Source organism: Lutra lutra, chromosome 3, assembly GCF_902655055.1.
Source record: "Lutra lutra chromosome 3, mLutLut1.2, whole genome shotgun sequence".
NCBI classification, from domain to species: domain Eukaryota; kingdom Metazoa; phylum Chordata; class Mammalia; order Carnivora; family Mustelidae; genus Lutra; species Lutra lutra.
The window spans coordinates 144,529,720-144,673,898 of record NC_062280.1 but is presented as its reverse complement, the minus strand read 5'-3'; the positions used below and the strand labels follow the sequence as shown (position 1 = coordinate 144,673,898).

Sequence of the window (144,179 nt, the reverse complement as noted above, 5' to 3'; positions counted from 1 at the left end):
TTTATATATTTGGGCCTCAGTTTTATCATTGAAATGAACAGAAATACTTTAGAGACTAATGTCAGCTCACTGGCAAGTAGACTCTAGAATCTGCATTTTCTCTCTTTTGATAAATCATGATGACTTCTGCCCCTCTCTGTGGCATACCTCCCATACTCCATAATTTCACAGAAATTACTGCTGGTGGGTCTGTGGTTATTTACTCATTGACTGGGCACCCAAAGGGGTACCATGATGAACAGGATGGCCACAGTCCTCGCCTTCAAGACACCAAATCTAGTGGAGAACACAGAAGCCGAACGAGTAATTTCTGGAGGCAAGTGCCATACAAGAGAGACTCGGGTCCCTTTGGGAACAGCCATCTACAATGGCCAGTTCTGGCTGGGACAAATCAAGTCTCCTCGAAGGTCTCATCCATCTTAAGAAATATATTCTATCTTCTGAAGAGTGTGTTGCTTCGTAACGAATTGAAAAAACTATAGAAGCAACTAGTTTTGCTTTCTATCATCACCTGCCTGTGGTATACCATCTCTGGAATCATGGCCTCGCCCCACCTTTCTCTAAAGTACTCGGGAGCGTGTAACAGAAAGTGAGGTGGTGTGGTCGAAAGACCCAGCATTTGGCCCAAGATGATCTGGGCTCATATCCCAGCTTTGCCTCTGAGAAGTCCCCACACACTCTGAGGATAATAACTCCTCTCCCCACCCCCCACCCCCCCACGGGATTATTGTGAGGGTCCACGTGATCATTTACATGAAAATGCTTTGCAAACTACAGAGCATTATTCTCATGTCAGCTGCTATTTCACAAGTCTTAGCATATTGGGGCGGGGGGAGGGTAGCTTCAGTTTTCCTGACACTAATATACAGATTCCCGCTACTCTTTTGTGACACCCTTCATCACGGGCCCCTCCTTCCATCTTTTGTTTGTGTTCATTTAAAATCCAGCTATGACGGCTTTCCCTCTACACCACGTTCGTTGGCTGCTTCCACCTTTTCTCTCTTGTGATCTCTTTTTTTTTTTTTTTGTAATGGTACAGATAGGATGTCATTTAAAAGTTCATAACCTTCCCAGGTCCTTTTAGGTCACCCTCAAATCCCAACTTCCCGGACATCCCCCTCCTCCCCGTTTCATATTACAACTTAGAAAATCAGAAAACTCCTTTTAAACCAGATCAAAATGATCTCTCTCAGCCTGATGCCAAGGAAGGATCAGCATACCCCTCAGCTTTTCCTTGAAATCTGTCCCATTTAGTGGTGACCCCGGAAGAACTATATGAAAGCCACGGGGGCCAGAATTTCATCGAAAGCCTGATAGGGCAGCTCAGACAACCTAGAAGCTGTTTATCTGGGATCATCCCAAAGTTGTCTTGGGCCTCCCAGACACACCTCCCCATACACATCATCAAACCCAGAAGCTGGGCCTCTGTTGGCTGGCCTGCCACTCTAGACAGCTGCCTCAGCCTCCTGGGCAGTTCAAGGCAGGACAGAAGCCAAACGGAAGCCAACTTACACCGGGTGAAGGAGGCAGGCCATTTCTCCCAGTGCACTCAAGCGTGAGCTTCCCTTCTTCGTCCAGGCAAGGAGAGGCTGTGGATTAATCCAGAGACTAAGTACAAACATGTGAAAACTCAAGCCGATGGAAAGGAAATTCACATCACTTATTCCCCCTTCAGTGGAAGAGGTCACTGGGTAATAATGGCAGCTCAGACTCAACTTCTTCTTTGGAAGTGTCTTGCTGCCCATGGCAGTGACCAGGGAAGCCAGTGGAATGGATGACAAACCCCAGGTCGTTACCGTGAGGAAAGGGGGCAACTTGGTGATGCCAGCCTGCACACAGCTATGGACCAGCCCCTTCCACACCGCGGGCACCTCAGCCGGGGATCTACAGCTTGCCTCTCTGGCCAAGGCAGTGTGGCCCCTGGAAACACACCCAAAGAGACATACACAAAGGGCATCTCATTAAAAAGGATTCAGTCCTTGAGCAAAGAACCGAACATGGAGGGGCTGTGGCCTCACCCCAGCTCTCAGCCTCTGACCTCAGCTTTACCAGGCGACAGCACCTTTCTCTGGAGTGACTTTGAGGCCATCCTGGGAGAGGGTACATGTGTTTTCTTTCTTTCTTTTTTTTTTTTTTTTGCATGTGTTTTCAAACAAAGACACTTTGGTTCCTGCGCAGGACCCAGGCTTCTTTCCTTTTTTAGCCTTCTTCAATCAATCTACCCATCTTCCATAGTCATTCCCAAGTGTCACCGAATCCTTGTCAGAAACAACCACTGTTTGCTTGAAACACAGGTTCGTTGAGATGGGGGAATATGACACATCCTAGAAATGGCAGATCAAGACACACGCTAAAAACCAAGCACGGGCGAGAAAACAAAACGTAACTTTATATCGTCCAAAACACTCAACTGGGAAATACCATCTTTCACACTTGCTGCCGTCAGAGCCATTAATGGACCTCATCTTTCTAATTTGGAGTACTGTTTGAAAATGTGTGCCCTTTAAGTCCCCGCCATTAAAGCCTGGGCTTTCTGTTGTTGTTTTGGTGATGACTGCCGGATTGTTTAAGGATTTCTTGGAGTTGTTTAAGGGTGGCCTTATTTTCTCTTTTTCCTTCTCGCTCTCTCTCTTTCTCTCTTTTCTTGGAGGCTGGGGGGAGGGGGCGTGCAGTGAGGTGGGGTGGGGTATGGAAATATTGACCCACGAGGATTTACTTAAATCCTCCTTGGTTAGAGGCCTCCAAAGACAAAGCCATATCCATGGCAACCGCAGGCGACCCAGCAGAAGAGAGAGCACACGAGACACAGAGCATAATAGCTCTGTTTACTGATGACTAAGGTCTTGAAAGCACTACTGTACATTCCAAGTCCCGGCTCAGGGCAGGACTCCAGGCTGTCCTCATCCTCCAGACCCAGCAATCTATAATCAGAGACACAAAGAGGAAAAGAAGCCCTTTCCCAGCCCTCAAACAGTCCTCTTCCTCCCTGGGAGGGAGGACTGTGCCCCTTCTCACAAGCCTCCACATAGATGATCCTTCGGGGAAAGGAAATGGAGAACAACCCGGGGAGGAGCAGAGGTGGGGCAAGTCATGGGGGTGGGGTGGGGGCACAGCTGCCAGAGCCCTTATGGCTCATGGTAGTCCCACTGTCCCTCCAAAAAGTGAGTTCATCTGAGAAAACACCAGCATAGAAAGAACTCTGACCCAAAGTGCTTACATTTAAACCCAAGACGCACAGGAACCCTCCATGGGGAGATTACAGTTGCCCGGACCTGGGAGGAGTGAGAGAAGTGGAAGGTGGGGAGCGGTGATCGACAGTGTCCGTGTTCCCCAGGGTCTCCCAACAGACAAGAAAGCCAGCCCGATGGCATTGAAACTGCAGAAAGCTTCCACTAAGAAGAAACGGACACAACACAGGGCCTTCCTTGGTAGCTGCTTGGGGCATTTGTTTTCTATGTTAGGTTTCTACCTACACATTTATTTGAAAAAAAAAAAAAAAATTTCTTTTAAGTTCCAGCAGTTAGGGACACCTGGGTGGCTCAGTCAGTGAAGCATCTGCCTTCGGCTCAGGTCATGATCCCAGGGTCCTGGAATCGAGCCCCACATCCGGCTCCCTAATCAGCAAAAAGCCTATTTCTCCCTCTGCCTGCCACTCCCCCTGCTTGTGCTTTCTCTCTCTCTCTCTCTGACAAATAATTAAATAAAATCTTTATAAAAAAAATTAGAAAGATAAAGTTCCAGCAGTTAAAATAGTTTGAAAATCATAGCTCTAGAAACAGGAGAAAGGGGTGGAGAGCCGGAGGGGAGAGAGACGGCTAAGAATCTGGGAGTGCCTCCTGGACACCTCTCCTATTTATTCAGCTATCCTCACGATGACCTTACTACGCAGGCACTGCCTTTTCTACTGCTTTTCAGATGAAGAACTAGGATTTAAAGAAAATACAGAATTTGCCCCTAAGGTCACACATCGGCAGAATCGATTCTGAGCCTGTCCAAGTTGAAGCTGTGCTCCCAGGGTCTACTTGACCGCCCCCCGCCCCACAACACCCCCAGCTTTATTCCTCTGGTAAGCTAGGAGCGATTTGCCTCTCCTTCCAGATGACACAGGTTACACAGTCTGGGACAGCTTTGCCAAGAAATTCAAAATATTCAGGGACCCACTAACGAACATTCCAGCAGGCCCGGAGTTGAAGCAGTTGCTGTGACCGAACCTTTGAGGCCAGATTTCTTCTAAATTCTGAAAGCTCCAGGCCGCCAAGGGAGCCCCCCTTCTTGTCAGAGGGCCCTGGGGAGTCTTTGTTTCAGATTCCAGTGATCTGCAGAAGTTCAGGCTGCTCCCATTTTACCATCATGGGGACAGAACTTCGTAGAATTGCTAGGAAATCAAGCCAGCTATGTCCGGGGAATTTTCCACAGTGTCCTTGCCAGAGAGGGAGCCTGAACTCGCGTTACAGAGTGAAGCGAAAGGGATTTGCCAAGCGCGCCATTCAGAGCTGTGTTCTGGGCAACCACTCGCCGTGGGGGACCAGCTTTTGTGCTTCCAAGAGGCTCGTTTAAGCAGCCAAGTTTCCCTGACCAGAAACGCTGGCTTTTTCTGAGTTTTGGCTGGTGGATTATCTTGCCTGAAAAGGTCTGGTCTCGCCATAGCACCCAGGGCCAGCAGAAACCGGGAAGCAACATTGTCCTGTGGGCAAGGCCTTCTGCTCAGCATCTGGTCACTGCAGTCGTTTTACTCGTCAGTGGCTGGTGGCCCAAGCGACGCTGGCGCACAAGTCCATGACACGAACTTCAGAAAGAATCTTCCGTTGGCGGCACACTGGATCCCTCAGAACGTCCCCAAGAGTCATTGCACTTGGGTGACCCAACTCAGCCCTGGGCAACTGGGCAAGTCAGTGGTGAGGAAATGACCTGGAGTGTCTATACTGGAATTCAGCTGCAACGCCAGGGACAGACACCCACGCCGAGTCATCTAAAGTCAACAACAGAAGAAGAAATAACCCCATACAACCAAAGCTAGGACCGCCCCTCCCCCCACCCCACTCCAAAAGTGTTCAAGGAAGACACAAGTGTTGCTTCCTTGGTCTGATGATGGAAAGGTCGAACCCACAGCTTTCACTTCTGGTGTCTCTGCACATGCTCCACCCTCCCCTCACCAACATCTACCTCTACCTCTGGGTCACCCACCAAAGGATGGCGGCAGACTTGGCAATCCGTGCCTTGAATCTACATAATCCCCCAGCTCCTTAACTTCCTTTTTTTTTTTTTTTAAGATTTTTATTTATTTATTTGAGAGAGAGCACAAGCAGGGGGAGCGGCAGGCAGAGGGAGAAGGAGAAGCAGGCTCCCCACTGAGCAGGAAACCCAATGCAGGACTTGATCCCAGGACCCCAGGATCATGACCCAAGCCGAAGGCAGACGCTTAACCAACTGAGCCACCCAGGGGCCCTTCATTTAACTTTTTGTTTTGAAATAGTTATAGACTCAGCAGAAGTGGCACAACATTTTAAATCTGAATTGAAATTTACCTGAGGGAAAAGCTGTAGCCTTACTTGCTCTGCCTCCCTCTCCTAGAAGTCTCTTGGCCCTGTGGTGGACACCACCTGAGAAAAGGAGTAATTGGACAGGAGACTGGAAACTTAAGAACCCTTGGGGTCTAACTGTCTTGGAAGCAGAATGACTTTCTATGTAGATATGCACATGCATAGAGGAATATTTCTATCATGCCCTCAGAAGATCAAGTTTAAAAGGTAGAGAGCTCTCTCTAAATATGCAAGTTTTTCATTATGTTTTTATCATTGCTGAGCCTCATATGGAATGAATTCTATTTTCCCTTTTTATTGTCGTGTTTGTAATACCTGACATTGGCCTCTTTACAGCTTGTGGAAGTACCGGTTGTTTCTGCTAACCCTCAAATAAGAACTCAAATAGAAATTCATTTTGATAAATCTCCCCAGGGCCTTCCATATCCAGCGAAGGAGTCATGGGTCAAAACTCAACCTGAAAATAATTTTAAAAGGGAAAACGACTTTGATTTTCATTTGCGACAGAACAATAAGACAAGGCAGCGCCGTGTCAAGAGGAAGTTACCGGATAAAGAAAATCTAATGAGATCCAAATTGTGCACTTAAACAGTCTTTAAACTCTGGCGAAGAGCATCTCGTGAAAGGTTACCAGATAACTGGTTTACTCAAAGAACCTCACATACGACTAACCTGGCATTTCCTGTGTGAGGCCTGGGGTACCCAGGTTTTGTTTCTGGATGAGAAGATGGACTGCCTACCCCCACCCTAGGGGAGGACGTGGGGGCTGGTGTAGCGGGGCCTGGAGCTTCATCCCTTTGCTGCCCGCACTGCCCCCTGGAGGGGTCAGCCCGGAGCCCCAAGTCTGGAGGGTAAGAACAGCAAGTAAAGACTGACAAAGGCTGGACGGCTCTTAAATCTCCTTGCCCTGAGGGTGCCAAGAGACCAGGAAAGGACCTCTCCTAACCCTTAACAGAGACTCCCAATATGTATGGATTTATTTCACGGAAGAAAGCTTGTGACTATGAAAGCAATTATATACTCATTTCAAAGAAGTTGGATAGTTAAAATAAGCGTAAAGGGACAGAATCACTTGTAATTCTACCATCCAGAAATAATCACTGTTAATATTTTAGTATATATCTTTCCAGTTTCTATGTGTGTGTGTTTACTTATACAAACATATTAATATGGGACACAAAGTTGGGCCCACACGACACATAGAGTTTGGGATCCTGCTTTCTTCTGTATCCTAAAATAATCCTGACTGTAAATAACACCAGCTGTACAATATCCCATCATATGGATATACCATTTGTTCATCCATTCTCCTATTTTTATCATTTTATTGCTTCCCATATTTTTTAATGATAGATGCTGCTGTAAGGAAAAATATCCTTGCTCATAAATCTATCCTCGTTCATAAATCTATTTCTTTGCTCTTCTCTCATTCCTCCCTCAAAATCGATTTCTGGAAGTAGAATTACCAGGTGAAAGGAAGAACCACGTTTTTGGTTCTTGCTCTGTATTATATGCTAAGCAGCATTGCATGAAATTTGTCCAACTCACCTTCCCAGTGTGTCCAACAATCACACACAAAGCACGTGCAAGAAGCTATGTGCCGACACGAATGTGCCCAACTTACAAAATAAGTAGTGGCCCGGGGCTTTGACTGATTCCCCACATAATGTAACAAGATCAGAAGGGATGGAAAAATTGGCAAGACTTACAAAAAATAACCTAACAGGTACCCGCAGAGCCTCTGCCAGCTCATAGAGTACCTTTGCACAAATTAGGAAAAGTCACACCTTCCTCAAGACATTTTGCCCCCCACCTGCCAGAAAATCGTCATTCACAACATCACATCTATGCCGGCTGCCCCATGATCAGAGGCCCGTGGAGCTAGGCAGGGCACAGCTGGTGCTCCTGGGATGTCTTGTCACGGTAGGTCAGCTATGCGACAGAACTTTGAACACGTTCCCGTGCACACGCTCCTCCCTCTCCTCCCTTTCTACCCCCGCCACCTGCTACAGCCACCCCCACTCCAACTTCCAACCCCGGCTCCCTGAAAAAATCCCTCAGTCTCCTATTGGCCTGAAAATGACAATTGTCCCCAGGTAGGTGTCTGGAACACCCTGGATGTCTTGCACCCTTACATTGCTCCATTTAGATGTCCCCGCAGTGCCTCGGATTTGTCAGAGGAGACAAATCTCATTCTCTCTGCCCCACTTCTCTGTCTCTCTGGGGATGCTTATCATCTTGGGGTTGTCAACAAATCATCCCTTCCCTTCACACCCCACCGCTGAGCTGTTGCCAGCTTCTGATTATGCCTCCTTTCCTTCCCTCCGTGCGCCACTCTCTCTGCCTCCCTTGAATCCATTAACCCCAATCAGGACATTAACAAGCACATGTTATGGAAAATTACTCCGGCTTCTGATAACTGTCAGGTTCACCATTTCCACCTCCACTCAATGAACACATTGGATGCTTACAAAATCTCCTGCCTTCTTCTTCACTCCCCCACTTCCAATTTGTCTATATTAGAGCTTAGAATGGAAAATAGCATTAGACCAGGAAGCACCCGAGGCAAGAAATAAATGGTGGGGGTTACTGTCTATGCCAGATGGACTCGCTAAGTTTATATACAATGAGAAGGTCAGGACAGAAGGTGATGCACCCAGACTCCCGCAGATGTCAGCCAACATAGCCAAGACCCACTGGGGATGGGGGTGCAGGGCGGGGGGGGAGCTCCCCAGGTCCACTCTCAAATGCTGCCAGATCTGGACAAATTCCTTATAAAGCCTCCATTTTCCACATGCAATTCTGTAACTTTGCTTTTCAGCTTTCCAGTGGAAATCCTAACGCAGGTGATGTTCCTCAATCTAACCTGAGTTTCTCTTAAACATCAGACACACCCCAAGGGCCCACAGTTTCCATTTTAAAATCAGAGCACGGGGCTATGAGGCAGCCAGCCAAAGAGCATGGGCCCTGGAGAAAACCTGCTATTCCCCACAGTCCCTCCAAACCCTTCTTTTTGGAACTTCCCCATGGGAAGTCCGGAGAGAAGCAAGAGGTGCCCAGAGCCAGCGTGAGCTGCTGTCCTGAACACTTACCCATGTTTTGGCCATTTGTGACAATAACCAATCCTCTCTCCTCCATATCTAATGAGGAGAAAATTAGAAAAAAAAAAAAATGTAATGCATAGTAAAGAATTTGGACTTGCCCAGAAAGAGGTCTGGCCTTTGCCCTCAGCCTCTTGGAGGTCATCTATGTCATACCTGCTTGGAGTATCTTTCCTTAGGACAGGTGTTGGACACACCTGATAGTTTTAGGAGGGAACTGACCATGTCAGAAAGACCATGTGACTTAGGGTCAGGGCTCTGGGTCACTTGTTACCAGTCAACTTAGAGACTGAGTTCAATCACGTGGGTGATCAATCAATCATGCCTACATAATAAAGCCCCAATAAAAACTAAGATGAGCTTATCTGGTTGGCAATGCATATTGTCACACACCAGTAAGGGGAAGGTAAAGCAACCTGATTCCCTGGAGAGAGAAGGCAATGGAAGCTTGGCATTTGGAACATTCCCAGACTCTGCCCTCCGTGTCTCTTCCTTTGAATGATTTCCTTCTGTATCCTTACTCTGTAATAAACCAAAACCACGAGTACTACAGGTTTCAGGGGGTTCTGTGGGTCCTTCCAGCACAGCATCAAACCTAACGGTGGTTTTGGCAAGCCCCCCAAACTTGCAACTGGTGTCCAAAGTGAGGGCGATTGTGGGGACCATGGCTTCAAACTTTGCAGTCTGACTAACTTCAGGCAAATGGGCTGAAAGAGAGCCAAGGATGGTGTGATCTAGGTTAGCCCAAAAAGAAACTTTCTTTTATGACAAAGTGGCCATATTCTGAAAATGAGGTTATAGGCCATCTTGAGCGAACTGTCAAAACGTTCTCTTCTTCCTACAAAAGTGTTGTTAGCGCTGACCATGAGCAGAGGGCCAGGCCAGAAGATTCTTGAAGGCCCTCCAATCCAGGGAGTCACCCTGGGATGGAGCTCTCTCCACGCTTAACCCTCCATTGGTTTCCCGTCCCACTGAGAATGAAATCCAAGCTTCTTACCTGATGTGTGAGTGTGTGTGTGTGTGTGTGTGTGTGTGTGTTCCCCCAACTAAACCGTCAATCTAATCAGTGGGGGCACATAATAAGCTCACTATAAATGGTGGCTGAATAAATGAATGCCTCGAATAAAGAGAACATAAAAATGTTTGTTTTGCCAGCAAGATTTTACTTCTGGTTTACTTTTTCATTACTTTTTAAAATTGAGATACAACCCACATACCATAAAATTCAGTCTTTCACAGCGGAGAAGTTTTTCAGACATTCACAGAATGGTGCAACCATCACCACTCTTTAATTTATCTGACTTACTTCTGAGTCCCTGTTCCCCCTTCCTCTCCACCATGGGATTCTGACGAGGGCTGCCAACCACAATACCCCACTTGCATCAACCATCAGGAGGGTGCAGGGCCCGGGTGAGGCCTAATTCGTCTCTAGCACTTTCCAACAGAAACTGAGAAAGGCCTTCGTCTCAGTAGGGGAAGCTTGCAGAATGAACATGGAGCTGGCAGGGCCCAGATCCCTTGCCATGTGGAAGCAGCTGGCCCATGAGAGATGAGAAGAAATCTGAAAGAGAGGGAGAGAAAGAGGGAGAAAACACTGGTTCTGGTTGTTCTTGAGGCCGGTCACACTATCCCGCTTCCCACAGTTCAGTTACATAAGACACTGATTCCCTCGGGTCCTAACTAGTTGCGGTGACGTTCTATAACTCGGAGCCTAAGGTGCTCCTCGGGATAATACAGTCCTTGTCCGGCTCACACCTTCCCTCAGCACACGTTTGTGAAGTATTTTACTGTGTGCAGGGCGCTGGCCTTGCAGCACATAATCTAGGGGCGCCACAGCAGGTGTGGGGAAGGCCGTGAGAGAGAAACGTGCAGAGCCAAGCATGTCCCCTGTCAGTGGGGCAAGGCAAACCTTTGGAGGAAATGAGATGAGACCTGAAGTTAGAGGAATAACTATCAGAAGGCAAGTATGCCAGACACTAACGGGAATCAGAAGACATCCCTGAGGCAGGAAAGGTAGGGGAAGCTCCGAGAAGGACATGACATCTGAAGTAAGCCTCAAAGGATAGGTAAGACGCAAATATTTGGAGAAAGGACACAAGAGCATTTCACAGAGGAAATACAGAGTAAAGGCGGATGCAGGACCCAGTGAGAAATTAACGGGAATCTGTGATGCATGGAGGGAAGAGGTAGGAATTAGGCTGCAGAGGTGGGCTGGGAGCTCACAGCAGGCGAAGCCCCATGGGTGTCAGGTGTAGGCACAGGGCAGCAAGAGCTCAGCAAGAGCTGTGACAAGCGAAAGAATGTGAGACGAAAGAGGTGGGTGAATTGGGGACAGAGAAACTCGTTTGGCACCTCTTCCCACAGCTCATGGAGCAAGATGATCTGACCCAGCGGCAGGGGAAATAGATGTCAACATACGTGGGCACCATTGAAAAGGTAGAAATGATCAGATTCAATGTTGTGCTGGGAGGTAGAAGAGAAAGAGGAACCAAATGTGGTAACAATGGTGATGCTCCGGCTAATGGTAAGGGCCACCAGGGGCTACTGATGCCGCCCAGGGCCAAGCCCTTTGTGTGGACTTTATGAGCTCATCTCCTTAACGCCATGAAGCAGGTCCTAGTATTACCCCCATTCTAGAGTCCAGAAACTGAGGGACGGATGAAGTAATTTGCATCGACACCACCTGAATGACGTTTTAAGGAGTCAAGCAGAGCCTTGGGAAAGGACAAGGTCATTTTTGCACAGACTGAGTGTAAGTTGCCCGTCTAGGGGAAGTCCGGCCTTGAACTTTGCTTTGATGTGTCCTTGCCACACGTCAATAGCCGTCTTCCTGAGTACACAACAAAGGGCAAGATCCCAAAGTTTCTTCAATTGAGATGCATTATCATGACCACCCCCACACCCCTGCCCCACTGTGCCTGTCACTCTGTGACAGAAGGAAATTAGATTTACCTGCTAAGCTTTGTTTTTCACAAAGCTATGTGCGATGACTACCCAGGACCCCGTGGTCTTCTAGGTGTTTGCAAATTGATTTTCTGATTATTTGTTCCGGTGATTTTCCAGGTATCCAGTGTTTTTCCAAGTTGTTCAGCTTTACAACAGGGGTGAGTTCAATTGTGTATTTGCCTTCCCTTTCCAGTATTAATATTAAGATTTAATGTTATGATTATTTAAGATCTCTTTCGCATGCAGCATATATCTCTGAGGGAACATACGTACAAATCTCTAGGACTATAAATATACACGTGGACAGGCACACCGTAATCTTAATGCACACTCCCACAGACTTTATGACCCCGTACAGCAAGAACCTGCGACTAGCTCAAATAACCAAAAGAAAGATCCTCACTGTCTAGAAACATTTATAGGGCAAATTAAAAAAAAAAAAAAAGCCTCAACATTTGTTATGACTATGTTCATGTAGCTATTCTGTGAACACTGACCAAAAGCCAGATACAACAAAACTTTAAAATTCATCTTTTCTGCACCCAACCCCCTTTTCTGAAGCCAGGATTTGGAGAGAGTGGTGTCTGGACAGGACACTATGCAGAGACTCCATTTCTCATGGGTAAATCTAAAGCCCAATACCAAGGAATGAGAGGAATAAAATCCCAGACCCATCGTTCCATACTAAAATGACCAACTCAATGAAATAATGGCTAAGGACCTCTGTAGCTCAAATAGTCACTGAATCTAATGACTGATTATGAGAATGATTAATGAAAATCATGACAAAATGCTTTGCAAAAACGCAAGGCTACAAAGTGTGCCGAATGTAACTCAACCATTTCCCCACAACATTAAACTCTTTCGTTTTATTAAACACATCTTTAGAAGTATGTACTATGCTCTGAGCCTCAAGCGTCATAGGCATCTAAAGAAAGCTTTTGTCAAATCTGTGAGCCCCAAAATCTATTTTATGAAAATGAATTATGCATAGGCTGAGTACATTTGACAGCCTTCGTGTGAATAGAACTCACCTGCTAGATCAAAGCAAATTTTGAACCAAGCAAACAAAAAATCACAACTTCTCACTGGCAGCCCTCTCCATAAGCAACACTCCCTCCCCTTACCGGTTTGGACCCAGGAGCTGAGAGGATTGACTGCATTATCCTTTGTTTCCCTAAACTCTAAATAAACCTGCAGTAGTCCCTTTATTAAATTCCCTACTAAGAATCTGTCATCAGTTTCCTACTGCGCCACTGGCTGATAGAGGCATAATAATATTACCTAATAACAAAATAAGGATTGAATAGAAAAGGGCACGCTAAAGCATTTAGCCTGGTTCATAGCAAGTGCTCAATAAATATTACCTATTTTTATTTTCCCATCAGTTCTGTCCTATTTGATTCCATAAATGCCGATTATCAGCTGATGATCATTTCTCCTCAAAGCCCTTTATTAGGAATTTTGAATAAATGAACATTTTCGCCTAGTAATATTCTCATGAAGGAGGACATTTGCTTTCGCATCCCTTAGAATCCCAAAGGACTTTTAAAGGAGAGCAAATTTCTAAGTCACAAGGACACCAAGTCTTTTTCACAGTCATTTCTCAGTGTTGGTGGCAGTCTGCGAACAACCGGGGAAGCTTCCAAAAATTCAGTACCAGTGGGAAAGGAGTGTGGCTTCTGCAGGCCTTGAGGATTTTCCTAATGGCAAATGTTTGGAGTGGTAAGCAAGCTAAGCGATTGCAGCCGATGAAAACACTTCTTTGGGTAACAGTTGGAAGCCCTCTTGTGACACATCGATACTAAGATTCCTAATTCCAGTTCATCATAGCATGAGTTCCAGAAGTTTAAAAAACAGAATGTGTCAAATAAATGTTAGGGCTGGAGAAGGAAGTGGCGTTTTTTTGTTTTTTGGTTGGGTGTTTTTTAATTTAATTTTTTTTTCCGTTTCCTCGCTCCATAATTCCAATAACCTAAGTTTGTCTTTCCCTCCCTCCCTCTCCCCACGGAACCAGTTCAGTGAGCTCTTCGGATGGCGAACGCCATAGGCCCAACGCTGAGCTCCTCAGCCCTTAATAACACGTCTTTTCTGGCAATCTTGCTGTCCTCAGTAGAATGGCTTTAGGCAACTTAAAAGCCTTATAATGCCCCCTCCCCACCCCATGCGTCTTTTCTTTTTCTTTCAAAGAAGAACACTTTTTGGTTATCTGCTCCATGTCCACAGAACAAGGGGCAATTACATCAGTAGTACCTGCTGGAACGTACTTTAGCACGAGACCCATCTTCTTCACTCGGATTTAAATCCCCCATTTCAAAAGCTAACTTCCTCACCGTCGCAGCTACTGCCTTGCCGCCGGCTTCCGCCGGCGGCGCCGGGTTTGGGGAGGGAGGCCCTGATTCCCGTCAGGCCCCAGCTTCCTAGCTGCTCTGAAATTGGGTTATAGGTTTTTCTAAAAACACCAGCCTTCTGCTGGTTGAGGAGGGCCTAAATTGGTTTCTTTTTTTCCTAAAAAGTCAGGCGTTCCCACACCGGGAGTCGAACCCGGGCCGCCTGGGTGAAAACCAGGAATCCTAACCGCTAGACCATGTGGGAGACGACGAGCATAGCTGCAAGTCTAGGTAAATTGAGTCGTTCAGAGCCTCTTCCGCCCGCCGCCTCCCGAAGCCTCCGGCTTCAGGCTTGCTTCTGCGCCTGCGGGGATCCTGAGGCGTCCTTAACCCCTTATGGCCCTGCTCTACTCCGCTCCCGGGCTGCGGAACCTTCCCACCCTCGCGTCCTCTGTGATCTCATGCAGTCCCCTGGTTCTAGATGCCGCGTCTACACCCGAGTAGACCCTCGACTGGATGAGTCATTGTTCTTCATTCCGCACAGGAAACCCCTCAGAACGCGACAGGACTGGTGTTTGAGGGTTAGGCTCGGGAATGAGAAACCGGGGCCGCGCGGGGTCGTCACACCGCCCCAGCGGAGGCCAGGCCGGAGCCGGTGTCCCGGCCGCCGAGCAACCGCCCCGGCCGCGGAGCAGCCGCGCGGAGCCTCCGCCCCGGGACGCGCTGCGCGCCCGCCGGCCGCCCCCGGGGTCCTCCTGTGCCCCGGCCCGGCCCGGGAAAGTTGCTCTTTCCTCTCCAGAAGCGATAACGAGGGCTGCCTGGAAGCCCGCAGCGTTTCCGGATCTGTTGACTCAACGACAAAAGGCAGGACCTGTGTCACCCAAAGCAGGCGACGGTGGTTTTTAAAAGTAGCTGAAGAACCTGGAGGAAGCCCCTCTCCCGCAGGCAGTCGTGGTGGATGGAATTCGTTGTGGTTTCCGAACCTGTCTGGGGCTGAAGGAGCATTTCACTGGGAGCAGTGTACGCGTTAGCCATCTACTGTTTGCATTGGGGGAGTCCAAAGAGTCAGTTATTCGGGATAGCCGGGGTGGGAGAGCTACGGTTCTGGGGTCCTCGTTGTGGCTTAGGCCACACAGAAACTGTTTTTGCCAGGCGGCGGACACTTGAGGGTCCACTGAAAAGCCCACTCCCCCCACCTGCCAAAGGAACTTTGCAGGTCCTGGCTCTCTCCCCGAACTAACTGAGGCTCTCTAAGGCTTCAGTTGTGACATTCAGCGGCAAGGGGGAGGGGCAACGAGAGACCCGAAATAGGAACTATTCCGCCTAGCACTTACGAGCACAGGTGAAGCTCCCTCACAGGGAGTAAACGTAACCCAGCGTCTCTGGAACTGCATGAAGTGCCGACGAGAAACTAGAGCCCACTGCCTGCAGACCTACTGTGGGTATTAGACACAAATATGTCTGCTCACTTAATCCTCACATTGTACTTATGAGATGGGTCTTATCCCAGTCTCTGGTGGTTCTTCCTGTACTATCTTTGCATCTTTGAACAGTTTCGTTGGTTTTTTAATCAGTGAGATAGTTTTCTTTTGGGGACGTCTGGGAACACTAAAAAATCTCCAAAGCAAACCTCATCAATTACAGAATAGCTTACATCCTGTGGTTCTCAGTTAAGGACTGTGATTTCTCATGTACCTTTCAGTTGTGTATTCACATTTGACAGTAATCTTTTTAAAAAGCGTCTTGCAAGTTTTTAAGATAAAAGTTCCCTAGGTGGGGCACTTGTGTGGCTTCTGTTCAGCCGGGAGTCTGCTTCTCCCTCTTACTCTCTCCTCTCATGCATTTTCACTGTCTCTCAAATAAGTAAATGAAATCTTTAAACAAACAAACAAAGTTCCCAATGTAACCCATACATCGAACAGGCAACATCTTTAGGATATAACCAAATACGATTTTATCTTTGTCTCTTACTCTCCCTAAACTGAAATCTGCTCGGTTTTTCCCCCCTGCCACTGGGTGGAAACTTGGGCAGTAATGGGAAGCCCTATGGGCACTTTAAATAATAAAGCCCAGGGCAAAACCATATGCTTTTCAGCAACTCAGTCTCATTTTTAGATAGTTCTGCCCCTCCGTGCCAGCTTGAGTGTGATTTCAGGCTAGGAACACTCGGTGTGAGCTGGCTCAGGCTCCCATCGGGCTCACAGTCTGTGCTCAGTGACATCACATGGATAACCTGTGGCCTGGGATGGCCATGCTGGGAGTGTTATATCACAGGGAAGAGGCAAATGCTGTAAGGCAGGGCTTCCTCCCTCGGGACTTGGTGTGCTGCTTAAAAAACAGTGGTGCAGGGTGCCTGGGTGGCCCAGTGGGTTAAGCCCCTGGCTCGGCTCAGGTGATGATCTCAGGGGTCCTGGGATCGAGTCCCACATTGGGCTCTCTGCTTGGCAGGGAGCCTGCTTCCCTCTCTCTCGCTCGCTCTGCCTGCCTCTCTGCCTACTTGTGATCTCTCTCTGTCAAATAAATAAAATCTTTAAAAAAAAAAAACAGTGGTGCACTGCTTCAATATTTACCCACACAACACCCAGCCAAGGTTTACTGTCCAGGGAACAGGGTGTGATCACTTTGACCTTCTTCCTTTAGAGACTCCAAGGCCCTCCAAGATTGGAGTGTAGGGAGGGCAACAGAATGGGGAAGTGAGTTCCTACTGGATTGGTATGACTTTAAAAGTTGGCTTCCTGAAAGAAAAAAAAAAAAAAATTGGCTTTCTGCTTTCTGGGTCTGAGAGTGTTCTAGAGCTGACCCTCTTTCTCAGTGCTTCTCCAAGGCTTCACCTGAGGCTTCACACTTAGGGTCCTTACACAGCATCTCCCAGGAGGCCAGCCGAGCTCTCCCAGTGTGGGTCTTTCACCAGTGGTACCAGGATCACCAGGGGCAGAGTTTAACTGCAGATTCCCAACCCCACCCGGAACTTCCACCTGAGAACTTCTAGGAGCGGGGCCCTCAGAGACTGAATTTTAACAAGCACTCCCTCCTGCGATGATTCTCATGCCACTAGAGTTTGAGAAATACTAAATGACAGAACTGTGAGTTCCCTAAAAGTTTAAGTCTGTAAAAGACCATGATCTCTAAAGCACACTGTCCATCATTTCCTTTTCCTGCTCAAAAAACCTGAAAAAAGGACCCCAGAGTGGCTCAGTCGGTTAAGCTGCTACCTTCAGCTCAGGTCATGATCGCAGGGTCATGGAATCGAGTTCCACATCGGGCTCCTTGCTCGGCCGGAAGCCTGCTTTTCTCTCTGCCTCTGCCTGCCACTCTGCGTGCTTGTGTGCTCTCTTTCTCTCTCTCTGACAAATAAATAAACTCTTTAAAAAAAAAAAAAGGCTTGTAGTTGCCTACTGAGTATGTGAAAGGTGAAAGGAGGTCAGGTGAGGAAAGGTGAAAAAAGGGGTCACTTGTGTCACGGGATTTTAAAACCGAGCCTGGAGTCATTAAGGAGATGGGCCTTATGCACGTCCTCACTGGTGGAACAGCACACCTTTGAACTGGGCCAAACTGCAAATAACTCCAGGGGCTGAGCCCCAACACCTGCAACTTGCCACCATAAGAGAGTTTGCTTAGTGATAGACTCAGCAACCACATATATCCCTGCCAAGACTAGCTTTCTGCCACCAACCCCAATCAAAAATTCTTTATTAGCAGTGCATATGAGCATTCTGTTTTTGCTTTAAAAATCCCCAACTTTTGCTCTCTAGTGTCCCTAGACACGATTTGGGTTGCCTGTGTAACCCGAATTGCAATTCTTTGATCCCAAATAAAACACTCTTGCTTAATTATTGCCTCCTGACAATTTCAGATTGACAGATAAAAATCTGGACAAGTCTTCCACGCTTTCCATAATCCAGCTCTTACATACTCTGCTAATATTATCCTCCAGGAGCCCCCTTCAGACACCACTTTCCAAGTCTCCCTCCGTGCTCCATTCCACTTGTCCCTAGTGCTTTCCCGCCCCCAATCCCTTCACTCCACCTGTCTGTGTACTGCCCTCCCCAATCTTCTTTCCATGTCTGACCCCAATTTCAAGGCCAGCTCATCCCCATGAAGCTGCCTTGGGTCCTCCTTGTCACAAGTCACTCCCGTTTCCTCTGAATCCCAAAGCGCAGGCCTTTAAAAAAGTAGTGACGTGGGCTAAAATGCCTTGCCACCCTTATTATTTGAGTTATTTAATAGGAAAGTCCATGAATAAAAATTGGACTCCATAATCCCCCTGGGAACCCAGTCCTGCACTCAATCATTCTACCAAAGAGTCCTTCCTTTTAACCAACTTAAATACTTCCTGCTGTACTTCTATGTGAAAGCTGCCCCCTTTTAACCACCAACATGAACAAAATGTTCCTGGGAGGAGGAAAAAAAAAACACACAGAGTTTTGAAGTTTAGCCAGACCAGTAAGTGAGCGGCATTTCTTTAGTTACACACACACACACACACACACACACACACACACACACACAGAGCCGCCTTGTTGACACAAGGAACAGCTACTCCTGTTCCCATGCATCTAGGGCCGCTTCATTTGATACTGGGAAAAAGCCCCAAACATATTGTACTTGCTGGGCATCTCTATTAGCCCAAGTGCTGGGTGTGATTCAGGTCCCTGCTTGCCAGTCATTTAGGAGTTAGGACGCTTTCTATTTCTGGGGGCCCAGGAGTCACCCTTTATAAGGGCACTGAAAAAAAGCACCAATTAAATTCCACTCTCCCAGGGAGAGCTCCGGCCAGCACAGACCCAGCTTACAGCACCAAGTTAACCTCCAAGCTCTTTTGGGTAACAACAGCACCTGCCCCTGCTGACCAGGTGGGGTGAGTTCAGCTTCGTGGCCTAACACTAGGTTCAGTTTCTAAAATTGGATCTGAGCTCAGGAGGCCACTGAGATGACAGAGTTTCCTCGGGGCTAGTTTAGATTATATAACTCTGCCTTTCACCTCTACCCCAAATCTTGCAACTCCTACTCATCCTATGACTCAGGGCAAATACCCTTGAACTCCTTGAAAATGAGTTAGGTGTTGTTCTGTGCACGCACTCCACTAAATCAAGAGGCTGGACGAACTCCCTGCTTCTCTCTGTGGAGGTCTATAAGCTCCTGAAGCAGGGTCTGGTTCTTCTTCTGCCCCAGCTTCTAGCACAGTGCTTGGCACACAGAACCATTTACTGAATGAATCAGTCCTCCTAAGATATCTTTGTTTCTTTGGGGTCTCTCATAATAAAGGTTACTTTTTTCAAGTCAACAAACCACAGGAAGAAACTATCCTTCAGCCAGGAAAAAATAATCTCTACAGCATGGTATCTTTCCTGACATATCAGCGACACGCGGTCAGTGCTGGAGTGGTGCTTATTTGATTTGTTTCTTCATTTGGGAATCAGTCCGTCAATGAGTCCCCGAGGAATAGTCTTGGTTTTCACATAGCACGTTAAGCAGCAAGGCAAGGAAAGGTCTCAGGGAGCCATAATTTCAATATCTGAACAACTACAGCGTAGAACAAGAAACCACATCGCTGTCTGCTAATCTTCTTCCCCAAGAAGAAGACACTCACTTTTCTTCTCCTAATATCTTCCTTTCATCTGCTGTGCTCACAGAAGATGGGGAGAGCTTTGGCAGACAGTCTGTCTTCTTACTCCCCTGTTTGTATGCTCCTACCAGGGTCTAGCCCTGGGACAGAGAGAGAGGTTTCCCCATTTTTCTGGAGAGCCATTCTGCAGAGTGGCACGAGTCTGGGTACTCCGTGGCCTGGCATCCAGAAAACGTGGCCAGCATTGTAGTTTCCTGTTCTGTGTGACAATGGCTCAAATATTGAAATTATGGCCCTCTGAGACCTTCAATTCATTTACTTTGCCACTTAAGTGGTTGGTGGAAATCAAATTGGATGGGAGGTTAAAACTATTTCTGGTTCATTTCTGAACTTCCCACCAGTAGTTCTGAGTTGAGTGAGCTTTCTAACTCATTTTCTTCTTGCCCTGTGAAATAATCTGTCTCAATTCCCATCAATAGATCCACAGCCAGAAATTATGTCAAGTTCAATGTTCGTCATGGCACCCAGTATATATCTGACAGTGCTTGATATAAAAATAATACCTATTACATATAGGACTCACTATGTGCCAGATCATTCTAAACACTTTAATATATATTAACAATTTAATTCTCACAACAACTCGCTGAGATAGGTACTAATATTACTCCCAATTTATAGGTTAGAGAACTGAAACGGGAAGGTTAAGTAACTTGCTAAAAGTTTTACAACTTATAAACAGTAGAAGCATAATTCAAAAATTCCAGAATATGAACTCCTTTTTTTTTGTTTTAAGATTTTATTTATTTACTCTTGAAAGCGAGAAAGTGAGAGGCAGGGGCAGAGGGAGAAGCGGACTCCACACAGAGCAAGGAGCCCTAGGTGGAACTCAATCCCAGGACCCTAGGATCATGACATGAGCAGAAGGCAGACACTTAACCAGCTGAGCCACCCAGGTGCCCCAGAATCTGGACTCTTAATATCAGACTGAATCTACTATTATATACAGGGCACAGGATAGGGGCTGCCACTGGTAATAATAATGATGATGACGATGCCTTCAGCAACGACAGCATACATCCTGAGGCCTGATGGCATCTTTGGGGGAGGGTAAAGATGTTATGGGCTCTTCTTAAACAAAAGAAAATAAACATTTCATGATCTAAGTCTTCAAAGCTGCTGACATTGGCACAGAGACAACACCCCTGGTCCCTTCTATCTCATCATCTTCCCATTTTCAGACATACCACCTTCACAATTATCCAAAACCTAATTAATGTTTTTCCTCTCTCACAGTCCAGGATGAGAAATTCCCCCTAACTTGTATTCAGAATTACTGCTCACTGTTCATTAATTAATTGATTCATGCAATCAACAACTTAGACACAAAGACTCATGAGGCATAAGACATTCTGCCCCTCCGAAGCCACAAGCTACTTGACATCTGCACATGGATGACTAAGGAGCATCTCAAACTGAACATGTTTAAAACTGAGCTCATGAGCATCCACCACCCCCACCCCCACTTACTACCATCTTCCCAGTTTCTGTTAATGGCAGCAATATCCTCCCAATTGCTCTGGCCAAAAATCCTGGAATCACTGTTGATTCCATTCTCTCTCTCTCCTTTTCTCCATCTGATCCCTGGAGAAATCCTATTGGCTCTACCATGAAAATATACCCAGAATCTGATCACCTCTCCCCATTCTTCTGGCTCAAGTCCCCATCATCTCTCACCTGGACCACTGTAATAGTCTCACTCCTGCTTCAGCCTACAAGCTCCCCTCCCCGCATCTCTGCAGCCTATTCTCAACACTGTAGCCTGAGGGCTTCTTTTAAATATTTATTTATTTATTTATTAGAGAGAGAGAGAGAGAGAGAGAGAGAGAGAAAGTGCGCGATGGAGGTAGAGGGGATCTCCAGCACACTTCCCACGTAGTGCAGAACCCAATGCAGGGCTTGATCTCACAGCCCAGAGACCATGACCTGAGACCATGACCCCAAGACCATGACCTAAGAAATCAAGAGTCGGACACTAAACCAACTGAGACACCCAAGCACCCCTGAGGGCATCTTTTAAAACAAATCAGATCATGTCACTTCTCTCTCTACAGTCCTCCGGTGGCTTCCCATCTCACACAGAATAGAAGTCAAAATCCTGACAATGACCTACAAGGTTCTACATGGCAACCATCCCCTCCCATTACTTATCCTTTCCCCTCAGCAAGTGCATTTGGCTCCAGCCACACTACTCTCCTGTCATCTTCACATCAGGACCACCTCAGGACCTTTGGACTAGATATGCAGCCACCTCAGGACCTTTGGACTTGGATGGGGAGGAGAGAGCTTTCTATAGCAGGAGAATACCTTCATAACTTGTTCCCTGGCTCCCCTCAAATCCATTAGAAATTATCTCCTCAGTGAGACCCTCTTTGTTCACCCTATCACAAATTTCAGTAACCTGCCTTTTCCTGCTTTATACCTTCTCATGAGCACCTACTGGCACTTGACACATTGTTTATTTTATGTATTTGTTTATTTATCTTGCTCATTGCCTTTTCTACCAGAGTGCAAAACTTCCGCTATTTTAATCCCTGAGAGATCCCCTGCCTTGAGCAAAACTTTGAACTTAATGGGCATTCAGTAAAAGCTTATAGAGCGAATGAACAAATGAAGACAGTTACACAGAAGAGTGCACTGACGGGCACTCTGAGTGGTCCAGACAATGATAACCACCATGAGAATTAAGAGGTAAAAGATCGATTCTTGCCAGGGCAATCACAGAAATGTCAAAAAGCACGCAGTATCTGAGCTGGGCTTTTAGAAACAAGGAACCTTTTGGGCAGGTGCAGGTGGGGGCGGTGAGCACAGCGGGGAAGAATGGAACATAAGCAAAACCCTGGGAGCAAATATGGTGTGCCTAGAAGGGAGGTTCCCTAGGAAGATAATGCCAAGAAGTTAAGCTGAGAGGGTTGAAGAAGCTTCGAATGCAAGCCAAGGAGCCTAACTTCCCACTTGCTTTGTCCACAACATAATCGTAGTTGGCTCTGCAACGGCAGCGTGTCAAATACATGATGTGACCATAGGGCATAAGGAAATAGATGTCAGGATTTCTTCTCAGATAGTTGTATTTACTGTATTACCTATTAACTTACTGTTCCCAAGCACAGAAAAGCAGCTTCAACCCCAACATCTGGAGGCTGGAACTAGGGTTTTTAGCAATGCACATATTAGAGTTATAAAAGGAAAACTCGAGAACAAACTGGAATTCTTCTTTCAGTCAATAGATGATGATTTTCCTGTATTACCATTAGGCATACGTAGCTGAGACTCAGCAAATTAGAAAGCAGGATAAGCAAGTATGGCCCCAAATCATGAAGCAAATGTGGTTTTCAGAGGGGCCATTCAGTAGAACATATATAATTAACTTCCATGCCGCTGATAGTTCCCAACCATTAGCCACTGTTGAACCACAGTATCTTTCTTTGGAGCCGCTCTTAAGATAGTAAAACTTTTATAAAGACTAGGATGTACTACTAAGTGCAGGGTAAGTCAACTACTGATTACTGATCCAAGAGGAGTTGAATTCCCCCTTAGCGGTCCCTGAAAATTAAAGAGCTATTCAGATCACATCACAACAGCACTGTCTCCCACTGCCGGTTCCCTTAGAGCCCATGTTCTTGCCACCCTACATAAAGGGAGACACTCAACAGCATTTCCTAGTGACCCTCAAACAGCAGACTCCCGTTGGCATTGCTGTTTATCTGTTTCTATTATTTCTCTTGGCAAAATGCCAAGCAAAGGACAAACGATGCTTGTTAAAGTAAAAACAGAGACACAAGGTAAAGCTACACAGCGAGTGAATCCGACCCAGCAGCGGCAGTAATCCTGTGGAAATAAGTGAAGACCAACCCAATGAGAAAAGCAAAGGCTGTTTGCAAGTTTGTCAGCCTCTGTCCCTTGCATTTGGGCAGACATTCCAAGGTAGGCAGAAGAGTGAGGAAAGTTGTACAATGAAAGAGAGGGAAGGCTGCAGGAGCGCCCTGGTTGGAGGTTGCCGGCGTGGGGAAGCAGGAGTCAGGCTAACTAGAAACGGGTTGCCCTATGTGGTTGGGGAGTGGGGTTGCCTATTTAGCTTTCTCTAAAGGTTCTTAGTTGGAAGTGGAGGTAAAATAGGGAAGCTGTCTGTTATTAATCATGTCCTGCCCATTTGGGACTGATTGTTACAGAGGTTAGTGTTTAGCTTCCTGGGTTGTTGTTACTGGAGAGAGCTGTCGGACTTCCTACAAGCTTGTTGGTTGCCTTCCTGAGCATCTTATCGGAGAGCATGGGTGATTTTCCCAGGCAGGCTGCTGCACGGTGAGGGTCAGAGTTCAGTCTGTACACTGAGTCTTGATTCCCAAGAGCGTTAGTAGCTCCAGCAGTTTCAAAGCACCTCTTCAGGCCAAGACACATAATCCAGCTAGTCCTTGCTCCTTCCTTCTGCTTTCCGGACAGCCCCCTCACCTATGGCCCAGCAATGCGGATTCTTCCCTCCATTCTGCCGGAACCGTCCCTCCTACCTACCCTGCATGAGCAAGAGCTCTCCTTTACACTCAAAACCAGTTGGAAATCACCTGAAGATAGGCCTCCCCAGAAGGTTCCAGTTCCCCTTCTTGCTGAAGTATTCATATGTCATTTACTTTTTTGCCGGCACTCGTATTATCAAGTGGTGTTAACATAAAGAGCAGTGACTGTGTCCTTTTTTCCAAGACTGTCTAGGGACTGGGACAGTGCCAGATGATGGCTGATGACCTTTGCCTTAGGAAAGTGAGAAGCAATTCCAGTCCACCAGTCAGGGCAGTTTCTGGTAACCTGTTTAACTTCAGGGGGCATCTTTCTCTCCTCAGGTCCTCTTTCTTGTTAAACTCAGAAACACAGCAAAGGCATTTCCTCTATGTTTAGGGGAAAAAAGTCTCCCAGTTCTGATTGAGAAAGATACATATCTATATAGATATATATATAATATATATTCATATATATATTATTTATATATATATACATATACATATATATATATATATATATATATATATATATATAATCCAGCTACTGATTCAAATCTCATTTACAATAACTATTAAACTAAAAGTCATTAAGGCAATAATAACGAAATGGGCCCCTCCACATTCATAATCCAATCAACAAAATAAACTGGGTAGGTATAATAAGGGATGGCGGACCAGCATCCTGTTATAAACAGTGCCTGTTACCTAGATCCGGATTGTTGTCTGGAATACCTCAAGCCTTACCATTATCTACCAGGAGAGTCTGATGTGGCATGAGCTTCTGTCCAGTTTCTGGTACCAGATTCCAAATGAATTCCATTCAATTTAAATAAAGGGAGTTTGCAAAAAATGTCTACTGTTAAACTTTCAGATACTGACATGGTCGAAGTCAGTCACTGACATTTTAAATCAGCACAAAGACATGGACTAGTGCCCTCCATTGAGATATGTGTCCAATTTATCTGGGTCCAAATTCTGACTTCAAGAAGAATGTTCAGGAGGGCCATTATTTATAAACGCCAAATCTTAAAACTATAAAACTGCTCTATGATTATGTAAGTTCTTTGCTCTCTGTTCTCTTTGTCTCCTCTGAATCCTCCCTTGGATACAGAAACCTCCCTGGAACTCAGCCAAGAAGCAGAAAGAATACAAATAATAAATACCACTTCTCATTTGCATTATGCTTTATAGCTTATAAATCAGCTCATATACAATGAAGTCATGTGGACCACAAATTATGGGTGAAATACAATTAAACATCTGTGGCGTTCTATCTCTTCGAAGGTATCAGTCATTATCAGGGTGTGGGCACACATGGGAATTTACACACACTCCACGACAAGCTCATAAAACTGTATGCAACCTACTAAAGTTTGCCAGTGGACCTATCTCTCTGGATCCTATGGACATGTTTCTTCCTGCCTCATCCACTGTACCCCACAAGATAGGCCAGGTAATTGCCCATCGTACGAAGCAATAATACAGGATGGCAAGTAGTCCATGACTACTCCCTTCCCTGACCTGAAGGTATTAAGTTCAAGTTAATGCTGGAGACTCTTCAGGCAATTGCCCAACAGCCCCCAGGTAATAAACTATTTCCTTCTCCCAGTTTCTGACCTCTAGTCAAACAGGCTTTTAAAAATCCTGCGCTGGGGTACATGGGTGGCTCAGTCAGTTAAGTATCCGACTCTTGGATTTGGCTCAGGTTCTGATCTCTTGGCTTGTGGGATCAAGCCCTGCTTCAGCCTCCGTTATCAGTGGGAGTCCACTTGGATATTCTCTCCCTCTGCCCCTTCTTCCCCCCCTCCCCACCCCTGGCTCTCAAATAAATACATAAGTAAATCTTCTAAATAAATAAATAAATAAATGAATGAATGAATGAATGAATGAATGAATGAATGAATAAATAAATAAATAAATAACAATCTTGGGCTGGTTATTTCTATCCTCTCCTCTGTGACGGCCAGTAACTAAAACATTCGGTCTCTCTAAAATGAAAACAATTTTCAGATGTTACCCATTGTAAGATTCTACTATATGGAGAGGGCAGTCATGTTTGCAAGTAGTTAAAAATTACCTTACTCTCCTTTGGTACCAACTATCCCCAATCCCAAAAACTACCTTAGAGATCTAGTTTGAGCATAAAATTGGTTTCTGCTGTTTTTCTTTATATTTCCTTTAGGAAATACATCTTCTATCTACAGATCCTATCTTTATAATACACATTGGCTTATAGAATCATAGGAAAAAATAACACCCAAGATATTAGCAGACTGAGATTCTTGACTTCCTAGATCAATGCCAAACATAGGATTACAGCTGGTGTCTGACATATACAAGCACTCAGAAAATAGTAGTTCAAATAACAGAAACCAATGTGTACAGTTGTGCACAACAGGGAATTTAGAAGAATAACTGTCTTCTAGAAACCCCCAGGCAAGACTGCAGCTAATTTTGGAATGCCCACCCTGCCCATGCTGCTGTTTGTATACGTGACCCCGTTTGTTCACCCACTATGTGCCAGACAGCGTCTGTGGCTAGACCACAATAGGAAACACAAACTGATCCACCTTTTCGCAGCATAAGTCCCAGGGCTTCCAGTCTAGCTGAGAGAGACAAATCAAGCTACGACACAAATACACAAATACCACTGTGGTGATGCTGGGAAGGGCAGGTACGTGGTGCTGAGTGTGTAAAGAAGGACCTGACCTACTTAGGGAGGTCACGGAAGGCTTTCTGAGGAAGTGATTGCTGAGCAGAGATCTAAGTTTAAGCAAACAATAACAAGACATTGGGGGAAAGGGAAGAGCTTTCCAGGTATGGAGAAGAGTAAAGGCCTCTTGGCAGGAGGGAAGCATGGCAAGGCACCAGGGTTGGAGCTCCCATGGCTGGAAAGCAGATTAGGGGACCTGCCCAAGATCACAATAAAACCAGGGTCAAAGCACAGGGATTTCTGCCCAGATCTGCACAGCTCCTCAGCTATTTTCATTCCCCTGCCAAGCCACCCTATCCAGCAAACAACAACATCCTTCCACTCGAAACGTTGCTTAGGGATAGAGGTCCATCAATTCATGCTCATTCCCAAGGAAGAAAAATCACCAATCAAGAAGAACATGAAAAAGAAAAGCAAAGTCTTGAGCCAAAAAAACATAAGATCTTTCCCCAGAATTCAGTTTGTTGTCTTTGTTGAGTGTGACCAGTCTGGGACTAGGAAGTCTCAGGGAAGATCTATGTCAGTAGTACTTGAATGTGTGGTCCCTGGCCCAGCAAAAGCAGCAGCAGTAGCATCTCCTGGGAACTTAATACAACTGCAAATTCTCAAGCCCAATCAGAGACCTGTGAGGCAGAAACTTGGGAGGAGGGAGACCCAGCAATCTGTATTTTCACCAGCAAGATACACTGTAGGGGCTTTTCCACATACACAATGGTCTATACCAGTGCTTCCCAAACCTGTCGGACCATATTCACCACCTCACCTGGGCAACTTGTTAAAATATTCCTGAGCTATATCCTAGCATCAATAAACCCCAGAATCTCAGGGTAGGAACTTGTATTCAGATGATCAACGTGGTTTGGGAGCCAGCAAATAATAGTGACTGACACAGTGAACAATGATTTTCAAATGCCATTTTTCCTTGCTAGGTAATTAAGGGTAATGAATACCACAGACTCTACAAGTCTGACTCAGTACCTAATTTGATTGATACCTTCTTATTTTAATGACTCGATACCTTATTTCTTATTCTGATGGTTTTTGATGACTGTCTCCTGTCTCACAATTTCCTATCATCACATCCGTCAAACACCGTATGGGACTGAATAAATGCCTACCAAATTCAAACCCTGTGATTTTAGTTGTGGTCTAAAAACCTGCTCTTGAAAATGTCCCCAGGATTCAAAATATCCAAAAGAAAGCACCCAGCCTTGGAATGCAAATATGTATCTAATTCAGAACTTTTTCTTGTTCCTGCTTCTGAAAGGAAGTAGATGTTCTATCACAATGATTCAGCATTGTTTTAAATATATATACACAAATAAATATGGGAGGAACTGAGCCAATATTATGTCTAAAAACAAAAACCAGAAAATACTTCCAGAGCTGAAAGAACAGATATTATCACAGATTCATTTTAAAGCAATAACATTTTCAAGAATTTTCCCATTTTAGAATTCTTCCAAAATCTGGAATTTATGCAGCTCATCTGCAAATAATACTGACTGGTCTACTCTAATTTTATGTGTTCTCAGACAAGGTAATGATTTTTTACTTACTTCCCTCAAGATACAAGAAGGCCACAGTCCAGTGAGAAAGGGCGAAAAATAATCAGTGGTCACTGTGATATTTAAAAAAAAAAAAAAAAGGTCCCAATTATTGGTTATCTTCAGATAGTTTAGTGGTTAAAGCCAGAGATCTTGTATAAAATCAAAATTTGGGAAGTGGCTGCTGCTACCACTCCCATAAGACATGGAAATAATTTCAGTAGTTCTTAAAACATGGAAAAGAGCACGGGAAGAAAACACAGCCTTGATTAAGTAATTGCCTCTTACGACATTAAAAAGAAACCACTGTGAAGTTACGTAGTAATAAAGGATTCTTTCCTATTATATGGTATCATCTTCAAAAAAAAAAAAAAAGAAAAAAGAAAAACAGAATCCTTCTATAGAGCACAAAACCTGGAAGGCAGTATCAAGAATGTAAACATTTTACCTGTAAAAATAAAGGGATTAAAACAGCAAAAAAGTTTAAGTTCCTCTTCTACAGTTTTACAGAATAAGGAATTTAAAAAGTAACAGATCCCTAACTCATGTTATATGCAAAATAGATTAAAGATCAAAATATAGTATCACAAAAATATTAGAAGAAAAAAATATATTTTAGGATGACACAAAGCTGCAAAGCCATCAAAGGAAAAAGTAATAGAATGAACGTCCCCCCAAATAAAAATACTAGCAAGAGACTGCAATATTTAATGGAAGATTGAGACCCATAAAGGCTGTGTACAAATCAGAAAGAAAAAAACCAAGCAACCAACAGGAAAATAAAGATTAGAACTCGCAATTCACAAAATGCAATGGTCAGAAACAAACAAAACAGGAAAAGTGGTTGGTCTCACGAGTGATGTAGCAAAGACATTAGGGTTCACAGCCAACAGCCAAGAAAGAATTCTTGAGGTCTTTGGTGCAAAAAGGTGATTTTATTAAAGCACAGGGACAGGATCTGTGGGCAGAAAGAGTTGCAGTGCGGTCAGGAGGAGTCCCCAGTATATATTTTCAAGTTGGGAAGGGATTAGGGATAGCATAAGTCTCTAAGGAATTTGGAAGCAAGGTCTCCAAGACCTTGAGGGGGCTAACTATTGTTGGGAAAAGGTCATTTATTATGGTCTAATAAAACTTTAGTCAAGAGACCCTTCAGATGTGTATCGGTGGGCCATATGCTTGGGGGGGTAACTGCCAACAGTTTTAGGGGTTTAGAGATAAAGAAAATTTCTAAAGGATTTTTTGTATGTTAAAATAGACTTAAAGGATCCTGGCTGAGGGTGGTGGGGGGGCAGTCTGGTTAAGACTGTCCTTTGCCCTTGTCAAAGTATTAACACTGAGGCAGTTGAGTCCCTAGAGGAATGTCACTCTTCCTGTTTCAAGGACTTGTCAATGGCTGTAGGTAGTAAGGAAATTTAGTAATTTTTCTTCTGCCTTTGTTTCCCAAATCAACTGGTGTCAGGAAAATGCAAAAAAAAAAAGATGCCATTCTCTCACATGACAGAATAACAAAATTATTGTATTTGCTGTTTTGGAACATTCTTGTCCCTCAACAAGGTTGTCTGAATATAACATGTGTTCCATGTGAAAGGTCCAACACTGAGGACCCTACTACTGCTCTTGACTGGCAGCTGCAGACAGGACCAACTCCCGGGGTAGGAGTATTCGAAGGAAAGGCACATCTCCTCATGCCATGTGGGATATGGAAGGGGAAGCCTGGGCACTGCCTAGTCCTTCTCTTAGAGTCCCGAATCCTCTTCAGGCCCCTGAACAGAAAGCAGATGCACTGAATACTGAGGAAATGTTTAAAAATTTTTCTTAACTTTTAAGTCCTTAAGTCTTACAATAGCATCAGCAAAACCAATAAAAAGATCTGTGATACATTGGTAAGGGCATGGATAAAAAGAAACTCTCGTGAACTTGTCAAAGAATAGTTTTCAAAAGTTGGAAACAAGATAGTAAACACAGGTCAGAAGACTCCTTTAACTTATTATCAAAGGATCCCAAAGGATGAAATGAGACAATACTGGAAGAGAATGCAGGAGTAAGATTACAGTCAAATGATTAATGTCCTATAAGGCTAAACAACTATGACATCCCTTCCACTAGAGAAAATGAACAGGTCACTCTACCAAATAAAATTCATTTGTGGCTTATCAGTTTTGTACAAGTTAACATCAGGCCTTACAGAGTCTGGGCCCTAATCAATCAAACAAAAAGTGTCAGTTAACCATTAGGTGCATTTGTTAGATACTGCTCTAGTACAGTGACTTCCCAAACATTTTGGTCTTAGGACTCCTTCACACTCTTAAAAACAATACATTGAGATCTCCAAGAACTTTTGTTTATATGGGTTATATTTATTAATATACATAGCATTAGAAATTAAAATAAAATTTAAGCATATAATGCACTTAAAAACAAAAAACCATTTACATATTCACATGAATTAACATTTTTAAAATCTGTTTTCTAACACAAAAAAGTAGTGAGCTGAGTGGCATCATTTTAAAGTTTTCCAGATCATTGGCATTTCAAAATAATAATTTATTGATGACATTAATTCAATAATTACAAGGTTACAAAGACTATAACAGGCAAAACAAAGATAGCAAGAGTACTAAGAACAACTTGAGTTAAGCTCTAAGAACTCATGTATGTTTATCCTCAACCTACCACTTTAGAGAATTCTAGACAACACAAGAATAGCCAAGGACACTTCCCATTAGCTGTCATAGTGAAGACAGCATCACATATCATATAGCTTTTGGAAAACTATTCATACATAAAGAATTAGAGTGAAAAGAGCAAGTAATGTCCTAGAATTATGAAAACAGTTTGAATTTCACAGACCTCCTGAAAGGTCCTGGGCCACACTTTGAGAACTACTGCTCGTGTGACACTGAAAGGGCATACACGAATCTATTTTTATTTCAAGTTTCGATATGTTTCCTTTTTTTTTTTTTTTAAAGATTTTATTTATTTGACAGACAGAGATCACAAGTAGACAGAGAGGCAGGCAGAGAGAGAGAGGGAAGCAGGCTCCCTGCTGAGCAGAGAGCCCGATGTGGGACTCGATCCCAGGACCCTGAGATCATGACCTGAGCAGAAGGCAGCGGCTTAACCCACTGAGCCACCCAGGCGCCCTTGATATGTTTCCTAAACATATTTTTAATAAGAATGTAATTTGATATAGCCTTCTAAAGGCCATTTGACCTTTGAGCCCAAGACTCCTACAGAAATATTCATAGATAAAAACAAACACACACACAAAGTGTGTATCACTGTAAATTCAGCAGTGTTCACAGTAGTCTCATTAACTTTAGAGAAAAACTGGAAACAAATTTCCCCATAGGGGAATGATGTTAAAAGTGAAAGCATATATATACATGCATGCATATATTTACATATATATACATAAATATTCATGATATACCGTCAAGTGAAAAATTTGCAAGGCAATATCTATGATGATTTTGCTATTTAAAAACAAAATTTATATGAGCATATTTAGACATTTGTAAATACGTGTATCTTAAAAGTCTGGAAATACACTCCAAACTATTAACAGTGGTATCTCTGGGTAACATGATGGTAAGAGTATAGGGCAAAACAAACCTCACTTTTTTATTTTATATACTACTGGATTATTTGAAGTTTTACAATGAGCATATTACTCTTGTCATAAAAAACAAAATGAACAACAAGGTAAGTAAGAGAGACACGCTGTTAAACGCAATGTGGTATCTTGAACTGAACTATCAAAAACGACACAATGGAAGACTGGAGTAACCAAAATAAGGCCTACAGTTTAGCTTTACAAATTAAATAAAAACAGAAATGTAACCAGAAAAACATACAGATGCTATGTGTTCGCAAATAGCTGACTCAGGAAATGGCGGTATTGCCCTCCAATAGCCAGTTAGAGACTGAGAGAAATTGCAGTATGGAAACCTTCACACAAACTATGAAAATTTCTGAAGTGAAGCCATTATAGGTTGTCCTGGGGGTGCACAAAGACACATTACAGTCAACTGGTACAACAGATCAAGAGAAGACCCCAGAAGTGTTTCATAGTGTGCACTGCACTGCAGGGCACAGTCTACGGCAACTGTGATCAAGAACAGAAATGTCAGTTCAGGCATATTCTGAGTATCTGTCTTCTCTATTACTCCATTTACTCATGTTTACTGGTGTCCTCCTCTTCCAATTTTGAAATAATCATCATTTCTTATGCCACTCTCAAGAAGTCCCCAGCTATGCTAACAGGAGACTGTTCTGGAACAAGCTTCCACCACAGTCAAAGTGGCTTTCTGTTCCCAGAGTGACCATTCAGTCCATTTCAGCCTTGTGTATCTGGCAAATAGATACTGGACAAAGGAATTCAATAGGGCAACTTTCAAATGCTTATTAAATACATGGCAAACCCCCGGCCCTGGCCTGTTCCTTCAGCAGGGCTTTCCTATCTTCCTCTCCCCTCACAACAAGAGCAGCGGTAAGCTCCACTGCGCTTGGCACTGCCATTTTCACATTTAAATGAGATACATAGTCCATTTCAGAATTCAAATGTCTACTTTTTCATGGAAAAGAGGAAGGTGACAAGTAGTAAGTAGCAAATTGAGCACATTTTAAATATGTCCAAAATATATTTTTCCAACCTGGCACTTGAGATACATAAACAAGGTACAGAATGAAATACACAGAATGATCTCAACTATGTTATCTTAACAAGTTATAGAAACTTCATTTGTCTGATTGGATAGTTGATGATCTTAAGGAGTTATTAAATTTAAAGATATGGTGGGGGTTTTCTAAGTCCTTACCTTCTAGAGATATATACTGAAATGTGTAAGAATAAAATAATTAAGATGCCTGGGCATTTGATTCTAAATAATCTCAGGTGGGATGGGGAGGGATAGGTGAGGTGTGGATAGAAATAAGACTGGCCATAGACTGATCGAGCATTGAAGCTGCATGACAGGTGGGAAGATGGGTGTCATTGCATTACTCTATACTTTCACATACGTTTGACATTTTCCAAAATGAAAAGCTTTTTAAAAAGCCTTAACAAGGAGGGACGCCTGGGTGGTTCAGTTGGTTAAGCAGCTGCCTTCGGTTCAGGTCAAGATCCCAGAGTCCTGGGATCGAGTCCCACATCGGGCTCCTTGTTCGTCAGGGAACCTGCTTCTCCCTCTGCCTCTGCCTGCCATTCTGTCTGCCTGTGCTCGCTCTCTCTTCCTCTCTCTCTCTGACAAATAAATAAATAAAATCTTAAAAAAAAAAAAAAAAAAAAGCCTTAACAAGGAAACGGGGCACCTGGATGGCTCAGTTGGTTAAGCGTCTGCCTTTGGCTCAGGTCATGATCCCAGGATCCTAGGATCAAGCCCCACATCAAGTTCCCTGCTCAGTAGGTTCTGCTCCTCACTCTCCCCCTGTTCTTGCTCTCTCTCTTTCTCTCATGTGTGTGTGCTCTCTAATAAATAAAATCTTTTTTAAAAATAGCCATAAAAAGGAGAAATATTTTTAAAGAAGCTTATTCTAAAACTGAAGAATTTAATGAAGAAATTAAAAATCTAGACTAAAACAGTGGACTATCCCTCTCCTTATGCTACAAATTCCTTGAAATTATATTAAAAAAAAAAAAAAAACTGGAGATTTAGGGGCGCCTGGATAGCTTAGTTGTTAAGCTCCTGCCTTTGGCTTAGGTCATGATCCTAGGGTCCTGGGATCAAGCCCCACATCAGGCTCCCTGCTCCATGGGAAGCCTGCTTCTCCCTCTCCTACTCCCCCTGCTTGTGTTCCCTCTCTCACTGTGTTTCTCTGTCAAATAAATAAATAAATAAATAAATAAAAAGGGAAAAAAAAAAAAGAACTGGAGATTTACAACAGGGAAGGAGTACAAAAGGTAATATTGGGGTGCCAGTGGTTTTGAGAAACTCTCAAGTTCTTAAACATGTTTTTTGTTTGTTTGATTTTTAAAGATTTTGTTTATTTATTTGACAGACAGAAATCACAAGTAGGCAGAAAGGCAGGCAGAGAAAGAGAGGAGGAAGCAAGGCCCCTGCTGAGCAGAGAGCCTGATGCGGGGCTCGATCCCAGGACCCTGAGATCATGACCTGAGCCGAAGGCAGCGGCTTAACCCACTGAGCCACCCAGGCACCCCCCACAGTGGTTCTTAATGTGGTCCTCCAGACAAACCTTATCGGCATCCCTGTAAACGTGTTAGAAATGCAAATTCACAGGCCACATCCCAACCTCCTTATAATCTTCAGGTGTAGGGCCCTGCAATCTGGATTTAATAAGCCCTCTGGGTGATTTTGATGTCCACTGAAGTTGGGGAGCCCCTGTAAAGCTGATCAGACCAACAAAAAGCAAGAATGGAGAGCCTCCGCCCCAACCAGCCCAGGAGACAACAATCAAAAAGGGGAAAGCAATCCTAAGGATACCCTAAGCTGAGTCAACAAGTGACAGAAAGGTGGGGGCCTCCAGCAGTGACTGTCCCATCCTAACCTTGTCTACCTCCAAAACCAAGTGATTAGTGGGAGTGGGTGAGTTCTGTCCTGGAGAGAAGAGCTTGTCCTCAGAATCAAGACCTCTATTTTGGCAAACACGGTGACTCTCCAGGGATGGGGCTGAGGATGGAGCAAGTGTCTAGATCTCCTGCTCATTCCCATTCATGTATTATTAAAAGTCTGTGTGAACAAGCCCTCTTCTCCCAGTCAAGGTAAAAAAAGTCTTTTGGAGAAAAGAAGGCTCATAGCAATGTGGGGAAAATCCACATCCAACTACCAATACATTAATCAAGTGAATCTCTTCCATATATTTGAATGATCCTTTGAAGACAACAAATAGTGGTAAAGATAATTAATAAATTAACAAAACAGTTGGCAATAGGGAACATGAGTAATTGAAGGAATAGAAAATAATGTAAAAATTCCAACTGAGATCCCCAGGAATGAAAGGGTACCACATCTATGAAAAAAGCAGTTAGACCAAGAGGGCAATCTTGAATATTTAAAAACAAATGACTAAACTTAAAAGGAAACAGAAAACTTAAAATACTATTGTAATGGACATGCCTAAGGAGCGAATCATGATCTGGACAATCACATCTGAAGAATCCTTCCAGAATGGAGCAAAATATAAGTGATAAAATATAAATGTCCAGTGAACAGAGGACCAAGGCAGGAGGTCCCACACTCACTCAGTAAGAGTTCCAGAAAAATGAAACTGATAAAATGGAAAGAAAATCATTAAAGAAACCATATTAGAAACTGCTCTTCGTCCAAGAACAGTACAGTTCTTCAGAGTGAAAGGACCATGGGGTATGACAAATATCCCACATACCTACACACACAATGGTGAAACTTTTAGGACTCAAAGCATAAAAAGAAAATCCTAAATGTTCTTCAATGACAGAAAAAAACAGGTCTTTATCAATATATAAAAAGAAAAGGTGAGAGAATCAGATTGGTCTTGGGTTTTTAAATCAGCAATACTGGATGCTAGCAGACCATCATATTAGGGCTTCAAAATCCTAAAGGGAAAGGATTTTGAACCTAACACCCTAAAACTCAATTTTATAAAAATTCAAGTGGAGGATTCAATCTGATGGGATTAACTGATGATATGCTGCAGTAAACCAAAAAACTAACCTTGGGATGAAAGAAAAAGCAGTGAGAAGGAAACAGTAAAACTTATAGTTGTCTAAATAACTACATGTACTGTTAAAACACACACAAACACATACACCAAGATAACAGAGATTAATCTAAAACAAATCCCACATCATTACACCAGGAGGAGAGGTCCAGGTGGGGAAGTGCGAGAATGGTAAGGGAGAGGAGTGGCAGATACAGCCACTGTAGCCGCAAACTCAGAGAAAAGGATAACCACTAAAGGAAGAGCAATAGGTTTGATTCTTTCCAAAGCACTAGAAAGACAAACTAAGAGAAGAAACAATGCTCAATCATGCCACTGAAATGCTGAAGTAAGATACAAAATACAATGGCAGGGATGCTCCAAACATTTCAACAATTTCAATTAATATAGATGGATTAAATTCCCCAGACACCATTAGACTGAACTCCCAGAAAGCTGTTTTGACTACATTAATTGGGGGAAATAGGTCATTGCAGAGAGTCCTGACGACAAACAAGAGTATATCACAGTTACAAAAGACACAACTTACCAAAAGTCATCATATATTGCTTTCTTTCACATTCAGAAATCAATTCACTATATGAACAGTAAGACAGGAATGTAGACTCTATGAACAATTAACAAGCCAAATCCAAAAAAGACTTTGTATCCAAGAATAGGCACCTCTCCCTCTGAAAACACTCAATATTTACAAATATTGACCATGTATTCCATAAAGTAGAAACCACATGGGCTGTATTCTAGGTGTTTAAAAATTTTAAACGCACTTGAAGAATTCCTGGGTTAATTGCTGAATCCGGCAACTGAAACTGAAATTACCCATTTAGAAATAAACGACAACAGTCACCAGAGCTCAAGATTGCCAGACACAGCCAAGGCAGTACTCAGAAGGGCGTGTTCCGTCTTAAATACATTTATTAGAAAGCAAGAGAAATTGAAAATAAAACTTTTTGCACAATACCCTTTAAAGCAGTGATTGTGAACATTCCTGGAGTTACAGAGGTCTGTGAAAGCAGACTGAGAGTCTGAATTCATTTATGTAGTTAAAGTCTACGGAATTTGCATGCCAACCTATGATAAAACTACAGACTAAATCATGTTTCAGAATATCAACCCAGTTTTGTAACACTGGTTACTTCACTCTGATGAGATGGATTGGTTTAAGAGTCACAGCTATGAATAATATAAAAATTAAACTGAGTTCCTTAAAGTCAGGCAAGGCCTCATCCATTTTTATATTTTCAATCAATCCATGCTTCCAGTCGGCACCTAAGTAAGAACTCAACAGTGTTTGTATAAACTGAATTAAGTAATGTGGTGGACAGGTAATTTTCTAAAACATGGGATTCACTGGAGGAGGAGAATGAAACAGACTAAGATCTGTATGGTGAAACACTGGCCTAAGTATGAATTTTGATCTCAGGTCTGTAGTATCACAGTGTTACATGCCAGGTGCTCCAGGATTCTGGATAGGATCTTACAGAGGTCTTTCTTCAGGGCTGCCATCAGCTTTCTTGCCTTTTTCTTGCAGGCAAGATTTATGGACTTCAATAATCACAACATCAGGTAACGTCAATTTTTCAACTACAACAGACCAATTTTTAAAAAACCCAGTCAAAAGGGGAGGGCTCCAGCTCTAGCTAGCACAAGTGACTAGAACATAAGATCAAAATCTTTGGTATTAATCAGGGAGATTCAAATTAAAACCACATTGAGATACCACCTTACACCAGTTAGAATGGCCAAAATTAGCAAGACAGGAAACAACATGTGTTGGAGAGGATGTGGAGAAAGGGGAACCTTCTTACACTGTTGGTGGGAATGCAAGTTGGTGCAGCCAATTTGGAGAACAGTGTGGAGATTCCTTAAGAAATTAAAAATAGAGCTTCCCTAGGACCCTGCAATTGCACTACTGGGTATTTACCCCAAAGATACAGATGTAGTGAAAAGAAGGGCCATCTGTACCCCAATGTTCATAGCAGCCATGGCCACGGTCGCCAAACTGTGGAAAGAACCAAGATGCCCTTCAACGGACGAATGGATAAGGAAGATGTGGTCCATATATACTATGGAGTATTATGCCTCCATCAGAAAGGATGAATACCCAACTTTTGTAGCAACATGGATGGGAATGGAAGAGATTATGCTGAGTGAAATAAGTCAAGCAGAGAGAGTCAATTATCATATGGTTTCACTTATTTGTGGAGCATAACAAATAACACGGAGGCCACGGGGAGATGGAGAGGAGAAGGGAGTTGAGGGAAATTGGAGGGGGAGATGAACCACGAGAAACTATGGACTCTGAAAAACAATCTGAGGGTTTTGAAGGGGTTGGGAGTGAGAGGTTGGGGGATCCTGGTGGTGGGTATTATGGAGGGCACGTATTGCATGGCGTACTGGGTGAATGAATTCTGTTACTGAAAAGAAATTAAATTAAAAAAAATTCTGGGAAAAAAAATCTTTGGTATTAGAGGATCTATTTAAAAAGGGTTCAATTGATATGCTCATAGGATGAATTTTAATTAAATCTTAAAACTGGTTCTAAGGTTTTACTTTATTTTACAAACTACTGTTTTGACTATAAATTAGATGGGCTTCATCAAGTACCATGTTTTATATAGTTTTCAACAGAGAAATTAAAAAGGTCCAATTCTGAACCATACCAAAAACAAGCATTTTCAGTGAATCTAAAGACACTCAAAGGCCTTATCTATATTAATATTCCAAACATTCAATATTTGAAATAGTTAGCGCCAATAGGTGAATTTCAAAATGTCCTTTGAAATAAACAGGGAAATTTTAAATTTCAAGACCTTTCGAATACATTAGTTTGATACGGTTTATTTTCTAAATAATCCCCCTTGCTTTGGTTAAAGAATGATTCTTGTTCTCCTGCATGAAAAACAAAATGAATGTACTTCTCTCCCTAAGCTAAAGTTTTGCTCAGCCGAATTTAACATTTTTAAAGCTTTTTTCTTTACTACTAAACCAGTATCTTTAATTCTTAACTGTCCCCAGAGCAGACTTCCTTACCTGACAGCAATACATACAAGTAAATATAATAACAGAATTCTGCCAGCAAATACTATGCACATCCCCAACAATACAGACACAGTCTTAAAAATCAGTTATGTATTTATTTGCATAGATTCAAAGGAAAGATTTAAAAATCCAACATAATATCCCATGAGGCCTACAATTTAATTACTAATCCACTTTTGTTTTGTTTTGTTTTTTTAAAAAGGTTTTCCTCCACTAACTTTAGAATGGGACTATTTCACATGAGTGCTGAAACATCAGATACCTATATATCTTCAGTTTTTGCAGAATTAGTATTAAGTCCAAAAAAGTCCTTTTTGATGATATACCGAACACACTGCAAAATCACATTTCTTTCATGTCGGATGTCCGGAGCTAAAAGCTAAAAAATAATAAATAAAATAATTAGCTGGTAAATAAAATATATCCTAAAATATTATATGTGTCTCCCCTAAGGAACAAAACAATAAAGATATATATATTTATATACTTACAATATAATTTTTAATAAATTTGTAATATATATTTAAATAGATTATTATATTTAAATTATCTTGTTAAAAAATAATATAAGAACATTTCTTTTTAACTTATACCAAGATTATCTAGCTTTTTGTATGGCACAAATGTTCACATTGGGCATCCTCTCTGGGAGTATGTAACAAAGGACAGGAAATACAAGTTTAAACGTCTGCAATTCTTTAATCCACAAATCACGTCAAAGAGGATCCTCCTAAACCCAAACCTACAAATAGTATAGAAACTGATGAGCAGATACAGTAAATATAGTAATGATGAAACCAGTAGTAAAAAAAAAATCCCAACATTCCTGGGCTTTTGTAACTTTTCACTTTTGTGCTTACTGTAATTGAAGGAAATCTAAAAATCCCCCGTATTTAGATGAAATACATAACCAAGGAATCATCTATGATTTGTCAAAAAGGATAAGATCACTCAATTTATCTGTTGATGTCATTAGTGCAGTAGAGAGACCTCACAAAGGAATGAACATCTAGTGAACAGAAGATTTAATTTACCACTTATGAGGTATTTTAAAAATGCAATTTACTTTATAGAAGCACTGAAATTTACAAAACAGACAGTCCATTCCAGATCAATTTAAACAAGAAGCAACTGTGTCTACATGTAACACCTCAAAGAGTGTAGCTACAGAACAGTTCAGCTATAGCAGAAACACTTAGCTGACAGGGCAAAAACGACTTTCACACATTGCCAATAGTTCTACAACTCTAATAAAAATTTTGGAATATTTTCTATTACTTCTAGCACAAAAGAACTGGATCTTTGAACGACTTCATGTCCATTACTTAGAATCAAAAGATGTGCTACTGCTTCTTTTAAAATTTGAAGAAATAGATTTTTCAGCACATCACACTAAGAATAAAGCCAATAATGCACAAAATAAACACATAAAAAAAACTCCTTCTCCCTTCAGTCTGCCTTTGTGTTTAGTTGTGATTTCAAGAGAAACTTGAAAAATGTCAGTACACCTCAATACATATTTCCTTACCAATCAGTTAATTCTACAGACCTTTTATTTTAAGCAGTTTTGAAAAGTATACTATTCCATATTTACTGAATATCAGCTGTATTCCAAATGCAGTTTCAAAATTAAGATACACAAATGGAGTCTTCAAGGAGCAAATGTCTTTGGTAAACTTTAAAAACACGCATGCATGAACCCATGAGGAAACCCAGTGGCTCTATCTTTATCATTTGAGAAGAACACAAAGATTAGAATGTAAAGAAAAATCATTTACCATTTCCAGGAGATATGGATGGTGTGTCCGTGGTTCAAATAACGTTTGATAATTGTGATAATCTTTTTTCCTCTTAGGTTTTGTCTTTTTAAAACTTTTCTTTGGGCTCTCATACTTCCTAGCAGTCACTTTAGCACTGGGACTGGGTCTCTTAGGAGTAGGAGTATTGCTATGAAGAACCTCATTGGCCACCAGAATGTCTGCTTCAGTCTTAATGGGAGCTTCTGAAAGTAATGAAAAACAAATACAAAGATTAACCAAAAAAAAAAAAAAAAAGGTAAACCAAAAAAGCCATAATACTCCCCCCAGCAGCCATAATACTGGCTACTTACTAATAAAAACTAGGCATTTTCAATGTAGTACCATATTTTTCAAATCAGAAATATAACTGCCAAGAACTGAAGAGATTACCATAAAGAGTTACAGAAAGTGATCTCCATGAAGGAAATAATACCAGACGGAATCTTGGATCTACACAAAGGAATGAAGAGCATCAGAAATCATCAATATGTGGATAAATACAAAAGACTTTTTTTTCTGGTTTAAAAAAGGTTTTAAAGATAACTGACTATTCTAAGCAAAAATAGTAACAATGCATGTAGGATTCATAACATCTGCAGGAAAACCTGATAACAACAGCACAAAGGAATGGAAGAGGAGAGTGTAAGTATATTGCTATAAAATTCTTAAATCCTATATGAAGTGGTATAACATCACTAAAGTATATTGTGGTAAGTGTTAGTTGCATACTATAAACTCTAGATAGACGAACTCCTAAAAAGTAAAACAAAGAGGTCAACAAATAAACCTATATTTGCATTGCTCTAATAATTAGGCAGCATAAATCCAAAGGCAGGAAAAGAAGGAAAATAGAACAAAAGGTGAGACAAAAAGAAACAAGCCATATCAATAATTATAATATGTTTAAATAGTTTAAACATCCCACTTAAAAGGGTGAGTGGTCAGACTGGGGCGGGATGGTAGAAAACAACAAGATCAACTATGTCATGTCTACAAGAAACCAACTTTAAATTGTAGGTAGTTCTTGCTTTCACAAACAGAACTGAGATTAAATCTCAGTTACCAAGGAAGTACAAAGCAAGGACTGCCTGCGACCAGTCACAGACTAAAAGTAAAAGGAGGAAAGAAAATCCCATGCATACACCAATTATAAAAAGGCTGGATTGGTTATATCAATATCAGACAAAGGAGACTTCAGAACAGGGACTATAACCAGGGACAAAGAAGGGCACTTCATAACGATAAAGAAATCAATTCATCAAGAAAGCAAAATAGTAACACCTAATAATAGCATTTCACTATACATGTAGCAAAAGCCCACAGAGCTGAAACAAGAAACAGACAAATCCATTATTAAGGTTGGAGACTTTTAACACTGCTCAGTAACTGAAGAAAATTAAACAAAAAATGAGCAGGGATAGAGAAGACCTGAGTATGACTAAGAACTCAAACTGACAAACACTCAACCCAATACATATTTTTGTCAGGTTCACATGAACATTCATTTGTGTTAGGCTACAAAACAAGTCTCAATGAACTGGAAAAAAAAACTATAAGTGTGCAAATATGCCCTCTGACCATAACAGAATTAAAGTAAAATCATTAACAGAAAACTATCTAGAAAACTGCCAAATCTCTGGAAACTATACAACACACATCTAACTAACCCACATGTTAAAGAACAAACCACAAGAGACATTAGAAAATATTTTTAAACAATAAAAATGAAAACATAACAAAAATTTGTAGGATGCAGCTAAAGCAATGCATGGAGGCAAATAGCTTTGATTGCTTTTATTAGAAATGAAGAAAAAGGGTGCCTGGATGGCTCAGTGGGTTGGCCCTCTGTCTTTGGCTCAGGTCATGATCCTGGGGTCCTGGGATCGAGTCCTGCATTGGGCTCTCTGCTTGGCGGGGAGCCTGCTTCCTCCTCTCTCTCTCTCTCTACCTATGTGCGATCTCTCTCTGTCAAATAAATAAATAAAATCCTTAAAAAAAGAAAGAAAGAAAGAAAGAAAGAAAGAAAGAAAGAAAGGAAGAAAAAAAAGAATTAAAAATTTTTAAAAATTAAAAAGGAATGAAGAAAAGCCTAAAATCAATTATCTGAACTTCCACTACAGAAGGCAGAGAGTGAGAAGGGAATAAATAACAAAGCAAAAATCAATGAATTACAAACAACCAAAAGAAGGGCGCCTGGGTGGCTCAGTTGTTGGACACGTGCCTTTGGCTCGGATCATGATCCCAAGATCCTGGGATCCAGCCCTACCTACATCTGGATCCCTGCTCTACTCAGCAGGGAGTCTGCGTCTCCCTCTCCCATTTCCCCTGCTCGTGTTCCCTCTCTTGCTGTCTTTCTCTCTGTCAAATAAATAAATAAAATCTTCAAAAAAAAAAAAAAAGAAAGAAAGAAAAAGTAACAGCCAATAGAGAAAAAGCAGTAAAGCCAGAAGTTGATATACTCTGAAAAGATTAATAAAATTAACAAACAGCTAGCAAGACTGATCAAGAAAAAAATTCTTAAAATACCATTTAATAATATGAGGAATCAAAGAGAAAACATCACTATAGATCCAAGAGATAGCACAAGAAAATATCTTTAAGTAACTGTACGCCAATGAATTTGACATCTTAGATGAAACAAATTTTTTTGAAAAACACAAATTACCAAAGCTTAACAAGAAAAAATAGAAAATCTAAATAGTCCTATACCTATTAAGGAAATTTAATTCAGAATTTAAAATCTACCCTCCCCCCAAAATGCCAGGTAGATGACTCCACTATTGAATTCCACATACACGAAAAAATGGTAGCAATCCTACACAGACCCTTAAAAGAAGTAGAGAAGGAAACAGATCCCAACTCATACCAAATCCAGACAAAGTCATTACAAGAAAAGAGAAACATAAACCAATAATCCTTTATGAACATGAAAGTAAAAATCTTTAATAAATTATTAGCAAATCAAATCCAGTAATGTATTAAAAAGGTAATAATCATGACTAAGTAGATTTTATTCCAAGAATACAAGACTGGTCTGATACTTGAAAATCAAGCAATGCATTTCACCATATTAACAAAATAAAGAAGAAAAACCATATGATTAGTTGAAAACTCACAAGTTTTAAGGATGCCCTCCCCTCACCGCCAAAATGGTTATTCTGTATTTTTGACAAGCTGATGTGATTCTAGAAGTTGGGAGACTGGGTTCAAATGTCTGAACAAGAGTGTAGGAGTCTAGTCATATCCCTCAAAACCTTTACACCCAAGTGTTAATTACATTCGAAGGGAAGTACAGGATAAGTATTTAAAGCACAAACCCTGGTCCCAAACTGTTCAAATTCTAGTTCCATCACATACCAGTTGTGATCCTGGAGCAAGTTACTTATCTCTACCTAAATATCCCCATAAATAATGGCACCTGCTTCATGAGGTTATTATAATACTTAGATGAGTAAAGCACATAAAACAGGGCCTGACACAGAATAAGCACTATGTAAGAATTTGCTATGACAGGGCACCTGGGTGGCTCAGTTGGTTAAGCATCCAACTCTTTTTTTTTTCAAGATTTTATTTATTTATTTGACAGACAGAGATCACGAGTAGGCAGAGAGGCAGGCAGAGAGAGAGGGGGAAGCAGGCTCCCTGCTGAGCAGAGAGCCTGATGTGGGATCATGACCTGAGCTGAAAGCAGAGGCTTTAACCCACTGAGACACCCAGGCGCCCCAAGCATCCAATTCTTGATTTCAGCTCAGGTCATGATCTCAGCGTTGTTAATGAGATTGAGTCGCCATGCTGGGCTGTGCTGAGCATGGAGCCTACTTGAGATCCTCTCTCCGCCTCCAACCCACTCAGGTGCATATGCGTGTGCATGCTCTCTATCTCCAAGAAAAGAAAAAGAAAGAAAAAAAGAAAGAATTTGTTGTGATGACCACGGTTTTGATATGCCTTCAAAATGATGGAAAAAAGAAAAATAATTAGAGAAATGTAACCATATAAGAATGGAGCAAAGAATTCAAAGTGGTTTATAGAGTTCAAAACTATGGGAATAGTAGCAAAAGGCAATAAAGGAAAGCCAGGGTACTGGCTGGTTAAACATCTGCCTTCGGCTTAGGTCATGAACCTGGAGTCCTGGGATGGAACCCTGAAATGGGCACCCTGCTCAGTGGGGAGTCTGATCCTCCCTCTGCCCCTCCCCTGCTCACAGTTTCTCTCTTTCTCTCAGATAAATAAGTAAAATCTTAAAAAAAAAAAAAAAAAAGTGGTCCTGGTCCTCCAATCCAGGAATACAAGAGTCAAAGGAATCAGAGCTTACACTGTCAATTTTCTGCTAAGGAATGAGGAACTGAGACTCTTTATATTTTTCTTGAGGCTCACAACATTTCCCAGCTTAGAATCATATTTTAATGTAGTATTTATCAATCCAAATAAATTTAAAATATAACCAATGAATTTTTTCAAATCTATAAATCACACCTTTTGGTTTGTGGCCTTTTAAAATGAGTTTTCAAAATGAAACAAGATGGGATTGGGAGGGAGACAAACCATAAGAGACTTAATCTCACAAAACAAACTGAGGGTTGCCGTGGGTAGAGAGATAGGGAGAGGGTGGTTGGGTTATGGACACTGGGGAGGGTATGTGCTATTGTGAGTGCTGTAAAGTGTGTAAGCCTGACGATTCACAGACCTGTACCCCTGGGGCTAATAATACATTTTATGTTAATTAAAAAAAGAAAAAAGAGTTTTCAATTTGGAGGGCCCTCAGTCCTAGCCCACACCAGTTTGAGAAAAAAAATTTTGGAGAGCTACAAAACCATGCTTAACTTCTAACATGGCAAAACAAAAACAAAAAACTAACATGCAAAATCCAGAACAGATATCAAACTAACCCATTTGGAAATATTACTCACTGAAATTTTCTTTCCTATGTATAACTTAATGATCTTAATGATTCTGATGTCCCCAGAGCCAAGCATAGCCTCTTGTTTTGCTTCAGTCTTTCTTGAGGGACCCCTTCCTTGTTTAAAACTCATTCTGGGGGCGCCTGGGTGGCTCAGTGGGTTGGGCCGCTGCCTTCGGCTCAGGTCATGATCTCGGGGTCCTGGGATCGAGTCCCGCATCGGGCTCTCTGCTCAGCAGGGAGCCTGCTTCCCTCCCTCTCTCTGCCTGCCTCTCTGTCTACTTGTGATCTCTCTCTGTCAAATAAATAAATAAAATCTTTAAAAAAAAAAAAAACTCATTCTGGAGCAGCACTGGTCACATTTAAGATCCTCTATACACCTTTGTATCGATTCCTAAATCAAGATAGATTATAACTATGATGATACAATTGTTAAAATCTGTGAGGAATCAAACTGCTCCTCTCCATTTAGAATCCACTTAAATAAACAGCCTTCTAGATGCTATTTCATGGTGAAAAGCCCACTTTATTTCTTTGGTTTATTTCTTCCAAAGTCCCTATGTGTCAATATCCTATCCCATAGCCTAGAACTTACAATGGAAGTTGGAAACTTGCTGGTGACCTGGATGGCTTAATAAAGCTGAATTCAAACTACATATAGTAATTCTGAAGCCTTGGGAATATAAAGCAAGGGGTTTTTCCTTCAGGCAGGGCATTGTAGACAATTAGTAAAAATAAATTCATGTAAGATAAAATATATCTTTTAATAGATAAATACCTTCTTTTATCTATAAGATAAAGCTATGCATTTCTGTGCAGTAAGACACTAAATATAACAAAGAGAATGACTACAATGAAAGGCATTACAGCTGGCTTTTTTTAGATTTTTTAAGTCCCTAAACCTAGTCTTTCTATTAGCTCTCTCACATACCAGCTTTGTCAACTTATCTTCCTTAAGCAGAAGTTCCTACAAATGAAGGAGTGGGACCTCAAAAGATCCCTCCCAGTCTCCTTCCTTTCTTCTAATTTAAAAATGGTGGCAGCTCCTGGGTGGCTCAGTCGGTTAAGCGTCTGCCTTCAGCTGAGGTCATGATCCCAGGGTCCTGGGATCAAGTCCCTCAGGCACTCCTTGCTCAGCAGGGAGCCTGCTCCTCCCTCTCCCTGCCACTCCCCCTGCTTGTCTGCTTGTGTGTATGCAAATAAAGACATGAGAATGAAAGTATTAAATGTTTTATCTTGGGAGAGAGAGAGAGAGCATTAGTGTGGCTTGTTTTTATAAGATTCAGTAATGTGGTAACAGCTTTCATTTCTATCACCTGTCATAAAAACACGCGATAAGCAGGAAATGTAATATGTGTTTAAAGAATAACTCCATCTTCTATCAGTGTACTGGAAACAAGAGTAAAGAAATAACTACTGTTATACTTAAAATCAAAATAAAAACAAGAAGAGGCAACCATCTGTTAAGAAATACCTGATAAAACCAAAGTAGTTTACATTTCAAAATTCAAGTAGCTTTTAAACAGCTACCATAGTAAACCATGGTCCATTAAAAAAGAAGAAAAAAATCCCTATGTTACAGATATATCTAAACATTATCCTTCACAGTTAATGCCAACTTGTTCTCCTTCAACATCTTCCAACTATAGTGATTATCTCTAGCTTAATTAACATTAAAAGTGCCACCATCGTCATCCAATTACATTAAAATCTTCCCTTCCTTCTACACACCTGTAGACCCTGTATTCTTTGTCTTCAGTACACATCTAGTGTAGAGACACAGACACGTGAATTCTCTCATAGTTGGTAAAGCCCAAATAAACTTACTGTGCAGAGCCAGGTTTCCACAACAGAAGGGCAAGGCTTATTCACTAAACATATGCTGATTATTTATATGAACCGTGGGTTTAGAATTGCCATGCTACAACAGATCAACAACATACAACTTTGAGGTAACTCTAAGAAAAGATGCTAAATTAAGCAGGTTTGTTGTCATTTCTAAAGGTTAGACATGTATCCTGTACTGTACATCACCATTACTTAGAAAGAACCTTGAAAGGATTCCATTTCATCCAGTCTTTAAAACACATAGGCTAATCTGACACAAGAATAGAGTTACTACGTTCTCCAAATGAGGGAATTTATGTAAATGTGCTCCATAAAAAAATGCTCTACATACATGTAAGGAATTCTGTCATTCACTTTGTTACAAAGGACCTCTTTTCACCGACCAAAGGTGCTCTAAATATGTTAAGACAAGGGTTCTTGACAGTAAACAGAGGAAATTAACTTTCTTTGCTGTATCTTTTAGAATTTTCTTTGATTCCATTAGTGAAACATTATTTCTTCTCCTTCCTATCCTGTCATATTATTTTTGCCTTTTTCTCCCAGACTAGCAATACATTTCCTCATTTCTCAAGTTTTCCTTTATCCCATGCTAACACCAAATGAAAAATGTGAAGATGAAATAAAGAATATGCTTGACACATCTTGTCCTCAGAAAGACACACATGAAAGGATGTGTAAACATACTGGCGCATAGTACACACCAAATTCAAAAAGCAACAAAACAAAACAAACCCACCTGTAACAACTGAGCCCATGACTTACCTTCTGGCTCACTGTCTGACCCTGAGAGATTGCCATAGCTGCTCATGAGTGAGCACAGGGCTGGTGTCACTTCCTTGGGTATAACAGTGCTTTGTGGTTTCTCCTCTTTGTCAGACTCTGAAACAGAATGGGAAAGAAGTAAAACAGTATACCAAACACATCCACCCCCAGAGCAAAGAAAGCTGATAGCCTCCCTACTGCTTCATACATTAGTGAAAAGAAAGTCATTTCTGATCATTTCCTTAACCTTCCCCCAAAACAAAATTCAGGAAACCTGGACATTTTCCCTTGGTTTAAACCATTGTGGTCAGAGAAGCTACTTGCCCTAAAGAGAAGACAGAAGGCCAGTGGCAGCTATAGCACAGCTAAGTTACTTATTATGCTTCACAGGTTACGAAATTTGGGCCTTCTCTAAATTAATTATACAGTTTTGGCTACTAATTAATTTTATTTTATTTAGGCTATTGTGCTATTAATTCATTTTATTAAAGTAGTAGGAAGGCCAAGGCCGGATATTCATTTAATTTCACTGGATTAGAATGACTGACTATAAAAATTAGATTTAGGAATAAATAATATAACTACCTTTTTGGTTTTTATTTTAGTTTATTTGAAAGAAAAAGAGAGAAAGATTGGAAGAACAAATGGGTGGAGGACCAGAGGGAGAAGCAGACTCTCTGTGGAGCAGGGAACCTGACCTGGGGCTCCATCCCAGGCCCCTGGGATCATGACCTGAGCCAAAGGTAGACACTTAGCTGACTGAGCCACCCGGGCACCCTACCTTTTTTGTTTTTAAGACTAGTTTTGAGAGCACAAATAATATTTAAACCATTCCATATATAAAGGCTTACTCAAAGAGTTATGCTGCAATGAATTCACCCAAAGTTTATATTTAGAACTTCTAAGAACTTAAGTAAACAAGCCAAGCCAGAGAATTTAGCAAGTATCAAAGAGCCTGCCAAAGGCAGAGTTTGATCATAGCCCAGTGAGCCTAGTTGTAGCCTCAGGATACCATCTATTACATTTGTTTTTGGCAGCTCTAAAAATGTATTAAATCTAGTCTAAACAACCAATAAAAAATAAAAAGCCTGACTGAAGCATGAAGACAGGAAGTAACCTGTCTATGTAATGTACCAGCTCAACCCACAACCAATACGAAACATTTCAAGGCAGCATTTAGTATTCACCAAGTCAGTCTAGGGGAAAACAAAACATGTCAGTAGGAATGGGGGTATACTTCTATGTGAATATGGAACTACAACCTACTGGTGGATGAAATTAAATCCCCTCTCCTCCCTCCACCCATCCATATTACCCTGCACCATGCCTTCTGAAAACTGCTGCTTGTCAATTTTAAGCTTATGATCTTTCCTCCTGAATTAAAAAGGGGAAAGAAAAATAAAGCAGTTCTACATACAAATTATTAGTGGACTAAACAAATCTATAACAATATTAATATGGAGACTATTCAACTCACTGTTTGTAAGATAATAAGCCCAACTATTATTTCCATCTAAGACTCCAAGAGAGATACTAAAAAGCACAATACTGTTGACTATAATGCTCTTTAAAAGTATGAGCTGGGCGCCTGGGTGGCTCAGTGGGTTAAGCCGCTGCCTTCGGCTCAGGTCATGATCTCAGGGTCCTGGGATCGAGGCCCGCATCGGGCTCTCTGCTCAGCAGGGAGCCTGCTTCCCTCTCTCTCTCTCTCTGCCTGCCTCTCCGTCTGCTTGTGATCTCTGTCTGTCAAATAAATAAATAAAATCTTTAAAAAAAAAAAAAAAAGTATGAGCTTATATTAATCCTTAGGAGGTTATAATTTTCACTATTAATTACAGATGATAAACCCCAAATTCAGAGAATCTGAGTAACTTTTCCTTCAGGTAAGAAAATTATACAACAATTGGTTCGAAGTTAAATCTGGGCTCTCTGACTCCAAATCCCAATTCTTAACTAATGGGCTAGAATCTCTCCTATAGATACATAAAATCCTCTTTATTAAAATGAAGCCATCCTACTAAAATGTCTCTATAATTAATAATAATGCTAATAAATGTCCTTTTTTTCCAACTACAATTCCATTTCTCTGTTCCCTGTTATAGCAAAATTTTGGCTCCAAATCCCATTTCTTTTTTAATTTATTTTTTTAAATTAACATATAATGTATTATTAGCCCCAAGGGTACAGGTCTGTGAATCGCCAATCGCCAGGTTTACACAGTTCACAGCGTTCACCATAGCCCATACCCTCCCCAATGTCCATAACCCAACCACCCTCTCCCTATTCCCCTCCCCTCAGCAACCCTCAGTTTGTTTTGTGAGATTAAGAGTCTCTTACGGTTTGTCCCAAATTCCAATTCTTAACTAATGGGCTGGAAGAGCTCCTACAGATACATAAGGTCCTTTTATTAAGATGAAGCCATCCTCCCAAAATGTCCTATGGTCAGTAATAATGCTAACAAATGTCTTCTTCCAGCTGTGGTTCCATTTCTCTGCTCTCTGTTATAGCAAACCCTAAACAACTATCTGTTGTACTTAGATGTGAACGAGTACAAGCTACAGGAGGGAAAGGGTGTGGCTTTGTTCAGTACTGTATCTTCAGAGCCTAGAACAGTATGTTAAGTGCTGAACAAATATTTGAAGAACAAACTTGCGGGAATGAGTAAAGACGTAGTAAAGACGTATTTAAAAAAGTCTAACTGGCACAGGACGATAGGGCTAGGAAAAGGTGGAGCCACAACACAAACCTAGTTCTGTCTGGATTCAAAGCTCATTTTTCTTCCTTTCTTTCTTTTCTTTAATAACATGATTCCATTTTTATTTTTAAAAATCATACACATGTGATACAAAAAATATTAAAAGGATATACAACAAAATGTGAGCAGTGGCTATCTCTGTAAGATAGATTTTTTTTAAATGTTCTCCAGTTTTTTGTTTTTATAATCAGAATATAATAGAAAATAAAATAAAGGAGAAACTAAAAAAAAAAAAAAAAAGAATATAATAGAAAAACACAGGAAAATAAACCCTGGAGGAATCACTTTCCTCCAGGAAAGTGTTTCCTCACAATTCAAGAAGCGGAGGGCAAGGCATTAATAGGCCTACATATCGCCCCTTTTCCTGCCTTCCCTTTTTTAAAGACTTTATATTTGAAACAATTTTAGATTTACACAAATGTTGCAGAGATACTACAGAGAACTTCCATATACCCTACTGTATAGCTTCCCCTCCCTTACATACCCATGGCACATTATCATAGCTACCAAATTAACACTGGTAGAACACTACTGAAACTACAGACTATACTGCGATTTCACTAGTTTTTCCACTAATACCCTTTTCTTGCTTCAGGATCCAATCCATCATATCACATTATGTATTTAATCATCATGACTCCTTATCTGTGTCTCCTCTAAATCTGTGTCAATCTGTCAGTATTTCCTTGTCTTTAACAAACTTGACACTTTTGAAGACTACCGGTTATTGAAGAATGGCCCTTAGCGAGGGTCCACCTGAGGTTTTTTGATGATTGCACAGAGGCTACGGATTTTAGGTAGTGTCCTTTCCATCACCTCATACCAGGAGTCCATGACATCAACATGACTTATTACTAGTGATGTTAATCTTGAGCTCTTGGTAGTCTGCCTGGTTTCTTTGCTATAAAGTTACGATTTTTCTCTTTCATTTTTAAAAAAACGATTCACACATTCAAGGGGAAGGGAATTAAGCTCCTCTCTCTTAGAGTAATGAATATCAAAGAAATTTAGACATGTTAAAATCACCACAGTAACTAATATTTAGGGAGCAATATTTTGAAACTACATAAATACCATGTTTTAAAGTTTTGTCACTAATTTTACCATTCATCAGTGGGTCTTGCCTGAAACAACTATTACTGTGGTGTTTTAATGGTGACTTTTAATTCCTTCATTTTTTTTTACATTTATTAATTAGAATTTTTCTGAAAGATCTATCACTCTTTCCCCATTTCTTATTCATATCAATATGGACTCATGGGTATTTATTGTATTCTTTGGGTTATAATCTATTATTATTTACTTTGTGGCTCAAGTTGTTCCAATTTAGGCTATTCAGAGCACTTTCCAGTTGATCCCTATATCCTTCTGACATGCCCACAATCCCGACTGTTTTCTGAGCATTTTCTAACCCTCTGGCACTACTAAGATCCTCTAGGTTCACTTTGTATTTTCTCTGTCCCAGCTCTACAATCAATCATTTCTCCAAAAGGCTCTGGTTTCTTCAACTGGAAAATGGTAAAACCACAATATGGATGCTTGGTGTATTCATTACCAGGACTGTCACAAAGTTCACTATACTGGAATGTCTCCTCCTGGGTAAGAGTTAGGAGTTCACAAAATGAACAAGTGCTCCCCTAGGTCGTTCTCCCTCAGTTATGTTTCAGGAATCCATGACACACAATAACATTTTGAAAAGAGGTATCGTCCTTTTGGTCCTATCAAAACATCCTCTAAAATGACTTTTCATCTGAAAAGGGGGTGGGAGGCTGTTCCCACAGTCCCTTGGATCTACTAGCAGTTCGAATATAGGCATTGTCAGCAGTTGGAAAGATTATGTTGAAGGCACCGTACTAGCTAACAAAATAATACTGAAGAAAATTCACTCACTTTTTAACAAAAACAGCCAAAACACCTCTCTAAACTAAAACATGCCAGTAAAAAGATAGGAGCAATGAAGACGATAAAATCAAACTTTAGAATGATTATAAAATACCAGCTCAAATAACTGCTCATACTGTTAAAGCCCTAGCAACACTTCTCCTAGAGTAAATCTCACCTCTCTCTCATACACAGATATCATGTGCCCTCTAACCAAATATATACATATAAATCTAAAATTTATCACCAGACTATAAATCTCTTGACGTCAGGGAGAAACTTCTCTGAATTACAATGATGGACAAGCAGAATGTAGGACCTCAAGAAAATCCCTATTAAAATGAAAAAAGGAAAACAAAAACCCGCCCTTTGTAAGTCTTGGTAAGTATAAACACTAGTTGTAAAAGCTCTCATCTGGGTTCTTCCTACATCTTACGTCTTTACTTGTTTTTCCCCCTCACCCCTAACTATTTCCTATTGCCTTTATGAAACGAAACACAATTACATGCTCTAGCCGCAAGAAGATTTATAGACAGATTAAGTACCTTAAAGAAAATGCAATTCTGCAGAAGAAGTCACCAGAAAAAATGGAAACCTTGCTTTAATGGTGTCCAACTCTCAAAAACAAACATTAACAAGGAGCATTCTTAACAGCTGATATGCTAGCTTATGTTCTTATTTTAACATTTACCTTTGAAACACCAGAAGCCCACCTAGCTTAATATCCCCCAGTGTTCTATGACAACAGTTATATTTATGCTATAACGAACAACTAACAAATTGCGTCTTTTTCATTTTGTGGGCGCTGAGGCACTTCGGTCAGTGACGCTTGATGCCCATTACTGACTAGCTCTTCTCCCTCTAACTCAGACAACACTAATTAAAACCACAGGTCAGGAAAGTCATAAAACATGTTGTATATGCATTTAAACAATAGCCACAAAATAAATGTGGTCCTAACTATTGAAATAGCAAAAAAAAAAAAAAAAAAAAAAAGATTTAAAACAATAACACCTTGAGGAAACTAGTTAGCAGAACACACAAGGAACTAAAAAAGAAAAAAAAATACAGCAACATTAAGGTCATCTGGTGAAAACAGGCCATATTTAAAACTGATAAACTGGGAGACTCCAAATGACAGGCTTTCCCTTTGAAACCCTACCAATCCCCAGTTTAAAGCACCTGCACTAATAATGAGAGTTCACATACTACCACCCAGCACAAAAAATACTGATTTTCTAAGCATGATCTGAAGTCTGTAAAGATCCTCAAGAACTGTTGTCTTGTTTAAAATGTGATGCTGGCTTGGGTCATGATCCGAGGGTCCTGGGATCAGGCTCCATGTTGGGCTCCCTGCTCAGCGGGGAGCCTGCTTCTCCCTCCACCTCTGCTTGCCGCTCTGCCTACTTGCACTCTCTCTCTCCCTCTCTGTCAAATAATAAAATCTTTTTTAAAAATTAAAAATAAACAAATAAAATAAAATGTGAATGCTGTTATCTAGATAAGGTTTTGAGCCCCTCAAAAATAAAAAAGGAAAAAATGTAAGGCATCAGGAGATCTTCATTTTACAAGTGAAAGTGATGAAAAGTACTAACTACCACCTGAGAGCACAAACAGGGCCACATCATTTCAGTGGTGCCCCACCAATGACAACCTGAATAATGAGCACAACTGATCTTAAGGTTGGCTCGCTGTGGCCCAGGGAGAAGGAAGCCGCCTCCAAACAAGTTTAAGACTGAGAGATAAAGAGAGCAGACATGCTGATAATATTCAGGCATGAGAAAAAATGGTACATACAGATTTTTGTAGCTATACCTGGAGTGAAAAGTTGAAGAACCAATGGTCTAAACATTGATTTGGAAAATGTAAATAATCCAGAAGAAATCCCAGATAAAGGATAATATAAATTTAAACAAAATCTTTCCCACAAAATTAAGTTACCCTAACTTAATCATTGGTTTTTTTATTTCCTTAAAGAATAATATTATGAATTTATAACTTCTTGTAAGATTTTTATATTCAAGACTTACATAATCATCTTTGACCCTCAATATAGGTGTATTCCTATCTTTGACCCTCAGTACAGGTCAAGGCTTACACATTTACACCAAAACAAAATTACTTGAGGTCTCTCATACAACTGCTTGGACACAAAAGAATCTGACTAAACACTTTCTACCATGAGGATAAAAGATACTATTGTCTCTCACATCAAAAGCATCTCCTGAAGACCTAGATACAGGTTTAAGGAGAGCAAAATACATAATCATCCTTATGCTGGTATTTCACCAGATTACCACATACTGAAATACTTCTTTAAAAATGAGAAAACAGGAGCACCTGGGTGGTTCAGTCAGTTAACCATCTGCCTTTGGCTCAGGTCATATCTCAGGGTCCTGGGATGGAGCCCCACATCAGGGTCTCTGCTTCTCCCTCTCACTCCCTCTCTCTGTGCTCTCCCTCTCTCCCTCTCTCTCTTAAATAAATAAATAAAATCTTTTTTTTGGTGTGTTATGCTAGTCACCATACAGTACATGATTAGTTTTTGATCCAGTGTTCCATGATTGTTTGAATATAATACCCAGTGCTCCATGCAATCCGTGCCCTCCTTAATACCATCACCATGCTCACCCAAAATAATAAAATATTCAAAAAAGTAAAAATAAAAAACGAGAGAACAGAGGGGGCCTGGCTGGCTCAGTCCATAGAGCATGCAACTCTTAATCTCAGGTCGTTAGTTCAAGGCCCATGTTGGGTATAGAGATTACTTTAAAAGAGAGAGAGGAAGATAACAATTACCCATCTACCAAAGCTAACAGAATGAAGACTATTCAATATTACAGAGTCCCTTAAATGTTCATTTAGAGGGGCACCTGGGTGGCTCAGTGGGTTAAAGCCTCTGCCTTCGGCTCAGGTCGTGATCCCGGGGTCCTGGGATCGAGCCCCGCATCGGGCTCTCTGCTCAGTGGGGAGCCTGCTTCCCCCTCTCTCTCTGTCTGCCTCTCTGCCTACTTGTGATCTCTGTCTGTCAAATAAATTAAAAAATTTTAAAAAAAAATGTTCATTTAGAGAATTGCATGAAGTGAAGAATTACATAATTTTCAGATTAGTAACTTACTAATTTTAATAGTAGTCTTTGTATTTGTGTTTCAAGTATTTTAATGACATGAAAGTTTGTATTTGGATACAGATGGTTTTTATCATCAAGGTCACACACTGTAAATCTGAAGAAGTGTGTGGGCTCTAACACCTTCTGAAGGAAAGAAATCGGTGCGCAAGAGTAAACTCAGCTCTGGCCCCAAATGTCATCTGCCTTTTCCCTGCTATCAGCAAGGATGCAAAGATGCCTTTTCTAAACTCTCTCCCACATCACAACTATCCTAGGCTCATACACATTTTTTTTTTTTTTAAGATAAATTCAGACTTCACATTTAAAAGAAGCACAGTGTCTCTTAATTTGACTCTTAAATTCAAACTCTGGCACTGTTGCCAACTAACAGCTGGGCTAAGGTAAATTACCTACCCTGTGTTCCTCAGTTCTAAAATGCAAGTAGCAACAGTACATATGCATTGTAAAAGGAAAAGAGTTAACATGTATAAAGCACGTAGAGCACTGTAAGTACCTTACTCAGTAAGAGTTAGCTGGTGTTAAAATAATTATTATTCTAAATAAATTATATATTATTCTTAGCCCAACACTCCCTATGCCAAGATCCTTTCTATCCTAATTCAGTCATTGAATTAGTTATCCCATTTCTTGCCATCCGCAAGTTTAAATATTTGCCATGTGTTTATCACAGAAGCCACTGTCTTCCAAGTTAAACAGAGCCTGCTAGCATCAGTCCCCTCACTAATACTACTCCTTTGCAGAAGAGAAAATACATATAATAAGATAAAGCTTCATGATGATATTGGAAGGAAAGGTGGTAGAAATACTTACATTTACATTTTCATTTTTTACTTTATTTTATTTTATTTTTTAAGATTTTATTTATTTATTTATTTGACAGATAGAGATCACAAGTAGGCAGAGAGGCAGGCAGAGAGAGAGGGGAAAGCAGGCTCCCCGCTGAGCAAAAAGCCCAACGTGGGGCTTGATCCCAGGACCCTGAGAACATCACCTGAGCCAAGGGCAGGAGCTTTAATCCACTGAGCCACCCAGGCGCCCCTATATTTTCATTTTTTAGAAGGGAAAATGGAGCCTCAGAGGCTGGACGATATCTCTGTGTGGTTAGCAGCATTCTGGTCCTTTAATTTCTCAATTTATTAAGCTAGAGTAAGGGAATTCAAAGCTAATATAAAGATATTCTACACGCTAAGGAAGAAAGTATCAAAAAAAATGAAATAATATTATTTACTCAAGGAGATCATATCCATGCTCAGCAGCATAAACAGTACTGGCTTCCACCGAAATTAGCCACCTCGTAGGTAGGGAAAAATTAAGATAATTAAGCAACTCTGAATCTACAGCATCAAAACATTCAAAACAATCTTTTTTTTTTTTTTTTCGAAGATTTATTTTGGAGAGTGAGCACATGGTGCAGGGGATGGGGGGGCACCAGAGGGAGAGAGAGAAAATCCCAAGCAGACTCCCCTCTGAGCACTAACCCTGACATGGGGCTCCATCTGATGACCTTGAGATCATGACCTGAGCCAAAAATCAAGAGTTGGATGCTTAACCGACTGAGTCGCCCATGCGCCCCCATACAGAACAATCTTAAGAACATTTCCAAGATTACACAATACTATGAAAATTATCCAGTAAATATCATCTTTCTTCTACATCCTGCCTGCCTCATGCACCCAGTCCCCAAGATTCAGAAATGAGGGTTTTGACAAGACACTCCTACTACAAACAAAAACAAAAGCATCGTTCTACTTTTTTTTTTTTTTAAACATATTTGCCATTAAATTCTCCACAAACAATGCTGTGAAGAATCAACTTCAGCATCACGGTCTATACACTTATAAACACACTACTTTCCTTTCAGCTTACCAGAATCCGTGTTTACCAAAACACCCAGAGGGTCTGAATTTGCTTCAGGTGGATCTTCAGGCTTCGCATCACCCAAGCAACTGCCAGATCCAACGGCTGCTTTCTGTCCAACACGGTCATTTTTCCATTTGTGATGCCTGCGAGGACTTCTAATCTTTGCCATCTGTGAATGTCTGGACATCCCTTTCATCTTGCTGGAGTGAGAAAAATGCAATTCTATATATAAAAGGCACTGATCTCTCAAGAGAAATCTGAAGGAGAGTACTGAATGCAAAAGAAACTTAGCTGCCTTATCAATTATTTGTAGCCTAGTACATTAAAGAAATCAAAATAAATAAACTCAACAGCTTCCAAAGACAAGGAATTTTACGGCAGACCTCTAAAATAACATACCACAATATACTATACTTTATCAATTCTGAGATGCAGATGTCCTCCTGTCCTCCCATATTCTAACCCCTCTGAAAATGGTCTATGTTGTATGATCAACAGCAGGTCAATTTAACTGGCAAAATTCTTTCATTTTGATTGTACATGAAAGTGTTTCTTAGATTTGAAAGAGTGTTAACTCTTGTCTATTCATTCTCCAGGAGTCTTACAAGTTTCTGACACATTTACAAATATGCTGCCTTGTTTGATCTTCATGACAACTCTTTGAAAGTAGGTTAGACAGGTTACTATTCTTTTCACTTTAGAGGATAAACTTAAAGATCATAAACTGAGCACAATTTCACAGCTACTTCAAATCAAGTGCCCTCTCAACAACTATAATTACTCCTCTTAGAAGGAAAACAAATGCTTGCCTGAGCATATTCCAAGGTAAACTGTGTAGGAAAAAATTTTCAAAAAAAGGTTCACTGTACATTCTCAATAGACAACAATATAAGGTATCCTTTAACAGGGCTGAGTTTTCACAAAAATACATGATTTTTCTAATTTGTCATTTATTGGTAGAATTTTTTTTTTTTTTCATTAATAATGCAGGCTGCAGTTAGGAATACAGAAATTAGGAATCTGGGTTCAAATCCCAATTTGCTACCTACTAACTGTGCCTCTTGGACAATATTAATATTCCTGCATTTGTTTACTCCCCCAGTTGTAGAAGGGAATCATAGAGACATAGAACTAATAATAAAGTGTCACACTGAGCTCTTAATAAATGGTAGTTATTATCACAACAATTTCTAAATAATTTTCTAAACTAACATATTTGGTTAGTATTTCTGCAATCCAAAGGTTCTTAATTTTTTTAGGGTCACCATAATCCTTACAGAGTCTCATTCCAAAAATCATGTATATACTCCAAATTTTGCAGAAAACCATGGACCAATTTCCAATATGCAAGCACAGAAGTCAGGCCTCAACAGTGTCATCACAGGTAAAACAGGTAGTTTCTGCCTCTGGCCCACTGGCCCCATGAAGATAATGAAGAGATGCCACTTTCCTTAGGTTCCCATTCACAAATGCCTTCCCAGTATCCTGCTCCTATAGCACCTGACCACAGATGGCTTTTAAATGATCATCTTAAGGTATTCACATTAGTAAGAATGATTTTTTTTAAGATTTTACTTTTTTAAAAGATTTTATTTATTTGAGAGAAAGAACAAATGGAGAAGAGGGGCAGAGGAAAAGGAAGAAGCTGACTCCCTGCTGAACAGGGAGTCCAATGTGGGACTCAATCCCAGGACCCTAGGATCATGACCTGAGCCTAAGGCTGATGCTTAACCAACTGAGCCACCCAGGTGCCCTAAGATTTTTTTTTTAAAGTAATTTCTATAGTCAACATGGGACTAGATACTCACCCTAAGATCAAATCTCATGCTCTACCAACTAAGCCAGCCAGGTGCCCCTAGAAAGACCTTTACCTGATCGGTCAATAAGACTTCATTGAAAGTGGTATATCTGGTATTTGCACTACCCGTACCTTTAAGGGAGTAGTTCCTTTACATTGTTGATTGACAATCATTTAAAAGGAAAAGTTTATTTAATCAGCACTTAAAAATACTTACAAAAGTATAATGTAAGTAAAGATGTAGATACACATGAAGTAGAGAAATAAAGAATAATTATAACTAAAAAGCTAATAGAGGAGAAGTAAAATATTTTAAAAATACTCAATTAATCCAAAAGAAGGCAAGAGGGAAGGGGGTCTCTGATTGGCTCAGTTGGTTAAGTTTCCAAGTCTTGATCTTAGGGTCATGAGTTCAAGCCCCTTCTTGGGGCTTGGCATGGAGCCTACTTAAAACAACAACAACAAAAAAAAAAAAAAACAAAGGAAGGAAATAAAAGAAAAAATAGGACATATTTTTTAAAAAATAAGACAATGGTAGACTGAAACCCAATATATTAGTAATTATTTTAAATGTAATTAAAAGATAAAGATTGTTGGCCTAGATAATAAAAAATAAGACCAATTACATATTCTCTAAGAAAATATATATATTTTCTCCAAGAAAATATATATATTTTAAATACATAGATATGAAATTTAAAAGGAAAGGGTTGAAAACGCTACCCTTTCTCCAATGCACCATATTGCCACCAGCCATAAATCAGGGGACTGTTTACCAAAGGCTCTATTGTGGACTGTATTCTCTTCTGTTTACCTATCATTGGACAATGCCATACTACCTTGATCTCTTTCTTAGCTGTCTGGATCCTCTGGGTTTTCATGTAAGTCTTAAATCTTACAATACTAACCTCCCCTTCTACCGTGCTATAAAGCAAAACAAAACTTGCTGGGATTTTGATTGGGATAAATTTGGAGAGAAAAACATATAGAGTCTTCTAGTCCATGAACATTATGTATCTCCTCCATTTATTTAGGCCTTCATTTTTGAGCAACATTTTATAGTTTTTAGTATAGAGGCCTTACAAGTCTTTTGTCAGATGTATTCCTAGGTATTTGATATTCTGATGCTATCGTAAATAGGATCTTCTAAACTTTCATTTTTAAATCATTGATAGCATATAGAAATCCAACTGATTTTTTAAAATACTGATTTTATATATATTCAGCACCCTTGTTAAATTCACTTTATTAACTCTAATTATAGATTTGTTTGGATTTTTTTTTTTAAGACTTTATTTATTTATTTGACAGAGAGAGATCACAAGTAGACAGAAAGGCAGGCAGAGAGAGAGAGAGAGGGAAGCAGGCTCCCTGCTGAGCAGAGAGCCCGATGCGGGACTCGATCCCAGGACCCTGAGATCATGACCTGAGCCGAAGGCAGCAGCTTAACCCACTGAGCCACCCAGGCGCCCCTGTTTGGATTTTTTTACACACACAATCATGTCGACTTTTAATAGCTGACAGTTACTTCTTCCTTTTCAAATTTTATACGCCCTATTTTTTTTTTCCTTTATTAGACTGCCCAAGACCTCCGTCATAATGTTGTACAATATACAAGACTATATATTATAAGACCAACTCTTAAAATGAGTTGGAGAGGTACCTGAGTAGCTCAGTCAGTTAAGCTTCCAAATCTTGATTTCAACTTAGGTCATGATCCTGGGGCTGTAAGATTGAGCCCTACAGCGTGCTCTGCACTGGGTGTGGAGCCTGACTGAGATTCTTAAAATTTTTCCAAAACTGACAAAAACTATAAACCCATAAACCAAGAATTTCAACAAATCCCAAGCACCAGAAACATAAAGAAAATACAAAGGCACATCATTATCTAATTGCTTAAACCAGTAATAAAGAAGAAATATTAAAAGCAGCTAGCAAAAAAAAAAAAAGCATTTTATATATAAGAAGAAAATAATGATTAATCACAGATTTCTTTGGAAACAATGCAAATGAAAAGACAATGGAACAAAATCCTTAAATTAAAAAAAAAAAACAAAACCTAAAACTAAACAAAAAAGCCTGTTAATAGCCAAACTATGGAAAGAACCTAGATGTCCATCAACAGATGAATGGATAAAGAAGATGTGGTATATATATACACCTGTGTGTGTATGTGTGTGTGTGTGTGTGTGTGTGTGTGTATTACACATACAATGGAATACTATGCAGCCATCAAAAGAAACAAAATCTTGCCATTTGCAACAATGTGCATGGAACTAGACGGTATTATGCTGAGCGAAATAAGTCAATCAGAGAAAGACAATTATCATATGATCTCTCTGATATGAGGAGTTTGAGAGGCAAGGTTGGGGGTTGTGGGGGCTGGGGAAGGAAAAAATGAAACAAGATGGGATCAGGAGGGAGACAAACCATAAGAGACTCTTTTTTTTTTTTTACGATTTTATTTATTTATTTGAGAGACAGAGATCACAAGTAGGCAGAGAGGGAGGCAGAGAGAGAGAGGAGAAAGCAGGCTCCCCGAGGAGCAAAGAGCCCGATGTGGGGCTCAATCCCAGAACCCTGGGATCATGACCTGAGCCGAAGGCAGAGGCTTTAACCCACTGAGCCACCCAGGCGCCCCCCATAAGAGACTCTTAATCCCACAAAACAAACTGAGGGTTGCTGGGTAAGGGGATAGGGATAGAGTGGCTGGGTTATGGATGTTGGGGAGGGTATGTGCTATGGTGAGTGCTGTGAAATGTTTAAGTCTGATGATTCACAGACCTGTACCCCTGGGGGAAATAATACATTATATGTTAATAAAATAAATAAATAAATGAATAAACCTGTTAAACTGGAACTGCATATCCAGCAAAAATATTTTTCAAAAAGAAAGGCAAAGAAAGACCTTTTTAGACACACAAAGCTGAAAGAATTCACCTCCGCAGATCCTCACTACAAGAAGTGCCAAATAAAGTTTTTTAGGCAAAAGGAAAGTACTATCAGATGATGGATCAACACTAAAGAATGAAGTGTACCAGAAATGGTAACTACATAGGTATCCCAGCCTTCAGCTAGGCTAGATTAGCCATCAGCTAACCAACCCCCAGCCATGACTGAGCCTTGTCAAGATCAGCAGGTACGTCTAACTGAAGCCCAAATGACCCCAGATGTCTGAACAATTAATACTTACTACTATAGGGGGAAAAAGGACACCCGGTAAGAGAGTAAAAATCAAGTCACAAGTTGTGAGGGTATACTTGCAATACATCTACTCAAGAAAGGAGTTGTGTCTAAGTAAATAACTCCTACGAATCAAGAAAAGCAACCCCATTTAAAATTGGTCAAAAACTTGAACTGGCACTTCACAAGGAAATATCAAAATGGCTGATAAGCATATAAAAAGGTGTCCAACATCATTAGTCAAGAGGGAAATCAAGATAGAGATAGGAGGACATGAGAAAAAGGTGTAACCAAGCATGAACCAAGACAGAACAATTAGATGCACAATCAGTAGGAGTGCAAACTGGTACAACCATTACAGAAAAACTGTTTGGCTTTATCTATTAAAACTAAATATACAGATGCCCAATGATTCAGCATATATCTATGACCTGTGAAAACAAGTACTTATGTCCCAAAAGATATGTAAAAGAATGTTCATTGCAGCTTTATTCATAATAACCCAAACCAGAAACAATCCAAATGTCCAACAGTAGAATGGCTATTCTCACTAAGGAGTGCTACACAACAATAAGAATGAACAGTTTAGAGCTACACACAATATGGGTGAATACCACAAAACAATTCCAAACCACAGAAATCACACACCAAAGAATATATATCTTATGATTCTACTTACATAAGGTTTCAAGAGCACATAAAACAAATCTATGATTACAGAAATCAGAAAAGAGGTCATCTTTGTCGGAAGGCAATAAACTAGGGAAAGCTTAAGAAAAATTCATGAGGTGAAAACGTTTTGAATGTTATTAACCTGTGTGGAGATTACATGGGTGTGCAGGTGTGTGTGTGTATAAATTTGAGTTGTACATTTGAGATTTGTATCTTCTATTTATATTAAAAATTAAATTCAGTAAAAAATGAAACAAAAAATTTTGAAAAAAATTCTATGAAGGTGAGGGGTTGGGAAAAATAGGGTGTCTCATATACTACTGGTGGGAGAGTTAGCTATGATAGGTATTTGGCAGTTAGCCATTAATATTACAAATACACATACATCTGGAGTGCCTATTTGGCTCAGTGAGTTAAGCTTCTGTCTCTTGATTGTAGCTCAGGTCATGGTCTCAGGGTCATGGGATCAAGCCTCATGTCAGGCTCTGCACTCAACAGGAAGTCTGCTTGGAATTCTCTTCCTCTCTCCCACCCTTTGCCTCTCTCCGCCATGCTCTCTCTCCCCCTCTCTCTAATAAATAAATAAATCTTAAAAAAAAAACAAAACTAAAAAACTAAAAAATAAAAAACAAAATAAATACACATATTATCTTTTGACTTAGCAAATCTACTTCTAGGAATCCATCCTAAGGAATACTTGCGTATGTGTAAAATCTATGTCAGGGCAATAATGGCAAATTTTTATTAGTAAAAGACTGGTAAGAACTTCATTATTTGTCAATAGGAAATTGGTTTTAAAAAACAAACAAACAAAAAACTGTGAGACACCCTTAGGGTTCTACACATCCTTGAAGAAAGAAGAGACTAGTTATTTATTAATATTGCCAAGTATATCATTCGGCTAAAAAAAGAAAAGTACAGAAGAGTGTCAAAAAGAGAAAGAAAAAAAAGACTATTATGTGCTACATAAAAATGAAGTATCTCTGGAAGGACAGAATGGGTTGTCTCTGGGAAGGAGAACTATTTAGCTAGGAGACAAAGACAAAAGATTTATTAACAATAAATCTTTTTGAAAAACCACTTGAATATAGGGCACTACCTATTTAGAAACACAATTTAAAGAAATTTTGAAGTAAAAAAATTACAAAAGCAAAGATTTCAGAATTAGAAGTATAGAAATTTTTAAGATTTTGGTACATACTCTTGTTTATTATTTGTAAGTGTACTCATTTGAAATAAGTATAGAGAATGAAAGCAATTTTAAGGAACTTACCCATACTGTGTCGTCGTCAAAACTGCTCCTCTCTTTTCCTTTTCAAGTTTTAACTTTTTCTTTCTTTCAATATTGGCCAGAGTTGGGTAGTTTCTAGGAAACAGTAAAAGTCAATTATAAAAGGGCGTTTAGAGTACAAATTTAATTATGCAATCAAGCAATTTATGTTTAATTAGCAATTAGCAATTTTTGTTTAATTAATGACTAATACAATAAATCATTTTAAACCTTCAACTCTTTTTAGAACTTTTTTAAGGGAGAAAAAGCAGACTGTGCCAGTGCTACTCAAAATGTAAACTGGCTGTTAGTCCACAAACTTTGCTATGAGTAGGTAGGGAGCTTATACCAGAATTTGAATCAAATATCATAATATGTGCTCAAACTAATATAGTTCATCTATTTGCCATGTACCCGTAAATACTACTAAAAAAAAGTACCCCCAAAGAGTATAAAGATGAGGCGGGAGGAAAAGATCATATCTTGCTAGAGAAATCCAGAAATCCAGAAAGAGAGAGAGAGAGAAAGAGGGAGAAAGTGAGTTGCTCTTACATGGTGTTAAACAGAAATTAGATGGAAAAGCTTCAGTAGTCTAAGCAGAGCAAACAATGCAAACAAACCAAGGCCTCAGAAGGTGCGCAAGATATCCAGGGAAGGCAAATGGTTTGTTTTGTATAGTTATAAGCAATCAGACAGAAAGGGAAGCTAAGGCCATGAAAAATGAAATAATGTGCCTTGAATACCAAATCAGGAATTTTATATTTAATTCAGTGGCAGTGGGGAGCCACTGAAAGTTATGAACAGGGTGAGATATGTACAAGGCAGTGATTAAGATTAAACCTGACAACAGTGTCTAAGGTGAATTGTTCTAACAAAGCTTTCTCTGTTCCTTGGCACAGCTGTGTGGAGATGCGAGCACCAAACTCTGGTGGTAAGGGAACAGATCCTAGGGAGTATAAGAAAGTACAAATGAAGGGAAACAGAGATAGCCCACTACCATTCAGCCTGGCTAGTCAACATAGTAAATTTTAAGAAATACCAACAAATTGTGTTCTGCCATTGTTTCTAGAACATTGTTTCACCCTCCTCCTTTTTTTTTTTTCTTTTTTTTTTTTTTAAGTTTTTTTAAAAAAGTCAGTGATCTGCATCACTGACTTGCATGGCACAGAAAATACGAAGCCTTTGGGTTGGCCACACTGGAAGATAAGCATGGAAATGACATTAAGTAAGTGGTAAAATAATTAGGAAAAAGGGCAATGAATTTCAATAAGGACAGTGCAAAGCAATCCAGCCAAGAAAAGTAAACTCCATAAATAAAAGATGATGAATGCACAAGCTATAAATAAACATAAGAGGGAAAGATCAAGGTCATAGGAGATAAAAATCTGACAGCCAGTCAGCACCATATGACTGGACTTCTGGAAAGCAAACATCATCTAAGGTTATGTGAAATGGAGTCTGGCGCATGTGCAAGTGTGAAAACTCCCTCTCGCAGTACTCGGAAGGGGTCAGAAACTTTCAGAGCACGGTGTCCGGTTTTGTGCTTCTAAACTGAAAAGGAATGTTAAGGAAAAATAAAACTTGGATGGGATTCAGAAGAGACTCAAAGATGATTAACAGGCTGAAAACTAAAACCTCTGAGGAAAGATGAAAGGAACTGGAACTATTTGCAGCCTCTAAAAGAGGAAGAGAAGTGACAATAAATGCTCTCACAGAAAGGACGGTAGCCAGCTGGTCTCAATCTGAAGACAGAAATATGCAGAAGCAGAAATGGTGAGAAAAACAGTGATGACTTTCACAGGCCCCACGCTGTCTAGGCATATAACTCACAGCTACTCAACACCCTTCACATTTCTGAAATGCACTTATTCTTACTAGTAGAGTCTCTTCACCATTTTTCTTCTGAGCATTGCAGACCCTTAACATGCTGAATCACATGCTGAACAATAAAGATTTGGTACTATAGTCTACCATGTACAAGCAAGCAGATGCTACCTAAGTGCTTCCCAATGGTAAAACATGTAAATGTTTGTTATAGCAAGTGGATTTTATGTGAGGTCTAAGAAAGAATTCCTTAAACAAGACATCAAGGATGTTGTAAAATCTCCTTTGGTAGAAGTCTTTTTTTAAGCTTTTTTTTTTTTTGACAAAGAGAGAGATCACAAGTAGGAAGAGAGACAGGGGAAGCAGGCTCGCTGCCGAGCAGAGAACCCGATGTGGGGCTCGATTCCAGGACCCTGAGATCACGACCTGAGCTGAAGGCAGAGGATTACCCCACTGAGCCACCCAGGCATCCCTGGTGGAAGTCTTTTAAAACAGCTCACTTTCTCCTTCTGACAGATCAAAGTAACACTTCCTGAAAGGTAAGAGACCTTTCAATACCACTTGCAAAGCTAGAAGATGCCATTTTTTTCAGTGCTTATTATAAAACCCAAACCCTCATCCAAAATGTGTATCATTCTTATTTACACAGAACCTAGAGACAAAACACTAAGAAAAACGAAGGAACTAGAAAGCAAATGATCCAAAAAAAAAAAAAAAAAAAAAGCAGAAACCAGAAACATAAAACCTTGCTACACACACACACAAAATATAACAGAAAGCCCCCTCCAGCAACATAATATTAAAATAAAGGATAAGAAAAAGTTTGGAGCTTTGATGAACAACAACAAATGAAACACAGTTAAGGTTCCTAAAGTACACCTGAAATAAATCCAAACACTGCTGAGAAAAAAAAATCACAAACTGTCTTATGTTACACCATTACATACAGACAAAACTTAGTCTAGTGTCTCCTGTTAGAGAATGGGTATTATGAACTTATAAAGCCTGTGACGAGTGCTATTTTCACAGTTGGTTTCTGTGCCTTTACCTGCTAAAATCACTTTTTCCCTATACTCTCATATTTCCCCAATATTCCATGAAGAACTGGCCCTGAAACCATAGGTCCTTTCTCCTCCTCCTCTTTCTTACATGTCTTCCCTACTTTTTGCCCTCCCCTTGCTTAAGCCTTAAGTCTGCAGTGAGAATCCTTAAGCACTACCAGCATTAAATGGGCAAAATTGTGCCAATTGTGATCCTAGCACATATCATTTTGGTTACATTATACACTGCCTCTTCCCTCTCAAATCACCACCCATTTCTTGACTTTTCTCTAAGCCTTTTCTCTATAAAAACACAATCCCTCTTCACTGGCATTGACCCGAAACTGCTTCAACACAAGCCATTCTGCTGTATTTTTATTTCAAAGTTTTTCTGAACTTCAAAAAGACATAGCATTTTGGGGCGCCTGGGTGGCTCAGTGGGTTAAGCCACTGCCTTCAGCTCAGGTCATGATCTCAGGGTCCTGGGATCGAGTCCCACATCGGGCTCTCTGCTCAGCAAGAAGCCTGCTTCCCTCTCTCTCTCTCTGCCTGCCTCTCTGTCTACTTGTGATCTCTCTGTGTCAAATAAATAAATAAAATCTTTAAAAAAAAAAAAAAAGACATAGCATTTTTTTTAGAAGCCGACCCTCTCTATTAGAATTCTGAAAGAAACGGAGATACAATTTAAAAGGATTTCCTCAGCACCACAGTAACCACTGAAATACAGATCCCGAAACTACTCCACCTAGTGGACTCACAATCTACTGTAAAATATGTTTCAATGTTTCCAGCAAACCTCTATCACTATTTTCTGTAATGCCCAATCATATAGCATTTGTACCTCTCAGGTCAGGAATTAAGAAAGAATCACTTTGAGCAGGGTGAGGTGGGGTGAAGGGTGAGGAGTGGGTTAAAAGTTGTTAGTAGAAAGCCTTAAAAGTGTTTAATTAAACACAGTGGGCACCTCTGGGTTTGGCTAGATAAAGGAATAAGAGCAAAGATATACCTTCTTCAAGGAAGGACACAATATAACAAGCAAATCTTTAGCATTTTCTTCAAACTCTAAAATTCTTGCTATATGGAAGTCTTTTACAAGGTTTCCTAACATAGCTATTACATAAAGATCTTATCTTTCCAGCATGTTAAAGAACACGGCGCCTTTCTCAGAAAGAATGTGGCCCTCAAAAGAAAATTCAAGACATAAGGACTATTCTGCTACATCAACATGAAATTTATTCTTTTCAGGCCTTCAAATAACATTTTTTTTAAGTTGAGAATGATAGAAATTTAGAAAGTAAGTATATTTTTATAATAAGTTCTTTAAAAACTGCTAGTGGAGAGAATGTTAATGTATTCTTGAGAAATGTATCAAATGTGCCAAAGAGAAATGTTTCCCATACTTTTTATTAATAAAGTACATTTATAGAAATAATGTATGAGAACGTTACAGCAAAAGAACTTCAGAAATAAGATATAGAAAAACCTCAGATGAATCAGCAAGTGCCAAGTGATCATTTCAGGACACTGTGCTAACAAGGCCACATCACAGGTACAAATAAACTTCACCCCAAATTGTTATCCTCACCCAATTTCCTTATTCTCTTTAAACATCTCTAAACTTCACAAATCTGTCATTTCAATTATTCACTTCAAAGGTTTACCCATTCCTCTTACGAGACATTTCTGTCCACTATCACAGCATATCTTCAGTCTACATTCTAGAAACTAGAACTGCACTGCCTATCCCCTGTGCCCTCACCTATCTTTCATAAAAATCATCACCAATAAGTGTATTAAACACTTGCTCAAGTTTATTCCTTTTTCAAGACAGACCTGCTTCCAAATACCACTTAAAAGTTTTGAAATACATGGGGCACCTGGGTGGCTCAGTGGGTTAAGGCCTCTGCCTTCGGCTCAGGTCATGATCCCAGGGTCCTGGGATCGAGCCCCACATTGGGCACTCTGCTTGGCAGGGAGCCTGCTTTCCTTCCTCTCTCTCTGCCTGCCTCTCTGCCTACTTGTGATCTCTGTCTGTCAAATAAATAAATAAAAAATCTTTAAAAAAAAAAAGTTTTGAAATACAATGAGCTTTTAACTCTGCCACCAAGCACTGAGGCAAACACTCCTAACAGCCTGTTCTGCCCTTCTTCCTTAACAATTTTGTTTGTGGATGTTCCATCAACTCTGTTGTCACTAAAGGTGGTCAAGCAACCCACTTGTTAGCCAATGACAGCTAGGTGGAAGTCTCCTGGTTGGATAGAAAACACAAAGCTATTGTTGTCACAATGAAAAGAGGCAAATTCAGCTTTGTGTGCATTTTGCCTTTTTCTCATCATCCTGCCTAGAATGAGGGTCTAATATTTGGATAGGCAGGAACCTCCTGATGGACACGAAGATGAAAGCCACCTACTAAGGAGCAATAAGTAAGAAAATGTGCCTGATGGTACTGCTAAGCAGCAACAGTAGCCCAGGACTTTTTTCTACCTGGGAAAAGAGCCCTCTTTGTGCAAGCTAAGGTAGTAAGGTCGCTGTTCCATTTACTGAAACAGGATCCTAACTGCAAGCACCACTGCGTCCCAGCCATCCTCTTTCATCTGAATGCTGTCCAAGCCCTACTAGGCATATCTTAATTTAAAACTTGCCTCCTAAAAGCAGGGTTCCTTTTTTAAAGATTTTATTTATTTATCTGACAGAGAGTGAGCGAGTGAGAGAGCACAAGCAGGGGGAGTGAGAGAGGGAGAATCAGGCTGCCTGCTGAGCAGGTAGCCTGACATGGGCTCAACCCCAGGATCAGGTCCAGGATCGTGACCTGAGCTGAAGACAGATGCTTAACCAACTGAGCCACCAAGGCATCCCCCTAAAAGCAGCTTCTTATAAAGTTAACCATATGCTTCTTATAAAGTTATACTTATTTTATGACAAAACAATCCCGTTCCCAGGTATTTACCCAAGTCAAAAAAAAAAAAAAAAGTATAAACAAAACAAAACCTGTACATCAATGTTTATAAAGGCTTCACTCACTCATACTCACCAAATAAGGGGAACATCCCAAATGTCCCTCAATTGGGAAATAAATGAACAAACTGTGGTACATCCATATAATGGAACAGAATAGCAACAGAAAGGAACTGACTACTGTTACATGTAGTAACATAAATGAATCTCGAATGCACTACAGCTAAGTCAAAGAGTCAGACTCAAAAAGCCACACACTGGGGCGCCTGGGTGGCTCAGTGGGTTAAGCCTCTGCCTTCAGCTCAGGTCATGATCCCAGGGTCCTGGTTTCGAGCCCCACATCGGACTCTCTGCTCAGCAGGGAGCCTGCTTCCCCTTCTCTCTCTCTGCCTGCCTCTCTGCCTACTTGTGATCTCTATCAAATAAATAAATAAAATCTTTAAAAAAAAAAAAAAGCCACACACTGTATGACTCCATTTACATCATGTTTTGCAAAGATATGAATATAGGAGCAGGAAAAAGACCACTGGTTATCAGAGGCTAGAGCTGGAGGTAGAAGTTGACCACAAAGGGCATGAGGATTTCTGGGGGGTTAATGGAACAGTCCTATACCTTGATTGTGGCGGAACAGTCTTATACCTTGATTGTGGCAGTGATTACATGTCGATATACATCTGTCAGAACCATATATTAAAAAGGATGAATTTCACTGTATGTACAACATACCTTAAAATAAACAGGGAGGATGGGTGGGCAGGCACTACTATACCTCCTACAAGAAGTCTTGCAAAACAAATTAGTAGCCCTGCCTTCCAAAGATTCCAAGTACCCCTTGACCAGACATTATTATCCCTACAAGGTTAAAATTAATGCTTCAGTTGCCTGTGGTCTCATGGCCATCTCACATATATTTATCTTTTATGTCATATTAGGGTAAGAGTCTTAAAGGCAAGGGAAGTGTCTACTCCTGTGTGTTTTTGGTGACCTCAGCCATATATAACAAAATCCTTGCCTTTTCAAATACTGAATGTTTACCTCTAATTTTTAAGTTAAATAATTATCAAGAAGTTAGCCAAAGGTATCATAACATACATTAACATAAAGTATCAAAACAAACATATCATAATTACAAATTAACAATATAAATTCAAAGGTTACTAAGATATCTCACTAACATTAGAAAATCAAACCAGCCTTCACCAGAGCCTTTACATTTGCTACCAAAGCTGGTTTTTGTCTTCATATTAATATACCTTAAGTTTCTCCAGCCAGGAGAATTTTCCTTTAAAGCATTTTTTACACAAAACCACAAGGGGGCACAGTTCATATTCACACAGGGAGAGTTAATCTAGAAAGTAACGCATTCAAACACAGATCAGTTTGGTTTGTCTAGTGATGGTCTGTCCTATGTGGTGAGAATTTAATGTTCAAAACCACAGTAGTTTAAGTACCATTAGCTATTATTACTGATTTCCAACCGTAATTACCAAGCAGATCAACACACTTTTACCCAATTTCTTTAAAAACAACAAAGATGGGACACCTAGGTGGCTCAGTTAGGTAAGTGTCTGCCCTCAGCTCAGGTCATGATTCCAGGGTCCTGGGATTGAGTCCCGCACCCACCAGGCTCTTGCTCAGCAGGGAGCCTGCTTCTCCTTCTGCCTGCCACTCCCCCTCCTTATGCACACACATGTTCAGTCTCTCCTTCTCCCTCTCTGACAAATAAATAAATAAAACCTTTTAAATAAATAAACAAACAAACTGGGTAGGGAGGTGAAGACAGAAGGGAAGACAGAAGGTAAAGGGGTAAGGGATGGGAGGTCTCAAATAGTACAAGACCAGGTAGAGGTGACAGTGGGAGCCGGAGAGAATGGAAGTTATGATCAAAGAGGAGTATGCCTGGGGCATCTGGGTGGCTCAGTGGGTTAAAGCCTCTGCCTTCAGCTCAGGTCATGATCTCAGGGTCCTGGGATCGAGCCCCGCATCGGGCTCTCTGCTTGGTGCGGAGCCTGCTTCCCCCTCTCTCTGCCTGCCTCTCTGCCTACTTGTGATCTCTGTCTGTCAAATAAATAAATAAAATCTTAAAAAAAAAAAAAAAAAGAGGAGTATGCCCAAGGACACCTGGCTGGCTCAGTCAGTAGAGCACGCAACTCTCCATCAAGGTTGAGTTCAAGCCCCACACTGGGTATAGCAATTACTTAAAAAAAATTTTTTTTTAATTTATAGAAAGACAAGTATGGCCAGCTTTAGGATTTTCAAGGCAAAAAAAATCCAGAATGTAAGACCCAGACTGTGATCATGAAAGTGAGCAGCTAAAATTGCATGGAGGTGAAGGACACCAGAAATCCGAATAAAAAAGGCCCTAATGAACTATTATAAGCTATGAGTCTCAAAAAGTCAGGGGAATTCAAAGTATACACGCTTCTGTTGGAACATCTAATATGCCAACGACAGGTGGCAAAGGCAACTGCAACCCGCTGGAACCCATCTTGTTACAAGTCACTGGGGAGGGTGTTAGAACTGCAGAGAGCTGTGTAGACAGATGGCAGGAAATTCAAAGAAGGGCGAAGGAGCAGTCATCTGAATCCACATCAAGAAGGCCCTATATGTCACAAAATCAAATAGTCACTTTTTGTTCTTGTTTTATTTCCCCTTAATACAGCAAACTACACTGCTACTAGTAATCACATCTTCCTTCTCGAAATCCTCCCCTTTACTGGCTTCCATGACATGTCATATTCCTAATTTTCTTCTACCTCTCCAGCCCTCACTTGGAAGTCTTATTGGTTTTTACTGTGAGGCTGTCTTCTCCTTTCACTCTATCCTCTCTCTCTGGGTGTGGGGGGGTGTCTTTACATTTATAACTTTAGGATTTAAAAATATATATCTCCAGCCCAGTCTGGTCCAAGACCCAATATCTAGGCAACATCTTCAAATACATATCTCAGAATCTCCTGACACTCAACAATGTCCAAAATCAATACATCCAAACCTTATTCCAAAATTCACTGTTCAGAGGGGCTCAGAGCAGAATCTGGAAGTCTCAAAACCTCTTTCTTCCTGAACCTCTTATCATCCAATCCCCAAATAGTGCCCATTTACCACCCAAGTGTTCTATATCCACCTGGTTCTTTCTGTCCACATCACTGCCATCTTTTAAAAACTTCTATCATGTCGGGGGCACCTGGGTGGCTCAGTGAGTTAAAGACTCTGCCTTGGGCTCAGGTCGTGATCCCAGGGTCCCGGGATTGAGCCCCGCATCGGGCTCTCTGCTCGGAAGGAAGCCTGCTTCCTCCTCTCTCTCTGCCTGCCTCTCTGCCTACTTGTGAGAGCTCTCTCTGTCAAATAAATAAATATTTTTAAAAATTTAAAAATTAAAAATAAAAACTTCTATCATCTCTTACCTATACTCAAGTTCCTTGAACATGCCAATCCATCTAGATATGTCCCCCTGCCTCCCCTCATCTTTTCCTAGTTAGATCTGAGTTCGGTTCAACCTCCCTTTGCCAAGGAACACTGCCCTCCTCCAGATTACATGCTGAGAAAGAGGGAAGGACTGTGAGAGTGAAATAGCTGGACTTGTAGAACACAGTCACTGAAAGTGGTGACCATGATTAATATTGGTCTAACTTTCTCAAAGTTCATGATTCAATTTATACAGCCACCAGAGATAAGAGAACCAAAGCTGGCAAATTAGAAACTCATCTCAGACCTTTCCTACTCACTTAAGTGAACTCAAAATTTGCAAGATTCCACAACTGAGTTTAGTTAACTTCCTAGCTGCTTTATAATCTATGCTGACTAGCAGCCATTGTCATCCACCTCAAAAGAATTAGACATTTATAAAAGGGCCTGGCACCAATGAGCAGCACTAACTCCCAACTGATCAAAGTCAGGGCTAAGTAGCAAGGGGAACAACAGCCTAGTGTTTTAGCAGTTAGGTCACTTCCATCCCATCTAGGAGGATACAATCTTCAACACCACTGGCATTCAATCTTCAAAAACTAAGTATCAAACAGGAAATGGAGTTAATTCTTCTTGTTTTATTATTCCTCTGTGTAAAATAATAAAAAGATAAAACCTATTGATAAAAACAAAGCAAAGCAAAAAACAAAACACAACAAAATAACCACATACTTAGCAAGCTGTGAGGAGAAACAACTCTATCAATAAAGAAGCCAGCTAAAGGGAGCAAGGTGCTTCAATATGCCATGTATATTGAGTTCTTCACTAAGTCAAACCACGTTATGGTCCTAACTGCTTCTAAGTTTGACCATGCAATTGGCTGAGCTCCCCTCATGCTGAGACTGGGTGTTCCTACCCTGTACCATTTAACAGAAATTCAATCAACAAATATTTATTCTCCACATACTAAATTCCAGGCACAGTGCAAAGTGCAGTGGAATCAAAGATGTCCAAGACTAGGGATGACTAGAATACTATGCAACAGGTGCTACCGTGGTTGTATTCATAAGCTACATAGTCACAAATGAGGTAGTCCATACTGCCTTAGGTTAGGGTGGTCCATGGATTGGCAGCCAATCCACATGCTGAAGCCAGAGTATAGACCAACTATGTTACTAAGTAAATATTTAAATCAGCTGACATCTTCACCAAGATTTCCTCTCAATAAAAAAAGTAGGGGCGCCTGGGTGGCTCAGTGGGTTAAAGCCCCTGCCTTCGGCTCAGGTCATGATCCCAGGGTCCTGAGATCGAGCTCCGCATCGGGCTCTTCTCTCAGCGGGGAGCCTGCTTCCTCCTCTCTCTCTGCCTGCCTCTCTGCCTACTTGTGATCTCTGTCTGTCAAATAAATAAATAGAATCTTAAAAAAAAAAAAAGTAATATATAAATTTACATTCTAATACAAGTTCCTTATCTCATTAGAGACTAGTACTCTGGCAGCACTGAGATAAAGAAAATGAAGATTAAGAAGAGAGTGACATTTGAGGTGACATTTGACACAGGTCTCTCAAGATAAGATTCTGCCTAGGAGGTAAAGAGAAAAAGGCATTCCAGTATACTCTACTCCTGGTGGCTTAAACTCCTTCATGTGTTAGCCAAAGATGTGACTAAAATTCTAAGTGGCTAGATTCTACTTGCTTCAAAATTAAATTCTTCTGATCATCCCCTCACCCTCATCCATCTCTGCATTTTACATTATTCATAACTGATATTTATATACCCCTCGACTAAATTCTGTTTGCTCTCAATTGGTTCTAAATCTTTATGTTTATGCTGGTTTCCCACAGAATTATCCCTGTAGCTTTAAAGGGCAGTCACTAACTTTTTCACCTAACAGTGTAACATCTGCCACGACACTACATATGCAAGTGGGTTTAAATTAAAAATTGAAGATACCATGGATGGACTTAGAAGGAATTACGGTAAGTGAAGTAAGTCAGAAAGAGAAAGACAAATATCATGTGGGGGCGCCTGAGTGGCTCAGTGGGTTAAAGCCTCTGCCTTCGGCTCAGGTCATGATCCCAGGGTCCTGGGATCGAGCCCCGCATCGGGCTCTCTGCTTAGCAGGGAACCTGCTTCCTCCTCTCTCTCCTGCCTGCCTCTCTGACTACTTGTGATCTCTATCAAATTAAAAAAAAAAAAAATCATGTGACCTCACTTATATGTGGAATCTGAAAAATAAAACTAAATAATAAACAAAAAGCAGAATCAAACCTATAAACACAGAGAACAAACTCATGATCACTAGAGGGGAGGTGGGTGGAGGGATGGGTGAAGGGGAAAATGGGTGAAGGGAAAGCGGGAGACACAGGCTTCCAGTTATGGAATGACCAAGTCACTGGGATAAAAGGTACAGCATAGGAATATAGTCAATGGTATAATAGTGTTGTGTGGTGACGGACAGTAGCTACATTGTGGTGAGCACAGCATAATCTATAGACTTGTTGAACTACTACACTGTATACCTGAAACCAATATGACATTATGTGCCGACTATACTCAAATATTAAAAAAAACAAAAACATGTATTTTAAGAGATTTACAAGTGAGACAGTGAGTGCTATACAAAAGCATTAAGATACCCTGGACTGTTTCTCACTGGTACGTTTACTCACAACTTCACATTGTACCCACGGCACATATTAACAAACTAATAAAACGTGCCAAGTCATACTTTACTGTTTGCTGGGCATCCGATCAAGCTTATCTCACTCACATACCCAGACTCTGGGGATGACAACAGTGGTGATAATAAACACCAATAATTTTATTAACATCCTCTTTCCATAATGCCAACACAGTCTCAAATTATTTGTTACAAATAAAAATGTTGAATTTAAAAATAAACTAAAAAATTAAGTTGAACAAAGCAAAAATTTCACCTGCTGGTCCAAAGAGTTTTAAGTACCTTTCTTGACCTCAGAAGATAACTATCCTCTTTCTCATCTCAGGCTCTCCTCATTTTTTTAAAAATTTTTTTATTAACATACAATGTATTATTAGCCCCAGGGGTACAGGTACCTCATTTTTTTAACTCAAAAAAACATCATCTGACTTAAAATGCATTTGACCATTCAATAGCTCTGCCTGGTTTTCAGCTTCAGGGTGAGCTGTCATATTCCTTTCTGAGAAGATAGTAAAAGAGTGTCCCACTGGGATTTTTCACGAGTATATCTAGCTAGAGATCTATTAAACTTTCTCCCTAAAAAGCATAAAGCCACAAGTCATGTTGTGGCTGAATTTTCTTAGCCATTACTCACAGGAAAGAATTCCTGGTCTTTTTTTAAGGATAAACGCATGTATCATTGCTATACTTCCTCTACCAAGCATACTGCAGTCATCCAACAAGTTTTTGCTGGGGGAGAAAAAAAAAATCAAAAGAAAAACATAGTGAAGTATTATATATTTTTGAATAAGAGCACCCACTCATGACTGCCTGAGCACTGAACATCTAACATAGGAGGCATGCAGTAGCTCCCCTCAAAGAGTAGAGTACGGTCCCATCACAACACCAGTTATTCACAAAGAGTCCCTATTAGGTCTTCTCAAAACTTACTCAATAACAAACATCATATAATATAGCTCACACCCCCATTCCCTAGTATCAACATTATAAGGGAATTCAATGAATCAAAACTGCCCTAGTAAAAACTGTACACTTCTTTTTAAAACATCAAGTAACAATCTCAAATTCACTATATACCAACCCCGAAGAACAGCAAAATTAGTACTAGTCATTTTTAGAGGAATATTTGCAATGTTAAAAAACACCATCATTTCCTTTTTCAAAGTACTCATTAGGGCCAGAACGGGCATTATTTGGAAGTAGTCAACCTTGCCACAGAACAAGAAAGTTATTTCACTAGTTCTGAACTCTTGACTCACTTCCTTCTTTCTTCCCTCCATCTTGCAATCTCCTCTGGAGTGTCTAACTTGATCTTCTTCATACCAGGAGCATGCATCTAGGGAAAAAAAGCCTGCTGAACATCAGAAAGCATATTGTATGTGTTGGTTGTTTTTTGTTTTGTTTTGTTTTTTAACTTTTTGTTTTTCAAAATAGGCTCCATGTCCCCAAGGGCTTGAACTCACAATCCTGAGTCACAATCAACAGTCACATGATATACTGACTGAACCAGCCAGGAACCCTCATGTTGTATGTTTCTGACTAAATTTCCAGTATCATGAGGGATAATGGAGACTCTGTACTCAACATTAAATTTATTAGCAGAGACAATTTTAAAACAAAGCAGGTGTTATCTATCCATTATTATGACTCCTCCTTTAAAGGAAAAAGAGTAATTTTTTATGTGTTTAGATTAGTGCTATTGATAAAGAAAAAAGGGGTAACATAACTTTGGTTACAAAGTAGGTATGTCATTATTTCTCAACTGACATCAAATACCCAAATGAATGACCGACCAACCAAAACTGACTGAGGTAACTAAAAAAAAAAATGAACAAACTGAAGCAGCACCACATAGTAAAACAAGTATAGAATGTGTGGTCAAGAAACTCAAGTGCAAGAATCATTTCTAAGGCCCTGGACAAGTCATTTTTTTTTAATCTATTAACTCTGGCCAATATTTATCTGCTTCACATAGTGGTTTGTGAGGATAAAATTGAATAATACAAAGTACAAAGTACTCCGTGACTGTTACTTATTATTAGGCTATGTAAATGAAGAGCTGTGGATAACAAATCAATGACATAAAAAGAGAATGAATTTAAAAATAAACAAAAACCCACACAAGAACTTACATTTCTCCAATGGAACTGGACAATCTTCTCATGTGCACTAAAAGAACAATCTACTTCAGGACACTGAAAGAGTTTAGAGAAAAAGACCATTCGATGTTTGCCATGCTAAATTTACCCTACTACTACATATTCAGACATAATCTGGTTGAATTACATAGTTATCCCATCTATATTGTGTTATCATCTGGTACTTACATCCATAACAAAACAGCATTTCAAAACAGGATTGTATTTAAAAAGGAATGACATTCTCAAAGCATATAAAACAATAATATATATCACTTACTTCTCTACTTAGTAAATGCGTGACATCGGCAATGTTATAAAATTTTCTTAATTCCCAAAGTTGAAGGGGCATTCTTATTAACTGAAAAGAACCTTTCCAAATTAAGAACATTCTGATTAAAAATTTCTTAAAAGTACTTAATAAGGTCCAGACCATCCTTAGAGAGTAATGGACTACAGCAAATTACAGTGTGATTAAAGAGTCAAGGGAAGTGTTTAAGGGGAAAAAACACACAAAGGTGATAGAGGGGACCGTAGGTGAGGTCCAGCACCCTTACAAAGCAGAGGAGATGCACACACACAGCTGTCGGACCTCCCTTCTTTGCCGCCATCTTGCCTCTTCCTGAAGCAGTGGGCTCCCGCCCACAAACTGCAAATCCCAGGGTTTCAGTCTCAATTTGTCAATAATCAAACAACTTTTCTATGAAAATTATAAACTTTTATGGAAAAAAGCTCAGAATTTCTACCAAATTTATACCCACTTTGCTATCAATTTCAGGGAAACCAAGAAAAACCTACTTTCGTATGTTCGGACATGTGTTTTTCATACTTTTCTTGATTTTTAAAACCACGATCACAGGTATCACAAAAACAATGAAAAACTGGTTCCTTTCTTTTCTGCAAACAAAAACAGAGAGGCATTAGGCTTTTGATAAAAAAAAGTTTAATCAATAATAAAAATATAACTATCCTTCCAGTGGTATGTACTTTGATTTTTTACATAACCCCTGTATGTGGGAGAAACTTTGAGTACATTCCTAATGAAGGGATATTTGTTTCTTTTATTTTATTTTTTGGAAATACATTAGGAAAAGCCAGGCATGATAAAGAAATTTTAAATCTAAGTAAAGCAAATATAATTTGTAAATATAATATCTGTGAATAGATTTCAAATTGGTAATCTAATTAAGAGTACAGCATATGTCAAAATGATCTAATAAATATTCACGGTAAAAACAGCATTCTAACTCATAGGAAAAACAACTATATCACATTTTTTTAAAAACCCAAAAAGAAAATAACATTATTGAGTAAAGGTCAGTTCTTTTTTCAAATTTGCTATTTTTATGTTGTTTTTTTAAATTTTTTTTTTTAAGGATTTTATTTATTTATTTGACAGACAGAGATCACAGTAGGCAGAGAGGCATGCAGAGAGAGAGAGGAGAAAGCGGGCTCCCCAAGAGCGGAGAGTCTGATGTCAGGCTCGATCCAGGACTCTGGGATCATGACCTGAGCCGAAAGCAGAGGCTTTAACCCACTGAGCCACCCAGGCGCCCCTCTATTTTTATGTTTAAACATAAAACAAAAAAAGATAACCACCATGACAGACTATATAGGAAATGGTTTCCCATTGTTTAATGTCGGGATTACATTAATAAATACATTATACATGCACAATATTTTCTTAGTATTAGCTACACAGTTTCCTCTGCCAAAATGAAGAAGGATACTAATTTCATGCTGTAGACTTTATTCAACTCATTCTAAAATAATGACATTACTTTATTTTTAAGATTTTAAGTAATCTCTATACCCAACTTGGGGCTCAAACTTACAATCCCAAGATCAAGAGTCACATGCTCTACCAACTGAGCCAGCAAGGCACCCTGACATTTATATACCTTAAAACAGACCAGATTTATAACCCTCATCAGAATAAAAGAAGCCTGGGACACGTGGGTGGCTCAGTCAGTTAAGCATCCAGGGCTCCTGATTTCAGCTCAGGTCATGATCTCAGGGTCTTGAGATTGAGCCCCAGTCTGTTGAGTGCTCACTGGGAAGTCAGCTTGAGATTCTCTCTGCCTCTGCCCCTTCCCTCTGTGCACATCTTATGTGTGAGTTCTCTCTCCCCCTCTCTAATATAAATAAATAAATACATCTTAAAAAAAAAAAAGAATAAAGGAAGCCTATTTTAAGATTTGGTCTCTGAAGCATAACCAAGAGTTGATCCTGATTTTAAAAAAATAATTTTTCATAAAAATGGTAAATATCCACTACTGAAAAGAACTGAAGCATTACAATGAATTAAGATAAACAAATAATAAATAACAATGATAACACAAAAAAACCTTGTCTGAACAATTTCAGACATTACTTTAGGTATAGAAGATAAACGAATTATGAACATTAAATTTAATTTTAATTGAATTTGACACAAGAAAAACTGCTGCAAATGCTTTTTTTTTTTAAGATTTTAATTATTTATTTGACAAAGAAAGACACAGCGAGAGAGGGAACACAAGCAGAGGGAGAGGGAGAAGCAGGTTTTCCGCCAAAAAGGAGCCCAATGCGGGGCTCGATCCCAGAACCTTGTGATCATGACCTGAGCCAAAGGCAGACGCTTAACCAACTGAGCCACCCAGGAGTCCTGCAAATGCTCTTTTTAAACACAGAAATATTTGTTCCTAAAAGATCTGTGTTATAAAGAAAAAGATCATAAAAAATAAAAGGTTTATGTCATTGTAATTTGTTAACTCCATGCTTTCAATTTTATAAAAGAAAAGTTTAGATTTCCATTCTTTCTCCCTAAATTCCATCCTTCCCATTTTTTTAGCTCAGCAAGGTTTAATAACATTTACACTTACTAGTAATATAATTCACAATTATATTTATTCATGAAAATATACTGAACTGGATTGAATGTTTTTTCTACAATTTCTCCATTTATTTCTCAAAAAGATTTTGCTTAAAGTTTTTATTTAAAGTTAAGATCCTATTTTAGCAAGGCCTCACTGTGTCAAAAATGGATGCAAAACATTGAGACCGTTATGACAGAAATATAAGGCATGAAACAGTGGCATAGGGACCCAAGCGTCACATTCAAGAATATCTTTAAAAATACCTTTTTTTTCTGTTTTCTACTGGGAGGGAAGTGGACATCAGTGAACTTTGGATCATATTTTCGTGGAAAATAAGGATGTTTAACTAAAAAACAAAAGAAATCAATAAATATTTGCAACAACACAATTTTTAAATTTTTATTTGCCCTAACATGTCACAAATACTTGAGCAAAAACTACCTCTTCTAAGAAGAATAGTAGTTCAAACATATTAACAAAGATTAAGAACAGTCTACCAAATAAATATTTTTCAGATGAATACATAATTCGTAAGATTACAAATCCATACATACTTTAGGTGTCAAAGTAAAGAAAGGAGTGGCCACTCTAACCTGATGAAATTCCTTGCAGTTATTTCAAATAGTAGAAATGTAAACAATAAAATCCCAATATAGTGCTTTCAGCATCAATTTTACACCAGGCAAACAGAGCCTTATGAAATATACTTTCTCTCAAATTCTTTCCTGTCTTATTGCCATGACTCAACTCTGAAACCCTTATCTTTCACCTCAATTACTCTGACAGCCTACCCCACTGTCTTCCAGTTCCTAACCCTTCTCTTCCAACAGACCCTGCACCCTGACATCACAAAATAATCCTCCACTGGTCACAATCCTGCTGGACAATCTATAAATGGCTTCCCAGAGTCCTCTAAGGAGATCTCAGTTTATTTCCTCAACCTACTCTTCCCTCCATACCCTCCACTTACTTTGCTTCAGTCACACCAGAACAGTGCAATTCTCAGAACTCCCCTTGTACTCCCACCTCTCTCAAGACACTTCCTCCAAAAGCTTTCCCCAACTTCCTCTACACTCTGAAATCACCTTTCATATGCCTCCATCACCAGTCATGCTGTGTTGATTTATATTTATGAGCTCATCTCATCTGACTTACAACTGTCTTAGGCACATTCCTATTCCCAGCATTTGGCTGGAACCCAAACACTGATCTGGATTCAAGTTAATGTAAATTAAATCTCAGGCAGAATTGGAGAAGGATTTTAAGTGAACAAACTCATGGCTTTAAATACAATCTATAGGGGCCCTGGGTGGCTCAGTGGGTTGAAGCCTCTGCCTTCGGCTCAGGTCATGATCCCAGCATCCTGGGATCGAGTCCCACATTGGGCTCTCTGCTCAGCAGGGAGCCTGCCTCCTCCTCTCTCTGCCTACCTCTCTGCCTACTTGTGATCTCTGTCAAATAAATAAATTTAAAAAATAAAATAAAATAAAATAAATACGATCTATAGGCTGATGCCCAAATTCACAGCTCCAGCTACAAATCTCCCCCTGGAAAGTACAAACTAACAGCCTATTCAATATCTCTATTTGACACAGACATACTCCAAAGTCAACTCCTGGTCTTCCTTCCAAATCTGTTCCACCCCCATTCTTCTGCTTGTTTGGCAAAAAACTTTATTCTTTTCTCATCTTTACCTCACACCTTGTATCTGATCCTTCAGCAGATCATATTGGCCCTACCCTACCTTCAAAATACATCTGGAATCCAACACTTCTCATCATCTCCTGAGGTCCACCCTGGTCCAAGTCGCCAATATCTCTCACTTGAGTAAGTGCAAAAGCTTCTTAATTCGTTTCCCTTTAAGTCAATTCCCATCAGTGGCCCATTAATCCTAAAATATAAATCAAATCGTGTCACACCCCTAAACTACCCCTATCACGGGAGTAAAAAGTCAAAGTCCCAACATCTACAAGGCCCTAGCAGGTCTGCCCTCTTCCCCAATCTAGGGGCTCTTTCATCTCTAGCCACATGGGCTTCGGCTCCAATCTACAGCTCCTGCCTCAAGATCTTTGCACTTGCAGTTCATTCTGCTTACATCCCCATTCCCCCAGATTATCCACAGCTCTGAAAGCTCACCTCCCTTTGCTCAAATGTCACCTTCTTTATGACTGGCACTGATATTTAAAACTGCCCTACCTATCATTCTTCTTTGCTGTCTCTCTCCGTAGCACTCATTGCCTTCTAATGCACACTGCTTTATTCTGTCTTCTGCCACCAGGAAATGTTAAGCTCCATAAAGATAGAGATGTTTGTATGTTTCCTTCACTTCTATGTTCCCAGTTCCTGGTACATAGTTGGAATTCAATAAATAACTGTCGAACTGACTGAATAGGCGGGGGAAAAACATTACTGTCGGACAAATTATGAGACATGAATGAACAGCCTCCAAGAGTGCAGGGCAGAATCAGAAGTAGAGAGAGGAAAAAGGGGAAAGTGCGAGAGGGAAGAAGGGGAGAAGAAAAGTAAACGGGTGGTAAGGAGAGGAATAAGAGCCTACCTGGAGCGTTCTGATGCCCAGGAAAAACACCAGGAGACTGTCTCCAATACCATGATGTCGAAGCCTGGAAATTCCAGGAAGGCTGGCCGTTGAGGTGAGGCTGAGAATCAAGCGGGGACTGGGCGTCGAATGGAGGCTGTGCCCCGGGAAGAATTTGGGCGTCGAAGGGAGGAGGCGCCTCGGGGAGAGCCTGGGCCTCCTGAGGGGGCTGCTTCTCTGAGGAAGGCTGTGACCCTGCTACGGGGGGGGACGACGAAGGCGGTGGTGGTGGCGGCGGCAGCATTGCCCAGAGCATCCAGCTGTCCCGCTGCGCGGCAGTGTCGCTCGGAGGCCCCAAAGTGGGGGTCAGCTCGGATGCCGGCAACCACCCTGCAGAAGACACGAAATCACTAGCCGGCTCAGCCATGCCTCCCGCCAGGTGGGAACCCAGCATGCGAATGTGGCACTGGCCTTAGGCGTCACCTCCGTTCTCGCGAATTACGCGACTCTGCCAACCAGGGGCTGCTACGTCATCGGTAGGCGCCGGGAAAACTTCCGGCATTTCCGGCGGATCCCGGGTTGCCTCTTGGTTAGACTTGACTCTGCGGGGTTAGAGTTGTATGCTTGAGCAGTGTCCGCCACTGCGGATGGCGAGGGATCTGATCGGGCCGGCGCTGCCGCCCGGCTTCAAGGCCCGCGGGACAGCCGAGGACGAGGAGCGAGACCCCAGCCCTGGTAAGCGGCGGCGTGGACGCTACCCGCCGGGCCCGCCCGCCCCTTCTCTGACCCGGCCCCACTCTGAACAGAGGTCTAAGGCCTGAGAGGGCGGAGCGGTGGCCTGTGGGCGCGGCCGAACCGAACTAACTTGGCTTCTTTAGCGGTAGCGGGGAGGGGCGGGTGGGCTGATAATCATGACAATGAAGATGTATTCTCATTTAGCGGTGAGTGGGCTGGACCCTGTGCTAAACGATCGACACACATTCAGTCATTTCATTCTCCTAGCAACTGTATAAGGCAAAGATTATCATTTCCATGTTACAAACGCTAACACTGAGGCCCAGGCTGTTGCGCAGATCGCGTAGCGAATAAACGGTGGAGCCCGATTTAGAACACAGCGAGTGCTCCTAACCTCTGTGCCATTTCGTCTTCTGACGTATCATGCTCTTGGCTCTTGTAGAAGATGCTCTGCTCCCTAGTCTCCAGCCTACCTAACTAGCTCCTCTTTCTCTCATTGTATATGGAACACAGGGCCCAGTGCTGAAACCAGTCTCGAGTTTCTCTGCTGTTCCTCAATACTCTAGGCTCCTTCTGGCCTCACTCCACTTCTTGACATACTCTACTCCATTCTCCAAGGCCCAACTTAAATGTCAGTGAAGTCTTCAGTGAAGCTTTTCCAAACTCTCCCAAGAATGGTCACGCCTTCCTTTTTCCCCGGGTTTTCTTCTATTTAATTACGTAACATATTTAATATACTTTTTTTTAAAAAGATTCTATTTATTTATTTGACAGACAGATCACAAGCAGGCAGAGAGGCAGGTAGAGAGAGAGGATAGGGAAGCAGGCTTCCCGCCGAGCAGAGAGCCCAATGCAGGCTGGATCCCAGGACCCTGGGACCATGACCTGAGCTGAAGGCAGAGGCTTTAACCCACTGAGCCACCCAGGCACCCCTTTAATATACTTTTTAAAAATGATCTGTGACCTATCTGCGTCACCATGGCAGTATGATCTTCTAGTTTAACAGAGTGAGCACTTACCAAATAAATGCTTTCTATCTCCTTTAATGTTTGCTCTAATTTGTAGACTGGGATTGACACCAAAGTTGGAAAAGAGTAAAACTGGAAAACAACCCATCCATTTCTTTTTTTTTTTTTTTTTTACGATTTTATTTATTTGAGAAAGAGTAGAGGGTGAGTGAAAGGGAGAGAGAGTACAAGCCAAGGGGAGAGGCAGAGGGAGAGAGAAAAGCAGACTTCCCTCTGGGCAGGGAGCCTGATGTAGGGCTGGATCCCAGGACCCTGAGATCATGACCCCAGCAGAAGGCAGCCGCTTAAGGGACTGCCCCAGCAGAAGGCACCCAAGCTCCCCTAACCCTCCAATTTCTTAATCTAATTTTCATTCTTTGACTGGGGGGGAGGCGATATGGGGGTGGTAGAGGGCATGTTTCCACCTAGAGATTCTCTTCCAGATCTCCCTTCTTTTAAAACTGCCAACAACATGTTTATTTTTAGCAAGGAAGGACCATTCAACTAAAGTTGAAGAAAAGTGGGGTTAAGCAGGTTTTTTAGTTGGGTTTCTACATGTATGTTGTTTTTGGTTCACCATATTCCCTGATCTTTTTTTTTTTTTTAAGATTTTATTTATTTATTTGACAGAGAGAGAGAGATCACAAGTAGGCAGAGAGGCAGGCAGAGAGAGAGAGAGAGAGGAGGAAGCAGGCTCCCAACTGAGCAGAGAGCCCGATTCGGGGCTCGATCCCAGGACCCTGAGATCATGACCTGAGCCGAAGGCAGAGGCTTTAACCCACTGAGCCACCCAGGCGCCCCATATTCCCTGATCTTAAACCAAGGTAGGATTTGCAGGTAAATAACCACTAATCTCCCAAATAGATACTTTAATAATGATTGGCTTCCATCATTCTGCAGCATTTATTGCAGGAACTCCTTTCTCTGTCTACTCTTTTATATTTGTTTCTTTTGTGTATTCCTTCTCTTCTCACCCCCACCCTCAACACTTAACACTGTGTGTGTATGTACTCCCCTCTATCTTGACCAAGTTTTACCCCGCCTGGCACATAAAAGATCCTCGGTAGATATTTGTTGGCCACTTGCTCACCAAGCACAATCTCTTATGCACAGCATGTTCTTTTTAACACCTAAAATCCCCCCTACTATAATTCCGTTCCCTTCATAACCTCCTGGATGACTGATCCTATAACTGTTGGCCAAAAAATCTTGAGATATTTCTTTTTTTTTAAAGATTTATTTATTTATTTGACAGAGAGAGATCACAAGTAGGCAGAGAGGCAGGCAGAGAGAGAGGAGGAAGCAGGCTCCCCGCCAAGCAGAGAGCCCGATGCGGGGCTTGATCCCAGGACCCTGAGATCATAACCTGAGCTGAAGGCAGAGGCCTAACCCACTGAGCCACCCAGGTACCCCATCTTGAGATCTTTCTTATCTCATTATTCTTTTGTCTGGTTTCTTAAGTTTATCCGTACCAATATCCTTGAAATACACTTGGTTACACCATAGAAGTTCCCTTGTTGCCCTCTTCCAGGCACTACCTGCCTCCCCATCCCTCTTTCAACCACAGGGGAATGACTATCTTGACTTACCATAGATTGGTTTTGTGTGCTTTATGTAGATGGAAAAATACAATATGAACTCTCTTGTAACTGGCTTCATATTTTGGCATAACATTATTTTGTGAGATTCATCATGTTGATGAATTATTGTGGATTTTGGATTATCTGCAATGAATATTATCTGCAATGAATTATTGCAGATTGTTTATTGTCACTGCTGTCTAACAGTCTATTATGTGAATGTTCTGCAGTTCCCTACCTATTTTACTCCTGATGGACATTTGAGTAGTTTCCCTCTTTTGGCAGTTAGCAGCGCCCTGCTGTGCGTTATAGTACATGTCTTTTAGTGAACACATGTTGCATTCCTTTGGAAATTTTTGGATCATTGGGCATGCATCAGTTCAGCTTTAGTGGATATTGCCAAACAGTTTCCAAAGTCAGTACCAATTTACACTCCCACCAGCCTGGGTGAGAATTCTAATGATTCCATATTCTCACTTGGTTGTCTCTGTCTTTTTAATCTGATGGTTTGTAGCAGTGTCTCAAGGTAGTTTAATTTGCAGGTCTATGATAGCAAATTGAAGTCCACTACCTTTTCATTTGTTTGTTGTTGGTTTTTTGTTTTGTTTTGTTTTTTGGAAACGCTGATGTGTTTTAGTCTTTTGTTCATTTTTCCACTGGTTTGTCCGCCTTTCCTTACTGACCTATTGAGTTCTTTATATAGTCTTAAGAAGTCATTTTTCAGTTATGTGTGTTGCAGGTATCTTCTCTAATTCTCTGGCTTCCCTTTTCACTCTCTCATTAGTATATTTTGTTGAACAGAAGTTTTTAATTTTAACATATTCTGATTTTTTTTTCTTTTATGGTTAGAGCTTTTTGTACCCTATTTAAGTAGTCCTTGCCTCCTCTAAGGTTACAGAGTGGTTCTTCATTTTATCCTACAAGCATTATTGTTTTAGCTTTCACATTTATATTTGCAGTTCATCCGGAATTGATATTTCTGTATGGTGTGAAATAGGGGTGAAGATTTATATTTTTCCTCACAGATATCCAGTTGGTCCCTCAGCCTCCCTTCTTCATGATACTGTAATGTCACCTTCTTTATATTATCATGTGACCATATATATGCATCTAGTTACTTTTTTATTCTGATAAAATACACATAACATATCCCATGCTAACCTTTTTTTTTTTTTTTAAAGATTTTATTTATTCGACAGAGAGATCACAAGTAGGCAGAGAGGCAGGCAGAGAGAGAGGAGGAAGCAGGCTCCCTGCCGAGCAGAGAGCCCGATGTGGGGCTCGATCCCAGGACTCTGAGACCATGACCTGAGCCGAAGGCAGCGGCTTAACCCACTGAGCCACCCAGGCGCCCCCATGCTAACCATTTTTAAGCGTTTTTAAGCATTTTAACCATTAAGTACATTCACATTGTGCAACCATCACCATTATCCATTTCCAGAACACTTTTCCTCTTGCACAACTGAACTCTGTACCCATTAAACAGTGAATCCCCGGTGCCACTTCCTCCAGCCCCAGCAATCACCATTCTACTTTCTATCTCCATGAATTTAACTACTCTAGGTCTCTCGTATAAGTGGAATCATACAAGGGCACCTGGGTGGCTCAGTCAGTTAAAAGTCTGCTTCAGCTTACGTCATGATCCTGGGGTCCTGGGATCCAGCCCCACATTGGGTGCCCTGCTCAGTGGGGAGCCTACTTCTCCCTCTGCCCCTCCTCTCACTGGTATGCTTTCTCTCCCCCCCCCGCTTCAAATAAATAAATAAAAATCTTTTTTAAAAAAAGTGGAATCATGGGCGCCTGGGTGGCTCAGTGGGTTAAGCCGCTGCCTTCGGCTCAGGTCATGATCTCAGGGTCCTGGGATCGAGTCCCGCATCGGGCTCTCTGCTCAGCAGGGAGCCTGCTTCCCTCTCTCTCTCTCTCTCTGCCTGCCTCTCTGTCTACTTGTGATCTCTCTCTGTCAAATAAATAAATAAAATCTTTAAAAAAAAAAAAAAGTAAAAAAAGTGGAATCATACAGTATCTTTCTTTTTGTGACTGGCTTATTTCACTTACCACAATGTTTTCAGGGTTTGTCAATGTTGCAGCATGCTCCATAATTTCCCTCAGGTGGGAATTCTTAGACCCAGTCGGATATCTGCCCTGTGTTCTCATACTCAGCTACTTCCCCGAAAGAGATCACTGACAGAATTTGGAGGAGGGAGTGAGCACACAGATCTGAGGTGGAACAAATGAACTTTATTCAAATACTCTAGAATATTGAATGCTGGGAATGTCCCCTTAGATCATGTCATTAGAAAAACTCAAGGGGGAGATGTTTTCTCAAGACCAGTCCATATACTCCAGATGCTGTTTTGTGGAAGTTAAGTGGAGGCTTGGCTCTTTTGACTTCCAAATCCAGATTCCTCATGTGCAATGACCTTCACCTCCACTAATTTCAGCTGTATTTGTAATCACACACTGGACTCTTTCATCTCTGAAAACTTAAATTCAAATTTCATTCAGAGCAAGAACCCCTCATTCAACCATCATTCTCACTCAGTTATTCCTGTTATACTTGCTTGGTTTTGTGTTTTGTTTTGTTGGTTTTTTTTTTTTTTTTAATTTTTGTTTTAAAACCTCATTAAGCTATGCCATCTCTGCCCTCTGTCCTTTTTGGCCTCCTTCTTTTAATCACTTCTGCCCCCAGACCTAGGTAGGCCTCACAATGCATCACTTCATCCACTCTCTTGTAGTATTTTCAACTGCCTTTACCCATTCAGGATTCTGTTAAACCCATCTGGCAAAAACCCAGCTCTGGATAAAGCCAAATGTTGACCTCTTGTGAGCCTACCTCCAGCCTTCCAAATGCAGCTGGAAAAAACCTCAGACCTCCACAGGCTAATGTTACTAAAAATTACAGTCTCCTCCCCAGCTGGGTTCTCAGCTCTGCCCAGCAGTCCTCAGAGGTTTCCCTGTGCAGCTCTTTCCCCATTATCAACTGTGGTTCTTTAAAAGCCTCTTTTTTTCTGAGACTATCTTTCCCTCTACGTTGCTGAAGCAGTAAATGCCATCTTAAAAGATCTTCCTCAATTTTCTGTAAGTGTGCCTAAAACTTTCCTGAATCTGCCCCATATGTCTTCTCTTTGATTACAGTAGAAACTGTACAGTATCAGCTTCTAAGGCTAAATCCTTCCATTTTTACTTTGAATCCCTTGCCTTATTTGTTCTCAGGGCTCCTTGCCCGCAGCATTTGACCAAAGCATTCCAGTCTTTCCTATTTTTATGAAAATTCTACTCTATATCCCCCTGTAGCTAGTATTCTTTCTCTCTGGATCCTCTCCATTTTCTCCTTACCCCCTGCATTGTACCTTCTTAACCCACTACATTCTGGCTTCTGTTCTTGGCAGTCCACTGATTGCACTGTGAAAGTAAATGAAGACCACCCACCAATTGTTTTTCACACATTTTGCTAAATCCAAGGCACTCTTTTTAGTCCTGACCTGCTTGACCCCACTGCAACATTGAACCCCGTGGATGCCTCCTTTCTCTCCATTCTTGGTGCCAGCCCTTGATCACACTTCCAGTTTTTCTGAATGTGGTAGGCCCTTATGTTTCCAGTTCTTTAGAGATGCTTTTGCCTCTGCCTGGATGGTCCATCTGGCAGTCCTCACCAGCTAAGACACTTGAATCCTTCAGCCCCATCCCAACCATCACTTTCTCCAGGAAGCATTCTCTGACATAACTATTCTCTACAAAAGACTGAGTTGGGTTCTTAATGATATTTCCAGGCTCAATCTTGTCACAGGTTCAGCAATCTTTTTTTTTTTTTTTTTAAGATTTTATTTCTTTATTTGATAGAGAGACCATAAGTAGGCAGAGCAGCAGGCAGAAGGAGGGGGAAAAGCAGGCTTTCTGCTGAGCAGGGAGCCAGGCAAAGAGGCTCCATCCCAGAACCCCGGCATCATGACCTGAGCTGAAGTCAGACGCTCTACCGACTGAGCCACCCAGACGCCTCCAGGATCAGCAGTCTCTTTTCCTATAAAGGACCAGATAGTAAACATTTTAGACTTTGCAGGTAAAAATCAAAATTAGTGTGAAAGTATGTATACAATAAGAGAGAAAACAAATTTTCCTAAATTTTTGTTGAAATTCAAAACATAAAGGAGTACAGTTTTATTGTAGTGTATAAGCCTACTAATGAGAAGAATGGGATTGCTTTTGGTGGGAATAACATTTCGTTTAATTGGGGTTCTGAGTTAGTGTTTCCAGTCATCAGAATCCATTGCTAATCTGTAGTGAAGGTTGTTTCTTTAAGAGAAAGAGAGCATGTGTGTACATGAGGATTTGGTTGGGGCGGGGAGCAGAAGGGGACAGAGAGAGAGAATCCCAAGCAGGCTCCAAGCCCAGTGTGGGCCCGATGCAGGACTCATTCTCATGACCCTACAATCATGACCCAAGCAGAAATCAAGAGTTGGATGGTTAGCCAACTGAGCCACCCCATGTGCCCCATAATGAGGTTTTATTTACTATACCGAATATATTTTTTTCTGTGCATGGTTTTGTGTTACAGATGTTACAAGGGAAAAATAATGAAACATAATCCCTATTCTCATGGAATTAATTATCTGTTTGAAAAATTACCATTGCAGTGAGAGATCTACCTTAATAATTCTAATATAGCATTACTGTTTTAGGACAGAGATGAACTAGTTCATTACAAGTGCCTAAAATAATTTTGAGACAAATTCGAGACAAATCCTAAAGAAGGATACCTATGAAAGAGTGAAGCCAGGTGTGTTCTTAATTTTATTAGAAAGTTTATAGTGTGGCTTATACCAACTTACATTTTCAATATTCTTTTTCCTTTTTAGGTCACTGTCTCTTAATATTCTATTCCTTCATTATATAATATTATTTCCTTTGATACAATCCAAGTAGAATCTCACTCTTTTACAGTATTTTTCCTGTGATCATTTTTCAAAAATAAGGCTTTGCATCCTTCTCAGATGAGTTTTATCTTCATCTATTTAACTAAGCTCTTTTTTATATACCACACTTGTTTCTTTAAAAATTTAAGGCAAATTTATCTGTTAGTTATAAAACCAAGGACAGCACATATTTAGACCATTTAGTCTTTTAATCATTCAAACTGTGTAAAAGAATAGTAAAATCTTTTTTCTTAAGATTTTTTTTCTTATTTATTTATTTGAAAGAGAGAGACAGAGATAGCAAGAAAGAGCACAGGTAGGGAAGAGAGGGAAAAGCAGGCTCCCTGCTGAGCAGAGAGCCTGACATGGGACTTGATCCCAGGACCCTGGGATCATGACCCAAGCCGAAGGCAGATGCCCAACTGACTGAGCTACCCAGGTGCCCCTTAAGATTTTATTTTTTAAGTAATCTCTACACACAACATGAGGCTTGAACCTACAACCCTGAGATTAAGAGACATGTGCTCTGCGGACTGAGCCAAGCTCCCCATAAAATCTTTCCTTAATCCAAACCAATCCAAAATTACCCAGTTAGTGTCAAGTTGACAAATTACATTGGTAACACTCTCATATAAGAAAAGATGGAAGCAAAAGAGAAAAGAGAGAGAGAGAGGAAAAAAATCTTTAATATATAGAATGAAAAGGAAGATATAAGAGCCAATCACTATGAAAGGGAAATTTTCATAGTCATTTTCATGGTGCAGCTATGACCTCTAGAATTTTGAAGAAAGGGTTATTGATAGAAGGTGGTATCCTCCCCTTCTTACTATAGTCTAAGAGGTGTTTTCTCTAGGAATTAATATACATAAAGAGATAATTAGAAATTATTAAAGACATTAATCACTAAGGTTGCAAGTCAGATACAGTCTCCATGTATAGTTGGGGAACACTTACCTACTAACTATGCAGTCAGTTTTAAACAAGAGTTGGAGAGGGGCACCTGGGTGACTTGTTAGGCATCTGCCTTCAGCTTAGGTCGTGATCCCAGGTCCTGGGATTGAGCCCCGCGTCAGGCTCTGTGCTCATCTGGAGGCCTGCTTCTCCCTCTGCCTCTCGCACTGCTTGTCTTCCCTCTCTCAGTGTGTCTCTCTCTGTCAAAAAAAATTAAAAATCTTAAAAAAAAAAAAAAAAGGGGGCACCTGGGTGGCTCAGTGGGTTGGGCCTCTGCCTTCGGCTCGGGTCATGATCTCAGGGTCCTGGGATCGAGCCCCGCGTCGGGCTCTCTGCTCAACGGTGAGCCTGCTTCCTCCTCTCTCTGCCTGCCTCTCTGCCTACTTGTGATCTCTCTCTCTCGCTCTCTGTCAAATAAATAAATAAATAAATAAAAATTTAAAAAAAAAAAAAGAGAGAGAGAGAGTTGGAGATATGGTTCCTGTTCCTTAATTCTTAATGTTTTCCTCTTTTGCTGCTTGATTGTCCTTTTCTAGGCATGCTGAATTACTAGTGTAGCATGTGGTAAAATTCCTACCTTTATTTAATGACATAAGAATATTGGAAAAAAAATGCATCAGATTTTTAAAAACAAAAGTTTGGATTTTTAAGTCAACTTATTGTGTATTGAGTATTTTTTTAAAGATTTTATTTATTTATTTGACAGACAAAGATCACAAGTAGGCAGAGAGGCATGCAGAGAGAGAGGAGGAAGCAGGTTCCCTACCGCGCAGAGAGCCTGATGCGGGGCTCGATCCCAGGACCTTGGGATCATGACCTGAGCCGAAGGCAGAGGCTTAACCCACTGAGCCACCTAGGCGGCCCTTGAGTGTTTCTTCTATAGAAATACATGAAGAGGGGATAGGAAAAAAATGTTCAGAAATAGACCAAATGTTCCAAAACTGGCCCTTTTTCCCTCAGCTTAATACCAGTAAACCCAGATACCACTGGTAGTTCCACTAACATGTTTAGTGGTCATGTTAAACTTAAAATGTGAAAAGCAAACTCTTGGGGTCACCTAGCTGGCTAAGTCAGAAGAGCTAGTGAATCTTGATCTCAGGGTCATGAGTTCAAATCCCCTGTTGAGTATAGGGATTACTTAAATAAATAAACTTCTTTTTAAAAAGCTTTTAAAAAAAAGATGTGGAAAATAAATTCTTGACACTTCCCCCAAACTTGCCTTCCTCTTAGTCTTCCCCATATTAGCGAATAGCATTACCATCTGGCCACTCAGGCCAGAAACCTAAGACTCAACCTCAAGTCCTTTTTTTTTTTTTCCCCACAGTCTTGAGGTCTTTTATTTTCTTTACCCTTTGTCATGCCATGAGTTCATAGGGAATGGGTTCCAGCAGTTCGGGCTTGTTTCCATTGGTTCTTCCAAAGTGTGCTTCTCTGGGCGGAGCAGGCTGACGCTTCATTTGTACCCAAGTACCTTTCTCTTTTTTTTTTTTTTTTTTTTAATTTATTTGACAGAGAGAGAGATCACAAGTAGGCAGAGAGGCAGGCAGAGAGAGTGGGGGAAGCAGGCTCCCCGCCGAGCAGAGAGCCCAACCTGGGGCTTGATCCCAGGACCCTGAGATCATAACCCGAGCCGAGGGCAGAGGCTTAATCCACTGAGCCACCCAGGTGCCCCCCAAGTACCTTTCTCTTTGGCTTCCTTCTTTTTCTGATCATTTTCCTTCACACGCTTCAGGAAGCTATCTCAGCTCTTTGAATGTTTAATATGCTCAATGTGTACATTAATTCTCTTGGCAGGAATCTTTCCCTTAACTTGTTTACAACAATGCCAACAGCATGCTGAGTAACATTGTAGACTCTTCTGTTTTACCATGGTAACATTTGTGGGGCATTCCCTTTTGAACAGTGCCCATCCCTTGATGTCCACAATATCACCTTTCTTGTAGATTCGCATGTATGTGGCCAAAGGAACAACTCTATGTTTTCTAAAAGGCCTAGAGACCATATAATGGGTACCTCTCCTCTTTCCCTTTGTGTTGGTCATTTTGGCGAATTACTGGAAGATGGCAGTTCCAGCCAAAAGGCCTCAAGCCTTTTTTTTGGGGAGGGGGGGCTCACTTCTCCCATCTAAACCATTAGCAAGTCCTCTTTGCCCTTCCTTCAAATTATGTTGCAAATCAAATTATTTCTTGCCAGCTTTCTAACTCATCTCCCTTACTCCCAGCCCCCCAGTCTATTGTCCATAAGCAAACAGGTATTTAAAAAAAATGTAATTCAGATTATGTCTCTCCACACTTAAAACCTCTCAGTAACTGCCTATCATTAAAACCCAAATTCCTTACCACATCTCATATTAGTATCTATTGAGTGCTTAGTGGATGCCAGCTACTATGTAAGATGCTTTGCCTATGTTAATTGACATAATCTTCACAATAGCCTTGTGAGATTGGGAATATTATTAACCTTATTTTACAGATCAAGAGTATAACACAGGTTGGTTAAATAACATCCAGGGGCACCCCAGTGGCCCCAGCGGGCTGAGTGACCAGCTCTTGGTTTCAGCTCAGGTCCTGATCTCAGGGTGGTAAGATCAAGCCCCGTGCTGGACTGCCACTCAGTGTGGGGCAGGGACTGTCTGCCTGAGATTCTCCCTCTCCCCTCCCCCCACTTGCACATGCTCTCTCTCTCTCAAATAAATAAATAAATCTTTAATGCATAAATAACATCCAAATCACATAGCTAGTTAGCAGCTAAGCTGGAATGCAAAGCTAAAGAGTCTGACTCCAGAGCATACAGTCTGGCCCCTTTATCCCAGCCTCATCTTGTCATTTTGCTGACTTGGCTTGTTCTTCAAGCATATCAAGCTTATTTCCATGATGGGATTTTTGCAGTCGCCATTTCTCTATCTAGAATGTTCTTTCCTCAGATGGTTGGGTGGCCACTGTCATCTCATCATTTAAGTTTCCATTCAGATGTTTTCTCTGAGAGGCCTTCCCTGACCTCTGTCTTTAAAATTCCTTTCCCACATATTTACAGTCACTCTTTGTATTTGTCTCCTTTTTATATTGTTTTTGTAGGAGTATTTATTTAGTAAGTATTTGTTGGATGGGTGGATGTTGACTCTTCGTTGAATGTTGCCTAGTATAGTGATTAAGGGTATAGGCTCTGAAATCAGGCTCCTAGGTCCATATCCCAACTCCTGTACTTAATTGTGTAAAGTTGGGCAAGTTGCTTTCTGCCTCAGTTTCCTTATCTGAAAGAAATATTAATACTTCCTAATAGGGTTGTTATTAGAATTAAATAAGTTAATGGTAATGCATGTGAATCTTTTTTTTTTTAAGTAGGCTCCACGCCCAGCATGGAGCCCAATGCAGGACTCTAACTCACGACCATGACATCAAGACCTGAGCCGAGATCAAGAATCAGACACTTAACCGACTGAGCCACCCATGCCCATTGCATGTGAATTTCTGAAAATAGGGCATAGAAGGGGCTCCTGGCTGGCTCAATCAGTGAAGCATATGACTCTTGATCCCAGGGTTGTGGGTGTAGAGATTACTTTTTTAAGAAGTGCATAGCATATCAGAACTCAAGACATATTTTTTTCTCTTTTATTTATTATTTTCAAGTTTTTGCTATTATTAATATTGAATGAATAGCATGCCAGGAAAGTTCTTTGGAAAATCATATTTTCAGGCCCTACTCCAGGCCAGCTGAATCAGAATCTCTGTGGAAAGGGCCCAGGAATCTTTTTTAAAAGATATTCTGGCTTGGGGCATGCATGCATGCATAAATATATATATGTAGATAGATAGATAGATATTTTATATATACATGCACACACACACACACATATACATATGTGTGTGTGTGTGTGTGTGTGATTTTTTTGGCAGTTGTGATAAGCATCCAGGTTTGGGAACTATGGCAGCAGAGTTTTAGCATCACTGCTCAGGTTCAATGTAGACAGGTATGACATGACATCATGCAATGGCATTATACAGTAATTTGTAATTTTGCTAAGTTGTAGAGTGAGAGCAAGTCATTCTGATGAGTGGGTCCAGAAGATCCTCAACCCCCATCCCCAGCATCGACATCCTGGTGTAGCCTCATTCTCTGTGTCTTTACTAGTAAGCAGTAAAGCTTAAAGTGACACTAATTTTTGTTTCAGCTTGAAAAATCATCTCAAAAAGAAAACAGGGGTGCCTGGGTGGCTCAGTCAGTTGGGCGTCTGCCTTCAGCTCAGGTCATGATCCCGGGGTTCTAGGATCAAGCCTCGAGTTGTGCTCTATGTTCAGCAGGGGAGTCTGCTTCTCCTTCTCCCTCTCCCTATGCCCCTGCTTGTGCTCTCTATCTCTCTCTCTCAAATAAATAAACAAAATCTTTTAAAAAAAACAAAACTGGGAAGTATGTTGTCAGTAAAGATACTTTTTAAAGTGGTGGCTCTTAATCAGAAACCAGAATGGATAGTTTTGATTATTGATGTATTAGAGTATGGAATGGCAAATTTGTTTCTTGGTTAGCACCGTGACGTAAATATTGCCTATGAAATGCTGTCTGTAGGAGCAGAAACTCGTGAAACTATCTTAGCAGTTGCACCAACCAAAATTGGAACCAATGCAAAAATTCTAAGATGTCAGGGAAGTTATATGCCATTGTTACAGTTACAAGTTTGGGTATTAATTTTTTTGTGAATCTCATGCTATGTAAACCACGATTGCTGCCTTTCTATAGTTGGAAAGACAAAACCACCACACACAAAACAGGGACAAATGAGATTAAAGTTTGTAATAAGTAATAGCCCGCAAGTGCTGTGAATTTGAGAAGAGAAGATATAAGATGTCAGCTAGGGGGTTCATTGAAACAGTTGTGGCTAGTTAGGACTTACACAAGAAATTTTCTTCAGTTGCAGGACCAGCTCTGCCCCCTAATTATAAAAGCAGTAGCTCGGAGTCCTCAGACAGTGATGAAGACAGTAGTTCGTTGTATGAAGAAAATCAAGAATCTGAAGATGATGACAGTGGTCCAGTGGCAAGGTCGGTCACTTAAATTAAATGATAAACCAAGCTTCAAATCTAGCATACACTGGCTGGAACAGATAGCTAGTCAGAGAACAACATATCTGTATTTTTACAGCAGAAGAAGAAATCCTTTCACACAGCATTGCCTCATGAACTATGCTGTGGAGAAAGAAATTTATTCTCGTAGCAGATAGCTGTGGAGATACCTAGGATTTTGATTAAATTCTTATAGAAAGGATTTTTCCTGAAAGTATCGCTGCAGTGACTAAATATTCTAAATAAGCAATAGCATTTCTTTTAAAAATTTTTTCTGCAGTGGATGGTTTTTGCTTAAGTAAATGAGTGACTTCCCTCTAACAATCTTACTTACCATAGATCCATGTAAATAAGAAGTGGAATCTTTGTTTAGTATTGGGTTGCAAGGTTTTATTTATGCATTTTAAAGATTACGGACAGAAATAGCAAGTTAAAACCCTTCCTGAATGAGATTAAAATGGAGAATCATGAACTTTTTGCTCCAAAATTTTCAGCATGTAGACTGTTCAAAACCTCAGCGAGTGGAATCTTTAATTAACACTGTAGAAAATATAGAAAACTGATAAAGTATTCCCACCAGAGAGAATTAACCAATCTCTATTCTAGACCAAAAATAAATTCCAAGAAAAGGTTAGTATAAGATCTACTGTGGTATCCATTTGCTGTTATTGGGCGAGATTAATTTATTGTTAGTATTTATTGTCAGCATTCATACAACTAGTTGGGAGTTAATGCTTCCTTTAAAACTCAAAACTTCTATGTGAAAAAAATTTGCATAAAGTTGCACTACTGTATTTTTAGAAAACAGAGGAGAAATCAAGATGACGATGACGATGACGATGAAGGGTTTTTTGGACCAGCTCTTCCTCCTGGATTTAAAAAGCAGGATGATTCTCCTCCAAGGTGATAATGTGTGATAGTTCAAGCCTGTCTTTTCTGAATATTTCAGTTGGTGTTTGTTAATTCACTAAAGAGTTGTCCAAAATTGTTGTTTAACTTACAGACTTAGGTAACATTTGAAATGCATAGGGAAAAGTAATTGTCTCCTATAACAAAAATGATCATTTCATTCTGTATAAAAATTTTGTGGTTTATAAAAAAAAAACTTTGCATTTCTTAGGTGATGCTCACAAGAGTGTTTTATAGTAGACTGATTGGAACATTATCCTTCTTCCCCCCTCTTTTAAATAGTTAAGGTTGCACACATAGTGAGTGTCCTGTCTGGCCTGGGGCTGGAATCCTGGTATTTGACTTTTAATGCTTTTTCAGTTTTTTGGTGATAGAAGAAACAATTCCTGTATGCCACGTTAAATAGTTTGACTGACTTTTCTGTACCTCAAATTTGCCATCTGATAAATAGGATAACAACAAGTACCTTTCAAAATTGTTGCGATGATTGAGATTTCATATTTACATACATATACACATGTGTGTATGTCTCTTACGTGATGCTTGGCCCCAAGTGAGTAGATAGTAAGTATTGATTCCTATCTTCTTCTTGGAATTGTATAATTTTTAAATGCTGAATATGAAATTGTACACCAAATTGTTTATACTTCAGAGCATTATTACTCATACACAAGAGCAAATAGAAAGGGCTATTGTACATTTTACTTTCAAACTTTGTAATCTCATTTGTCAGCTCTAATTTTCATATTACTTTGGTCTTTTTAGAATTAACAGGGATAAACTCTCCACTGATTTTGTATGGCCCCCAAGTCAGGAATAATCTTTAAAGGGTCACTGAAAAAACAATCATGGCTACAAGTCCCATAGATGGCCTCAAAGCTTAAAATGTCCTCTCTGGCCTTTTACAGAAAATTTGCTGACCACTGGAGCACAACATTCCTTTCAAGAAAACACGTTATTAGGTGTATAGCAATTTCTTTCTTGAGAGGTGTATTTTGGCTATTAAATGGCCAGGATCAGAACCCAGATCTGCTCCTGGTAGCATTTTTCCTCTGCCAAGAAGCTTGCCTGTGAGGCTCTAGTTGAACACGGTACAGCCTGGAAAATTCAGCTTAGGACTTCAGTGCTGTGTTGGTTGGTAATCCTGGCACAATGACATCTCTGGGAAGAATATTGGTATGAAAGAAAGGATGAAGAAACTGAAAAGCATGAAAGAGAGGAGAAAATATCTTGTCTGTTATTTTTTTCCCCTCATGTAAGGCTTTCTCTTGTTTAAGACCCAGATTTTAGGCACTTCTCTCATTTGGAATGATGTGAGTTCCCTCAGAAATGTGGCAGTGGGGCAGCTTGAAAGAAAATGAACTTTGGCATCAAGGAGACCATGGTTTAAACTCTAGCTCCGCCACTTACTTATTTGTGATGTCCTTGGGCATGGTTTTGCTAACCTAGAAAATGGAGTGACTTACACCAACCAGGGTTGTTTGAAGGAAGCAGAAAAGTGTTCTGGTTGACATGTGGTTAGCACAGCACCTTTTCCCTTGTCTGGAGGTCTCACGTGACTTACATTCATTCTTGTAGACTTAACGTTCATTATTGTAGACTTATGTTCATTTTTGTAGACTTACGTTCATTCTTGTAGACTTACGTTCATTCTTGTAGACTTAATGTTCATTCTTGTAGACTGACTTTCATTCTTGTAGACGTGTGTTCATTCTTATAGAGCTCCACGTTATTGCTGGATCATTGGTGAGGACAGTGTTTAGATTTTTATACTACCCTGGCACACATAACCATTAATTGCCAACTTCTGTTGTATGCATGTGCTGTTTACATTCTTAGAACTCAATTTCTACTTAAGGAGTTCTGACTATAATTAGATTGCCCCTGAAGAATGTGTCGGCGGACAGTGACAATCAAAAGTGAAAGCCAAAGCACAAAATAGAAAAAGATCTTCACAGGCTTTAATTCTTAATAAGGACTTTTTAAAAATTGGTATTTCTATTTAATGTAGTTCTTTTAGGAAGTGGGCATACACCAGTGCCACAAAGATTGGGAATTACTGGTTTAATATCTTAGCATTGGCTAACAAATAGAAAGTAAAAAGGAGAAAATTAGATTTTTTTAAAGATACTACTAAGTGGAAAAATACTAGGTTATAAAATAAAAATATGTTAAATAAAATTCTTGTTTTCAACATTTTGTTATTATTTGGCTTTTTATTATTATTTGTGAACTTTTATTCTAAAAACTGCTTTTTAAAAGTCAGGGAGAATGCTAAAGGTGCATTTTATTTTTCAGGCCTATAATAGGTCCTGCACTACCACCTGGTTTTATTAAATCTACTCAGAAAAGTGACAAAGGCAGAGATGATCCAGGACAACAAGTATCATCATATTTCAACTCTGAGGTTTGGAAAATTTTTGGCTAAAGAATAAGATGTAGCAAACTCAAGACTTTACAAAGTAATAACTGTATTCATTTGGCTCAAATGTAACTAATATGCAGCCCTGTTCTCCTGAATCTAGGATTGTAAGGTAGAGAGATGAAATCAAAAGCTTGTCCCAAAACGGAGATGTTACAAAAATAACAAGACAGTTACATGATGACAAGGATGTTATTTATTCATGCTTCTCATCTTTGAAGGGAAGCTTTAAAGTGCTAGAAAATAGAACATGATGAAAAGTTTAAGGAATCAATGTGATTTGACCTGAAAAAGAGGAAGCTGAGGAATTTGTTGACCATGATCTTTGCCTTGAAATCAGCTCTTACGTATACAGCTATAGTGCTGGTAAATAACAAAGCTGGAGTTAAGTGATGTTATGAAAAGATTGGTCAGATGGTTTTTAGAGTCAAGTATAAAAGATGTTTTCTTGTTTTGAGGCCTGGTCCTTATCAATAGCTGAGATTTGTAGAGTACTTTATAACTTGTAATGCTCTTTCCCCATCTATGGGTGAGTATTATTTTTATCTTCTCTGCGACCATATGCAATAAATATGATCTGCCATCTTACAGATGCTAAAAACCGGAGAAATTAGGTAATTTACCCAATATTGCAGTTTATACTTATCAAAGCCACAGTTTAAACCCAGTTTCTGTTTTCTTTTGTTTTGTCTACAATTTAAAGTAATCTCTACACTCAATTCAGGCTTGAAGCTACAACCCCGAAATCAGGAGTGAGTCACTCTACCAGCTGAACCAGCCAGGTGCCCCTTAAACCCAGTTCTTAAGACTTTAGATCACTTGTTTGGTCTGTTATTCTCCAGTAGCTTCCTGTATATTCATCTCTACTGAGAATTCAGCAGTTACACTGAGGTTGTTACTAAGGAAAATAAAATACAGTGGTTAAGACCATGAACTTCAGAGTTGTTTACTCATTCCTTCAACAGATATTTATAGAGCACCTACAATGTATCAAGCACATAGTCACAGAAATGAGTCTGTCAACAAATCCTATTGTCCTGCCTTCAAAAGATATACACAATCCAACCATTTCTGCAGTCACCCTGGTCTAAGTCAACATCATACTTCCCCTGTTTTGTTGGTCTTGATACTTTATCCCTGGTTTTTCTGCTGTCTCTTCTCAACACAGCCGCTAGAGTGGCCCAGATAAAATGAAGTCAGATCGTGTCACTCACACCCAAAACCATCGGATTGCTCCTCCTGTCTCTGCATAAGAGCCAAGGCCCGGGGCCCCCTCTACAGTCTGGTCTCCTTTAGCTCCCTGATTTCCCCTCTTATTTTAATCTGACCACACTGTGCTCCTTGGTGTTCCTCCTCACATAGGCCGGGGAGGCTCCTACCCCAGAGTGTTGATGCCTGTAAGTCTCTCCAAAATGGTCTTCCCCTAGATATCTATGTGGCCTGCCTCCCAGAACAACAGTTTTTGGCTGGAATGTCACCTTAATGAGGTCATTTCTGACCTCCTAATTCAAAATTGCTAACTCCTCTTCCCCTAACTCCTCTCTCCTTCCCTCCTTTAATTTTCTCCAGAGCATCTTGTCACCACCTCAGACACCATTTATTTTACTGCTTCTTTTTATTTATTGATGACCTCTGCCCACTAGAATGTGAGTCTGTTGAGGACAGAGATTTTTGTCTTCTCTCTAGTGGACATTCAGAAGGGTTTGTTGAATGAATGAATAAGTTAGACATAGTCCCAGCTAATCACACCTGCAATGTAGTGGGGAATACAGACACTAAACAAAAATCTAACATTATGAGTGATTCAAAAGATGAAGTGAAATACAGCGGAACCATGACGGACTACTCTAAACTAATCTGAAGAAATGAGAAAAAGTCTTTGTCTCTGAGAAAATGTCTAAAGATTGATGAGTTGGAGATATCTCAGCAAAGAGGACAGGAAAGATTGTTCCAGAATATACAGATATCTTCTTTGAAGGCAAAAGAGTGTGGAGAGAGAGTTAGGGTTTAAGAAGTCCATTGCAGTTGGGGGAGAAAGAGAGAAGGCAAGAGCCATCAGAGCTTGGAATCCTGGAGGAGTTTAGTTTCACGTCAGTATCATGCGGGTTGTTTTCCTTATCTCAGAGGGCAAGGATTAAGTCAGAACAGTAAGTTTTCAATTTACAAGAGCTCTCATCATTGTCATCATTCTTACCATCTTCACTACTGATGTCATGAGAGTATCTTTGAAAAATTTAGTGTAACTATAAGAAATCTTTCTAGCAAGGTTGCTAAATACAAGAATACATTACCAGAGGAAGTACCTCCAGGCACATGGAAGACTGAGCTGGCAGGTCATGCTCGGGGCTCCCTGCCACAAACACAAAGAAATGCCCAGGCAGTGGGGAATAGCAACAAAGTTAATACACAGCTAAGCTCCAAAGAAAGAAAGGGAAGTCTACAGCTGCTAGTGACATTGAGAGAATTCAGAGCTAGAGCAGGAAACACAAGCTTACACAACAGCGGACCAGGGTAGTTTTAGGGAAGCCAGCCATAAGCCCTAGAGTTGGGCTTGGGGACCAGAGCTGTAGCTTCGGCTGTGCAGGCAGAGGAGAGGGAATTGAAGTATCTGAATAAAACCTACAGCCTCCAGGTTCCACTCTGCAAAAAAGAGTTCTGGAGAAATATAACTTGTAGCCCTTGGAATGTGGGAAGGAAGTTTCATGCTCTTCATAACCTACTTTCAGATGATTCCCAATATGTCTGTCTATCTGTCTGCCTCACACAGAGAGTGGCAAGGGAGTGGGAAAAGAAAGATAAATACGGTAAAATGTTAGCAGCTGATGGATTTGGGTGAGGATACATGAGTGTTAGTTGTGAACTACATTTTCCAGAAAAACTTGTTCAAGCATAATTCAGTTTTATTCTTGCTTGGAATTTTGTCCTAACTCACCTAGACAGCAGATGGATAGTTTATATAATTCCCTGGTGTTATCTATTCTATATTTTCTACTTCTCTTAGCAAAGGGTGAGGGGTAATGGTAGGGCAGGGCTTACACCATCGCATACCTGTTGCACTTGGTTGTACTCTTGGTTCTGAATTACTTGCTTTATAATTTCCTTCTAATGAAACCTTTTTCAAAAAACACTTCTTGTTTTCATATTTTACTTTTTCAAAGAGGGGCTTCTCTTAGTCTCTCTCATTCACAACATATACCCCTAAATTAAGACATACGTAATAGTACTAATATTTAGCATTCGTTGAGCACTTGCCATAAGTCTGACACTGCATAGCACAACGTAAACATATATTTACGTGACTTAATTATATTCCCAGACCACATAAACTTAATTTAATCGAAACAATCCTGGGAAATGTCAGGAAGTGTCAGCCAGAAAGCTTTTAGCTGCAAATAACAGAAAATGCTACTCAACGTGGAACTTTGTCCTAACCTATTTCATTAGCAAATGGGCTGTATATGTAATTGCCTGGACCATCTATTATCTATATTCCCAAAATAAGGAGAATGTGTTTCATATGTAATAAAAGGTATACAACTAGGGTCATTCTAGGTTGGTTGATTGAGAAGCCTAAATGATATCCGGGACTGCAACTTTTCCCATCTTTTCTGTCATCTACAGTATGTTCATTCCTCTTAGGGTGACCCTTCATTATACCAGGAAGCTTGTCAGAGTTCTAAGATTCCCACGAACATGCCAATGTTCAGACAGAGGAGGGAATGATCTTACCCTGTGCCCCTTTTGTAGAGGAAGGAACACCTTTCCAGGTTTCCTGTAGACCTGTCCTCAGGTTTCTTTGCCCAGAATTGGATCACATGCCCAAGCCTTGGCCAGTCATTTGGGCAAGAGGAATTCAACCAAACTGACTGGCTTAGAATTACCAACATTTTCCCCTAGGAGTTAGAGAAGTTCCCAGGTTCCTGAGAAAGGCATGGCCCCTATGAAGACGAACAAAAACAGGGTTCTCTTAGAGTAGTTACTGGTTGGAGCTGTTATAATCCCCATCTGAAAAGACAAAAAGCCAGAACGCCTGGGTGGCTCAGTCAGTCAAATAGCCAGCTCTTGATTTTGGCTCAGCCGTGATCCCAGGATCCTGGGATCGAGCCCCACATCAGGCTCCACGCTTAACAGGGAGTTTGCTTGAGGATTCTCTCTCTCCCTGTGTTCTCCCCTCCACTCCCCCACTATCTCTGTTTCTCTCTCTCTCTAAAATAAATAAATCTTAAAATACATAAATAAAAGACAAAAAACCAAGGCCTAAAAAGGCTAAATAGCACTCCTGAGGTCACATGCTAATACGATAGCAGATTGAGGCTTGAAACTAGTTCTAACTGCAGCCCACAGTATAAACCAGTAAGGTATATGATTTCTACTGTATTTCTAGATAAAATAATTCACCTAATTTTAACTCAACCAGGATACCAAAATGATTAGATATCTAGATTGGATTTGGATTATGATTCCAGTTTCTCTTTTTCAGTTTAGTATGTTGGGCCTGATTTTCATTTTGCTCCCTTAGTTTATAACTCCCAACACCCTAAGTGATCTTTATTTCTAAAAATTCCAGGCATCATCCTAACAAGACATGCAAGATGTGCCAAATTCTATCTTTATAAAATCATCTCTTGTTAGATGGAAGTAAAAATAACATTCGCTTATCCCATACTTTAATACTATTTTAATGTCATGCCTCTTATAGTTGTAAAAGTTCATTGTATCTTTTATATTTCCTCATTTTATGTCACCAAGTATTATTTTATAAGGGCTATAAATATGTTTATAATAATGTTTGACATCAAGGAGCCTACCCTGATAGAGATGAGCTATAAACACTTAAGGTTAAACATTAACAATTGAAAATAAAAAAAATAGAGGAGAGTTTCTAGTATAAGTAGAAAACATACACTGGCCTTTATCTTAGAATATTTTCATCTTAAATACCAGTTTTGTACCCTTGAACAAGTTTTTAACCTTCCTAAATAGAATTCTCCAAACCTAGGTTCCCTGGAAAAGAAAACAGGAATAATAATGTCTTTTCACAATTGTGTTATATAAAGATCAAATGATGCATTGTATACCAAAGTCCATAGTTAGAGAAAGTGTGTGTGTGTGTGTGTGTGTGTGTGTGTGCGCGCGCGCCGTGTGTGTGTGTGTGTGTGTGTGTGTGTGTGATATTTAGAGTAAGCCAAGAGATAATATGTAATTATCTGATTGTTTGTACCAAGAGCAATTGCTTTAAGGGTGCAGAGAAGAAACCACAGATACAAAGTTACCACCGAGTAGCTAGTGGGGAAAATGTAAACAACACAAATGAACTTGATCCTGATAATTTTTAAAAAATACAAGCAAGAAGCCGCCCATCTGAGCTGGAGGACAAATATCTTATTGTTGTTCATCTTAACCTACCTCTTTCTTGAGGCCAAGGACTGCTTGAAGCCCTAGAGTATCTAGATTTTAACACAGAGTCTTATATACAAACCCTTTATTCAGATGATTTATTGAGAGTAAATTGAATTCACTTATTACAATACTATTACGTGTTTAGAATCAAGGGAGTGTTTTGGAAACGAAGTTAACTCTTCGGGGCCAGTATTTGTGAGCTGTTGTATAGCATTTATTTCCGTGCACCTTGCTGAGTCATAAAGGCTCATACAGCTTCCAAGAACTTTGTCTTATTCCAAAGAGCTTTTTCTGTACCAGGAACGAAAATGGTTTCAACTTGTGTCATCTCTGACCAACTAGTAGTAATTGCCTGGACTTTTACTTTGAGAAGAATTGTGACACATCTATGTCCATCAGGAAGAAAGCTGAAATCATTTAATGAGGTCTGCCACGAACAGGGGAGGGTGGGGACAATGCACATTGCGTGGATTTGTCGTCTCTGTATTGTGAACTTTAGGAAGATGAGGAAAAAGTCCTCATTGTTCAATGGTTAGCAATATGTTGTTTGCATTTTTGTTTCAGTGTCTCTGGGTAATCAGTTTTGGCAAAATTTTAAGTAATTTAGGATCATTTTCTGTAACCTGTAGCTCTGTTCCTGGCTTAAAGGTGCTGTCTTATTTCAAAAGGAAACAGATAGCAGTGAAGATGAGGACATTGTTGGACCAATGCCTGCCAAAGGACCAGTTAACTATAGCGTCACAACAGAGTTTGAAAAAAGGGCCCAGCGAATGAAAGAGAAACTGACCAAAGGAGACAATGTAAGTTTTAAAGAGACTGTACTCTGAGAGATAGACTAAGTGAATTAAAAATCTAAATTTTAAAAATAGACATGAAAGAAATTATAGGCATGTATGTATATAAGGAAAATTTAGGAGCAAGTTAACCCAGAAGCTGGTAAAGGAAAAGACTGGCAAATTTGCCTATCTAAAAAGTTCTGTATGGCAAAAGGTAACAAAATCCAAAAAATGATAAATTAGATGAAGGTATTTATAACGTATATGACAAAGTATCAATTCTTTATATTAAATTCTTTCTCTTAAAGTATGTTTTTTAACCTTAAAGCCTCAATTGAAAAACATGGCCATTTACAGAGAATTTTAAACACACACACAGAGTCTAGGCTACCTTTTTTTTTTTTTTTTTTTTTTTTTTGACTATTTACTTCTCTTAAAGGATTCATTGAAACCAATGACAAGAGAGTCATGGATGACTGAGCTTCCTCCAGAAATGAAAGACTTTGGTCTTGGGCCCAGAACTTTTAAGAGAAGGGCTGATGACAAATCTGGAGATCGATCAGTCTGGACAGACACTCCAGCAGACAGGGAGAAGAAAGCCAAGGTGAGAGTGTTTGTTTGTTCATGTATTTCTGCCCACGTTCACTCTATTTTGCAAGGATATAAGGCACAATTGTCTCAGGGTACTATTTTTAAAATTATGATTCCAAAAGGAAAATACAGAGTTCCCCCTGAAAGAAAATAAGAAAAGTGACAACAGTTGCGTACTGTGTCCCAGTGAACTGTCTCATTTACATCTCAAGAAAACCCAGAGATAAGACTTCTCGACTTCATTTCATAGAGAAGAAACCAACTTTTATGAGGTCAACTTTTCTGGAATTAGAGGGCTGGTAAGTAATGAACAATACTTCTATTCTAGACCTTCCTGTAACAGGAGAGGAGGTAACAAAAGAGGAGATGTGGAAGTGAGCGGCACACTTGGAATGACTAATGTTGGAGTGCCTTTCTACTCTTTTTTAACTGGTCTTTTACAAAACTAATCTATTGGAATTTTTGTAACTTAGCCTTTAATATTGTTTCAAAAAAGACATTCCCTTGTTTACATGGATTTATTCATGCCTACATATAGTTGTGCTTTTCTCTGTCCTTCTGTTCCTCATTATAGGCAAATAGATTAGCATATAGGCAGATATGCAAGGACTTTTCTTCAGAGGACAATATGACAGAAAATGGAGCAAAAGGAAATTAAACAACACAGTGATTTTAGGCCCTGGGATTGAGTTCTTTAGATGCTTTCCTTTTCAGTACTGAAAGTGTTTTTCTGAGTTTTACAGTGAACTCATAAAGAGATTATTAAAACTCCTTAAATTTTATGCTGTACAATGTTAAGCATATAGTACCACAGACTTGTATTTATGGCATGAACTATATAGTATCAGTGTCAGAGAGCTGTTCATTTTTGAGGTAGTCCCAGTAGTTTATTTTTTATTTTGTTTCCCTTGCCTCAGGAGACATATCGAGACGAAGCTGCTAAGACTGATGTCAAAGAAGTTACTGCTTGTGTTCTCTTCTAGGATTTTTATGGTTTCAGGTCTCACAGTTAGCTCTTGAATCCTCTTTGAATTTATTTTCGTGTGTGGTGTAAGAAAGTGGTCCAACTTCATTCTTTTGCATGTTGCTGTCTGGTTTTCCCAGCACCGTTTGTTGAAGAAACAATTCTTTTTGCTGGTGGATATTCTTTCCTGCTTTGCTGAAGATTAATTGACCATATACTTGCAGGTTCTTTGCTTCTGGGCTCTCTATTCTGTTCCCTTAATCTCTGTGTCTGTTTTTGTGCCAGTACCATACTGTCTTGATGATCACAGCTTTGTAATAAAGCTTGAAGTGCGAAATTGTGATGCCACCAGCTTCTGTTTTGAGGTTGCTTTGTCTGTTTGGGGTCTGTTTGTGTTTGCATGCGGATGTGAGAACTGCTGGTTCTAGCTCCGTGAAAAATGCTCTTGGTGTTTTGTTAGGGGTAGCATTAAATACGTAAATTGCTTTGAGTAGTATGGACATTTTAACTACTTGTTCTTCCAGTCTGTGAGCCTGAAATGTCTTTCCATTTCTTTGTGTCATCTTGAATTTCTTTCATCAGTGTTTTATAGTTTCCACAGTACAGGTCTTTAACCTCTTTAGTTAGGTTTATTACTAGGTAATAGGGGCACATTTCTAAATGGGATTGATTCTTTAATTTCTCTTTCTCTTGCTTTGTTATGTTGTATACCAATGCAACAGATTCCCGTACATTGATTTTGTTCTATGTGACTTTACTGAATTCATTTATCAGTTTAGTAGTGTTTGGTGGAGGGGGAGTCTTTTGGGTTTTCTATATAGAGTATCATGTCATAGGAAATAGTGAAAGCTTCACTTCTTCCTTGATGACTTGGATCCCTTTTCATTCTTTTTGTTGTCTGGTTGCTGTGGCTGTGACTTCCAGTACTATGTTAAATAAAAGTAGTGAGAGTGGACATCCCTGTGGTATTCCTGGCCTTAGAGGAAAAGCTCTGTATTTCCCCATTTAGGATGATCTTGGCTGTGGTTTTTTCATATATGGCCCTTATTATGTTGAGGTTATGTTCCCTCTAAACCTACCTTGTTGAGGATTTTTATCATGAATGGATGTTGTACTTTCTCAGATGCTTCTTCCACATCTGTTGAAATGATCATATGGTTCTTACCCTTTCTTTTATTAATGTGATGCCTCACATTGATTGATCTGCAAATATTGATCTTGCAAGCCAGGAATAAATCCCACTTGATCATAGTGAATGATTCTTTAATGTATTGTTGGATTTGGTTTGCTAGCATTTTATTGAGAATTTCTGCATCTGTGTTCACCAGGAATCATGGCCTATCATTCCCTCTCTCTCTCTCTTTCTCTTTTTTATTTTTATTTTTATTTTTTTTTTTAATTTTAAGTAGGCATTCTGCCCAGTGCAGAGCCCAGTGCAGGGCTTGAATTCATGACCCTGAGATCAAGACCTGAGCTGAGATCAACAGTCAGATGCTTAACTGACTGAGCCATCCTGGTGCCCCATAGTTCTCTTTTTTTAGTGCTATCTTTATCTTGTTTTAGTATCAGGGTAATGCTGGCCTCAGAATGAATTTGGAAGTTTTCTATTTTTTGAGAATAGATTTTAACTCTTCTTTAAATGTTTGTTAGAATTCTCTGTGAAGCCATCTATCTGGTCTTGAACTTTTGTTATCAGTCTGTTAACTTTTCTTTTTCTTCCTGTTTCAGTTTTAGTAATTTAAATGTTTGTAGGAATTTATCCATTTCTTCTAGATTGTCCAATTTGTTGGCATATAGTTTTCCTAATATTCTCTTATGATTGTTTATATTTCTGGGGTGTTGGTTGTTATTTTTCCTCTCTCATGATTTTATTTATTTGGGTCCTTTCTCTTTTCTTTTTGATAGGTGTGGCTAGAGGATTATTAATTTTATTTTATTTATTTTTTTTTTAAGAATCAGCTTCTGGTTTCATTGATCTGTTCTGCTATTTTTTATTTTCTGTCATTTTTTTCTGCTGTAATCGTTACTGTCTCTGCTGCCTTTAGGCTTCATTTTCCATTCTTTTTCTAGCTTCTTTGGGTGTAGGATTAGATTGTTTGTGATTTTTTCTTGCTTCTTGAGATAGACCTGTATTGCTAGATACTTTCTTATGAGGACTGCTTTGGCTGCATTCCAGAGATTTTGGACCATTGTGTTTTCATTTTCATTTGTTTCCGTGTATTTTTTATTTCTTCTACTCATCTTTCTTTTTTAATATTTGAGTTCCCAGCATAATCTCCACTAGGTGGAGATTAAGCTAAGTGGAAACTAAGCTACTAAGTTCTCACATTCACTTAGCCAACGTGGCCTAAAAGAAGTAAGATTGCTCTTTAGAAAGAAATGGAAGTGTTCATTATAAATTGACAGACATCTGTTATGCCCTCACCTCCCAGTCTTGACTAGATCTATTAACTCTTAATATTAAATGGTCAGGTTTTATCTCTGTCTTACCATAACATCATTTCTTCCTTAATATTTATAAATGAAAGCATCTGTTTTCTAGGAAAATTTTTTATGAGAAAGTAAGAACTGAGCTAGTCCTGTTTTTAACAGTGCTTTATTAAATACAGCATCGTTTTGTACAATTATTTTTAAGATTTTATTTCTTTATTTGTCATAGAGAGAGCACGCAAGCAGGAGTGGCAAGCAGAGCAGGCAGAGGAAGAAGCAGGCTCCCTGCTGAGCAAGGAGCCTGATGCAGGACTTGGTCCCAGGACTCTGGGATCATGACCTGAGTGGAAGACAGGGGCTTAACTGACTGAGCCACGAAGGTGTCCCTGTAGAATTTTTTTTAAGTAAGCTCCATGCCCAACTAAGGGCTTGAACTCACAACCCTGAGATTGAGAGTCACATGCTCTACCAACTGAGCCAGCCAGGTGCCCATTTTGTACATTATTAAGATAAAAATTGTAGATGACCTCCTTGGTTTTCTTAAGCACATAACAACAGTATACAAACATGCTTTGAGATTTGTTGGAAATTTATATCAGCACTTCATCTTGTATATGCAGTGTTATTAATGTTGTGTTTGGTTTTTTTTTTTTTTTTTAAGTTCAAATTCCAGTTGTTCACTGTTGGTATATTTTGTATATTGACCTTGTATCCTCCAGCTTTGCTATAGTGTACTTGCTTATTAGTTCCAGGAGTATTTTTGCAGATGCTTTGGAATTTTCTATATAAACAATCATGTCATCTATGAATAAAGATAGTTTTATTTCTTTTCCAAACTTTTAAACCTTTTCTCTTTATTTTGTCCTCTCAAGTGATTTTACTAGTTTTAAAAACAGATAATGCAGAATTTCTTTCTTTTTTTTTCTAATTTTATTTTTAAGTAATCTCTGTACCCAATGTGGGGCTTGAACTTATAACCCCGAGATCAAGAGTCGTATGCTCTACCAACTGAGCCAGCCAGCCGCCCCTGTAGGATTTCTTAAAGCCTCATTTTCTCTCCTACATCTCATCATTGTTTGTCAGACACCTTTGTGAGTTTGTTAAGTAATTGGTTTCTTCCAGTTAGTTGATTGGATAGGTTTCTTCTTTGTTTTCAAGAAAATCATAGAGTAGAACAACAACTGATTTCTTATCAACTATATGTATATGTATATTCCTAGTAGGAAAAGATTCAACAATCTTAGTTTAGTCTCTTAGACCTCAATCTGAGTAAAAATAATAATATTTCTTTTTTAGTTTTTCTTAACTATATGGTTCAGTAATGTGTTACCTGTGTTCACTCTTCAGGAAACACAAGAAGCAAGGAAATCATTTAATAAGAAGGATGAAGAACATACATTGTCAGGAAGGGAAAAGAGATTGGCTGAGCAGGTATCCTCATACAATGTAAGTAAGAATAAAATATATAAGCTTTTCTTTTTTTCTTTTTTTAACAGAGTGGTCATAAGTTTCATTGTTTTTTAAATATTTATTTATTTATTTGAGAGAGAGCGAGCACACGTGAGTGGGGGGAGGGGTGGAGAGAGAGGGAGAGAGAGAATTCCAAGCAGACCCCATACTGAGCCCTGAGCCTGACTTGTGGATTGATCCCAAGACTCTGAGATCACAACATGAGCCAAAACCAAGAGTCAGACTGACTATGCCACCCAGCCGCCCCTAAGCTTTTATTATTTTTTTCTATCCTTCAATGTTCTTATATTTTTTCTCTTTCTTAGTTTTTCTTTCTTTTCTATGTCTTCCTTTTTAGCTTGGTCTTTTTCTGTACAACTGCCCTGAGAAATATTCCACCCTGTTGTGTTACATGTCTTTATATAAAATCCTATTTATAGGATTTTTTAATGTATTTGTATAATATTTTCAGTTTATATTTTACTTAAGTCATATGTTAGAAATTTAATTTGTAGAGATTAGAAACAGATGATCAGAAAGCAAGAGCCCCTGCCCTGCAGCCACTCCCCACCCCACCAGGGGGCCTGCACCGTCCAGCCATGGTCAGTCCCACCATGTTCTGTGACGTCACCCTGGACAGGGAGCCCTCAGGCCGCCTCACCTTGGAGCTGTTTCAGACCAGGTTCCAAACACAGCAGAGAACTTCCATGCTCTGAGCTCTGGGGAGAGAGGATTTGGTGATAAAGGTGCCAGCTTTCACAGGATCATTCTGGCACTTCTATGCCAGGCTGGGGACTTCCCACTCCGTACTGGCACTGGTGGCCTGTCCATCCAGGAAGAGAAATTCGCTGATGAGAATTTCATCCTGAAGCACACAGGTACCTGGCATCTTGTCCAAAGGCTGCATCCCACACAAAAGCTTGCCAGGTTTTCATTGGAACTGCCCACACGGGGTGGTTGGGCGGCAGGCAGTGGTCTCGGGTAAGGTGAGAGGGCAGGAATACTGTGCATGCCATGGGGCAGTTTGGGGCCAGAAACGGCAAGACTAGCAAGATCACTATTGCTGACTGTAGAAGCACCTAATAAATTTGACTTGTATTTTACCTCAGCTGACAGACCATTCCTTCCGTAGCACAGGACAGCAACCTCCACCCCCATCTGCTCGAAGTATCCGGTAATCTTTGTGCTCTTGCTGCAGTGCTAATGGATTCCGTATTTTCCTTGGCCCCCTTCCAAATCCAGCCGGATTGCAGAGTTAAGTTTATGATTATGGCATGAAAACTAAACAACAACAACAACAACAAAAGAAAGCAAGAGCCCTACTAACTCCTAGAGATCCTCAGTTCATATTTTAAATTATAAGCTGATTTGGAATATTCGATGTGAAGATTTAAATATGGAAGAAAAATGGTTTTTAAGATACAGTTCAGTCAAAAAAAAAAGATACAGTTCAGACTAAATTTATAAACTAAACAGTGTTCAGTTAACATTTTGTTATTTCATTATATTCTCTTACTTTAAAAACAAAACAAAAACTGGTGAGTGGTCCAGCTAAATGTAAATCACCAGGGGCACCTGGATGGCTCAGTGGGTTAAAAAAATTTTTTAAAATTTTTTAAAAATTTTTTAAAATTTTTAAAAAATTTTAAAAAAAATGTAAATCACCAGAACCTTTGGGCCCTACAGTGTTGAGGTGTCTAAGGAAAATTACCTCTGTTCCCAGCGTACTAGTTAATGAAAAGTTCCGCAAACATTAAAAATATAGTTAGCATGAGTAATTGGACCTGTGTAGACCAGTATACAAACAGTGAAGCATACATGAAACATTTTTTTGAAACTGACCAAAACTCAACCCACAATGGAGCATTTATGAAAACTGACCAGCTTAAGAGTCAAATCTCAATAAAACTAGAAAAATTACGGTCATTAAAACCATGTTCTCTGACCACAAGGAATTTAAGTTAAAATTTGGAATAATTTAAAAGCCTTGTACAATTTGAAATTAGAAATATTCAGAATTTAAATTTTGCATGAAGGACAACATGATAATGGAAGTTAGAAAATACGTAGACGTGAATAACACAGAAATACTACATATCAAAAATGTGGGCAGTGCACTATCAGGTGGTACTTAGAGGCAAAATTATAGCTCTAGTGAGTTCTGTTAGAAAAGACTAGCGAAAAATCAATGAGCTGGGCCTTTTTCCAAATAGGCATTTCCAGTAGTAAACATACATCTACCCCTGAACCCTATAGTTTCACCCTTGGGCATCTATCTACTTAAGGCAAATGAAAACCTATTCACACAAAGACTTGAATATGCTTTATTTTTAATGTCCTCAAAAAGACTTCTAGGGGCGCCTGGGTGGCTCAGTGGGTTAAAGCCTCTGCCTTCGGCTCAGGTCATGATCTCAGGGTCCTGGGATCGAGCCCCGCATCGGGCTCTCTGCTCAGCGGCGAGCCTGCTTCCTCCTCTCTCTCTGCCTGCCTCTCTGCCTACTTGTGATTTCTGTCTGTCAAATAAATAAATAAAATCTTTAAAAAAAAAAAAAAAAAGACTTCTAGAAGAAACTCTGGATTCCTGGTTAGCTCAGTCGGTTAAGCATCGGCCTTCAGCTCAAGTCATGATCCCAGGGTCCTGGGATCCAGTCCCACATCGGTCTCTCTACTCAGCAGGGAGCCTGCTTCTCCCTCTGCCTGCCTGCTCCCCCTGCTTGTGATTTCTCTATCTCACTTTCTGACAAATAAATAAAATCTTGAAAAAGAAACTCTACCTATGAAACTAATAATATACTATATGTTAATTAACTGAATTTAAACTAAAAATAAGATTTGCACATTGAAAAAAGACTTCTATAAGAATGTTCATAGAAGTTTTGTTCATATAAGCAACATTCTGTGGACAGCTCAGATGTTCATCAGTAAGAGAAAGAAAAACAATGCAGTGAAATACTACTCAGCAATAAAAAGAAACAAATTACAGATAGATGGAACAACTTGGATGAGTCTCGAAGTCATTACACTGAGTACGAGGAAGTATGTACAAGGAAGTACATACTGCACCATTCCATTTAAGTGATGCTCTACATTAAGCAGAATGAGTCTGTGGTTGAAAAAAAGCAGAATACTGGTTGTAGGAGTGGAGTGTGGACGTTGACTAGAAAGAGGCAAAGTGTTTTCAGTGATAGAAATGTTCCAGATTTTGATCGAGCCCCAAGCTGGGTTCTGTGCTGAGCATAGAGTCTGCTTAAGATTCTCTCTCTGCTCTTCCCCCCAGTCCCCCTCACATAACCTCTCTCTAAAATAAAATAAAATAAAATAAAATAAATTTTAAAAATATATGAAAAAGATTATAGTTATAATCTTATGCTGAAATTTTATTCACAAGATTTACTTTTCAAAATAGTAACAGTCTTAAGACCACCCTCTAACTCTTGGTTTGGATAAATCGAACATTCTTTTAAAGTATTACCATGAAGACAAAAACAAAAAACTAGCCTCTTAGCGTGAATTTTCAAAAGCAGCTAAAAAATGATCTCCTTCAAAATAAATTGCACTGGCTTTTAGAAATTGTTATAAAACACACATTTTGTTAAATGATTAAATTTGGCAAATCAGCAAATCGGTCAGTTAGCAAATTACTCTGTACATGAATGGTCCTCAGGGTGATTTTTAGTAAATTGACTGTTTCTGGTTGTTTTCATAATTTTTTTTTTTATAACTCCAGTATTGGTTTGGTCCTGGGGATCACAAGGTGCAAATTATGCTGAAACAGTGTCCCTGAAGCTGCAGACAAAACAGCTCATTTATCATAACGAATTTGAGCACTTGAATCTTTTGAATTGATTGTAGTAATCCAGTGGTTTAATGTAGTCCTCTCTTTACTGGTGTTTAATTTACTAATATAGGGCATTGGTAAATTGAAGCCCGCCATCTTTGTTCCTCTGTTTTTGTTTGATTTTGTTACCTTTTGTGCAGTTTCCCATTTTGTTTTGCCTTTTTTTTTTTTAAGAGAGGGATGGGGGAGCAGAGGGAGAGGAAGAGCGAGTTGACGCGGGGCTTGATCTCAAGACCCTGAGATTGTGACCTGAGCTGAAATCAAGAGTTGGACACTTAACCAACTGAGCCAGCCAGGCACCCCGTCCTTTTGTGCAGTTTTGATCATCGGTATCAATCCTGTTCTTCAAGTGGCTCGAGGTGAAATAGGGCCTCTATAGCATCATTCTTTCTCACATCGCCACACATCTCTTTCAAACCTTGTTCTCTGTTTTCTCCAGCACCTTCTTACATCTTCAGGCCTTCCCCCTGCCAGCTCTTGATAGCCTGTCTACCTTCAGCTTTACTACCCCACTAATGAAGTTTTTTTCTCATTCATGAGGAAGGGAGGGGAAAATGCAGAGAAATAATGCTAAAAGATTAAGGTTTTCTAGTATGGGTTTCTTACATTTGTCCATTTATATATATATAATACATTATAGTTCCTCATCCTACAATTAACCCTGCTCTTCATGTCCTTTGTCTTGCTTTCTCTCTCCTCTGATTTTTAAAAGCACGGGTTTCTAAGACTCAGAGTTGGCAATTTAGATTCACGAAATCTACCAGCGGGGCTCAGGAATCTGTATTTCTTTTCAGTCAGGAGTGGAGACCAGCAGTCTTCAGGTGTTTTTGCTTGGTATCCCCTAAAAGAAACCTTTATCCTTGACATCTAAAAATTTTTATTGTAAGTTTCAGTAATTACAAAAAATGTATAGTATAGGGTATTACTCTGTTCAGTGTTTCAGATGGAATCCAAGTGACATAGCAATTCAGGATCAGTTATTAGCCATTAAAAAATACACCCGAAAAAGCACTTTCTTAATATTTGACAGTTTTATTTCATCCCTTTTTCTCCTTGAATTCACAATTTTCTCTTCTGCCACAGAATTTTTTCATAATGGAAGTCTCTTACACTTGAAAATCTTTTATGATAATATTGAGAAGTGTCTCTCACTCTCCCTCTGCCCCTCCCCACCTCACATGCACACTCTAAAATAAACAAATCTTAAAAAAAAAAAAGTGGAAAACACTTGACTTGCAAATCAATTTGTTTCTAAAAGATTTTACAAAGATTTATGAAATGAGTGAGAGGGGTTAGGAAAATGGTAGTGGTAGTTCAAATAAATACTAAACTAACATAGTATCTTTTTTTTTTTAAGATTTTTTTTTTTTAATTGCCAGAAAGAGAGCACGGGGGAGAGAGAAAGCGAGAGTACAAGCAGGGGGAGCAGCAGGCAGAGGAAGAAACAGGCTCATTGCTGAGCAAAGAGCCTGATGTGGGACTTGATCCCAGGATCCTGGGATTGTAACCTGAGCCAAAGACAGACACTCAACTGACTGAGCCACCCAGGTGTCCCAACATAACATCTTTTGTACATTCTGCTAAAACCTACAGCTCCAGATTAAGCTTATTCAGTTGATGAGGAATAACTACCACATGATCTAATTGGCAAAGTCGGTTCTGGTTGCTAAATCAGCCAGTTAAGACTCACTTTCTGGAGCACCTGGGTGGCTCAGTGGGTTAAGCCTCTGCCTTCGGCTCAGGTCATGATCTCAGGGTCCTGGGATCGAGCCCCGCATTGGGCTCTCTGCTCAGCAGGGAGCCTGCTTCCCTCTCTCTCTCTGCCTGCCTCTCTGCCTGCCTCTCTGCCTACTTGTGATCTCTGTCTGTCAAATAAATAAATAAAATCTTTAAAAAAAAAAAGACTCACTTTCTGTCAGAAAATCTTATTTCACTTTTCCATTCAAATAGATGTGCTAATGATTATCCCAGTGACACTTCGGAATTCTGAAGCAGATGGGTGGGCATGATAGTTTGTCTCTTGGATGAAATAGGATGCTGCCATTTTCAGCGTTTCTTACCAGTGTTATGTTGCTTTCACTGTCTTTACTTCTTTGCTCTCAAACACATTCTTTAACAGGGTAGAGCCTGGAAGAGATGTCGTTGCTAAGCAAAAATTGCCCTTTCTTCCACTGCCCTTCTATTCAGTCCGTCTGAGCACAGAACATTCAAACAAAAACCAAAACACCAATTTCTGAGGAACACCACACACTTAAGAGAAATATGTTTAAGACACAGGACAGGGCGCCTCGGTGGCTCAGTTTGGTTAAGCATCTGACTTGATTTCCACTCAGGTCATGATCTCTGGGTTGTGAGATCAAGCCTCACTTCGGGCTCCCCAGTAAGTGGGGAGTCTACTTGAGATTCTCTCCCTCTGCTCAGGCTCGCTCTCTCGCTCTCTCTCTCTCAAGTAATCTTTTTTAGAAAAAAGATCCTCTCCTTCTGCCCCCACCAACTCCTACTCTCTAAATAAATAAAAGTCTTAAAAAACACACACACACAGAAGAACCAAAGCCTTCCTGGGTTTACAGTACCTCAGTTAGAGGAAGTATTTCACATTTTTTTGTTTGAAATCTTGGAGACTTGCTCTCCTGGGCAGTATTCTTACAGTAAGATTCTGAGAGCCCTCTCCTTTGTGAAGTGGCAAAGGGCTATAATAAAAGGGGAGAGATCAAGCTAGCAAGATGCATTATGGAGCAAGTCAATTTTAAGTGAGGGTACATGAAGTTGAGCATTGTGGGTAGATAACCTTAAAATTATCCATGTCTTTGTACCACACGAACCCCACTCTCTGTAGCCCACAGGCCCACATCTGCCCCCACTGAAACTAATGGCCTTTGCCCAGACCTCATAGGTATATTTGAAACCGTGAGCATCTGTCCCAACTAAGAAGAAAGAGAATGAGCAATGTAAGAGAAAGAACAGAAAACTGAAAGGAACAAAAATCTCTTAGCTTATGGAATATGCCAGTATATCCTGAACGGGCCTTGAATTTTGTCACTCCTGTGCCATTATTTTTTGGGTTTGCCCTTGTTTCTGCATTGGCCCAGCCACACCCTTTGCTTCCTGTGCACCTGTTCAGGCGGCAGACCAGCGCATCCATGACTCTTTACCCAGGCTCCTCAGTGACGACGTAATTGCTCTTCCCTCCTCACCCATGCTCTTGGCTTGGACTCTAATTATGACACACCACACATGGTTATTTCAAAATGTATTTCTTCTCTGTCTTGCTTTTTTTTTTTATTACTATTATGTAATGGTAGTTAGTAGATATCTTCATTATGGTTGAATTGAATTTGCCTCCGCTACATATTTTCTTCATGGATCCTGTCTTGGATTTGGCAAAACCTGACGGGTCTGTAAGAAGCCCTCCTTAATTTCATCATTACTGCTTAATCATTTTGCTTCATGATCCTATTCTGTCCACAATCTAGACAAAGATTTTCATTTCTACTCTCTTGCTCTCCCCCAGGAATCAAAAAGATCAGAATCTCTTATGGACATTCATCATAAAAAATTGAAGAATAAAGCTGCTGAAGAAAAAAATAAGCCCCAAGAAAGAATACCATTTGACCGTGATAAAGATCTCAAGGCTAATCGGTTTGATGAAGCTCAGAAAAAAGCTCTGATAAAGAAATCTAGAGAACTAAACACCAGATTTTCACATGGCAAAGGCAGTATGTTTTTATAAGTAAGTATGGGAGGTCTATTTTCAAACTGATAAATTTGAACTTTTCTCAGTACTCTGTTATCCGGAAATAGTTGTGTGTAAAATCTATTTCCTTTTATAATAAAGTAGATTATAAACATGAAAATCTTTTTTGATAAGTTGAACATGATTTTTTGAATATTCAGCCCTGTGGGATAAAAAATGTAGTTTACTGGAAAAGTAGCTTTGTCTTCAGGCATTGCTATTAAAGACACTAAAGTTTATAAGAAATGGCCAAAGAATGAGTGATTTGAAGCTTGGTTAAATATGCATGCTTTTTTAAAGAACGAAGAAAGGAGAGGTATTTATAATCTCTGTGTTAAACAAGATCACAGTTAGAAAACATTCTTTGCTTTGAAAGCTTCTCTATAAGTTAAGCTTAAGTTCAGAATCATCATATCCTTCATCCACAGCCCAGTCTGACAAGAGTTCGCAAAGGTGAGTAAGGAATTCTGTAAAAGCTGAGGTTGCTTCTTAAAATCTTGAGCATTTTTAATTGTATGAAACCTGTATCGATATTAAAACATGGCTTTGAAAGAAAATACAGGGGTGCCTGGCTGGCTCAGTCAGTGGAGCATGTGACTCTTATTCGCAAGATTGTGAGTTCGAGCCTCACGTTGGCGTGTAGAGATTACTTAAAAATAAAATCTAAAAAAATACATGAAAATACTGTTAAAGTTAGAAATATTTTCCAACTTACTGAACTTTCTTATTCTTCAGGGGGATTTCCCTGTGCAGTGAAGAAAAGTTGAAGAATACGCTTTTGTCTGTCTGTCACCTTTATCCCTTTGTTTTGAGTTTCTTGAGATTAGAGATGACTTCAGTCTTAAAAACCATACAAAACTTACCTTGTGTGTATATCCTGTAACTTCTATGGAAACCTAGTCAGTATTTCTTATGTGGAATAGAATTTTATGTGTCTTTGGCTTCTGAGGATGTCTGGGCTTTTCTTCAAATAATTATTTTGAGGCTCTCCCATCCATTCCCTAATTTTTGTGGTGTCTCACAAGTATCCTGTAAGATCTTAGTCAGGACTATCCACCAAATCCCCACCAAAGCTCAGACCTCCTCATCAAATGTTACTCGCCTGCCCTTGGAGTAAATGTGCCGGGTCCTTGCAGTAAATCCATGAATTTGAAATTGTTTGGGTTTTCCCTGTAAACCATGAATACACATTTACAAATAGAGGGCTCAGAGGTTTCATCTGTTTTGTTCACATTTGCTTGTTTGGGCAATCAGGGCTTTTATTTGTTTGGGCTTTTTGTTTTTCTATTTTGGTTGGTTGGATTTTTTTGTTTGTTTGTTTGTTTTTATGTATTTATTTGACAGAGAGAAAGATTACAAGTAGACAGAGAGGCCGGCAGAGAGAAGGGAGAAGCAGGCCCCCTGCTGAGCAGAGAGCCCGACGACGACGTGGGGCTAGATCCCAGGACCCTGAGATCATGACCTGAGCCGAAGACAGAGGCATAACCCACTGAACCACCCAGGCGCCCCGGTTGGTTGGTTTTTAAGTCAGGAAGAAGGGCCTCTGCATTATCTCATGTGCTAAGGAAAAACTATATTGATTTTTGCAATATTAATAAGTATTTCTGGGGGAGGCAATCTGAGGGACAAAATACGCCATTAAGCATTAGTGGTGTGAAGTCTAAGACTTGGTCTCCATGGTCTCAGCCAAAGCTTTCTAATTAAGTCTTTAAATTTTACTTTGCGATGATCTTACTTTACCCTTTTATATTTAACAGATTTAAACTAATTTATTGGAGACTGATCTTTTTTATCAGTCATGAGTAGTCTCTTAAAAAAATCAAGTTCCTAATCCCTGAATACAAAAATATAAATGGACACGCTAATCATAACCACCCTAATGAGAGTATGTAAGTTTGTAATGCTTGAGGTACTATCTCTCGGGATGTTAAATAGAATATTCTAAATGGTTAAATCCTAAATTCAAATTCTCTAAGTTATGTTTTCTTACAGAGCCATTCTAATTGTTCACTAGTTCTGTGGTCTAGTCTTGATAAAGCATGAGGGGTTTTATTTTTTGTTTTCTATGGGGAAAAAAACACAAAATGAGAGACGAGGTGGGAAGTGTGAGGTTTCAGTGGAAAAACATTCTGATCCCTTGTTCATGTAGGCTTCATGACAATTGAGTGACCTCTTCAGATTATGGCACAAATTATTCTTTGCTTTTATGATATCAGCCTAAACAGTAGCCTACTCAAGGAGTGTAGCTACTAAAACGATGAATTATTCTCCCAAGCAAACCGAGAAAGCCTCTTGTCTCAGAACTTGAACAGAACTTGAACAGAACTACCATTTGCCTAAGATGTCATTTTTAGTAAGTAATATTTTCTGAACCCAAAACTTTGTGTAAAAGCATCCATTGCTCTTCTTTAATTTCATTACAATTTTTCGCCAATGAAAGGAAGAAATGTTTTCTAGTTTCTCATCCTTGTATGAATTCCTAACATATATTTTTGGGAAACTTGGTATTTTTTAAAGTAAAAATGTCACCTTTGGTTGCTTATTTTTCTTTGTTTTCTTCATTTTAAGGAGATAGGATATTTCTGTATCACCTATTTACTGTTTTTTCCCCTCACCTTGAAGCATCTTTGTCCTCAGCAAAAGGGAGAAAACCTCTTCTTTCAGCCTAAGGCTTTCCACGAGTTACCACCTTATTGCTTCTTGCCCCCAGGGCAGTTTTAATCAAATGTCAGGCCAGAGGCCCCTCCCCCACAGGGACTACGCCCAATCTAACAGCATTGATAACAGAACAGAGTTGCTGTTTACACAGAATGGAAGGGTGCTCATGTCAGCCCCTCCCCTCTTCCAAAGTGGTGAAAAGCCTACTTAAATCAAGTCTCCATCCTTCTGACAGAAAATTGGCATTGCTGACATCTTCTAATAAGAACTTTTTAATTTCCTATACTTCTTGACTAAGTTTTCTAGAACTGCGACCTCCTTTGAAACTTCAAAATGAAGAATAAAAAAGAGCAACACTCAGTTCAAAGGGTGAAGCAGATACTTTAACTTTCTTTTCCGTTGAAGGTGACATCTAAGTTCATTGTAACTGAAATTACATTTTTGTCCACCTCTGTAAATCGTCATCTCAGATTGAGTTACTTCCACAAGTAACCACATTACTGATAAATAAGTGGTGACTTTAGCAAGTGAGAGAATTGGGAATGGGGACAGAAGGTAAGACATGATGGCTTCACCCATTCATTATCAGATAAATTAAAGCCTTTTTATATTGGGCAAAATATTGTAAATTAAGCCCTGCTCTTAAAAAAAAAAAAGCCATGGTCTTACTAAAAGTTTTTAATCGTCTTCGGATATAACAACCATTTGACATTTAATTTATCTCTTAAACTTTTAGTAGTTCTCTGACTTAATGACTTATTTAAAAGTGAGGTTGAGAGGGACGCCTGGGTGTGGCTCAGCCGGTTGAGGGTCTCCCTTCGGCTTGGGTCATGGTCCCAGGGTCCTGGGATCAAGCCCCGAATCAGGCTCCCTGCTCAGTGGGAGGCCTGCTTCTCCCTCTCCTACTCCCCCTGCTTGTGTTCCCTCTCTCACTCTCTCTCTGTCAAGTAAATAAATAAAATCTTTTTTTAAAAAAGTGAGTTTGAGATTGACATGGTACTGAAACTTATATGCTCCAGAATAGATTAGTAATTATTCTATAAATGATTTGGTCCCCAAACATGATGGCACTTTTTATTCTTATATAGGGTGGATAATGTTAATATTATTACTCAAACGTATGATCATGGGAGATGAATTGTTAAACTGTCTACAAGAGTTCTGTCATGTCTCTTTTGTACTTCTTCCATGCTAATGATAAGCATTGTCAGAAAAAGCAATTCTCTGTTGAGTTACGTAGCTCAAAGGAAGAATTAACGTGGGGGGAAAGTGGTTAGAAATAGTGCCTGTGTAACATCAGTGCCAGCTCTTCTCTTTCATGATACTAATTTATTTTACTTTGGCTTTTGATGCCATCATGAGATTTAAGTCTGCAGTTACAGAAGTCATGCATTTCCTATTATAGGAGAGGGTTGGTTTTTTTTTTTTTTTTTTGCAGCTTAAAAAATTGTTCAACTGTGACTCTAGTTTGTAAAATACTATAAAGAGCTATACACTGCCCCTTTGAATCTTTTCATTTTGAACTCTACAGGAAAAGACTTTTTAGAAGAGAATTCCTGGTGTATAATTTTTTACATATAAATAAAGTTTCATCTCTATCTGAGAAGTTGTGGACTTTTATTTTTGTTCTCTTTTAATATAATTAACTTGTCTGAAGCCAGCAATACTAGCAAAAAAAAAAAAATTCCACAAAAATATATTCTGGCCAATCAGATCATTTTAGGAAGAAACCTCACTTGCCACGTTTTCATTATCCCAATCTAACTACAAATAGTAACTGTTTCTTTAGACATGCAAGACAAATTAGAAATGCTCTTAAGAGCATCATGACCTAAGAGGGGCTCGAGCTGGCTTATAACCAAGATTCCATTGTTCTATGTATCATAAGGCTTTAGAACAGTTGGTGGGTGTTTTCAGGGGTGTTTGATGATCACCTTTTTTTTTTTTTCCTTTCTCTACTTCCCAGATTCTTTCAGAAAGCATGTGTTCTTTTTTAATTTGGGGTGGGGGAGGTTAATCCCCCCCCTTTTTATAACATCCTGATTTTTTATTATATAGGGTTAATTGAGAACAAGAAACTTTTCAGGTAAAATGGTAAAGCAAGTCTTTCTGAAGAGACGTCATTTAAGCTGAAACCTAAAAATGAAAAAGACGCTAGCAGTATGAGCAGTACTGACCACATATGCAAAGGCCTTGAAGCATTAGTTGGGAAGTGTTCGAAGAAGTGTACTAGTGTAGGCGGTATATAAGAAATATGGGGGCTCAAGGTTGGTCCCTGCTACTGATGCTAGGAACCCTATACAAGGGCATCTGACCCAGTTTTAGAAGGTGAAAGGAAGCCTCCCAGAGGCGAGTATGCTTTAGCCAAGTCATAAACCTCACAGAGGAGTTAGCCAGATGGGTCCTAATACCAAAGATCTACCCTCCTGGCTATGTCTGAATTTCCCAACCATGTCTGAATTCACCCTTTAGGCCCAGTGCTCTGAAGACAGCATGTACTCATGTCCTCAGCAGAAAATTAACACATTGAAATTCTGCCCATACATGTCACCAAAACTAATTATTTTAAGTAGAGCTGGAGTCGTTTTTCTATTTTTTCAAAATTTGTCATGAATGATTGTTCATTTCCTCCTCATGGGCCTAATTATTAAGGATTATGTACATTATTTTTAAGAGGTAAACAGCACTAAATGAATGCAACAGATACCAATTGAGTAATTAATCATTAGAATTACAGGACGTGGAAGAATATTTTCATTCATTTTTTTCTTAATTTGTGATCCTTGGACCACCTGAGGAGATTGATAAATGAAGGTTCCTGAGGAGATTGATAAATACAGGTTCCTGGGCCAACCCCTCTTGAATGGAAATGTTTGAGGTTAGAGTCAGGTAATCTCTGTTTTTAACAATTTCCCAGGTCATTCTTTGTAAACTCAGGTTTGAGAATCACTGCACTACTTATCTACATAATCATTTTATGTTGCATAGCTACAATCACAGGTACCAGCAATAACTTGCATTATGAAGAGTGGATTGTCATTTCTATTGACTAAATCAATGCCTAAAAGGCTTTATTCTTCAGACATTTTTCCCAGCCTGCTACCTTGGGGCTCAAAATTCTACTGTCAGTGATAATTTGGTTTCATTAGAATGCCTTCTCTCAGGCTACCTTTTTTTTTTTTTTTTAATTTAAATTTATTTGACAGAGATCACAAGTAGGCAGAGAGGCAGGCAGAGAGAGAGGAGAAAGCAGGCTCCCTGCTAAGCAGAGAGCCCGATGCGGGCTCGATCCCAGGACCCTGGGATCATGACCTCCTGGGATCATGATCTGAGCCGAAGGCAGAGGCTTTAACCCACTGAGCCACCCAGGCGCCCCTTAGGCTACTTTTTAAATGGAAGAATCTTAGGACGCCTGGGTGGCTCAGTTTGTTAAGCGTCTGCCTTCAGCTCAGGTCATAATCCTGGGGCCCTGGGATTGAGTTCCACATCTGGCTCCTTGCTTAGTGGGAGCAAGTCTGCTGTTCCCCCTGCTTGTTCTCTTTCTGGCAAAAAAAATAAAATAAAATGGAGGAGTCTTTAGGAATAGTTAGGTTATAAGATTCTTGTATCTGGCTGTTGGGGCCCATGAGATCACTGAATACCCTGGCAGTGAGGAACACTGAAAGGGCCAGGGGCCCGCCCAATGGATGCTAGTGACAAACTCCAGAGGTAGTCTCTGCCTTACAATTTTTCCTTAGCAAAATTCATCAGTGTTACGGAAGTGCTTTGAGGTCATAGATAACCGTGCCTTGACAGCTAATTATCTTAACTAAAGAACTTTGAAAGCAAGTGGGTTTACTTTTAGATACCATTTTCTGCATTTGCTAACAAATGAAAGATGACAGTAGATTTTAAAAATGGCAAAAAGAAACAAAGGGGCATGATTGTGTTACGGCTGAAAAATTTCAAGGACCTATGCTAGAATATTAAAAAGAACTGCAAAACTCATTTCAAGTCTCTGATAACCACCCTTCTACTGTCCAAAGGATGGAATAATGTTGGCCAGACAGGCCATTTGAAAAGGTATCAAGTCCTAAAGTTTTCTCTTCATACAGTCAATGCTCTGAGATGAAAACAGATGTGCTCCTTCTATCACCGGGCACAGAGACCTCACTAACATGGGGGAGTTAGCTACACTAAACTAATTAAGAACACAAACATTGGAAATGGCAGCCTGGAATGGAATTTGAGCTTTGCTACTAGCTGTGTAGACTAATTTCCCTAACCTATTTCAGCCAAATTTGTCTTAAAATGAGACCGGTAATACCTCACAGGCTGCTATGAGGATTATAGAAATGACAGATGTAAACAATTAGCACAAAATCCAACAATCAATGATGGTTATCGTTGTAGACCCTGGATGATAAACCCTCACGGACTTTCGTAGACCTACCCATTCCTTCCTTATAATCTCAGAGTAGTCCTATATTCATCAGGACTCTTGGCAGCAAGGGAAAGAAATCTAACTCAAACTGACTTCAGCAATTAAAAAAAAAAGATAATTTATCTTTTATAATGTAATGTAATGAAAAGTCTAGAATGTAGCCCTGGTTTCAGGTACAACTGGATCTGAAGGCCCAAATTATGCCAATAGGATTCTGTCCCTGTCCCTCAGCCTGCTTTCCTTTGTGTGGACTTGATGGTTGCATGGGCTTCCTAGTTGGTGACAACCGTGGATAGCAGCACCTTTAAAGCAACAGCCTACCAGCTTTGCAACCCAATGAAAAGAAAGCTTCTTCCTATTAAATCCAGTCAAAGCCCAAGGACTAATGCTAATTGACTCCAAGGACAAGCTTTGGTCATTTGTTCATCCCTGAATCAATCACGGTCAGAGACAGCACCCGGTTACCCAGGCTGGCTCACACCCGCTTCCTGTGGAGCTAAATCCTACCCAACCACACAGACTTCAATGTTGGGAGGGTAGTTCCATCAAAGAAAATAAAAGTGCTATATCTGGAAACAAAGTAACACATGCTACAAACGCAAAAACAGCTGATGCTTGGGTTAGCCCCCATCTCAGTTTTCATTCCTACCCATATTCCAATGAGAATACCAGTCTTCTGGGGTGCCTGGGTGGCTCAGTCAGTTGAGCATTTGCCTTCGGCTCGGGTCATGTACCCGGGGGTCCTGGGATCAAGCCCCGCATTGGGCTCCCTGCTCATCATGAAGCCTGGTTCTCCCCCTCCCACTCCCCCTGCTTGTGTTCCCTCTCTCACTGTCTCTCTCTGTCAAATAAATAAATAAAATCTTAAAATAATAATAATAATAATACCAGTATTCTGTTTTCCAAAATAGGATACCACCCAACTGCCTGTCAGTTCTCCCCAGGTTATCAGTATTACTACCTGGGCATGTGACTCTCCCATTAGATATCTTCTGGTCCAGGTCTCGGGGTGATGAGTCTGTGTGTGGGGAGGAAGCATGCATAACTGAAATGCTTTACAGATACCTGAGCCAGGTAAGGTTCCACCCAGTAAGATAGTCCTTGTCTCCTGCTTCTTGGCTTCCATCAGACCTTCTGACATCAAGAAGCACACTGAGCACAACGTAGATGAGAAATGAAGTCATCACAGTGTATCCACCACATTCTGCTGCAACATACAAATCACAGTACAATCTGCTGCAATGTATGAATCACAGGACAATTCAGAATGATTTATTTAGCCTTTCTTTTTACAAATGAGACAAGAAAAAGGAAAGGGAAATGACAAATTGTGGAAAATTGCCACCTTCAACCCAATCAATAGCAAGGAAGCTTGCCTGACCTTGCCAATTAATCATGTATCTTGGATAGAAGGTATTTAATGTCTGAGCCAGCTTTTGAGAGGGGAGAACCAAAGTGGGGATCACAAACCCCCACATAAAACTCGGTGGCAGCAAGAAGGGAGATAGGAGAGTCTCAAATTCTCTCCTGAGCACCTGGAGGCCTAGATCTGGAGAAGTGCCAAGGGCAGTAGGCGCATGGTAGCCCTCAAAAGCCATGTCCACCCAGAGAATCACAATGTGACTTGTTTGGAGTAAGGGTCTTTGAAGATGTAATTAAACTCAGGATGAAATCATCCTGGATTGAGGGTGGGTCTTACATCTAATGACTGGTATCTTTATTAGAGAAAGTTCTATTTGCCACAAGCCAAGGAACTTTACAAGCCACCAGAAGCTGGAAGAGGGAAGGAACGATTCTCCCCTGGAGACTTCAGAGGAAGCGTGGTCCAGCCGGCACCTTGATTTCGGGCTTGTGGACTCCACAGCTATGAAAAATAAGTTCTGTTGTTTTAAGTTGCCAAGTTGTGGCAGGTTTTTCAGCAGAACTCAGAAACTAATGACCAAATGGGAACTGAATTCACCTTTGCTTTTTCAAGCCCAAGATGGTGGCCTCATGTTAGCAACTTCTAACATGGCCATAGTGTTGACCGAGGGCACTGATGGGCCCCTGGATTCACCAGGCACTCTGCTGGTTTCTAGTCTCTGTGCCAGAACGTTTCCCTGAAGGAAACTGGAGGTATGTTTACCTAAAGAAGGGAATATATTCTAGGCAGGTGAAAACGTGAAAACAAATCAGTCAGTGAAAAGCCTGACAGGGATTAATGAGAAATGGATTTTTTTTTTTTAAGATTTTATTTATTTATCTGACACAGAGATCACAAGTAGGCAGAGTCAGGCAGAGAGAGAGGGGGAAGCAGGCTCCCCACTAAGCAGAGAGCCCGATGTGGGGCTCGATCTCAGGACCCTGGGATCATGACCTGAGCCGAAGGCAGCGGCTTAATCCACTGAGCCACTCAGGCGCCCCAAGAAATGGATTTTTTTTAAGTGTTGTCAAGTGGAAGTAGTTCTTTAATAAATATTTGGTTTCGATTAGCAATCAGATAAGTTGCCATAGTGCCGCTGGCCTCCTATGCATTGCAATTACATAATTTGTGAATGTTATGTTTCTAAAGATAATAAGATGGGGGTCTGGGGGACTCATGGGTGGCTCAGTCAATTAGCATCTACCTTCTGCTCAGGTCATGATCCCAGGTCCTGGCGTTGAGCCTGACGTTGGGCTCCCTGCTCAACGGGGACCCTGCTGCTCCCTCTACCCCTCACCCTGCTCATGCTCTCTCTCTCTCAAATAAATAAAATCTAAAAAATATAATAATAATAAGGTGGGGTTTTTTTTCTTACATAGGTAACTATTTTTAAATGAGCTTTGTTTGTACTTCCTCCCCAGGAATTGCACTTCAATGTGGGCAGTAATCACATTAATTTAGGCATTAATATAAATTATTAGAGTATGAGCTTTGAATTCTTAAGTTGTAATGCAGAAAAGGGTTCAGAATTCATTTAGACCAACGCACTGTGTAGCTATAGCCAAAATAATAAAAATAATTAGAATTATACGCATCTCTTTAAAGCTAATAGGTTATTACATCAGAGAGAAAAGGAATACGAGGAATAAAAAGTGGTGCTACATTTGGACAAAACTATGGTGTGTCTTCCTAGAAAACTGTTTCTTGTTCTAATTTCTATACCTCAAGAAAAGACATAATGGGGAGGGATCCCCTAGGTGGCTCAGTCAGTTAAGTGTCTGCCTTCAGCTCTGGTCATGATCTCAGCATCCTGGGATCAAGCCCCACATTGGGCTCCTTGCTCAATGGGGAGACTGCTTTTCCCTCTGTTTGCTGCCCCCCCCCCCGCTTCTGCACACACTCTCTTTCTGACAAATAAATAAAATCTTAAAAAATAAATAAATATTTTTAAAATGAAACCATAAAAGTACTGGAAGAAAATGTGAAAAAACTTAATTTCATAATCTCAGAATGGGCAAGGACTGCCATAGGATAACGTAACTTCTAGAAGTCCTAAAATAAAATGTTGATGAACTGGATGACATTAAAGAAAAATTGAAAGCTTCAAAAGACAAATGAATATTTGCAACTCATGTCACAGACAAAAGTGTAATTTCCTTAGCATTTGAATAACTGATAAAAGTCGATAAGAAATTCAACAACAAAGCTGTTGTTGGTGGTTCAGCTGGTTAAGCGTCTGACTCTTGACCTTAACTCAGTTCTTGATCTCAGGTTTGTGAGTTCAAGCCTTGCATTGGGTTCTATGCTGGGTGTGGAGCCTACTTAAAAAAAAAAAAAAAAAAAATCAACAACAAAAAAATCAACAAGCCAACAGATAAATAGGCAAAGAGTATGAGCCCAATTCATAAAAGAAAAATAGTATAAGATTAAATATATGAAGAAAATTCAATCTTGCTCATAAAGACAAGAAAGTTAAAACTACAATAAGAAATCACTTTTCAGTTAATAGGTCAGGAAAAGTAAAAAATGTTAAAACACTTTGTTGGCAAGGGTGGCAGGAAATGTGTTCTTCACATTGTTGGAAGGACTATAAACTGTTGTGGCCTTTTTGGCGATTTGTGAATATTCATAAAAATCACATAGAACAGTAATTCCACTGTTAGAAATTTAGCCTACACGTATACTCACAGAAGTATAAAAGGACGCATCATTTCAAATTGTGCATTGTTTGCAATAGTAAGACATAAATGCCCATCACAGGGGGACTGGCTTTAAAGAAATTGCAACACCGCTTTATTAAAAGAATGAGTCAGTTGTGTACATCCTGATATGGAACCATCTTCAAGGTAGATTAAGTGAAGGGGTGCCTGGGTGGTTCAGTCGGTTAAGCTTCCAAGTCTTGATTTTGGCTCAGGTCATGACTTCAGTCGAGAGATTGAGCCCTGGATTGAGCCCACCCCAACTCTGTGAAGCCCCACGCTCAGTGGGGTGTCTGCATCTGTCCCTCTCCCTCTGTCCCTCTCCCTGTGCATGTGCGTGCATGCACCTGCTCCCTTTCTTCAATCAATCAATCTTTTTTTAAAAAAATCCTCTGCTCCGTGGACATCTCCACTTGATGCTCCAAACCCATGAACAAATAGAATCCATTATTTGCTTTAAATTGAAATATGCCTGTAGAAGCCAAGACTATCTCTGGGAGAACACACAAGAGGCCGGGAGGCGTGGCTGCTATGCTCTTCTGACCTCTCCTGGATTCCCCCTTTCTGTGAACAGGTACCACCGTCCACGACGGCACCCAATGCAGAGCGCGGGAGTCATTCCTGAACGTAAGTCACAAACGCAGCGCCATCGTAACAATCTTTGTACCGCACACGTTTGATTACGTTACCCCCTACTCAATGTCTTCCAATGACTCCGTAGCCCTCAGAGTGCAGGGCCATCTCTTCTGACTCGCTCACAAAACCTTGCCCGCTGCACCTGGGGGTGGCGCCCCCTCCCAGCCTCTGTGTGCCCCTTGGCTCACGCATGCACCCCACCTTCTGCCCGGGGAACAACCTGGTCCTTCCACGAGGTCCCACCACCTCTGCTTCAGGGTGCCCGTTAGTGTCAGCCAGCGGGGCTGTGTTGGATTCAGTCTGCTCCAGACACCTTCTTCCCAGGTGTTGCCACCAGCACTGTCTCCGTCCCTGCTTCTGACTGCAGAGGGAGAAGCATGGGGACCCAGAAAAACCCAGGTATTACTGCCTAGTAGACCCCGTGGTGTTTTGATGACGGAATCCCCTGCGTGATGAGATCAGGGTCCTTATTTCATCGTTCAACTTTGAAGGACGGGTTCTTTGAACATCCAGCTCCAAAAAGCCTTCTACTTTTATAGTGTACACGGTTTCCCAGGCACATGGGTCCCTCCCGCTGTCATTGTCCCATTTGCTCCTATGACTATTGGGAGCTGATCACTTGCTTCGTCCATTCCCCACACCCGAATTGTGAGCTCTGTGAAGGCAATACCCTGTTCTTAAGAGTACTGTTTCTGGGGCCAAGCCGAAATGTAATGGCTACCCAGTGACGTTTGTGGGAGGGAAGGAGAGGAGGACGCATGCATTAATGCATGGAGAAAGACCACTTTGCTTCCTAAATACTAGCAGTAAAACCTCGGTTTGGGTTTTTTTTTCCCCCGGGGGCGGGGGGGGAGGTCGAGCTGGAAGTGTCAGAGAGGCCACAAGGGGGCACTAGAGTTCCACCTGGGCTCCCTCTGCCAAGAAAAGCCAGTTCGAACGGAGGGTCTTGACCTGGGCAGGTGCCTTGTTACAGATGCCTGGTGGGACCAAAATAGGCCAGGAGAGAGGATTCAAACCGAGGACTGTGGAGGGAATTAATGCAAAGAGGCTACAGCACCGCTATGGACAAGAGATGGATGGTGCCTCTAAAGGGACTTTAGCATGAAAGAATTCCATCTCCACCTGTGACCAGCATCCCCCTGACCCCGGGAACCAGATCAGACAATATATTGCTCCCCGACCCCAGTTTTCCTCCTCTGCTAGTGAAGCAAAATACTGAGGCTCATGATAGGGGGATATCTTCCTGCTGCCACAATAGGTCCCCTCGGAATCCTTCCTTCCTCGTCCAACGATCGATGACAACTGTCATGAATATTATTACCATCTCCCCCTTTCCTTCCCAAGAGGTCACTGAAACTTTCATCTCAGACCTTCGAACCCTGGATTTCTGGGTAGGCTGGCTAGAGAGGAAAAAAAAATCCTTTGAAATTTCAAATACATGTATCTAACTCCTGCCAGGGACTGGGAGATGTAACCATGGCAACCAGAGCATGCCTGTAACCATGGAGACCCATTTAAACCAGCTGGGCCGTTACCGCCTAGAAGCTGGTGGGGCGTGGCTGTTAGGATAGTTAATGTGGTCGAGTGATTTCAATTGTTTAGGTGAAAATTTACAGACATTTCAAGCAATTTTGAGGTACACTGTAAAATGTTAATGAAAAAGCCTTTTAATAGGACTTCCTCTGTTTGACTAATTTCTAAAGGATCCCCAAATCTCTTCCCCACCCCCTTACCACACCTACAGAGCCATCACTTAATCAGACATTCCTTCCGTAAACACATGCTAATCACTGTGGTGTGCTGGGCACTCTGCTGGATCCCACCATGTATGTTTTCCAGATAATACACATCATCTGTTCCATTATCTTTAATTCTGAGCCAAGTCCTTGAATAAAGGGTCTCTTTATCGAAAGGCTTCTTTACCAGAATCCATCAGAATTTGGCTTTGTGCTTCCAGTAAGTGAGATGTGACCTAGCCTTTTGTTATTTTGAAGGAAACTGCCCCTAGTCAATGTCCTAAAAGTGCTTCACAAAACCAGATCCTTCTGTTTATCCCACGTGTTTTGTTCTTTCCCAGCTTCTGCTACAACCCCAACATTGCCCCAGAATTTCGGCTTCCAAAGCCTGGTGACAGCTTGGTTTGTGAGCTGTTCTGTGGTGTGTTTTGTACCCCGATTGTAGTTACAAGATTGAGCGCTGGAGTCACAACACTGGCTCCTGCTGCCTACCAGCACGTGCCCCGAGGCAAGTCACTGGAATTCTTGACACCTCAAGTTTCCTCCTCTAGAAAAGGGAAACAGGGAAACAAAGCCTATCATTATTTGAGGGTAACTTCACACAGGGGCAGATAGATCAACACTGCTACATTAGGTTGCATACTGGTCTTGCAACCTGGTCTTGCCTGAATCCCCCGCATATCACTCAGCAAACTTTCAAACTTTCGAGTTCTTCAGTCCCTTCTATTTTATTCAACAGCTGGTCCAAATCTTTACAACTCCCATCAGGCACCAGAGACCATATGGCTCAGCAGATAGTGACAGTGGAGATGACACCAGCAAGGACAGTTGCGACACAGTGCCTATGGTACTCCAGGCACTGTTCTAAGCCCTCCATGTATTCTAACTCCTTTCATCTTAAAACAGTCCATTGCAGATTCTTACCCTCTCCATTATACAAATGAGGAAACTGAGGCACACAGTGTTTGGATAAATTTCTTAGGGTCACGAGGTAGGTAATGACAGGAAGAGAATGTGAACCTCAGCCACACCTCCCGAATTGGCCCTGCTCACCGTCATCAGGTCATCAGCCTTTCTTAAATGAGTGTGTCCTGTCCTGACTTGCTGTAAAGAGAGTCCACAGGCATAGACACCCTCAAATGTCTCCTGTTCAACCCCTGCACTCGCCACACGAACTACCATCTTGCTCAGCACCTGTCCCAACAGCCTTCCTCAAGGCTTTTGAGGAAAGGATCAACTTTCCTCCAACCCCCCACCCACCCCGACATCAGGTTCCTTGCTCCCCCAATTGTTCCTTTTTCCTGATCTTCGATCCTTCCTCTCATTTGGCACTTTCTTCCCAGCATGCCAGTACTTTCAAGTCTCTCCTATCTTATTAAAATTTAAAAAAAAAAAAAGTGACTCTCTCTGCTTGTCATGTTCTCTTTCCTTTTCTCAGCCAAACAAACTTCTAGAAAGTTTTCTATCTCCACCTTTAGGCTTCCTGACTCAGCACTCTACTGCAACTATTCTCCCGGCGCCCCTCCAAATTCTAAAATAAAGGACCTCATGCTTCCCCTCCTCCCTACCTTCCCATCCTTCCTTCCACCTTCCTTTTTTGCTCCCAACACCCTTCTCCTCCCCTTCTTCCTCTGACTCCTTCTTCTTCTCTCTCTTCCACCCTCTCTCAACTTCTCCTCCCATCCCCAAACCTTCTTCCATGTCTCCCCATCTGTACCAAAATAAATAAATAAATGAGTAATAATAAAATAAAATAAATGATCTTGTCAAGGTACTGGTCCTGCTTCTCTTTGTAGCATTTAACTCCATTGATGGAGTTCTCCCCTTTAATAGGTTCACCTTGGCATGACCTCCTGTTCTCCCACTCTCTGGGGCCTCCTCTTCCCTGTCCTCTGCTGGCTCCTCCCTTCCTGCCTATTCCTTACATCTGGGTGTCCCCGGAGGTCCTCAACCTGGGTGTCCACTCTAGGGACTGTCAGTGTCATATCTGTATGTTTCACCACAACTTTCTTCTGAGTTTTGGAATAGTAGATGAAAATGAAGATTAACCATTGTGACCTAGAGGGTCCCCCAGCTCCTCCTCCTCAGCTCACCCCTGCCCTCCACCCAGGAGCCCATCATCAAACCAGAAGTCACCCTCCAGTCTTTGCCTCTCATCCACCTCACCAGGCCCCCTTACATGTAGATCTTATATCTCTTATTCCTGTTCCTCGTCCCATCCCCTCCACCACAGCCTTGGGCCAAGCCCTTATCCTTTCCTGCAATATTAAAATCACCTCCTTACCTTATGTCTCAATAGCTATCAACCAAAAGGCTATCAGCAAGTCTTTCTAATATATCTATCAATCCATTGCTCAAAAGTCCTTCAAGATCCTCAGTGTCGGGGCTCCTGGGTGGCTCAGTGGGTTAAAGCCTCTGCCTTCAGCTCAGGTCATGATCTCGGGGTCCTGGGGTCGAGTCCCATATTGGGCTCTCTGCTCGCTGGGGAGCCTGCTTCCCCTCTCTCTCTGCCTACTTGTGATCTGTCTCTCTGTGTCAAATAAATAAATAAAAATCTTTAAGAAAGAAAGAAAAAGAAAAAGAAAAAGAAAGAAAGATCCCCAATGCCAACATAAAGAAAACTAATTCCTTTGAATAACAAGAGAGGCCCTTCATGACCTGACCTCTGCATCTCTCCAGCTTCATCAGCTGCCTCTCTACCTCTCTAACCACGGGCTCTCTAACTCTGCAGTCACAATACTGAGCTCCCAATGCAATAATGGCCCCAAGCACTCCACTCATACTTCCTCCCTTGCCACATTCCATCCCTTCTTTCTAGAACTGTCGTCTCAACTTGTTCATCACTGCCATCAACATCAGAAAGCACAAACCAAATGCTGTCAATAAATGAACAAAAAGAGCTAATCATCCAGCAGCACAGAGTTACAGGGACATAGTGTAGACGCCCACACAGTGGCATGCAGATATCACCAACACCAGCTGACGGGTTGTACTAGCTGGTTTGTAGGGTCTCTTCAAATACCGACATTCTGGGAGCAAAGGCATGAAACTAAGACATCCAGTCAAATCAGCCACCATATGAGTGGCTCTTTCACTAAATGCTATAATCAATGGGTAGGAATAGACACTTACCAGTATTTAGATCAAAGATGAATATAATTAAAGGCCATTTGGATGGGATATTGGGGTGGTAAAAACGGGAAAGACAGGAGAGAGCTCATTCATCTTGTTCAGCTAACACTTGTTGGGGCCCAGCTCTGCCAGGTTCTGTGTCAGGAGCCAGGGCACAACAACAAAACCATGTGCTCGCTGCCCTTAACGTGTTCATGGCCTGGAGAGGCAGACAGATACACAACCATCAAATGCAAAAGGCAGGAGGGGAAATGGTGTGATTAATTCTGCCTGGAGAGAGAACACAGGATGGAGCGCAGACCTCAATAAATTTCCCAGTCGTGGCATTTGGTATGGCTCTTGAAGGGCTAATGATTTTTTTTCAAGTGGGGAAGGGAGAGTTCCACAGCGAGAGAACAGAACGAACAGAAGAAGCACATAGAGTTCGCAGCTGAGGCACCTTGGAAACCATTGATTTTCTCCAGGATGTGCACAGCAACAGCTGAGTGATTTGCTCGGAGCCCCATAGGCTCTTGGGGGGCCTGAGCGGGCTGATGTGTAGTTCCGTGTGGCTGGGGTACACGACGTTGGCCAGGAAGTAGGGAAATACAGCAGGCTCCCACAAAGCTAACACACATTTCTTGGATGTGCAGAAAGAAAAATACCTCATGGAAGTAGAATCAAAAAGTATTTGTCCTGGGGCACCTGGGTGGCTCAGTGAGTTAAAGCCTCTGCCTTCGGCTCAGGTCATGATCCCAGGCTCCTGGGATTGAGGCCAGCATCTGGCTCTCTGCTCGGCGGGGAGATTGCTTCCCTCCACCACCCCCGCCCCCCACCTGCCTCTCTGCCTATTTGTGATCCCTGTCTGTCAAATAAATAAATAAAATATTTTTAAAAATAAAAATAAAAAAATAAAAAGTTCTCATTGTTTATCAGAAATTCAAAATTAATAGGGCTTCCTGCATTTTATCCAGCAACCCTCCTTTGGGCTTTCTTTTCTATATGACACCACACTTTCCTACTCTATACCAGGGCCTGGTTCCCGAGTACACGAAAGATGCTGCCATGCAAAATCCATATTCAAGACAAGAGCCTCATTGCCGAATCCTGGCTCTAAGTGCCCCAAATCGGAAATTACCCAGTCTTTCTCTTCACTTGCCGCCCATAACAGAATTTCATCTCCTCCAAATCAGATATATGCCTAGAACCAACTCAGGGGAAGATTATGTCCTTGGGAAGGCGATGGAGAGAAGCACATTAATATTCTAAAAACAATTACCCAGTGGCAATGAGGAAAAGTGCAGTAACCAGTGCAGAAAGATTTCATGAATTTTTTATACCGGGCTCTCTCAAATTCTAGGACCTCGAATTTAGTATGACTCACACTTAACAGGGCTTTATAATAGGAGGTGAAACGATAAAGCAATGAAACGGATTTCCATGGGCTGTGTATGGAAATGAGTCTCTGAGTCAACGGTTACTGTGGCTCTCACCTCCCACGTGTCAAAGTGGACCCATTACCCAACTGCCAATGTGTTCCTTTGATGCAAAAAGACAAATGATTTTCAAAACCACCACATTTCGATGTATTGTAGAAAAGTATAGGACTATTTTGTGACATTACTTAAAATCATGAATAACACAAACAAGGCACAATTTGCCGAATTCTTGTAAGACAACTCAGGTCTTACATAAGGAATAGTTAGACTTTCCCAAACCAACCTCAGCTTTCTCTGGGCTGCCAGCCGCCCCACAGTGGGATGGTTCCAAGCCACAGAAAATAAATGGCGTCTTTGAGAGCTGATGTGCATGTTAGACCATATTTCACTAGCCAGCCTCAGACCCTTGGGAAGAGAACTGATTTATGTATTTGCTTAAATTAGACCTTTTTTCAATTCCTCGAATATGCTCATCCCTCCCATTTCAGAGCCTCTGTGTACACTGTTCCCTCCTCCTAGAATTCTCTTCTTTGCTTCATCTCGTTAATCCCCTTGGACCTCTGTTCAAAATCGCTCCCTCAGGAAAAAGCAAATTCTCTGACACACACACACCCACCCCAAGACTGGATCAGGACTCCTTTTTATGCTTTCAGAGTCCATGCTACCATTTTACCACAGTTTATTAGGATACAGTTCTGAGAGCTGGGGGTGAACATCATATCCCCTGTCTCCCCAAGTAATGAAAGTTTTAGTGGACACAAACCAGCCAGTAACCATATTTTCCAGCATTCCTTGCAGCTAGGTGTGGCTGTAGGACTAGTGCCTAGCCAATAGGAAGAGTTTACCTTCTGAGTGTAGCCTTTTGTGTTTTTTGTTGTTGTTGTTGTTATTGTTGTTGTTTTATTTTATTTTGACAGAGAGAGATCTCACTAGTAGGCAGAGAGGCAGGCGGGGGGGGGGGGGATCAGGCTCCCTGCTGAAAAAAGGGCTCGATCCCAGGACCCTGAGACCATGACCTGAGCCGAGGGCAGAGGCTTTAACCCACTGAGCCACCCAGGCTCCTCCTGAGTGTAGCCTTTTGAAGGAAAGGAGCACACCTTTTCTTCCTCTAACAGGCTGGAAGGCTAATACAATGGTGAATGGTCTTCGTCTTTGCAGGCATGAAGGGATGAAAAGAACTTGAGTCTTCATTACCATAGAGCCATCTTGTTCTTCTGCCATTAACCACGCAGTTCAGAGATGATGGCTCATAAGAATGGCTCTGAACCTTTACCTGAGAAAGAAACAACTTAGTTTTCTCTACATAATTTTTAACTTAATTTTTCTCTGTGCCACATATAATTTTACATAAATGCAAATCGTATGCGCTTTTATTTTGGTGCAATGCTTTTTCTTTTCTACTTGGTTTCCTCCTTCGTTTCCTCTTCTTCTTCCTCCCTTCCTACACCAGACATTCCCACACCAACCCACACACAAGTCATATCACCAACCAGCTGTGTGTTCTCCCAGATTTTCTCCTCCATGCTCATAAACTTGGGTATAGAGATTCAGAGGGGTTTTCTTTTTTTGCTTTACAAAAGAGGGATCATTATATACTTTTTCTGCCTCTTTCTCTTCTCATTCAACAGGACCTCATGGAAATCTCTCCAACTCAACTAGTTTAGATTTACTTCAGTCTCTTTGATTCCTGAATACTAACTTATGGTGTGATGTATTATAAATTAATCAGCCATGGGCTTTGTTTCCAGTTTTCTGTCACAACGAGTAATCTGCAAAGGCATCCATGTACATGCGTCTTGAAGGAGTGGCTTAGTCTCTGTGGGATATTCCCGGGGATAGGCTTTTGAAAGATAGATGAATTTTTAATTTTAATAAATATTGTTTTCAGTTGCAATTGCTTGCTGCCCTAGAGCCAACCTTTCCCTCCACTCCCTACAGTTCTCCTGTTTCCCCACTTCCCCCATTATATCCTTCCTGTCTTTTATTTTCTGTAATTAAAAAGTTGGCCTGTTTATTTTAGGTCTAATCTTATAGTCTAAGATATAAGCTATTTGTGCCACTCTATGAAAATACAATAAATAGTATTTTAAGAATGATCATTATATTAAAAGTCTCAGCAGGAAGAAGCCCTCTTCTGCAATGGACTGAGTGATTAAGAATGTGGCTATACACTCCCTCTGCCCCTCCCCCGGCACCTCCCCTCCCTCTCTCTCTCAAATAAATAAATAAAATCTTTTAAAAATTAAAAAAAAAAGAGTGTGGCTATAGATATGTAATGGCACTTATTTTTCCTCTCTTTCTATATTTAATCAAGATACATGTTCACAAATGCCCAAGCACTACGGCAACTAAATAGTATCAGTAGCAAATTATGCAATATCCTGTCAGTGTTTCTTAGGTAATTCACTATATGGGGTAATGCTTTCCTGAGGCATACCTTGCCCCCCCATCCCATTCCCAGGACTATTTATTCATTTGACAATATTTATGGAGTTACTGTGACATGCTAAGCACTGTGCTGAATGATGGACATAAAGCAGTGAATAAGAGGGACAAGATCCCACTCCTACAGAGCTTCTCTTCTAGCTGAAGAGAAAGATATTAAACAACTAATTACACATGTATTTGCATAATATTTTTAAGTGTTCATTTATTCATTTAACTAACCTATACCCAACATGAGTCTCGAGCCCATGACCCCAAGATCAAGGGTCACATGCTCTTCCAAATGAGCCAGCCAGGTGCCCCCTCTTAGATAATAATATTTTTATTGTGACCAAATATATATAACATAAAATTAGTTAAGCCACTATATTGTCTCTTATTAAAGTTGCCTGTATCCCATGGATGCGGATTTAAACATTTTTAAGTGTACAGTTCAGTGGCAGTGAGTATACCCACCTGGTTGTAAAACCATCAACATCTTCCATCTCCATAACTTTTCTTCTTACAAAACTGTAATTCTGTACCCATTAACCATGAACTCCCCATTCTCCCCCAGCCCTTGGCAACTACCAATCTGCTTTTTGTCTCCACATACTTGACAGCACTCATGTAAGTGGGTCACACAGGGCGTCTTTTTGTGACTGGCCTCTTTCACTTCTCATAATATTGTCTAGGTTCATCCATGTTGGAGCAGGTGACAAAATTTCCTTTCTTTTTAAGACTGATCAGTTCTTATCATATGTGCAGACCATATTGTGTTTACCACTCATCAGTGGACACTTGGCTCGCTTCCACCTTTGGATATTTTTAAACTTTTTCTTTTCTTTTAACGAAGTTTAAGCTTCCGCACTAGACTGGTAAAGAATGGCAAATTATTTCTCCCACATAACTTTCTCTATACATTCCCAGGCAGAGTAAATATGTGTTTGAACTACTATTTTAAAAATATTAACCAAAATAAATAAAATCTCTAAAATAAAAAAAGGGGGGGGACGCCAGAGTGGCTTAGTTGGTTAAGCATCTGCCTTTGGCTCAAGTCATGATCCTGGAGTCATGGGCTGGAGCCCCACATCGGGCTCCCTGCATCTGCTTCTCCTTCTGCCTACCACTCCCCCTGCTTGTGCTCTCTCTCTCACTCTCATTCTATCTCAAATAAATAAACTCTTAAAAATACACACACACACACACACACACACATATATATACATACATATACATATATAAACATATGTATATATATACACATATATAAATCAGTATTTTCCCTTTCTAGCTTTTCTTTCCTTGCCTTGTCCCTATGAAAATAGGTAAGCTATGCTCATTGCTCTAGAGGCAGTGTGGCAGGGCAAAAACTTTTCCGGGTATTTCTCTGGCTGCTCTTGTCCAGTGGTCTAGATACTTAAGGAAACAGAATGAGATTGGACTCTAGGTGTCTTTTTTTTTTTTTAAAGATTTTTAAAAAATTTATTTGACAGACAGAAATCACAAGTAGGCAGAGGGGCAGGTAGAGAGGGGGAGGGAAGCAGACTCCCTGCTAAGCAGAAAGCCTGATGCGGGCTCCATCCCACGACCCTGGGATCATGACCTGAGCCGAAGGCAGAGGCTTTAACCCACTGAGCCACCCAGGTGCCCCACTCTGGACTCTAGGTGTCTTAACAAAGAGATTTGTGGTCAGATAACACTAAAAACAAAATGGTCATCCCCCCAATACCTTCTTTTCCTCCTCTTCCTCCCTCCAACCATAGAAACTTAATCCTACCTAACTATAGAACCCTTTGGGACCCCAAATATAATTTCTACTACCATGGTTGAATGGGATCTTGAAGTATAAGTTACTTTTCTTGCTCACCTAAGCTGTGGATTAGAATCTTTACTCCTCTACACAGTGAATGATGTAATCACAATGGTGTTACATGCTGTCAGAGAAGGACTGATTCTGTGAAAGCCTAGGATGGGGCCTCATCTGGATGGTGGGGGAAGGGGATGGCAGATGAGCGGCTAGGCTTCCTGAAATTTGAGCTGAGATCAAGGATGAATGTGAAGCAACTGCACGAAGGCGATGGGCCAAGAAGTTGCATCTTCTCTTCAGTGATGCTAGCCCACAACTTTCCCATGCCGTCTTTCTGAAAAAACAATCCCCACATTGTTTTGTTGCCAGGAAAACTTGTCCAGCACTCCCTCTTCCAATAATTCTACTTTCCCAATTCTTATTAATATTGCTAAGGTGTCAGGGACACCTGGGTGGCTCAGTTGGTTAAGCATCTCGCTTCGGCTGAGGTCATGATCCCGGAGTCCTGGGATTGAGCCCCGCATCAGGCTCCCTGCTCAACGAGAAGTCTGCTTCTCCCTCTCTCTCTGCCCCTACACCTGCTCCTTCTCTCTCTCTCTCAAATAGGTAAATAAAATATTAAAAAAATATATATTGCTGAGGTGTCCAAAACTCCATGTGGATGTTATCATTTTCTAGAAGTTTTATATTTAGAATTCTCTAGACATTTTAAGATGCTATCTTGATCTTTGCAGCTTATCCTCTGAACATCTGAGCATTCTTCATATAACACAGACATACCAGCTCACATGTGTTTTCCCTGGCAGT

The 144,179-nt window shown here is 40.5% G+C and overlaps 2 protein-coding genes, 1 non-coding gene and 1 pseudogene across 5 annotated transcripts; 1 reads left to right on the top strand and 3 right to left on the bottom strand.

The window, feature by feature from the left end:
• Positions 1-14,110: 14,110 nt before the first annotated feature.
• On the bottom strand, positions 14,111-14,182 carry TRNAE-UUC (transfer RNA glutamic acid (anticodon UUC)). The gene has a single exon. It is a non-coding gene; the product is annotated as a tRNA-Glu (tRNA).
• Positions 14,183-39,165: 24,983 nt separating this feature from the next.
• Positions 39,166-84,837, bottom strand: NUFIP1 (nuclear FMR1 interacting protein 1). Its single transcript, XM_047723495.1, has 10 exons — positions 84,307-84,837; positions 82,013-82,095; positions 79,690-79,788; positions 78,886-78,948; positions 78,013-78,089; positions 64,850-64,942; positions 57,930-58,123; positions 48,298-48,414; positions 40,770-40,993; positions 39,166-39,370 (listed from the first exon to the last, which is right to left on the bottom strand). Exons 1-10 carry the CDS (start codon positions 84,737-84,739, stop codon positions 39,254-39,256), a joined length of 1,500 nt encoding a protein of 499 aa, XP_047579451.1. The 5' UTR covers positions 84,740-84,837; the 3' UTR covers positions 39,166-39,253.
• A 43-nt stretch (positions 84,838-84,880) lies between these two features.
• Positions 84,881-125,289, top strand: GPALPP1 (GPALPP motifs containing 1). Of its 3 annotated transcripts, XR_007126195.1 has the most exons (10): positions 84,881-85,020; positions 98,372-98,501; positions 99,324-99,425; positions 101,730-101,838; positions 107,922-108,053; positions 108,469-108,633; positions 113,362-113,460; positions 120,813-121,031; positions 121,770-122,330; positions 122,537-125,289. XR_007126195.1 is itself a non-coding variant. In XM_047723498.1 (9 exons), exons 1-8 carry the CDS (start codon positions 84,906-84,908, stop codon positions 121,029-121,031), a joined length of 1,071 nt encoding a protein of 356 aa, XP_047579454.1. In that variant the 5' UTR covers positions 84,881-84,905; the 3' UTR covers positions 121,770-122,338. The 3 variants fall into 3 exon arrangements, 2 of the variants coding, with proteins under 2 accessions (XP_047579454.1, XP_047579453.1); XM_047723498.1 differs by lacking the exon at positions 122,537-125,289 and having other exon boundaries at positions 121,770-122,338; XM_047723497.1 differs by lacking the exons at positions 121,770-122,330; positions 122,537-125,289 and having other exon boundaries at positions 120,813-121,155.
• LOC125096460 (60S ribosomal protein L21-like) lies at positions 93,636-95,637 on the bottom strand (annotated as a pseudogene).
• Positions 125,290-144,179: the final 18,890 nt, after the last annotated feature.

Coding starts and splice junctions, on each gene's coding strand:
- GPALPP1 (XM_047723498.1), top strand. CDS start 84,906: ATGCTTGAGCAGTGTCCGCCACTGCGGATGGCGAGGGATCTGATCGGG. Junction 98,502..99,323: donor GACAGTGGTCCAGTGGCAAG/GTCGGTCACTTA, acceptor CTGTATTTTTAG/AAAACAGAGGAGAAATCAAG. Junction 108,054..108,468: donor AACTGACCAAAGGAGACAAT/GTAAGTTTTAAA, acceptor CTTCTCTTAAAG/GATTCATTGAAACCAATGAC.
- NUFIP1 (XM_047723495.1), bottom strand. CDS start 84,739: ATGCTGGGTTCCCACCTGGCGGGAGGCATGGCTGAGCCGGCTAGTGAT. Junction 79,789..82,012: donor GTAGAAAACAGAAAAAAAAG/GTATTTTTAAAG, acceptor TTTTGTTTGCAG/AAAAGAAAGGAACCAGTTTT. Junction 64,943..78,012: donor TGGAGGGAAGAAAGAAGGAA/GTGAGTCAAGAG, acceptor ACTGTTTCCTAG/AAACTACCCAACTCTGGCCA.